Raw genomic sequence first — 124,113 nt, forward strand, 5'->3', positions numbered from 1 at the left:
AGGAAGTGGACGGGGGGACCCGACACCCGACCCACGGTAACGGTGTCAACGGGCTAAGGCTAAGGAATTCTACACAGAATCGATTGATAATCGCATAATATTCAACGAAACTCCATCTTCTCATGCCTTTGTCCCGGTTTTCGTTGCAAATCACGGGTCGGATACCGTGTGTCAGAAGCTCCGAAGGCCAACTCTCAGCAGCCGTTGAGTGAGTGTCTGTCGAATCAATCCTACGATTTTGGATAGAAAAGCTCCAGACGGAATTATTCTTTCATTTGAATTTCAATATGGTCTATCCACATCCCCTGTCTACACGATATACTTGATTATTGAAACAATGATTCTAAAATTGTGAGCGGTATTTTCTATCCCATAATTCATCGAATTCTCTGAAATGTGCCTCGTCAGGCAGGATCTCGCTGCAGCGGCCATTCGGGTCGTTAGACGCGAATTCTTTAGGGGGCCAAATCACTGCATTCGTTTCAGATCCATTTTTCGTGGAGCTCGATATTTTCCCCTGGATTCACCTTCCTCCGAGAGTACCTTTGTAGTTCTCATCTATCGGTTGGTGGAAATCTTCGCTGGCGTGAGAGATCCTCGATTTCTAGGCCCTGGGAAGCACAGAGAGCTCCGACGTTGAGAGTGAAAGTCTGATTGAACCGTGGACTGAGTGATTCATTCACGGACCGTCTGGATTAAATAGAATCATGAGCTGGGACCGAGCGGAATAGATGAAAGTTTGTTTTACGGGAAACAACAAAAACAATGAATCGGACATCGCAGTGATAGAGCCGCAACTTCTGACAATGTCTGTCGGTGTGTGATGTGTGTTTGTTCCGGTGATGGACGACGTAAGGATGTGAATTTCAAAACGCCACTCAACCGACCGGTGAGCTTACTTATTCGCTTCTCGTCGGACTGCTTCCGAAAGCAGCGGCAGCAACAACGACTTGTTCGGGCTCCTACTTACTCCTTCCTCTGGGTGGTTTCTGAGGGCCGACACTCGGTGGCGAGGTGGACGACACTCGAGCGTGGGTCAACTTCTGGCCGTTGCTGGTGACGCCGCCGCCACGACAAAATGACACGCAGCGTGTTGACGAAAACGAAGCAGAAAAGGCAGAAGACGAAGAAGACGAAACTGCTGTAACTCGAGGAGCGAGCCGCAAGCGCGCGGAGAGATATGCAGATGCGGATGATGTAAATGATGATCGTCCAGATGATGATGAAGCTACTGGTGCCTTGTGGTATTCGGTACTCCACAGTCCTACCTACCCGGCCGCTAAGGGTCGCGTTCGGTACGCCGCTGGAGGCTCGTCCCTTCTATGCGAAAGACGTGATCGGGGGCAGGCACGACATCGCCAGAAAAGCGAAAGAGCTCCTAGCCTTCGATCTGTTGGGGATAATGAATACTCGACGTCCCGATTCCTCGAGCAGCACCAGGTCCTGTGGATTCCACAACGTGGATCTCGACAGCAACTCTCGAGCTCCCTGCGCTGACCTCATCTTCCGAACGCTCGACCTCCTTCGAGAATTGAGCATGTGTCGTCGCGCCAAAACGGGTTGCGAAAGACGGTCTGAGTCCAGGTTCCGGAAGCAGTTTTCCACCTCCGTCCCAGCTCTTGTCCAGCTGGGATTTCGTTCAAGTGTCCATAGTCCATGAGAACAAAAGCCGGAGAATCGTATGGAGTGTCTCTTATTACGCTCTCTGACGAAGGGATGAAGACGGTGCTCTCCCCGTATTTCCTGAATGATCGTGTTAAGTCAGACAGAACGCTGAGACTAGGTAGACTACCTCGACCCTGATCGATGAGCGCGAATTAGTCGTCGAGAGGAACGATGTACGTGCGAGCGTGCGCACGTCCCGGTGAGGTAACGCTGATCACTCGTCTGCGACACAGGGAACGGCGGGATGATTTAAAAATTGTCAAAATATGATGAATAAAGTTCAGACGTGCAGGCTGATTCCGTTCTTCCCAAGCAGATTCGACCTCGATCCCGAGCGACCTCCGATCCGTGTTCTAATTTCGAATCGAATCGTTCCTCCACGTTCAACCACTGTGGCTGAGCTGAACCAATTCGTGTTCAGATATCGCTGCGTACGTCGACTTTGTCTCTCTCTGACGGAATGATTTTTGTCGAGGTTCCATGACTTCTCACCCGTACGGAACAGCATCATTGAAAGGTCTCAGAACGGATCGATGAGCGGTAGAAAAATGTAATCATGCATATGACTCGGACCCCACAGGGTCGTTGGAGGTGTGGCGTGTTCCCAGTTCTTCCCGTAGCTCTCCGCCAGAATACACAGGGCCGTGCCGTTTCTGTTCAGCCGCTGACGATTGTGCCGCTGATGATCGGCGCTCAGCGCTCTGACTGAAGACGAAGCGAACAGCCGCATCGGTCATCTTGTTAGTCGCTGAACATTCGTCACTCACAGACATAGAAGTGTCATTCGAGACAAACGTATGCAGCAATTGAAACAACGAGCAAATCAACACAAATTCATCTCCGCCTCTTTGACACCTGGTTCTCACAGCGACCATTGTTATCAGGCTCGGGCGGGCAGGATCCATTCATGAAGCCATCATTAATTATGAGCGACGATCCGTCTGTCAGAATAACAGCTTGGAAACTCCTCTGGCGGTTTCTCTGCTGCTTTCGCACCTCTCGTCCGAAATTCGTGGCACCATATAAACACCGAATCCGATTCAAATCGCAGTCCTTCGTCGAAATGCGGCTCCAATTCCTGCGACTACCATTAAAGAAAAAATTGATTCCCAGATCTTCGTATCCGAGCATACTCTTATGATCGGAATGGCCATATTCGAAATCGATCCGAAACAGGTTGACGTGGAATAGGGTCAGCAGGGGGAATAGACGTTGAGCTGAGAAATCAGATTTTCCCCGATCTCTGCCTGAAATCCGTCCGGCTCGAAACAAAGATCCGGCACGAATCTCTCTCGGCGCCGCTCTAGATTGCTCTAATTGTCCTGCCACGGGTAGTCGACGCTCTCGAGGTTTCGAAAGCAGACGCCCATAGTTGCTGCAACGGACTTGCGAATCCATCGTCGCTGGTTTGCATTTTTAGCACCGAACCGCAGGTCACGTTCGCGACCTTTAGAAGCCCAATGGAGGGAGGGAACGTGGTCTAAAAAGTTTACTACTATCACTGGATTCAGGACTTCAGATTCTCCCGCAATGTTTGTGGCTGCGGAAGCCGTCTCCCCGTCCGCGCAGCTCAACCGACACTCGGTTGGTCTTGTTCGCCCACAGGCTGCGGTTCCCGGACTCTGTTCAAGCCCCATTTAGATCCTGTTAGACCTCTCCAAGACCCCATTCGGACATCCGAAAAGGTCTCTGCCGACACCTAGTGGGCGTTCTCCATTCGCCGCGCGGACTTTTCGAGCCATGCCCCATGCCCATTCCAATGTGGAGTTCCCCAGGCCTTCGCCGGAACCGAAGGGTTCGGATCCTTCGCGACTCGGGGCCGGGAACCCAAAAAGCGATTGACAGAGCGAACGTAAGCCTCTCGTTCCTGGAGCAAGTGTCGACGACGTTGCTTCTCCTTCGATAGATGCGTCGCTCGAGTTGGGAGCTAGATGTCCGAAAGCTGTTCTCCCCTCTGGCTGAGCATCTGCAATGCTCCCAGCGCCGCCCAAGTGCTCTTTTCAATGTTCGGATCGCTCTTCAAAAGTTTCACTATGTTTTCCTCTCGTGCTATCTGACAGACGTTGTGCACTTCTGGAGACAATTCGAGAGACTGCTCCGACGTTTCCTGTCTGCACCGTTCCACACGGCCAGGTGGCCGTTGAGGGGCATGCTCACGTGAAAGACATCCTGATCCGCACCGAGTCGATACACCTCCGCCTCGGTGCCCGGATCGAATCATGAAAGCACCGGGAATCCGGCACCGTGAGGGTTCGTTCCAGGATAACTTCTCGCTGGGTCTCTACGTGCCGTACATCATCGATATGAACAGCGTGAAGCACCTAATCGATCGAATACTTTTTTTCCCACGTGATTCCATGATGAGCCCGTTTCTGGAATGAGAAACGTCGCGACGGACGTTCTGCATATGTTCTGCTCGATATATTGTTTGGAAGCCGGTCGCACTTGCGCTAATCGATTAATCTGTTGTCATTGTTGCCGGAATGGCTATCAAGGCTACGTTGACGTTCACGGCGACGTCGATACTCGCCACGTCCACAGCACTGTAACAACGAGCGATCCGAGTGGAGTATTCGTGAGCGAACGAGGCAGCTGACTTGCATCGAAACGCTGGGACGGAGCCCCGTGTCAATAGCTATCTATGCATTCACAAAGCGTGCTTTATTCTCCCGAACAGCTGCTGCACGGCTCACCGGTTTCGAGAGCAGCCGGACAGCTCTCATAGTAACCTGATCTGAATACTCGAACACAGTACAAGAATGCCTCACTGCTCTTCATAATAATGATTAGTGGGCATTACGAGTATTTGCCTGCCTGCCCGTCCACTCGCAGTCCTGCCGGCCACTCGCAGGACCCGTCCGCTGGCCCAGCACAAGCGTGTCCCGCCGACCATCCGCTGGCTCGCTCGCCCGCCGACTCGCCCGCCTTGTGGTCAGCTGAGCCATCCTGACTCCGTGGGCCATCTCATTCCAGGCTGCACTAGGATGCGCTCCGCGGTCACTACCGTACTTGACCTTTACGTTGCGTCGGAGTTTCCCCGTTTTCGGTCGAATCGTGACTTGCGACAGGTCGGTCGCTACCATTCGAAAGATTTCCCGCGGGAACTTCTCGTTTCGGGAATGAGTTGTTTTTCGGGAGAAGAACAGGATTCCGAATTTCCCCTTCCGCTCGATTTTCGTGGTCGACACGTCCGAATCGCGGTCGGCACAGAGAAGCCGCGGCCTCATCGCCGTCGTCCCTGTCTCCGCGACGATTCAGCTGACAGCGTTCGAGTCTCTCAGTTAGGAACGAGCGACCACTCAACCGCGGACTCATCGACAATATTGTCATTCAGCCTGGTCATTAACCTCGGTCCTTGTCTGATGGAAACCAATAGACGACGGAAAAATGCACAAACCACGAACATTCGGCCGGAACCACCAACTGCGTAATTCGTATACGCTACCATTAACGTTCAGACACGGTCAGAGTGTTCCGTTTGCCATTGCAGCCTTCCACTTATACAGACGTGGTTGTGGTCGGAGGGGAATTCGCCCAGGTGTTTAGGTATTCTGATGACTCGCTAAAGGGGAACTGGGCTGTCGGTTTCAATCGCTGAGGATGCTCCTGATATCCTCTTCGAGTTACGTATACGCTGCGTTCGTGGCCACGGCCGAAATTCTGCATGGAGTTTCTGATTCCGGTCCGTCAATGGCAGAATTCAATTCGAGACAGCGGATCAGGTGACGTGCCGCCCAGTGGGACTGATGGAGTTTTATTCGGGGAATAAAACAGAATCCTGTTTTTTTTCTTCCCTGACAGCGTATACACAAACGGGAGGAAGGAAGGCGGGACAGAAGAAAGCGGAGAATGGAGAAAACAGTCCCGGTGAGAACCTTGAGCCAGTGAATCTCCTCCTATTGTTTCATGCCGGAAAGGCAAGAGTTCTTAAGTCAAGATTGATGAAACTCAGTTTGATCCTTCTTCGACTACGATGGTGTGGAACGACGTAAGTGTTCCCTTCGTCCCGTCCTTCTCAAAGTCTCTGCTACTTTTTTCGCTCCTCCACTGTTTTTTTTCCGGTGACTTCCTTTTTTTCTCCTCCGTGTCCCATGCCCACACCCGCTCACGCCCAGGCGGCCTGTTGCTCCATCCTGAAGGAGATCCCTCTCCCGAGTTTCTGAATTTCTAACCGGAAAATAAACTAAATAAAGTTACAATAAAAAATCGTCTCCCCTCCCCCTCGCTTCGATAGAACGGGTGACACGCTAGCGGAGCGATGGGAACTGACGGCCTGTGCCCACCCCAGTGAATAGTCATGACTTCTGACAACGATCAAGCGCCGCGCCGTGTCTCTTGACCACAGGCGGTAATTTCGAATAGGGGCTCCGATTCCGATATTATTCATCTAGTTGAGGCGCAAGACTCATACCGGAATCGGGAACACGATGTCGGATCCTCGCCCACAGCTTCATCCAGGTGCGGGGACAAAGCTGAGACTGCTGATCGGGGAGCAGAGAGTCCGCCTTTAATACTCTATTGGGAATTGCGTCAAGCATCGAGAGTCTCTACGAGGCGGTGACGGCGGCTCGGGAGCCCGGAGGAGGACCACCGACGAAGGAAATGAAAACAATCTTCGAGTGTGTGCTGCGGGTATGTATGTGCGTGGATATAGCATCGCACGTAATAAATCATTCGACATTCTTTCTTGCAAGTAGGTGGCTCGAAACACTCCTATCGCGCACCGCTCAACAGTCCTCCCACACCCGTATACCTTGACTGAGTGACTGAGAGAGTGCTTGCCCGTTCACCGAGAAAGTCAACTCCTGAACAGGAGCAGCAGAATCAGTACTGGTCGGGACGAGTGATGGACGAACCGTCCCCCGGATGGCTATTCGTCGTCGATGAATGACTCACCGCAGAGTGAAACTCCATTATACAAAAAGCAGTAGCGGCGGCCGCCTCGGCAGCGGCGACGTTCATTACTCGTCGATGATTACTTTGACGGGAGCGCTTTTTAGCGGGAATCAGAGATACAAGGAACATCCCTTCTTGTCCTGCCTCCATCCATCCAACCTCTCAAACCGGCCACAAACTCTCCATGAAGCCTCTGGGACCAGAAGGCTATCTCCGCGATTATGCTAATTGACGCTGGCGGCGGCGGCAAGAACTGCGGCGAGACCATCGAGTCTCCACCGCTCGCTTGAGAAAAAAAAGGGATCATGATCGTCCCCAACGGTCGACTGCAGGGACGCAGCCAAGCCTGCGGGGGCGGCAGCTGCTGTGGCGGCGACTCGCCGCGGACTCAAAAGCGCCTGCTCGTCGTCGACCCAGCTCTTACGGAACGCACACGAGCTTGGATGTTTGCGGTCGCGACATTTTCCATGGGGCTGGCTTATGATCGGTGACTGGCCGGGACCGACGAAATGCGGCACGTTCAGCGCGCTTCGTTCTCCGTGAGCGTACGAGCATTCGACGCGAGAATCTGCGACTACCGTGAAGCGTCGAAGTGAAATACTTCCGCGAGCTAATCCTGAATAAAAAAAGGAATGAGTCTACCCCGGAAACATGAAACATCAGGGCCTCGATTCCTCTCCTGCGCCTGGATATCGGGAGCTGCGAGGGCGACTCGATGAGGGGTGATGGGCCCAGGGAAATGTATTCTCAGTCGTTCCCCCAACCGAACTTCGCGTCGCCTACTCAATTTATGAATTCGCCTCTGCTGGTTCTGGAAAATGTCGTTCCCCGAATCACTTGTGCTTGTTCAGTTTTCTTTTGCTTTTTGGATCGATTCCTCCTGGATCTATATAACAGACTTTCTTAGTCTTCCGTTGATCTCTTAGACGGTGTTGTTCGATCTCTCGCCCCAATCCCTCCATTACGAGCTTCAAGCTGGGATGAGCCACGAACCCGAATCGGAAGCCGAGTCTCGAAAACGAGAGACCTGCCAAATATGTCACAAAACCTCGGTCCCCGGCGTTTTATTCTGTCAAAGACGTCGATTCGGTCATCAATTTGCGAAAACTCTCTACTCTATCACTAGTCATTACCCGAGCTCGATCTTCTTCGCGGGAAAAGTTGCGGCTTTTGCAGACCATCCGCGGTGAATGGGAACGGAAATCGCGGAAACCGCGAAATACGATCGAAACTCGTGAAATGGCTGAACTCTATCCGATTTCGCGGGAAAGTGTTCCTGCCTCCAATGAGCCTCAAGCCTTTCTTCCAGATTCCATCCGAGGGGTGTTTTAGATACATTCCTGGCTTCGGAAGCGACTGAAATCGCGAGAATCGCCAGTAAGTGGCGAGAATCGTGGTTTCCGCGAATTCCGCGAAAATATCTAGCCCTACCCATTATATATCAGGCTCGGATCGGTCGGATCAGCTCAGAGCCGATCGCAAGAGTCGAAATGAGCCACATGGGTGAATATTCTCCGCAGCTAAGATACAGTTGTCGTTGTCTTGTCCGAGCAGGGCTGAACCCGACCGAACATGGCGTACCTGCTCTTCGAGGCGTGCACGAACGATAAGAAGAGCCGGTCAGCACTGAGCAGCCTCGGGCGGCGGAAAAATCGTAACCCCTCCGAACGAGGAAGCCAAATATTCCTCCCTGGAGGGCACGGAGTTCCTCTGCCTCCTTGCCGTCCGAGAAGAGGAGCGATTCCGATAGAATTCAAGCGTAAAAAAGAAACCTTCGCACTGGTTTCGGTTTACAACAAAGGATAGTACCCCACAATTCTCCCGCATTCCCTGTCGCTTCTGGGTTTGCCTGTCTGCCGCTATCCTCTTCCCTCCGCGATGTCATCCACGTGCCCGACTGAAACTCGAGCTCCGACTGACCCAAAGTGAGGCCCGGGAGCTCCGAAATAATGAGAGGCTCCGAGACTTCGACAATATCGAGAGTCCGAAAACTTCGATAGAGTTGGAGACAGCGGACGCACGTCGAAATGCGATTTGGGGGTTTGTGTGAACTCATGTCCCGAATAGATTCATTCGATTCGGGGGGGGAGGAGGAAACGCACGGAGCTTTCAGCAGTTTTTCTTCCGTAAGTACGCGGAGGTCGGCATTCCTTAAAATGGATCCGAGACCTGAAACTTTCGGCTGGCGCTTGGTCCGTAATCCGAATGAATACCCTCCAGAACGCATCTCTAGCCGCTCCTTCTTCTATGGCAAAGAGCCGGCCTGTGTGTTTGTGGCTGCGCGTTGTCAGGACGAAAGTGAAGCACACGCTATGACAGCTTGTCAGATTTCTTTTTTGGTGTCTCACACTTGATTTAACGTGCTGATATTAAATGCTAATTTTTCAAACACACAAAGAACAAAAACAAAACAGCTAGACAGCTAGCCAGCGAATTATGCGGCCGGGCTCCCGAGGAGCTCGGGCAGACATTTGAATTCGTACATCTGGATCGGATTCATCATGTGAGCCCCGATTCGTTGAAAGACACCCACAGTCAGTGAAAGAAGGCCAGGAAATGATGGAACTCATTCACAGGGGTTCCTCTTCCGTCTAATGCAGAGACAAATCTGGACGGATCAGGTGCTGATTGAATTTCGACTCAGCGCCCTAACCAGAGATCGCCTGTTCGGAACAAGCGTCTGACGGGGAGAGAATGAACTTCTTGACTCGTTACACAGAGGCAACGCGGTTGACTCCCTTCTGGAATATCCTGAAAGCATGCCCCTGCGGGGCTGGATTCCGTGCGGCTGCGGTCACGGAGGATCGACGGCTGCTCGTTCCATATGGAACTAGGGTATACGCAGGGGCATCTGGCGAGGTATCCGACGGGACATTCGTTAGGGTGCGTCCGCGAGGGCCTCTCCTCCCCATGGACATCGGGAGAACTCGAGGATGGGACTCTGCATTCGGCAAAGAATTTCGAGCCGTGAGGAAGCCGCGCTCGGTTAAGAGTTCATTCGAGGCTGGTGACCGAATGAAGACTCGACAGTATATATCCAGAGCTGTGCGCCATGGGATTTTCGTCGGCGGCGGCGGCGGGCTGGAAAACGGGCGGCGGCGGCGGGCGCCGCGGCGATTTTCGGCGGACCGATGAGCCCACGGCGCGCCGCGGGATAGGTGGAACGCAAGTTCGAAAGTCTTCTGATTGCGTCTCCTTATTTGTCGGGGATGAAATACTATTTGACACGTGCGATCTTCCGATGAATTCAAGTTCAATTGATCAGTCAGAACTCTCAACGACCACGGAGCTTCGGTCCGAAACATCCCGTCTCATTCGAATGCTATGTCTCCGCATTCTCGTGCGAGCTCAGTACCTCGAACCGAGTTTCCAATTTTTTTTCCCGTGGTTTTCTGTTACTTTTCATGAGGATTGGGCACGGCGCGCCGGCGTTCCGTCACGCCGTCGGACGCCGTGCTCGGGTTCCGGCGGCGGCGGCGGACTCCAGAGGTCGGCGGCGGCGATCGCCGGCGAATTCGTGACGCGGCGCACAGCTCTGTATATATCGCATCGGGAGGAGTCGATCCCTGGGCACTCCTTCCGAACATCGCTGGAATGAGCTCGAGTTTATACAAAGCGAGAAACTCGAGAGCGAGTAAAATGTTAGCCTTGGGATTCAAGTTCCGGGATATCGATCGATCCGGAACAGAGTTCCAAGACTGTGAGGTCTCGCCTAGCGCGGGAACACGTGAGAGATGAAAGAGATCAGAGTCTTGGAAACTAGGTAATCTGTGAATGGTTGAGTGATGCACATCCATGATCGCAGCCTTGACTGAACCGCTTGAGCAAGAATCCTACGCGCACGCGAGCGCTGCAGTGGTCTAATGTGAGCTCTGTTGTTATTCGTTGCGTTGTCGTCGCCGATGAATCCACTTGGAATGCTCACTCTCAGTGGCATTGAGAACGCATCGAGACAGCAGCCCCAGAAAATGAAAGACGTCGTCGGAGCTACGGACCGACGGACGGGCGTGTTCGTCGCGTCGTCCGAACAACAGTTCCATGACGTCGTGTCGAATATGTCGAACTAATAGAAGCCATCGGTGGCAGCTATGGTCGTTGGCCACTAACGATTGTTATCCGAGAAGCGCCACGCCGGGGCTTTTCCGCTAGAAAGCGTTTCTGTTCGACAGAAGCCTCTTTGGAGCGCGAAGACGCTTCCGTTCGGAGTGACAACGCACCGCGCTACCGAAAGGACCCGCGGCGAACGGCGGCAATAGCACGGCTGAGTTGCCGTTCGGATATTGTTCAGGACCGGTGCTGGTCGTCCGAACAGGCGGGCTGCCGGTCGGTCGGTCGGCCGCACGGACAGACGGACGGACGGTCGGATGAGACCGTGACCATAGGCGGAAACCGCGCTGGCAGCAGGAGCCGGCAGCAGCCCTCCGGAGTGGCTGACACCGAAGCGAGCACAGCCGAGCGGATGGGTTAGGGCACGAATCAGCGGCTCCCTCCTCCTTCGGGGAGAGGGATCCCTTTCCCGACTCCTGAGAGAGAATTCGGACTTGTCAATAGTGAACACGCCGCGCGCAGATCCGCTGTGTTCCTCTGAGAGAAGCCGTCGGGCTGCCGTTTGGATTCGGCATATATCGAAGAGGAATCTGTCAAAACACGAAATCTGTTCTGTGCGATCAGTTGGTGGTAGAAGTGAGTGTGTCACCGCGGGTTTGACTGAAGAGACTCGGAGGCGGCGATCACGACCCGGGAACCAGAGAGAAAACGCCCGAGGATTTATATTTGTGCAGGAAAATTTCCACGCGATCAACGTCATGTTATCATAGGAGACGAAAGCATGTCTCCGCTCCGGATGAGGCATTGCAGCAGCTGCAGAGGCTCTGTAGACTCGACTCTGGCGTCTAGGTGTGCAAAGTCGAAGGTTCAACAGTTAGCCAGATGTTCGGGTTGAACCCGTGATCGCGGATTTGTGTGGTGTTTGCGAATCCCAGCAAACCAACTCACCAATCGGATACAAAGTCTTTGTTCTAACTTTATTACCATAAGCTTGTCAAGCGAGGCGGGGCAGCAGCAGCAGCGGCAGCAACAACAACGACGACAAAACCATGAAATCGCTGACGAGACTGCTGTTTGTGGTGACCGTATGTTGTGCGGCAGTTGTCATCGGTTCGTCGAGAGTGCACTTGGATCCAACAGACAACGCGTATCGGGGGATCGTTGTCGCGGTCTCGCCGAAGATAAAACCCGTTCTCGGGAGGCAAATCATCCCCAATCTAGAGGTAAGTCTCACTTTTACTATCGGACGCCTTATCGAGGATTATCGCCGGATTTTCCGCGTGCGATTGCCTTGAGCCTTCATTGACGGGGAAGTTCGACCAGGAAGTCGATCAATCAATCAATCGGAACACCGAAAGAGAGCGTTCCGCTTCCCTCCCTCGGGTCCGTTGATTCGAAATTTCTTTGGAGTCGGAATCTCATTCAAACTCTCGGAACTTCGACCCTGAGTATCCGGTCGGTTCCCGCCAGTCTCTCGGACTGAAGTTCGTGTCCCTCCTCTCCCGTTTGTCCGTCGGCCAGTCCCCCGGCTATACGTCTCCGGCGATTGGCGCCGACGACGGGAAAAAGTTTCTCCCGATGCTAATCGCTCTCCGATGCCAAGCGGAATGGAAGAAAGAGACCGCGCTAGACTGGCCGACCTGAGATCAGGAGGAAAGCGAATCAAATCATGTGACTCGATAGGGATGATGATGATGACGGTGGCGGCGGCGGAGCCGAGCGAGATGATGATGAAGACACGCTTTCTTCGCGGTAATCACGTCAAAGACTGATCAACGCGTGCTAGACCGTTGGAAGACCTCGCCGCCACGGCTCTCAGCGTCGTCGACGACGATGAACGGTACATTATACACAGCGGAGCCGTTCTTTGTTTATGTTAAACAATAACTCGAAACAAAACAAGAGTTCGCGCACAGTTCCACAGGCTCGCGAGTTAGCTCGCTCGCTGGCTAGCTAGCGAGAGAACGAACGGACGAATGAGGAGCTAGCTGGGTCAATAGATGTGTGAAGCTTTGCCACAAACAGGGCTCGCACAATGTGCGTCTTTTCAGAAGCGCAAACCTCAAACGCGGGCAGTCTCATAACAAAAAAAATTGATATCATCCCCCAGCCGGTGCAAGGCGTTCTGTCCGCCCCTTGTCCTGCAGCACGACATGCCGCTCCGACGGCGCGGCGGACGTTCTCCACGCTGGGAAAACTGAACCTTTTCCCTCGCTCTCCGGTCCTGCCGACAACTGCCGATCTCGGTCGCTATGAATCTTTTCCGGATCGAGGCCTGCATGCGATTCTTCGTCGATTTTCGGCCATCACCGGAGAGGCATCGCTTCCGTGGACGGATTAATCGAAGCGACCGTTGGGATCGAACATGTGCGTTGAGCCCACGAAGAACTGGACGCGCTAATCATTCGTGCATCTCGTCGGCTCCTTCGCTTCATATTCCGTTGGTCTCGTCGGATCCATCTATATTCTACATGTATCATTCGTTCCCCGTATCACGGCTTTCCTTCTCGTCTGTCGTATCATGTCGTATTCTTTTGGCGATCCGCTTTGAATCGGAGTCCGAATTCGCTTGCCGGGAATTCGTCCGAAGACAGACCTGTTGCTCACAGACATTGCCCATCGTTTCTGACGTTAGTGATCCCGTTGCTCGCTCGCGCCAGGATGAGTGCGCTTGTGACTCTCGTTGAGCCGAAAACGTGCTCGCCTTCTCCAGCGCGTCTGCCGATCGATTCAGCGTGAAATTCGGTAGCTGAACGAATACATCGATTCCAGGATTTTGAATCAAGTGTCGATCGATAGCACCTGTTGGTCGGCAGACACCGGCAGTTAACCCGAAGACGCTGTTGGTAAACATATGATTCCGTAGCCGATTCGCGGATTCGGCTCTTCGGGAGCTGCTCCCCCGACAGAAAATTGTTTTTATTCCGTCGTCGCTGACAAACATAGCCCGAAACAGTTCTACGTGTACGGGAAACACTCGCGTGTCGATATTGGTGCGAGGGCGCGCGCCACCTCATCCGTACAACTTCCGCTGTGAGGCACCTGGCTGAAAAATTCTGCCTTTGAATAACAGCTAGACTCACTGACTGAGCTCCGCAGTCAAGCAGAGAGTCAGTCGGTGGCTCGCCCGCTCGCTTGCTCGATGACAGGAAGGCATACGGAAAAAACCCAACCTACGGAAAATCCACCGTAGAGCAGTCACTGCCTCGTAGAACACGTCACACAAAATGTCCGCGACGATGGAGTTTGTGAGGTGTGAACTGATCTAATTTCTGACCCATTTGAAAGGTCCGAGTTCGACCATTAGCTCCTCCGACGTGACGGTGGCTCGAGTCGTCCATAGTAAGTCCATCGACGGAGACGGCCGACGACATCGAAATCCGCACGTCGGGCCCGCCGATCCATCGCGGGACGGACGTCAGGATCCGTCATGAGCTGCTTAAACAGCACCGTGTAGAACGTTGATCGGTCGTCATGCATGGTTGGAAGTCCATAGACCACCACCACCACCATCATCAGTGACGGTGGCCGGCCGAACCACCTGAATAACGCTACGACGAGCGAGCGACGAGTAAGCAACGGCCAACTTTCAAATAGGACATTCAGAACAGCAGTATCGAGTCGGTAGCGGTGGTAACGGCGAATTTCAGAGAGCTGACTGACTGACTGACTGACTGAGCCAGTGGCTCCTCCACATAGCCATAGCCACAACCACTTGTTAGCACGCTCAACCGGCGATGGAGCGCCCGATTACTCGACTGACTGATTGTCGGACCGGAAAAACCGTGACAAGCAGCTGGAGATTGAAATTCGAGTCTCAATCGATGATTCTCGTTCTGGAATGCATCACGTCCGGAGTCTGGACCTCTGGCTCAGTCCCACCCTGTTCAGATCCCGGATGAACTCCGTTCGGATCGACACCGCATTTCGCGATCACTCGTCCACCACCGTCTGCGAGAATTCTGTGAATTCTCGATCATTTGGAAATATTCCCACTTGTGTTGACGGGTCTAAATTTGAGTGCGTTTTCCAGATGTTGCTTCTTTCAATTGTTACAATCACGATCGCATCTATCGTTTTCTGGAACCCTCAGGGAGAGCCCTCGTCTGTGGATATCGTGAGACATCCAGTATCGCAAATGAAACTCTGTCTGGCTCGCCCAAGGTCTCCATTAGAGCGGAGTATTCACGCAAACTATTTTGAGTTCGTCCATTCCCCATTAGCATCCGTCGATGCATCGTATCGACCCGAGAACATTTTCACAATGACTGAAGAACTTCAGACGATTATTTTGGACGACTGGCTGAGTGAACCAACTCTGAGAGTGCTCGGAGCAAGTTCTCGAAGGTCACGAATGGTCACCGAAGTTGGCCTGGCTGCACATCGCGGAACTCGAGCCCGCCTCTAACCTGTTCCCGTCGTCGTCGTCGTCGACGCCGCAGTCGTTTGGCGGAGATCTGAAAGTTGTAGATAGTGGACCACCAGATGTATTTGACATCTCTTCAACATAGTTCCAATGTTCAGAGTAGAGATTTCGAGCGCTCCACTAGAAAACGGTTCCGAGTCGAGCATGACGAAACTCTTCGGCGACCGTCCGCTCGCAGAAGTCGGACTGACTCGCTCGGCGAAAGTCGGAGCTAGATCGAGCGAAGAGACTCGAGGAACCTACTCTGAAACTGCGAGCAGCGAATCCGAAACTGAGGCTTGTTTCTGCATCTTCCTTCCTTTGTCCGCATTCCCGGGCCAGATAATTCGATATCCCGTCGAAAGCGCTCCCGCGGTCGACTCGGTTCGGTCCCGAGGCGGAATCCAGTGGCTGGTTTGCTTGTTTGCTCGAGTTCTCTAGACCGCAGCAGCCCCTAATCGAATGCATATGCTCTCGACTAGCCTTGGGTGGAAATATTTCGGATCAACAACGATTCCTCTCTTTATTTTCTCGTCCGTTGCAGTCGAGGTGTTGAACAGATCCATGTGGATGTCCCACTCTTCCTTTTTCGCGCGCTTCGCCACCATCGCCGCTCAGATGCTGGAAACAGATTCGTTTCTTGGAGAGGCCACCGATCGTCATGTGGAAGAAGAACACAATGAGGGTTGGGCATGATCTGTTTTCAGCGGCTGGTCCATCGGTCTGTTCGCAAAAGCCTCCCAGAGATCGTCCGAACGAACATAGTCCACGGTTTTTCGCTCGGAAAATAGCACGCCGCCGGTGGCTGCGGGGAAGGAGGGTCGGGGGCTTGTAGTCGTCGCCGCCGCCGTCGTTGTTTTCACCGATGCTCGGAGCTTGTATGGAAACAAGGACGGCTTCGAGGAACGCATCTGATCGCTTGTCGTCGGAGGAGAAAACGCGCCGTTCGATTCCACATGTGCCACCAAATGTGGGGGCGATCACTGGGGCGCCAGATGTCAGTCAGGCAGTCAGTGCGTGCCGCCTGCAGACCTTCGGGTGTTTTCGTCAATAGTTGTAAACTGCTCAAATATCGACCGCGCCCGACCGTTTGCTTGCTCGCCTGCCTGCGAGCCCGCCCGCCTTCGCGATCGCTTCGTACGCGCCTTGTACTTTGAACGTTCTGAGCTGCCTGCTCTCGATCCGAGACGTTTGGGCAAATACTGAGCATCTTGACTCTGCCGTCGCCGCCGCCGCAGCCGCCGACGACACCGGGTTAGCGAAGGACCGAGAAAAAAAGAGATCCTGATAGCGGAGATTGCCTGGGGAAGAAAAAGACATCATACACACACTCTCTCACCGAGACGACGGCTTCTTTGCTCCGAGATAGCGGGCAAATGTCTAATCTCCAGCCAGCCTGGAGCTCTCGGAGTCTGTGCATACAGCCAGATATGATTTCTCCGCTTCATTTTTCCTGTGAGGACCGCTGGTTCTCTGGATGCCCTTTCCCGCACTCGATGAGATCCGAACTCGGTTCTCCTCGTCTGCGACATCTTGTTTGGCATCTTCGTTCAATAAAGCGCGACAGCGGCGGCTGCGACAGCAGAGACGGCGGCACCGGCGTCCTCGGTGTCGGCAGCAAGGACAAGGCTTTTAGGGCCGAGGGTACGTGACGTGAACGTTCTTATCGCGGCATGCATGCGTGCCGCATCAAGGCGGTCATGGAGTCGCGTTCTCAGCCGAAGCATCGGACACAGACGTAAAATCACAGGGAATGTAATTCGAATCGGATTGTCTCATGTCAGTTCTACTGTTCGTTTGAGCGATTACTTGGAGAACTCGATCGTCGATGAGTCAAATCGGATGTTTGCGCTCAAATCAGTACGGCAGCGTAGAATGCAACGATTGCGCACCCTTTCCGGGACACATAACTCCGGTGGGATTGTTTTCGTCGTCAGAGAAGCGGTTGCTTTTCTCGGAGGAATTCGAGTTTGAGAAAAATGCGTCACGACGCTCGCCGAGAAGATCGCGAGAAACTATCTCCGAACTCCGCCGGAACGGAATTCAGCGGCCCAATCAAAGTCAAGATGAGCTGGGAGGAGGAAAATGGCGAATAAAAAGCGTCGCATCGACAAAAAGCGGGCTCGAACGATGAGGATCCAGAGGGTAGAACGTGGGAGAGTCGATGGGAGCCGAGAGAAACTCGGAACGAACAGCGACGAGGCGGTAGAGCCACTCAATTGGGGAGCGGAATACTTTTTGTTTGTAGAAGTCGTCGCCATCGAGATTTTAATTTGGGATTTTTCGTGCTCTTTTTTTTGTTATGTACATATTTGACATGAGAGATGCGTACGCTATGCAAGAGAAATTGTGTGTTCGCGCGGTGGGCGGCCCGCTGGGTCCACGAGAAGGAAATTCATGCACAACGGCGGCGGGATTGTCTGCACTTTGTGACGAGCTCGAGCGACAGGTTGACCGATGCAACAAGAATCCGAACAATTAACTCGGCTATGGGTGGAGATTCGCCGGAGCACGGATTCGTTCTTATCTCCGACGGTTCTTCGAGGAACTGTGAAGCGTGATTGGCCATTTTCGGATCGGATTCTTTATCCAGGGCTCAGCATAAATTAGGCTCACCCTTCGGAATCCAATCGCCGTGGAAGGCTGACCTTCGCGGAGCTTCTTCCGACGGGCTCTCAGCAAGTACTCCCCTGTGATTTACTCCGGTGAACGGACTCCTGCATATTGGTAGAGCCCCGAACGGAATCTTCTGTTCAACCCGCCGTCTCCCGAAAGTCTCACGGCCCTTGTAGGAAAATGCACAGCCGGAGTCTCTCGCAAGATATCATCTCGATGTCTCGTCCGAGGGTTGTCTTGTCGTTTTTGATCTCTAATCCTCCCATGTTCCCCCCGCCCTGGCGACGACATCGAAATATGGGAATTGGGATTCAGAATTCGTCGATCATTCAGCCGGCACTCAGAGCGGATCATTCTATTCGCCGATTGCAGCTGGCAAATTCGAGAACATATATAAATTCAGACTCGAGCATGCGGGGGCTGAACGATCGGGACGGAGCATCCTCGCGAGCGATCGCTTGACTCGATCCTTTAGAGTAGAGCACGTCTGCGGAAGACGGCTGCGATCCGATTCATTAGTCGAAAGTTTCCATTTAGAGCTGGTAATCGAACATCCCGAGCATTCGTGTAGATTGGCAATCAAAACAGAGGAGACTCTCACCGAGCGTTTTCCCCGACCACAAAACTTCATCGCCGTGGCGTAACTCGCGTCCTTCAGAGTGGGTAGCCCAGGCGGAATATCCGAGCCGTCATATCCCGTGCTCGTTCCATGGCAGACGATTCCTTATGGTTAGCAGACACGAATCTCTTACCTCGCGCAACCTGCGCCGGCAGCTTTGGTGTACCTGAGCGACGAAGAGGTAAATCTCAGATGAAATTATTTGCACCGACTGGAAATGTCAGAGGAGAATAATGGTTCCTCTGCGGCGAGAACTGGCGCGCGCGTGGAATCAATTTCAAATTTAATGGATGAACGGGGAGGATACTTCGAAGGAATAGGGATCTGATTCGATTGGGCAGGGAAACGGGGCCGGAGCGCGGACGGATTCCTTGGGCGCGGATGCTCGCCGCTCTGGAAGACGCTTCCGAGGGAACGGCGGAGAATGCGACGGGAAAGCCAGAGAAATCGTTCAAGCAGCGGAAATGACGGTGACCGCGCATTCCTTCGTCGCACTTTCCGTGCATCTGAATGTTTCGTGCTCTCATCTATTCCACTTTCGGAAATTTTATTCGATTCGATGAACGTCGCAACTGCTGTTACGCGTTCTTGGTAAGCCAGCGAGCGTTTCGTGGCGGGTTGTCAATTTCGAGCAAGTGATCAATACTCGACAGTATCCCTCCGGGTATCGTTGTTCCTGTGCTCGCGCCACACCGATGCTTCCAAGCGACCTCAATGAGCGGGTGACATATGGAGGCAATGTGACTCATTGTGTTGCACGCAGTCTCCAGCTTGCCGCCTAACCGATTCCTCTCTCGGAAGGACGGACGTCATTCGAACGTATACGTACGACCCGACGGTTTGGACGGCCGGACGCTCATTCGGTCAAAACACAAGAATAATGAGTGCCTTCTTCTGCGTTTGTCTGAGCGGACGCGCTCCGTCCTTATCTAGGAACAATGGCTTATCACGCACAACCGGCACACATAGTTATTTACGTGCATTCACTCATATCCCGAAATAAATATACATAGGGATACCGCGAGGATACTTCCACCAAGATATACATGCATACGTGCAAGCGTACACACACGTTCATCCATACCCAAAAACGATACGCTGTTACGGATGCGCTGTGTGACAGCTCGTGCGAGAGTACGTCGTCCGATTGCACGCGAGCGATGCTCCGTCTATAACTTGACCAGATGTTCCCCGCGGCGCTGCATGGGAACTAATTGTACTATGTGTATCCTGGCTGAGGGATCGAGGAGTCCTTGAGTTTTTAATTTAGAAACTTCTGCCGCGAGTCGGGCCTATATGGAATAGCTCGAAACATCATAATACGGAACAGATGAAGCCGTCCGTCTGGATGTAGAGCGTTTGGCAGTTGAAACGACGAGCTGCGCCGTTCAATATTACTGCGCTTTATTGGACTCGGCTTCTGGCTCCTTTCGCCTTGATGTGCGTTTCGGAACGATGGCTCGGGAACTGGCCAGGAATGTCCGAGATCGTTTTGGAGAGTTATTGGTAGAGAACGTTTGGTCCGTCGGACAGCCCGGAAACGATACGAGAGCTCGTAAGCTAATCGTTTTAGGTTATATTCGGTTTCGGCTTATGAGAGACGGCAGAGTGAGCTCGATGGATTCGATGTCGAGCTTCTCGACGTATCGCTGCGAGACGAGCAGAGCTTTCCGCTGATCAAACTACGGATGGAACCGTGCGGCTCGTATGAGCCGGTTATCTGGAAATCCGAGAGCGCTCATTCATCGGAACAGATCACTGTCATCGGCCCGGGCCACCGCCGAGCGTTTCGTTTCATTGCATTATTTTGTGCTTCCTGAACGCACATCATTCTTGCTCTTCCGTTCCGCAGGCCGGTTCGATCGTTTGGAAATGCTCGAGCTCTCCCGACAATTAGCAAGCTCCTAATCTCTGCGGTCGGGTGTCGCGATGACGCGTCTGAGGCTTTGGGTTCCGCGAGAAACAACCCTCGAGTGAGAACAGAAAACGAAACCTGTTGTTGGGAAGCGACCGGGTGAGAAGAGTCAAAGCCACAAATCTCCGGCGTTGATGACAGATTTCGAAGCGGGGCGAATTCAGCCGAAGCGGATCAATCGAATCGTCGTCGATGGGATTTTGAGGTCGTGCTGTTCGCTGAAAGACACAGCTGAACAAAGACAGGGCGACAAGTTACATTTGGCCGAGTTTCGCGCTTCATTTTCACCCGCGTATGTGCATCTGTCGTTGTTGCGGGCGCTGTTCATAATGCGATTAGCGATCTTAAGTCAGTCCATCCATCCTGAACCGCACTCTCCCCTCCATTTTTTCTGGCTCTTCGCGAGATGACTGTTCATACATGGAGCCGCTGATTCACCATCGCGCACGAACGACCGACCGACAGCCCGCCCGAACGACCGATCGAAGGACAGCAAACGAGTCACTCATCTCACGAGAAGTCAGTCAGTAAGCCGGAGCGAGAGAGAACGGCGGTGGAATGCGAGAAATCCGACACCCTCTTTAATGCGAGCGTGCGAAGGACCTTGTACGAGTTTCTGGCCTATATCAGAGAAGATGGGGTGCGTAATTGGAAGAAGGGGAGGAGAAGCTCGAGAAGAAGGATGCCCAGAACACTGACGGGACAAGCCCGCCTATGATGTTTTCTCTCATTTTCCTCATCGGTCGGTCCGTGATTTTTCGCTTCATCGCAGTCCTGACATCAGAGCGCTCTCCGGCGAAAATCAGCGGGCGCGAGGTGGTGCGTGGTCCGAAGTTCGGTTGAACCGTCAATTTGAAGTCTTATCAGAGCTCGCGGCTAATTGGAGTGGGGAAGGAGGAAGTTTACCGCTCGGCCTATTAACAATCAACACTGCGCGACTGAGGATCGGTATGCAAATTCGCTTTTGTGACTGTTTGCTGCCACATTCGCTTCGCTCTTTGTTATTTCGGATACGTAACGCTGGGGTGGTGCTCGGATACTCCAGTGCCAAGATCCGAATCAGCTCAGCTCCGCGGGACCGTACGTTTGGTTGCGGAGAATAAAGCACACGAAATCGCTCATACACTGCTTTTCGGAGTATCTTCCGAAGCCAAGCGCAGCGCGACGCCAAAGACGCGAATTCGTGCTTTTGTAATCAAATCGCACAAAAATCGCAGCGGTCGATGACCTGCACACGATTTAAGGTCGGAGCGCTGAAGTGCTTTCAGGTTTACTAGACGGTGTCCTAAAAATCGTGTTTTTGTTCAGGTGGTCGGAAGCGGTTTGAGTTCGCTCGATCCGTCCGACGCTCTGATATGAAAAGCAATCCTGTTGACGGGAAATGTCGCGGGAATCGAACGGATACTTCCGCAAAGGCTCGCCGGGTACCTTGGCCATCTCCAGGCCAGACTAGAGAAAACTGCAGACAGGAATCAGGATAGAGAGAAGTCATCTGTGACGAGTTGGGCAGGGTTTCTGGCAGAATCTCACCAGAGCTTGTTCCGGAGTTCTCCTCCGGGAAAATTCTCGGAAGCCTCACGTAGGCTGGTGAGAATTATTCCGAGAGCTCATATATCCTCCTCGATATTTCCTATCTGAGCGGAGGATCTCTCGGAAAAGCACCGTTTCCTGTTCGAGCGGAGCCCGATCCAGATCGCTGTCCAATAGCTCCGCATTCTTGCGGAGGATTTCTGCGGTCGGGCATAACGAGCGGGATCTCCGTCGGGACTCTCAAGTGATGGAGCCCAGACATGAACGAATTGTTCGGATTCTGGGATCTTCTCTCCATGTTATTCATTATCATCATCATCATTACCAGCTCCATTCTGAACAACCACAACAATTGATAACAAATAACAGAAGTGGCTTCCCTGAGTCTCGTGACATCGATTCGCTCCGGACGTCTTCATAAGTAGAAAGACTCGCGCGCAACGCCGCGCCATACGGAAGGCAGCATAAATCCGCAGAAAAAGTTTCATTCCGCTCAGGAATAGCAGGTCGTTGTGTGCTGGAGGCTGAAAAAAAACGAGGGATAACTTGACATCGGGCCTCTTTGGTGCACTATGATCCGATTGTATGGGTGATCACGTAGACGTCGACGCAAGCCGACGTCGACACCAGCACACAAGCCGCCTCTCAGGATAAACAACGACGTTGCTGCTGCCTCCGAGCCGACAGAAGGTGGGGACCGGAGTTGACAATTTGGGATTTACACCGCTGCCGCCCTATGCTCTTGGTCTCTTTCAATATTTCTCTACCCGTCGCTGCCTGCCTGTCTCGGCTTCCCCGGGATTCCTCTCAAAACACCCGTGGGTCGAAATCCCCGAAACCCTCATACAAAATATCTCGGCTTTTAGACGTCTGCGCCCGAGAATCAGCCCCATGAATTTCTGAGGGGTCCTACCCGCAGCAACCCTCGGGGGAAGCGTCTGGAAACTCGGCTTACGCGGACCAACAGATTTCCGCGTTCGGCTGATAGGTTGACGTAAATGAATCGCGTCAACGGCGGCGTCGGTCGACATTTGGGCTGATATCGTCTAACAATGTCATCGGAGCCGACTGCACGGGCTGGAGCAACAAGCGGCTCTGACTCCCTGTCGGAGGGAAAATGGGAAGGAGCTAATTAATTTCGGGCTAGACGTTTTTGTTGTTTCGACTTCTCCTCGTGATGTCTCAATCTTTGCTCTCGCCCGCCAGAGCCATGCCAGAGCAATCGCCATTTGGTACTCTGAGAGACGGCGGAGAAATCGCGCAACGGTACTCATCATACATTTGATGCATATATAGATATATGAGGTCGCCTCATTAATTCTATCCTCCGTGCATATGAGTCTCCCCCATTTTCGCGAAACCGCTGGGAAAGCTCGTGAACCGGGACTCCAAAATTAATTTCCTGGACGCGTTCCATTCAAGAAGTTCTTCCGACTTATCAAGCGGAACAATAAAGTTTCGGATCACGGTGTGAGAATGGAAACGCTGGGTCCGAAGTCGGGACCACTGTCGGGTCGAGCTAGACTGCCAGACAAGGAGACCGAGCGATGCATAGTGTCCGCGGAAGTCGTCTGAGGGAGTGAGAAAAGTCACTGCTCCGCGAACTCAGTCTCCCCTACCCCCGTCAACGGCCTTCTCGCGTGTCTCTTCAATCTACCCGGGCCGTATTGCATCGGATTCAGATGCGGACCCCTGTTGTGGATAAGCATCAATGTTTGCATCGAAATAAACTTTGGGTGTCGACCGTCCGCAATCCGCAGCGTCCTCGAGCCTCGCCATGAACGATATCATCTCAGTGTAGTAAAGGACTACTACAGTCAAATCATCATCGACGAAAAGGAATACAGGAAAGAGTTGAAGTGAGAGGGAAGGAGCACTGGATTCTACTGAGTCAGGTCAACCCAGGCCGGAGTTCAGCGTCCAAGTGTCATTTCGGGAAGCTATTGAATTCAAAAATATAAAAGCATCGGATTTCCCTCGCTGATTCGCTTTTGGGGATCAGAGGGAAGCTCCGATACGAGTTGAAGACAGCCGGGGAATCGTAATGTCTGAGACGCGGCGAGAGAATAAATCCCGGAGAAATGTTGTGCCTGCGGTTCGCCTGCGAGGTGTTGTCATGCATTTTTTTTCTTTCTTGACACCCGTCGCGGAGTCGGCTGGCTGCCTGCCCGGCCGTCGGCGGAGTGTGATGAAGCTTAAGCTTGAGGCGAGCAGAAAGCTCTCGACTTACTTCATTGTTCGAAGATGTCAAGCTGACAGCGAAGATTATCCTGTCCGTTAGGGCGCCCAGAATGTCAAGAGCCTTCTGAGGTTTGCCGACGACACTAAAAACAGCGATTCTTCGATTTTGGCTCGCTGCGGCTCCCCCCGCCTCCCCTGCGCCATCCTTTCGCGGCATTTTATACGTATCCGATCCTTGCTTCCCTCGATATTTCCCAGGGATATGAGTCTGGAGGAACTCTTGGATGTCGGAGCTGAGAAAATTGGGAGGCATACTTTTTTCGAACAACAGTTCCGAATGGGATCACCCGGGAAAATTCAAAATCTACCGCCAGCGCTTGTTCTCAAGCACAAACTCCGATTTTCGGCCGCGCGGATCCCAATTCAATGACGGGACGGACCCTTTAAAAGATGGAATTCCGTTAGGAGACTATCGATCCCCGCGATCATCAGCACGAATCATCGGTCGGCTCGATGACCTACGGAGAAGCGGAGCGAATCTTCTTCTCCGCGCAGGTCAGCGGTTCAAGACCTCTATCGATGTTCTGTTACGCTCAAGTTTTATGGCACAATAAACATGAGCGGACGTATAATTAGACGTCATTGTTTTTGCTGTTGCTGCCGCCGCTGATAGCCTCCTCGTATCGATTCATTGGGCTCGTTTCACGGCTTCGCCCGTCAAAACCGTGTCTCCCGTAGCTTTCGAAGCGCGAAAACGTCAAACACGAAAGTGGCAAAATTAGAGGAGGGAAAAGTGTGGCGGCCAACGCGCGGAGGCTTGCGGAAACAGAAGAGGGGAAATTCTTCGCCCACCGGCTGACATGAAGACGGATCGTAACGGTGGTGCCTCTTTTGGTTCCAACTTTTTGCCTCGCTCCGAATCAGTTTAGTCGCATCGATGCGGAAGACCTATCGCTAGCGACATTGACGACGTAGACAACGACTCGAACAGCGATCGGCATGCGATACGATCTAACGGAAGCAGACTGAGAGAACTTCCAATAGAATCGAGACGACGAAAAATCGAAGTACATCTTCATTAAGGGATCTCATCCGTTCGGAAAAAATATCAGAGAATCGAACCCCAGATCGAATGGAGATAGTTTCCTATAAATCATGCGAGAGAACAAATCGAACGCGGACTCGAATGTCTACAACTTATTTATCAAAAACCGTGGCTGATTTATGCACTTGTCTGACTGGTCATTGAATCAATTGTCACGCATTCGGAGATCGCATCGGGAATGAATCGGCAATGAAGTCCGAAATGAGAGGAATGAGGAATATATTTCGTCGGTCGAGTCTGGCCGAATGGGGATATCAGAGAAAAGTGTCCTGAATACAGGAACGAAGACCGTGTGGACGGGGTTGGATGGGGAAATCCTCTCCTGACGGCTTAATTCATAATTTGCTCGCTCATTAGAATAAGCTTCCCTTCGATGAATGCTCGAATCCTTGGGAGCGAATCGCCTAGCTAGATGGCTCGGGAAAATGATGGCTCCCTGGCGGCGGATGAGCATGCGAGCCCTCGCGGCCATCCACCGCAAGCCTCCGCAGCGACAGTGTCACGCACTGTTTCAGCGTGGAGAGAAAACTCTAAGGCAAGCTACTTAGGAGCGCTGCTCTCACCATGGTCCTCCCGAGAAATCGACAGTTCTCGGCTGAGGCTCTTGTTTAGACATAATCGCCACAGTCTCTCAATTCTGGATAGCCTGGAATAAACTGCTCGACTGTATCATCGACCGAGCAGGAATAAACCGTGACAGTCTTTTGAGCCGAGTGCGTTTTTTTTCCGCTGTCACACTCGTTGTGGGTTCTGTTGTCGCAATCTTCGGGAAGCTTTTCAACGGGAGCGGGACATGGGAAAAGTTGTTCTCCCGTTTATATCGCTCGTTTGCTCCAGCGCTTTCCTTGATCTCCTTCACCATCCACTCCTCCTCCTCGCTGCTGCTGTTGCAAGATCCCCGACGAGCCTCTACGAGGAAGAAGAAAACTTGTTTCGTATACTAGTTGTCGAGGAAAGCGGAGCGACCTCCGTCTATTTCGCTCAATTGTCTGTTGAGTTCGGAGTCCTTTTTCCCGTTCCGTCTCGTTTCCGACTTCTCATCCTCCTCTCTCAAGACCAAGTGAACACACCCGAGCTATGTAGTAACTGAAATCCCCAAATAATTGGAATGTTCATGCGCGGATACAACACCGTGTCTTCCCCATCTCATTTTCGGTTCTAACTCTGCCGTCGTTCCCCGTCTTTCGATCTGCATTAGGGTCATACGTCGCGTTTCTCATTGTTTCTCGGATGGTCCTCATTCCAATCGTTCTCATTCCTCTCTAGCGAGAAAGTTTTCCCTCGAGGCTCCCTGAGGAAATATCAAATATTCGACGAAATTCCGGCGAATTCCACTTTCCGACCAGCTGTTTCGCAGATCCGGAAAACGGGCGGATGGGATTTCTCCGTCGATCGATTTCCTCCAAGAGTGATAACCAGACCGCCCGAGCGGAAGAAGAAGAGAAAAAAAAGTGCGCGAAAAGTGGGAGGAGGAACGAATTTGAAAATCTCTAAGCGAAATGCATGCAGAGTTGTTCGAGTCGAGAGTGCAACCGAACTCGCCGGGGAGCAACTTGCACTTTCGGAACACGTTTTGCGAATTCGCCGTCGCCCAATCGGGCTGTCGGACCGCTTTGTCCGATATCGATTGCGCAGAGTTCACGCATGGGAACATACAGAACACGGTGCGCGGTACTATTTGGATTTGCTACTATTCGTCGTTCGCGCGCGACAATCCTCTGGCGGGCCCCGAGCGATCGTTCGAACAGACGGAAGAGACGGGAGAAATCCAATGGGGAGAAGGTCCGTCAGCGAGCCAGTTAAGCGGCCAGTTGAATATTGGGTCTGTGCAGCTCCGAGCTCCGATATGGGCGGTGGGGAGGGGGTCGATGGGAGCCGGCGCAAGGCCGACAGCCGAATCACTGAACACAATCAGCTCGCCGCAATCGAGAGGCATCATCGACAGCACGTGGCCTCCAATTTGTGATCTGGGATCACTCGCTCGAGCTTACGCGACCGGCCATCGAAAGCGTGTGCGGCACTCAACCTAATTCGACAAGGTCCTTCCTCCTTTTCGCAATAGAAGCATGTGCGATCCTCGTTCGTACGTTCGCCCTCGAATCCATCCATCCGATCTTTCGGAACTCTCGAGTGACACGAACGATTCGTCACTTTCGCACTCGAGCTCGCGCCCTATATATACATCGTGCCGGGCGGATCCGCTCGCGTTTGCGTCGCCGCCGCCCCCTCCGACGAGCGTTCGAAGTGCTGTTGGTGCGTGAAATTCAATCATGTCTATCGCGCTTATCAGCCGTCGTCAAGTAGATTATTCTCGTTGGAGAGTCGATTTCCACGAGTTGATCGGGATCTCGGAGAAGCGAGTCTATCACCTGACTCCGAATGCTCTTCTGACGTCTGATTTGAATCTCGGTGACGAGTTCGCATATAAATTCGAATCATTCGGAGCGAGTTCCTCTGGAAAGCTCGCCACGAGCATCGACGACATACGAGAAACTTCAATCCCCCGGCTCGCATCGATCGCGTGCGGGAGTCGGCGTTGCGAAATGGGAGAATTGTCCATTTCGTCTGGAACGGTGATGCAGTCGTCGATCGGTCGGACTGACTGAGTGAGTGAGCGAAACTGCGCCAAAGCTGTAGACTCGCGAGAGCAAATATTCCGAGACCATCGCACTCACATCTGTTCCAAGTGTGTTTGGAAGTGAGTGAGTGAGCGAGCGAGCGAGCGAGCGAGAGCGTGAGAACGGAAGAGACGGAGGAAGTAGGTCTGACGCGCGCGTTCTCCAACTCGGAACACGTAGTATCTGTTCTCGGTTTAATTAGTTGCAGAATAAAATGAGTTGCGGTCCGTATCGGGAAACTTTTACACGAGCAGCAGCAGCACGCGGGCCATGAGCACTCGGAAGCGGGAACGAGAGTGGAAAGCAATAGATTAGTCGGAGGTTCCTACTCCATCATCTAAAATTACGTTCCTCATCTTCCAGGTAAGCATCTCCCTTCGCATTCCGAATTCCGCCGACCGACCGATATCAGAAAAGCTCCCTCCATGGGATCGGGAGGGAACGGCTCCAAGTGACCGAATCGAGCCGAAGACACATAAGTACAGGGGTTGAAGCAGAAGATAGAATGAGGAACAGAAAAATGCGCCCTCACGCAGAACATTGCTTTCAAACACGGTCAGCGAGAGAACCAGCCTCTCGAGCCTGATAGACATGAAGGAATGGTGAACATCTCTTGGGATCGAAGAGCCGGTAGGTAGGTAGCTGGGTCGGTTGCGTGGCCGACCGGGTGGGTGTTCGGAGCTGTTCCGTTGGCTGGTTGCTTCGTCGGACTTCACGGCAAATAAATTCAATTCCAAGACAACAAATTGGCTCGGCCAACAAGGAGAAACTGCCAACTTAGGTAGTCTGTCAGTCGGAGGTAAGAAGCCAGCCAGCCGGCCAGCCAGCCAGCCAACGAACCTACAGACCGAGCGGGCGGACGAGCGAGCGGGCGGGCGGAAATCGACGAGGTGGATAGCGCGTTGCAGAGGCTTCAAAGGGAGAAAAACGGCATGGGTAACGCTGGGCAAAACAAGGCACATCGGCCGGTCGGTTGGTTCTTCGGTCGGTCGGTAAAGAAGAAAGAAGAACTGGTGCTGGAAGTAGTTGCAGCAAGAGCGGCGGGCACGGTGCTCATATATCGTACACGTCCTGGAACATCTGGCCGACTCAGTCGAACAGATAGGGAGCGAGGGAGACTTTTGCAAATGCCTGCCGCCGCCGCCGCCCGGTTCCCCCCCTCCCGTCTTTCGGACGCACTCCTTCCACTCCAGACAACTGTTGTGGTGATGCCGGACTCGGTTTGCCGGTGTCGGTGGCCGCCGTGGCGGGCCGAGGTGTGGAGCAAAACATATGGCTGCTATCTTGCTGTTTACAACTCTCTGGAGATGGAAACTCCATCTTCACCCTTTGCTGTCCGTCCGTCTTTCCGTTCATTCGTCTGCCTGACGGTCGGTCTGTCTGTCTGTTTGTCCGATCGGCTCTCCTTCCGTCGCTTGGTCGGTGTTTTCCGGTGTAGCTGTGCATGATCACTGCCCGTCGCTCGATTGGACGGAAGAAGCGGCGGGGATATCTTCTCGTTCTGTCGCTCCACTTTCGTTTTTTTCCGAAGTCGAGTCGCTTCTGTCGGTAATTCGACCTGCTATGGTTGATGGGGGAGAGAGTATCCCTGGATATACATATTTCTCACTCTTCCTGTCGAGGACCTGCAACCTCGCGCAGGACGATCGGGACGCAGCCGAAAATCGACTGATATCCATTCAGGGTTCCTTCGGGTCATGATTCGGCATTCCTGAATTCCGGGCTCGGTTGGTGCGCACGAGTGCCCGTTCGCGGCTCACGCTCCCGAATCGGCTCGTCCTTTCCCCTGTCGACGCTCTATCGAGTCTCCCACCTGCTCGCTCGCTCGCTGCAACTTGTCCCGGAGTCCGTTCGGTCCGATGCCTTTGATTCGATTGGGCAAGGCTTTCGGAAACGGTGCCGATGTGTTGCGAAAACTCCACCCTGTCACTCTAGCTCACTCGTGGGCGCTGGCAAGAGAGCACAAATTGGCAGTTTTTTTTCCACCAGCCCAGGGTGCGATCCGACGAGAGGCCGGCAACGTCTCAACAATGCCTCCGAGTCGTATGCGGTTACATCACGTGCGGGGAGAATCAATCGGTCAGATTAGAACTTGTGTACGCTCAACTCAAAACCACACCCTGTCGAAATGAATCCTTTTTGCCCGCGAGCGTCAAATCCCGCATCTCTAAGCCTCCCCTACCCCATTCTTCTCCGAGCTTGAATCAGAGAAGTGCTTGCTCACTCGCTCGCATGCGGCGGTGAGTCTAAAACCGAGATACCGGGGCACTTTGATTAATGAAGCCCTGTTGCTTTCATGTGCGGTCGTGGGCGTTTGTATGCGCGTGTTCAGGCGTGTATCCCAATACCGACCACGTTGCGATGGCACTAACGGAGGCAAACAATATCATTCATTTTTCTATTACTGAAACTTTCGGAACGGTGAGACGCGATCAGGCCCACCATCCAACTCCTCTACGCTGCTGGTCGAATGGGACTCGCGTCCTCCGGAACGCCGGGCCTGTCATTAATTTCTCCGGAGTCGAGGCTTCATTTTTCTGTCTTAAGATACGAAGGAGAGAGAGTAGAATCTCCGAGAGCAGCCAGAAATGCTTTCACCATCCTCCCGGAGAGGTCTCCGATAATAATGATGGGAACTCCCGGCGATTGAGACCCGGAATCGTATACCGTCGAAGGGTTGAGTCGTCGTATCATCCATGCGATATACCTGTGTTGATCGAATCCCATCCAAACCCGATGACTCCCCGTAAGCATGCTGTATCGAGTATTTATTGAGTTTTCTTTCCGATAGGAATGTTGGCCTACTGCCGGGATGCATTCAATCAATCGATCAATTCAGAATCTAATTACGAGCCATCTAATACGGCATCGACTCCGCTGATTGGAAGCAATATGGACTTGTGGACTCTCTGATTCTCCAGGTCCCAAATGGCTAAGCCTAGTAGATTATGTGTTTTTCCTCCGTCGTCCTCTCGTTGCCGCCGAGTGAATGCTGTAGCCGACCTGGGGGACGAACGAGAGCGCAAGCTGAACACACAGACACACTACATCTGAGCTTTATATTCGCGGAACGCTGATGTGAACGCGTATTATATAGTAGCCAAACAAGTGCGGCTGATCGAAAGGCTTCGGCCAACTCGTTCAGAATTTGAGGAGAGCGCCGAAATTGTTCCAACTTCGGAAGCCCTGTGTATAATAGTTGCCCGACTTCGCCTCCGATCCTCGTCGGCGATCTCGAGTCTGTAAATTACCAACGTACGTGTATGTTCGAGCTGCGGCCTAGCACATGCCATGGCGAGCCCGTGGAGCGTCGTTCGTGCTCCGCAATCGATGGGAAATTAATTGTCCCGCGTCCGCGTTCCTACTCTGCGCGGGATTTTTCATTTGGGTCGAAAACGCGGGGAACAACGTTGCGGGGTTCGCGTGCAACTTTTTCTCCTCTACACGAGCGCATTTGTAGACTCCCCGGGCGTACGGTGCACGCGGTTCTCGCATCCGCGTGAGTTCCAGCGGAACTTGCGCCAGGATGCTCCGGATACGCAGCTGTTCTACGTCCTTGCGTCTCAGAACGTCACCCGCGATTGCGAAACAGTCGGCGGGAGCGTCGGAGCGGGATAAAATTAGGCAGACGAGATTAGGGTCAGCAGGTACTCTATTTCGCTTTGATGAGTCTGGGCATTGGATTCCCAACCTGATCGAGGCAACCCCGGCTACAAGACTCTGCACTTTATCTGAGCTCCGCTTCTTGTTCGTGGCGTGACGTCAAGACTCTCTTCCGGTCGTCATACATACTTCAGCTGACAAATTAGTGGAAGTGGGTTCATCGTTCTTCCCGGGATGAGTAGGTTCTCTTTTGCAAAACTTCCCGAGTCGACGGCATGGATAAAAGTAGGAGGATCTTCGGTTCTCATCGGAAACTGTCATCGGATGTATCGTCTCATCAAACCTCCTTCTGGAAAAAAATACGAATTCGTCAGAGTCCCCCGATTCCGTGGATCGGAGACTTGGGCACCGAGTGGAAGTGGTTTTACGACGGAATGTTTCGAGGTATCGTCTCCACGACAAGAACGTGAGCGACGTTTTCTGCCTCTGCGACGTTTTCGCCTGTGCCGACGAACTCGTCAGTCGTGCCCCCAAAATAAAGGAAGGCGTCTCGGAAGTTTCTCCCGTGAACGGCCACTCCAAGTGAGGTAGGCGTGGTGAATAGGCCAGGCTGTGGGGGCTTCCGGAGCGTCAAGTGTCGCCGTTTTTATTGTACGCAATAGACGGATACGGAGCTGTGTCTCTCTTCTCCTTTCTGCATCACTTTCTGCCAATGCTCGGCGCCGGCTCGTCGTGGCAAAAACTCGCCGAGATATGGGATTAGTTCCAATGGCATACGCGGGCGACAAGTGGCAAGCAACTCGTTTCTTGGAGGAGCAGCTTCAGCCTGGACGGCCGAAGAAACAAGTTTCCTGCGAGTAGGCAAGGCTCCGGTGGCTGAGAGTGCGGAGAGAGGGGGCGGCAGGGGAAAAAACGACGGCGGACCGACTTCGTCCCCGAAACGCGAGAGACCTTGCGGATCTGCGGAGGACGATCCTACTCCACGGCAGAGAAGGAGCGAGACGCGTACCGCGAAGAGTCCGAGTGGAGCCGCGCGAGACGGACTCAGCGGAACTACCGCGCATTCCCCGTTCTCGTCGGAGGATTCAACAAAATCCTCAACCGACACCGGAATCTGTTGAAATATATTGCGGCAGTCGTCGTTGATGATGACGACATCGACAACAACGTGGATCTGGTCCACCGACAACTCGTTTCGGTGTGGTGGCGGTTGTTGTCGTTGTTTTCGCCGCTTCTGCTATTCCCGATGCTGAGGATGTAGCGGGAAAAAGTTGTGATCCAATTTTCCGCCCGTTGTCTTCCTCTCTTCTACCGAGTGGACTTCTCGACCGGTTGGTGGCCGAAACGATTGAACGGTGGCCGCCTGCTGTCGAGCTACATCAACTCCATGCAATGAGGTAGAACTTATTACAAACAGCCGTTCGGCCCAACAGATCCTCACATCCGAGCATGGACACAGGCTCCCTTCAGAGCGTTGCAGGAATGCGGAGGCTACTGACGATGGTCCGGGTCTGTCTTTCGGGGCTGACCGACGAGCACGTCATCCGGGTAAGGCATAACCCAATTTGCTCATCGGGAGGCAAGCCATCTATTTGTTGTTGTCGACGACCTCCTCGTCTTCGCCGCCGCGGCTGGTGAGATCCTGACGACAACGACGATCTTTCTACGCTGATCTGCTGTTGCGAGGTCGCGGATGTCGGAGCTACGTTCCTGACAATGGCTGTGCTCGTGAGGGGTCTGAGCCGCGGCTAATGTAGGAGTAACGGAAACTCTTGAACAGGACCCGGTATCCGCCTTCCTGCCTATCGCCCCGGGATCGCACTTGCCTCGTCCGGTCTCCAAGTCCGCTGGCCCGCCAGTCGGTCGGTCGGTCACTCACTCTCAGTCACACTGAGAATGGGACGGGCGACTTTCAGGGAAAAGGTGGACGAGCGAATGGACGAATGGTTGTGGTCGTAGACGACCAGCAGCAGCAGCGCTGGACCGCAGCCCACCCACGACCACGCGAGGGGAATCATTAGGATCCTTCGTTCCTTCGCTCGTTGCTCGGCGGGCAGGCCCTTCAGGAAAAGAAATGTCGTTGTGCACGAAGCACTTCTTGGTCAACAGCGATGAGAAAATCCTCCTTCTTTCCTCCTCCTCCGAGCTCCCCTACGTTCGCTCCCACCTCCCCGTGTTTCATTACCCACCTTCCCCCAATCTCTTTATTCATCAATCCAGCTTTGTTCGTCTCGCGTTTCATTTTGCATTTTGCATTTACCCTGCTTTTCCATCGTTTCTGCCATCCTCGTTCCCAACGCAGCATCTTGTCCCCGATCTCCCTCTCATCTCTGGAGTCGCCACCCGTGACAGGTCCCTTCTGATCCGCCCGCTGATCTTACCCCTCTGCAGCTTCTCTGACTCGATGATTCTCCGTCCGGGAGATTTCCGCGCTCCTCCTTTTTTAGGCCCCCCGTGAAACTCGTTCTTCCGGAGGTCAGGCTATCGACTCGTCCCTTATTTTCCTTTCGGGTCGGTAAACCGTGTCAGGATCCCGTTCAGTTTCTCGACGTGGACAGATGAGCCGCCCTCGGAGAACATCCAGAAACCGAATCGCATGATTTCAATCGGAGATTCGATCTATCACGGAGCTCCGCCGCTTGAATGTCAGCATCGACGGTGGAAGACGCGTCCCTGTGTATTGAAATGTGGGCGTCGGCGTCGGTGGAATCGTACCCGGCATCTGTGAGAACATCAAGACAACAACAATCTGTGAAAACAGAGAAGGACTGCAAAGATGTTCCGCATTAGGGATCTGAGACCCTGATGTCGAAGCCTCATCCGTTCCCTACCATACCCGTAAACGGAGTCCGTCTTTCGTGTCGACTTTGAAGGAGTCCTCCACGTGCATCAGGAATCTGCGATCGATTCAACTTATTCAGTCAAAACCGTTCGAAGCGGAATGAATCACGGCGAATACATTGGCGTACCCGACGACCCCTTTGAGATCGGAAGGTCATCTGCCTCAGAATCGGGTCACTTCCTCGATTTCGGGAGCTGATTCTCTCGAGGGATGAAGTCGACGGCTGGGAGAGGGGGAGGGGGCGGAAGACATTCCCTTGTTCCTGGCAGGGGAGCATATTGAATCTTTCACGCAAGTTTTGACCGAATGCTGTTTCTTGAATTGCCGTGGGCGCGACTTCTGCGTCTGTCAGAAATCGCCAACGTCACAACGGAATTCCCTCTGTCGTGAGAGTCCCCTTTCGAGGACTACTCCCCCGGCTGTACCTTGCTCGACCCTCAGAAAAAGAAATCGGGGAAGCGGAGGGGTCGCGATCAAGGGCTCCCTGTTCCTTTTCTCCCTCTCAGTCAGTGATATCCCGCGAGCTCGTCTGCTCTCGCTCCCGTCAGAACATTTCAGTCATCGTACAAAGCTACCTCAGCCGTATGGCTGCGTAGGCCGCAAAATCATAGCTTGATGAGTTCGCAGCGCAGACGGAAGCGACAGGAAGCATGATTGCGGGAAGCGAAACTTGAAAGAGTGCGTGAAGAAGAGGGCGAGTGAAAGGAGGTTTCGTTCCGTACGTGGAACAAGAAGAGCCCTCGAAACTCGATTTCGCCGTGCGTTTGCGCTTTTGGAAGTGCAAATTGTGCGTTGCTCCGAGCAAAGAGAAAAACAGAGGGAAAAAGCAAATTTGTCTCCTTGGCCCCGATTCGGCAGGGGCAGATCTTTCCGAATTTCGAGACACGGAACAAAGAGAGACCAGAAGGAGGAACAGAGACAGCATCGACGGAGCAGACAGAGTAGATGAGGAAGGAATAAAACCCGGACGGATTCACGAGTTGGCTTCACCGAAGAAGTCAGGGAAGAAAACCGGGCATACCGAGACAAGGATGAGAAGTAGACTGGCGAAGCTTAGAATTGAGTGGCGGCCGGTGGAACGGGTCCCTTGAGCCTTGAGGGAGAATTCGGGTTTTTCCTCACGAAACTATTGTCTCAAGGGCAAATAAATCCACACCCAGGAAAATTCACGATGCGAAGGGCATCGAGTCCTGGTGTCTGATAACGACAGAGGCGGGGGATTTAGCGGCAGAAGCTCGAAGATGGGCGGGAATCATAGAAGGAAATTGTCCTTGCCGACCATCACGTCTCGATCGTATGGGCACGGAAAGAGGAAACAGCAACGAATTGATAGTCGGACTCCGCTCGTACATTTTTGTGCGATCCCTAATCGTGGGGGACGGAGGAGAAGGACGGACCATCGACTACGGCGAGACATCGAACCCTCCAGGAGAGATTCCGGGAGTAGAAAAAAACTTGAATTTTTCCGGGGGGGGAATCTCTCTGAATATCAGATGATGAGAGGAAAGAGGTAGGCGGATTCGTGTAAGGCGACAAAAAAAGAACAAATTACGCCCGCAAAGACTCGTGACGGCGCGTGCAGATGGCAGAGGATAGCGGAAACCTGATACGGACGAGCGAGAAGGAATGAACTCCGCGTTCCCGATTTCTTTACCCCTGGTCTCTTCCTCTCGCCGCTTCGTCTCCGTCTTCCGCCTTCCGATGTCTCGGAGCATCACAGCAAACGAGCGAGCATTTTATCCCCTGCTTCCCCATTCTTCATATGGTGATCCGACTAAAGCCTCGATTTCCTCCCTCGCTTCCTGCCGATACTCCTCGGATTCGGTCTCTTCATACATACATATTTACCTGAAGATATACGGAGAAACTTCGTATTCTGATGGCGGAATCGTCAGTCCCTACTCTATCCGAAATCATACGTCACTGCCATACGGAGGAGAAAAATCTCTCGCGGCTCTCCGAGAGACTAAGGGGTTATTTTATTCCGAATGTCGCAAACTCCAAATGGTTCGGTCTCACGGAAACTTGGGTATTCCGCGGGCTGAACTCTTCCTTCTCAAGTCTCTCCAGATAGTTTGCGCAACAGTCAGTCTCGGCGGCTCGTGCCTCATCTTGATCGGCAGTGAAAGCTCCGGAAGGTTTCTCCAGCCGCAAATGCTTTGCGCGCAATGGAGGAAATGAGTTCCGTGAAGAGCTGAGAAGCGGTCGACATAGCTCTCAGCCGGGCCAGTTTCGGCGGCGATGGGAGGGATACGAGGAGGAAGTAGAGTCCGTGGGCAAATGGTTGGTTTTCTCCTCAAATCGCGAGGACACGAGAGCAGCGACCATACTCTTTTCTCTCCCCACCCACCTCCACCGCGAATAGTCACTGTTCACCCACGCCGACCGGAGGAGCGACGAACGAAAAAAAAGAATAGAAAGTCGTTGAGAGATGGTCCACGGCACGCTCTTCCGACTCCGTTAAATAACACGCATACTGACCATTCACAACATTGACGACATAGAGCAGAGAAGAGGCGAAAGGAAGAGTCAGGCAGAGAGAACAAAACCAGGAAAACCGACAAGAACACCACAGAACAAAGCAGGACTGTCTACGCTGGGAACGACAGCCCATGTCTATCGACATCATACGTGACATCGCTGTGTGTAAGTGTGTGGTGTCTCTCGAGGCGTGGTCACACGTTTCACGCGTGTCATACTCCTCATGTCGTGATGCAAGACTCTTAGAGACTGACTACAGGAGAGTCGGACGCCGGGGGGAGGGGGGTATCGAGGAGGAACGGACTGGGGGGAAGGGGGAGCAAGAAATGGCAGCACGGCAGAGGAGACATGGCGGATACAACCAGTAAATTGCCAACCAGGCATGCAGTTAGTCAGGCGATAAGTGCGTCAAATCAGGAGAGACGATGCCGCGAGAGCACACCACGGAGGGAACCTCCTCATGAGTCGCCAACTAGAGAATGGTTCTGTCGAATATCTGTCCCCGAATTTTCCTGATGACACATCGAAAAGCAGCTCGATCCACGATTACGATCGAGTCGAAGCGCCGGTATTGGGGAGCGGACAATTTCCTAAATCCGGGCCACCGGGTGAATCGCACCGTCTCTCATTTTCTACCCTCTCTAAATTCATCCAAGCGATCTCTTCGCTCCCCTCGACAAATTGGATTTTTCGAAATTTTCACTCGGAGTCAAGTTCGAGGAATATAGGTATGAGAGTATCTCATCTACTCCAGCAGACCAGCCTCAGCAGACGAGCGGGCCGGAAAGATCGTCACTCCCGTAAAGAAGAAGAACGAGATTGATGGGCCTAATAGAATCGCTCCGAGCTGAGTCACGTTGCGTAAGTGGGCAACGTCAGATGCATACGGGAACTGCACGTGCGCCGCCGACCTTGCGGGTCCTTCAACAGAGAGCCCCGGGAGAAATCGGATCTTCAAAATGGCTTCTTGTTACTTACAACTCCTCTCGCTCAATGTGTCTTCTCTCTGCCCTTCCTCCCCTCCGCGGAGAGAGAGAGAGGTCGAGAGTTCGGGGGAGAAAATACCGAAGCAAGGAGAAGCCCGAGGAGAACAATTTGGGCGTAGCCTGTTCTCAATCCCGTAGCTTTCTGTCTAAGTGAGTGAAAGGGACAGACCCGCTCGGGATGGGGGAGGGGGGAGGCTGTTCTGACTGACTGAGTGCTCGGATCACGTCTACGAAAGCGTCGTAACAACTAGGCCTGACCTTGGGAAAAACATCGTGCTCGATTGGTTGTCCTGACTCCATCGACACCGTGTTCCCTGACGTCGTAGACGTTTGAGGTCACGAAACCCAAGTCACGCGCTTCCACGACGGATGTCGGAAACATCGGGAATCTCCACGGAAAACGAGTGATCCCGATACGTGTGAATGTTTACTGTAGTACACTCTGCGGAGATTCACTCCCGTATCCGATACTCCTGTATTGTCTAGACGTGGATTCGGATGCCGATAAATAACCGCAAGCTCGACCGTAGCTTGCAGATATCGACACTTTCTGACACTCTCCGTGGGAGTATCCGGAGGACGACTATCCCGAGGAGTTTCGGTCGTCTGTTGCCGTGCGACCTTATTATGTTCGCCTCGACCGTACACAGTTACCGGGTGATTGGCTTGGCGGATACTTCGTCCTCTGTGGAGTGTGTGGTCGAGTGTTCAAATGTTGGATTGCGTTGGTCAGCCCTGTCGCTTCATTGGTATGTTGGCTGCTTGGTCACTCACAAGCTCACCCGCGAACTCCAATATGAAGTTGCCCCGCAACGTCCGGTGTATGGACACTCATACCATCTACCCACTCATACCACCCACTTGACCTACCGTGCTATCGGCTTCTCCTCAATTTCTCTCGCGTAATCTCTCACCACGGGTCCCTCAACAAGAGCAATATACCAGGAGGGTCCCTCGACTGGCTCGTTGGTCGGTCGGTCGCTTGCTTGGGGGCTGGATGCTTGGTTGTTTCCGCCGCCGCGCCGCAGCTCGGTTTCTCATGTGGTTCGGGCTCTCGGCGGGTAGGTGGATGACCGGTAGAGCTTGACTTCCGTTGCGTGAGACCTGCCACTATCTTCTCTCTCTCTCTCCTCGATCCTCTCCTGAAACCTTCGCTTTTCTCCTCCGCTCCTCCTTCTCCATATGCTTCTCTCCCGCCTGCCCTTGACTTGAAGTCCCCTTGGTTCTTCCTTTTCCCTTGCCGCTCCTCGAGTTTTCCCAGTCCCGAAGCCCCCCTTCCCTCCGCGTTCCTTTTCCACTCGTCTGCCGTTCCCCTACCTGCGCTCGACTTTTCATGCTCGAGAGTGGTCCTCCTCTTGACTCCTCTGGTTTCCGTCGCATCTCCGGGCATCTCGATCCCTTTTACCCGCTATGGGTTCTTCACCGCAAGGATCCCGTACCTCCCCGGTCTACTGTGCTCCTCGAGAGTTTCGCTCTCATTGTCTCCCTGAGTCTGCCTTGAGAAGCCGTGATTTCTCTTTGTAACCGCTCCCTTCCCGTCCACGTACCCACGACCGCGGCGTGACGGCCGCGACGTGGACAAGGTCTCACCTATGCAGCGGCTTCCGCTATCGTTCATGACGTGGGAGGGCAACGAATTACACGTTTTTCAGTGGTGCTCCAACCGCGCACATATGCGGGGTCGCCCTAGAGTCCCCTGGTCGTTCGGCAGAGTTCTGAAGGTGAGCCCGTCGAATCCTGCAAGCGATTCACTATCGTCAGACCCGGAACGAACGTTGAATCATTTACCATCGCGGGGAGCTTGGCCCCAGTTTACACAAGCACAGCCGCAGAAAAACAGTCCCGCTCACTTATGCGGGCTTATTTGCAAGCGGCCCCCCTCAAATTAACCCAAAAGCGGCACGGCGTTCGGATTCGAATTGGGGATCAAACGTCATTGGAAACGCATCCGCGCGAGTGAAAGTCAAAAAGTTCTCGGCACTTCCCAATGGCTTCGGTTCGTCTCCGGTAAAGACAAGGGCTGTTCTTGGCCGCCGCCAAGCTCGTGTTCTGCATCCCCCCACCAGCCATGCCTCCCCCCTCCCTGATCTTGCCGTTGCTCTCCGAATGTCAGCTGGAGCAGGGAGCCTATTGCGGGAGCACAGGAGGAATTATGAACACTGGTCATTACGGAGAAGGTTTCTCGTACGACACGGGTACATTGATCGTCGTTTCGTTGACTCCTCTGGCGCTCGTTTGGAAAGTCGAGATGGAAAACGAGGAGGAGCCCGTCGGAAGACGATGTAATGTTGCTCTCGTAATCCACGTTCTCGCTGACGAGACGGAGGAGTGCGGCCGGAGGATCGAGAGGACGATTGAGGGAGCGAGAATGAGTGCCACTCGTGGGTCTTCCCGATAGAAAAGACTCTGTCGGGAATCACGTCCTCCTTGCCTGGCCGTACCGACACTGGGAATCGACCGCTCTGTCTGTCCGTCGGACGATCGGCTGCACCTCGTCTTCTCTTTTTACTCTGCCGCTCCGATGTCGTCCCCATTCGGTAACATGACTTGCATACGAGAGGTTTCTCAGCGAGTCCGTCAGCTACAGTTCGACTGGAGCAAAAGAAGAGGATGGCTGAGGTCGATCACGAGGGAAACGTACCACAAGAGCGCTCGAAAATCCTCTCTGAGACACTGAACCGAAGAAATCTCGAAGTGCTCGGAGTCTGAGCCCCCGGTTGCTCGGTGGCCTCGCCAATAATTGTCGGCCAAGGAAGTGAGAACTCGAGTTCGGGATCCAATTTACCCTCAAGCTAACGGGGAATCGCTGCAGGATTCCACGTTCGCCTGTGTTGTTTACGGCAGGATTCGGATGTTCCCAGAGCAATTAGCGGGTCTCGCTCCTTTGTGCGTTGGCGTCGGATAAATCCTAATCCATAATCCTGGAGCTCAACGCGAAACGAGGAATATACTCCCTGCAGACTTTCTCTTGTCCTCTACCGGACCTGTGGGGAGATGTTTGCATTGGAAAGCTGTGTCTGCCCGCGTGCCTGCTCGCCTGTCGGATTCACGACCCTGACAACGGAATCCTGTCCGTCAACGAGCGAATAAAGAGGCACGAAACAAACCGGGCTGCTCCCCGGGAGAGCGGGCGAACGGATCCAGACGGCCGGCCAGCCTTAACAAACTCTCGCACGAAAAGTGTTTAGAACATCATAAAACTTCCTCACAACAATCAGCCGTATTTGTTTTATTCCTCTGTTTGATTCTCCTACCTAGCTGCTTGTCTCAACTTGATCTCGGGGAGTCCCAGGCTCCTTCGTTCGATGAAAGAGTTGTTGACGAGCTCACGATGATCCAAAGATTCGAGCTCCGGAAGACGCTCACATATGACTCACGAGTCACGAGGTGCTAAGAGGCACCGATTTCGACTGAGAACCTCCATCGGAGACCTCTCGCGCCTTTTGAGACCTCGTCAGTCGGGGTTCCCATGGAAGGTCGAGAGGAAACATCCGTCCTCAAGCACATTGTTGTTCTCTCCGTACGGTTACGTCCGCCGATCCTTTATTCGGAGTTTGGAGCTAATTATTGTCTCAACGGGAAGAGCTATCACCCTATGTGGATGAGAGAGGCGCTCTTCTGATGTTTGTCACGCACCCCAGTGCGTCGAGATCGGCTTCGAGACTTGAGGGGCCGATCTCGTCCGAAAACTTGCAGCGAGTACCCATTGGTCGAGGGCTGGCATCGGTGGATTCAGCAAGTTCGAGCCTCAAAGCCGCTCACGCGGTTCTAGTCCGTACGTCCCTTTATTCTGGGACCCCCGCCGCAGACTAACGGAATTCCTCAGCGCATTTCGGAATGGCAAAGCTGCCCTACCTTGCGTCGAGCGGCGAGAGGGAGGCCCCCAAAAATAATGATGATAAGTTTCTTTTTTGTTTCGAGAAACAACGTGAGCTTTAATAGCTCAATTCCGCCGACGACAATCCCACCGACTGCTCGCCGGTGAAAAGCGGGAGAAAGCGCTCGACGCTTCCTGACGCAGAAGACACGAAGCCAGCGGCGAGCTCATTCGAGAGAAACGAGCGGAAGCGATAAACAAAGAGAGAATAGTTGAGATGCAAGCAATCTTCCTTTTTTGGTTGAGCTCAAGACGGAGCGGGGTTGGGGAGGTTCAAAACCCCCTCGTCCTCGCCACGTGCTTACCTCCTTCTTATTTAGTTGCTCCATTCCCCAGAAGCGCTCCTGCGTTTTTTTGCTGCGGCCGCGTGCGCGTCTTGCCGCCGCGCTGATTCTCTCTCGGTTTTCCCCTGGGGGATAAGCATCGGCGGTAGGAACAGCGGTTTTTGCGAGGTTCCCTCCAGGCCTCCATTTATGGATGAGAAAACGGGAACAGCACGGCTAGCTCGCTCGCTCATTTCTTCCACTTGTCTCTCCCCCGTGCGCATAAGTCTGATCCCTGGGCCGGGACGATGAAGCGGAAATTCGACACTAATCTCGGAAATCTTTGAATCCGCGGGGAAAAATCCTCTCCGCGATCCCTTCATACGTAAAATACTCCGTACCGATCATCCGACATATAACTCCATTCAGAATTCGTCTCTAGCTCCAGGACTTCCTCGATGATAAATTGGACGATGTGAATATCACGAGAGCCGCTCAACCCGCTTGTGATGTCTCCGAGCGAATTCTCTTCCGTACTCTCGTCGAAAGATCAGACCTCCTACGCTCTCCTGTCGCTAAGTGTCGCTTGTCGGGAGCTCGAGAATCGATGATGTCAGAATAATCATCGCCGTTTCCGCGACAATCGTTAGCGTAATTGACATGATCGAACGTGAATTGTTCTCTAAGATAACTATTGTTCTCGGAACGGCGGCTTGAACTTCCTACCTAATCACCTATTCCGAATTACACAAATTGATTGCTCTCCCGACAAATTACAAGGTCTCCGTGGACCTCGGCAGACGACGACAGTTTCTCAAGGTCGCCGTCCTCAGAGCATCCATCAGCGCGAAGATTCGCAACCGGAGGCCCTTAATTCGCGTAGGCCTCAATCGCAAACGGATATGCAGCGTGCAGTGAGAACTGTCCGTCATCTGAGTCTGACGAGCAGGATACGTCGATCGAGTTGATTCCTCACCCAAATGATTCCTCCCTCGACGCCATCTTGCTCGCATTCTGTGAGGGAAGAAGGCCGTGGCTGTCGATCACGAAAAATATCCTCCCTTCTATCACTGCTCCGCTCTTTTGAAGGGGAGCGTTCCTCGGAACCGTATAAGGATCATTCGTTTCCGATTGACTTTTCCGGAGCTTTATAATTTGTCTAGGTGGACGTCGCTGCTCTATTCCACCGGAAGACCAGCGACGAGGCTTATCGGGAGAATGATGCCAACGAGGAGGACAATAATTGTCCATTCTAGAGCTCTGCATCGGAGGGCTCCTACTAGATTTAGAGCCATCCAGCTGGCCCCTTCTTGGGTCTTCTTTTATGTATTTAGCTTCTTGCTCCGTCCTCGTTGTCTCCAAGTAATGTCCACCAAGTTTCGGTCGTCAGCTGCCTGTGTATTAGTTTTACAAAGTTTCTGAACGTTCACGCACAACATGCGGGAGCGCCTGAGTCGAGCTGAAAGGAGTTCGTCCGGTGTTAGAGCCTCGAGCTCTGTCCGCTTCCGGACACATTCTGATGAAATGAACTTTTCGCTTAATTTATTCAGACCCAATTCATTACATCGACTAGAACGGAATCGAGACCGGGACAAATTGATCTTCGGGCTTATTGAAGTCCAGCGTATTCCAAGGGAATGAACGAAGGGTGTGGCGCACAGCCCGCTCGGGAACAGGCGGGAATTCAGAGAATGAGGCTCCCCGTGGAAGAATATCGAAGTAATAATTATTTTTATCGGAGATGGTTTTTAGGAGAATTCGACAGTCCGGGGGGCTTTTCGTCGCAGGAAACCTCAAAGTAGATGGTGATTCGTATAGAATCAACCGAGTCCAAGCTCAACGGTTCTTTCCGAGGTTCATTTTAGATGAATCGCCGGAGACTCGTTCCTTCGGCTCTGAGGGAAACAAGCAAAGACAAGCGACTTGGAACACCTGTAGCCAGAGAACGAATTCGATTCTCTTCCATGGCGGTCCGATACGGGAAACTCTCTCTGATGACTCTATGATTCGAATGCATAAACAACGCGGCTGTTTCGGTCTGAGGGAGAATCCCGTTTTGCATTCCGGAATGCTTTTCATGTGACCCCGCTGATAGGTACATGGAGGAGACGAGTTTCAAGGGAAAAAAGGAGAAGCTCCTTAGGGTTCTCTGTCGAAGTCTGCAGACTGTACGACCCTGACGGAGTTCCAGCTTCGGCCTCGGCGCGGGGAAATTCCCGATCGGCAACATTATTTCTCCAGCCGGGTGCCCTCGGACATTAACGGGGACATGAGTTAAATATTGAATCAGATGGCGAATTAATAAAAACATGGTCGCACCGGGGGCAATCTTTCCGAGCAAGCAATCGCTGCGATGCGAACATCGAAGCTCACATTCTACAATACACGATGCGCGATAGAGAAAACAAGTGATTTCGTGTTGCGAAACATTAACACAAGAAGACGCGCCGAACATATTATCAGCGTTATTTGAGGAATTCGACGTATTTGGAAGCTACATCAAAAACTCACAAGCGTCATATCGACGGAAAAGTTTCCATCGTCGTCAGTCGTTTTTGGAAATGAGGCAACAGCAATGCTTTGTGATGCGACGATTCGGCTCGAAGTGTTGGGGGCAGAGCCATCCGCGGCGAACACATGAAGTTTTTTAGGGTTCATTCGAGGCAGACTTCTATGGTCGGACACTCTTTTCACGAAGTTGCTGGCGGCGACAAAAATCTTGAACGAACTTTCCCTTAATGATGCGAACTTGTCAATATCTCGACGCCGCCGCCAATAGCAGCGGCCGGCGGACTCTTGTCGGATCGGTGCCGGCAGTAAACCTCAATTTAACATTTTTGTTCTCCTCTCATTTTCAGGCGGTGCTTCGCAACGCGTCGCTGGAATTGTTCAAAAATCGCGGTATCTACATCGGTGAAGTTCACGTGATCATCCCAAGGTCATGGGGCAACAAAGGCCAATGGGCACGCCAGCCCCTGCCGAAAATCGAGGCACCGACGTGGCAAACCCACCGTGACGCCGATATTCTGATCGAACGCGGCGAAGAATCCGTTTTCGGTGAGAACCCTTTCGTGGTCCAACATGGAGGTTGTGGAGTCCAGGGTCGACACATGGTCATACCGGACACTTTTCTACGTAATTACGTCAGCGAGCAGCATTACGAAAAATACGGGAAGCCGCGTAAGTACATTCCAAGATTTCGCACGATAAAACGAAGAATCCAAAGCGCTGTCGAGTTCCCCAATCCAAAAATGAGCATTGCTTGACGGGAGCCGAAAGTTTCCACGATGAAATCCGAATTCCGGAAAAATCGACTCCAAACTTCAAGGAGATTATTTACCCATCTATCAGGAATTTGAATAAATAATTGAGCTGGCGGAACGGATTCGACTAGCTCAGACTCAATTTGAGCGGATGGGCGACGCTGAGAACGGCACCTTCTGTTCACAGATCACGTGTTCATGCGCGAGTGGGCAGTCTATCGTTACGGGGTATTCAAAGAGCACGGTTTCCCGCGGGACCCTGTGTACCCGCTGTATCGAGCAAAGCCCGGAAGCCTCGATGGAAGTGATATCGAGCTGAACGTCTGCACGGAGCGACCAGTCTGGCCCCAGTTCAGGTAAGAACTTGACGATAGTTAGCGAGCATCTGGTAGGCTGAGAGGAATGTTTTTCCCTTGGACGAGCAGTGATTTCTCCACGGAAAAAAATCTGGAAACAGCTGCATTCCCCGAGTTCTCCGGAACGCGTGGAATAATTCAAGAACTTGTCGTCGTCGATGGTTGACACATCACAACGACTCTGGCTTCGACGCTGGCGCTGGAATTGTCGCCGCTCGTAGCCGCGGTGTTGAAAGCGAATCTGTCAATTGGGATTATGAGTGATGGTGATCGAAGTTCTGGTTGACGTTCTAATAATAGTTGGCGGCTCGTATTTTTTTCTGGCATGTCAATCTGTACGTGAGCTTGTAAACGAGTGCGTGAGTTTGTGCGCGTCTTTGTGCTTGAATGTGCTCTCATTCGTGAGTGATTCGGTGTGAAAAGTCTCCTCCATCGTCGTGGTCGACGTCTTTCGACGAAAGATCGCTTTTCTACTTTCCTCCTCGACTGGTCCCTGTTATGTTGTGGTCGTTGTTATGATAAATCGTGGAACAGCATATCCTGGAGCTAGCACTGCGAAGGTGTGAGGCGCTCCCTGGCTTGCAGGACCAAGCGATTGACCGAAAGACAGCCAAGCAATCAGAGACGATTCGCACGTGTGAACAAGAGGCTTGTCCATCAAATTCGATCGTCTCCTCTACGCATAGACAATGAATGCCACGTATTGCCGATGGGTCTGTCAGGCAACGAGTCCCGTCAGACAGTCAGCAGACTTCTTAAGCGGTTCGAGCCAGCACTCAGCCATCCGATCATGCACGCAGCGTCCCAGCAAGCTCGACAACGAATCTCTTTGGATCTGGAGTTCGGACTCGGGCTCCAGGGGGCGACGAGACCTATGAAAATGAGCTGGAACTTTCTTAAAAACGAGTAATCATGATCCCTTGCACGAAATTCGGTGATCAAACAGCCTTTCGTTTGTTTGCTTTAGCATAGATGTTGATTTTCCCCCTCGCGCTCCGACAGTTTTTCGCGACCATTTCTGGTGGACGCTGTTGAGTTCATTTGATGAATGACGGAGAGCTCTCGGTCGTCCGATGTGGAGGGAGAGGAAGGAGCGTGAATGGGAACCGGTTCATCGCGACTGCCGTCTTCGCATGGATTGAATGAATAACACTGTCAATCCCACCGCGATCCTTAATTTAGATACGCTTCTTTTCTGATCAAAATCGTATGCAGTCCGAGCGAGGAAGGATTGGAGATGCAGCCAGCGACGTCGAAGCAGTCGGGGGAAGGCGGGACGAGGCGTGCTGGCGACGCGATAATTGCAGTGTCGTTGGATCTCTTCCACAATTATTAGTCAATAGAATTACCTCGTCGCGCCGCCGCCGGGTGCTTTCATCGTCTTTCTGTCGGTCGGCGGATTCGCTGATCGGTCGCTCGATCGTCGAGAAGCGTCAGTCAAGCCACCACCTTCAGCTCGTTGGGATTCTCTGATGATGTCGCGATGACTCGACGATGTCACCGTATCGTGTCGCAGCGCCGCAACGCTCCGATTCAGCCCGCGGTGAAGACGATGCTGATGTTGATTGCGGGCTCGTTGATTGGTCGCCAGACTGCTTGAGTTGCCCTATTGATCACTGAGAACGAATGGGATAATTTGCTTCGCCTCGCGCCCGCTCCGGTCCGACCCATCGCTAAAGTGACACTCACGCCCATTTAGCTCAATTCCATTGAAATATATCTTCCCAAGAAAATAGAACGGAGAAGAGAGACGACGGAGCGATTAATTCACATTAATCCGCGAGACTGATCTCGGTGTCGGCGACTTCCGGCCACGGTCTCCGATTCGGTGACCTCAGCATTGCCACGATGGGGAGAACTGGTATGGACTTCCCAAACGCCTTTAGATTCACCAATTTATAATTCCCGCTCGCGGTTCCTCTTGATTCCATTTGGGAAGTTTTCACCCAAAAAATTGCTCTCAACGCTTCGGGTGAGACAAGTCCCTCTGTTGACTCCCGTCGATTATGAGAGTTTTGTTCAAATACAGCCGGAGCAGAAGGTTTAATATAAGGAATAAAGAATAGAGAGCACACAGTGTAGTATTGTTTGTGCTCGATCCGCTAGCATAGCCAGATGTGGTCTAGCCAGAATTCACCATAAATCTTCCCTCCTGCTGAGGAAAACTGTTTTCTACAAACAAGCCCATCAACGCGAGTTTACCCTCCGCTCTCCATGCACGCCTGCACCCCGTGACTGGACTGTTGGGTCTTCTTGATCCTTCACAAAGTATTAAGGCAGAACAACATCCAGAGCCCGGAGCAGCGGATCTCCTCGAGCAACAACAGCGCCGTCTAATTGTAGTGCGCTTTCATTTTTCCCTCACGCATTTTCTTTCCAATGCGTTCCCACACAAGCGAGCAGAGAGGACCAGCTGTCTTGTCGGCGACTTTCCCTCATTTAATTCCTTGTGTCTTCATTCATTTTCGTTCTCTGTGACGCATGGAAGTCAAAGTCGGCACGGATCCCCTCCGACGTCTACTCGGCAGCTTGGACATCGCCCCCCCCCGCCCCCCTCCCTTCGGGCGGTGTACATAATATGAATTGATCCATCGCAATTCTCAATTGGCAATTCTTGCAAGTCAAGGTTGAAGATAGGTCAGTTGTCGCGCGATTGATTCTAGGACTTATTCTGCCTCGGAGTAGAATCGATAGGGTGCCTAATGGACCTGAGTTCCGCTAAGTCAAGCGCACGGCGATGAGGGCGGTTTCGAGCACTTGGCAATCTCGTCGATCTCGCGGAGTGGACGTATGTAGGTTTTCCGCTGTAGTGAATATTTGTTTCCATGGTGCCCTGGCGTGGGGAATCGGGAAGAGTACTCCAGGAATGGCCTGTTTCCAAGCGCATTCGGGGGCGAATTGAATCATTTGAGATGATATGTTGGAAGGCGGCAGATTCGCGCCTCCCTCGGCCGGTCCGGGATCACGGCTGGGCGATGAATCCCAAACGACGAGTCCGAAACCGGACACATGCTCATTGTTTCGGGGCCGTCTCGTCCCTCTAACCACCCCTGACGTTTCCCGTCGATCATTTGTTCATATTTTTGGTCTAGATCTTGGGGGCATGAATTACCGCCGTGAGCCTTAAGTGATCAAACAACGTTGAGCTCGAAGATGTACTCCGTTCCTTGGTGGGCTTCAAACGTTGGCTCCGTGCTAGGCCTTCTTCCGCCCGTCGGCAGACGCATCATCATGAACTCGAAATCGGTCTGTTGGCTTCGAGGAACCATTCTGAGCGATGTCTCCCCATTCGCTCAAGCAAATAGTTCGCCGTACGAAGAGGAGATACAGACTCCCCGGATCGTGCGACTAACTAATCGATCAACGAATCAACTGACCGCGAAACAAATAAACTCGACACGGATGCCGGCGGCGACTTTGATTGGCAGAATCAGATACAAAACCCCACAATGCGGAGTGAATCCAGACAGATCTGCGTCTGCCTGAATGAATTGATCGCTGAATTATTCAATGACTGTCTGGAAACGGGATGAATAGAGATAGGCAGATGGGAAGATGGTCCTCCTTCTCGGCGGACCGGCCGAGCAGACGAGTGACCGACCATTCAAGTAGAAGGAGCGCCATCGAGATCCACGCGTGAGAACCGTCTCAAGGATGTTTATCTCTTGAATGCTCCGATTATTCATTGGGAACCATTACGCGAAATTAATATGAGAGATCAAGAAGAGAAGGCGACTGAAGGAAACAGAGCCACCCACTCGCGCCTCCTCGAGTCGTATCACCGGGCGAAGAATCTCTCGGCACATGGCGTCCACGGAGAGTCCTCGATATCTTTAACCTTACCAGCACAGCTCCGTTGCGCCCACTCGGTTCTGATGACGACAGTGCGAGTTTCTCGATGCGCGGGATTTCTCCGAAATCATGAGGACTGCCAAACTCCGAGTCCTGTTCGAATAACAGCTCCCCGAAGAATCGTGTCTCCTCCTTTTAACACGTTCATATGTGAATTCGGAACGAAAATCAGAAATTTCGGAAATCGCCGTTGGGGCAGAGAAATGGGGCGAGAATGATCGATCAGACGCTTCGCAGAGTGAATGCCTCAATCAACGAAAAAACTCACTGATTTGCCCTCCGACGAGAGAGTTCTCTCGCATTTTTCTCCCCAGTTCTCTGTTCGCTCTGCGCTGCTATTCCCGAGCGATTTCCCCGTGTCTTCTTCATCCGTGGTCAGCTCACATAAATTTGTTTTGTTGGTGATGAGCTAGCGTTTATTAAGATGTCATCCATCTCCAACGATTGACGTACGGCAAAATGCGACATCGACTGAAGATTGTTGCCGTGGGCTCCAGCGACGACCGCGACGATGAAAATGAACCAAGAGATCGATGACGAACGAGGCACCACCAAAAATTATTAACTACTGCCTACGTATATCTCTCCTGTCACTATGTACTACTATTGCCGCTTTCGGCTCTTTTCAGAAACGGAAACGGTGTCGCCTGCAATGCGACCATCAACCTTATGAACGGTCTGCCGATGGATCAGGACTGCATCCCCGTCTACTCGATCCACGACAAGGTAGAATCGTCGATCATGAGCGGAATACCGTCAGCAACTCATTTCTGCGGAGGACACCATCACCACGACCGGACTTTGCCCACCAAACAAAATGTCATGTGCAACGAACGCTCATCCACCGAAATTATTGAGCAACACGAGGATTTCTACCGGCGAGCTCGCAAGTGAGTCTATGATCTGATCATTATTTTTCTTCAGACTTCGGGATCATAAATTCGATTCAGATATTCTTTCTGAAAATCGTCATTCCGATGAGAAATACCTGGATGATGGTCGCGCAGAAAAAAAGAGGATCGGATTTCGATCTGGCGCAGCGTCCTAATCGGAGCTTCTATTTTCCCCAGTGGTTTGCAAGGAAGGACGCGGTTCATCTTTGTGCAGGAGAAAGCCCAAGTCATGACCGTACTCATCCAAATTTCAGAAGCAACACTGCAACACGTAAGTAGTCGGTCGAACAGAGCCGCGGCCTCCACGTGGCTCCGGTCAGGATCCGAAATCAAATGTCGTCGATCAATGAATGGCCACTGCAACCGATTATCGTATTGCTCATTTTTTTCGATGTCGTATCCGTTCCGCCGCTCTCGAAAGCAGCGTCAATCACGCTCTGCATCAGATCGAAAAAATATCGGCAAAATACTCAGTTCCTCGATTTCTGATCTCCTGATGCTATTTTCGGATTAGGAGAGTTTGTGTACAAACCTATTATTAGAATTTTATTCCTCGAAAACGGGCGCAGTTGACAAAAAAAACAGAGTAACTCGTGTAGAATCGTATCCATTCGCTCGCAGGGCGGCCGGTTATTTTATTTCTGCTCAATCCATTAGCGATCGAATCGAACTCGTGGGCCGAGTGAGCGAGTGAGTGCGTGAGCGAGTAGCCGCGAGCACTAACCAAGGTTCCGTGCGCTTACAGCAACGTCGATATTACATCCTGCGAGCACTCGAACAGTTCATGACGTACGATGCTCCGAAGGACATGCAAATATCAATCGTCACTTACGGCGAAGCCGAGGCCGAAATAGGGCTCCGAAGAGCCCCAGCCTCCGAGGACAACGTGAAAAAAGCAGTCGCGACACTGTTATTGAACGCCGACATCGAGCCGGGACAAAACTCTTCTCTTGCCGAGGGTCTCAAGCTCGCTCTTGAGGTTTGTATGGAGCAGATATCCCGGCCCTTCCAGCAACATTGAAGATCACGGAAGTTCCGTTCAGTCGATATCCGATACGGATGTCGACGTGATGTGTTACATTCAAGAAAATCGACCGATAACAATTCTCCCGAGAAACAACCACTCGGAGAGATAGTCTCGAATCAGTCGTCGGTTCTCCGCGATTATCGTCGGTCGATCGCGAGAAAGTTCTCAAATTCTCTTCCTGAGTTCACTATCGGACGATCTTAATTGAGCAGAGCATGGTCGACACACTATTTCCCAGCATGAAAACAGCTACGCAGAGATTTGAGCATTAGCGCACGGAGAAAGTCCAGGTGGGCCGTCCCCGGACTCGAGCTAGGGTCTGCTGACCCGGTGGCCACGGGGCCCGCCGCCCGGTCCGCCCCGGACGGATAGTCATGCAGTCGGCCGACTCCGTCGTTGTCTCTCATGCCTTCCCTCTGGTCCGCTCGTTTTTTTCCTTGAATCCCTTGATGATACGATATTACTCTCTTCTTCAGGCTCTCAACGACACTTCGGAGCTTATGGAACGAATCCCCCCGAGCAGTTTTACCCAGAGGGTGGTAGTTATCGGAGATGGTCATCTCGACAAAAACCTCGAGGACATCGTCCGGCATAACTACGAGTATCAGGACATTCGAGTCGATTCGATTATTTTCCCGTCGCCTTCGAACGATCTCAAAAAACTCAACACTCTCGACAAGTTTGTTGCACGCACCGGCGGCCGCACGGTCGCTATCAACGACGTGTCCATCGACGACTCGGTGACGGTGACCGCGCTCCAGGTGTTGTACGATGCACTCTACTCGTTCGCCTACGGCAGTCTATCCGGACAGGAGGAAATGAATTACGCCGATATCGAGCTGAGAGAGTTCCACGGAAAAGAGCAGCACGACATCAACTTCGATTTCTACGTCGACCCCTCACTTAACCGGGACCTTCGAGTGAGACTTATCGGACATGATTACGGCCTTGATAAAGCGTGGACCGTTTCTTCGAGGGACTTGAAGCTCTCGGCGCCGGACGAGAACGACCGGAAGGTCTACACGACCAAGGACTACAAATTCCTTTTCACTGACGGCCGCTTCTGGTATTACGAGTTCAGGATACCGGACCCGGCGCCCGGTCATTGGAAACTCGAGGCCAAGGCACGCAAGGACACGAAGCAGCCAATTATCGTGACAGCGGCTGCTAAGCCTTCGAAAGAAGAGGAACCGATCCTGCTCGACGCATGGATCTCTCAACCGAGTTTCAACGTGAGTTCCGAGAATTAATATCTGATTCTCTCTCGGAAACACTGATGGTTTTACCTCGAGAAGGGAAAACCATCAGATCGAAATCACTGCCTTCTTTAGATGTTCCATTAGGAGCTTTTGAAATCTACGTGGTTGAGGGTCTGACAGAAAAGCGGGAAACGCGACGGCAACAATCGGGAAAAAATTGCGAGTGAGGGACACGGCCAGCTTCAGAGTGAACGACAGCGACGTAGAACGAATGGAGCCTCTCGGGAGAAAAGAATAATAAAGAAATTAGAAGGCAGAGAAGCGGCGAAACGAGGAGAGGCAGGCGCGCAAGAAAATTACGACGACGAGAGAAAAATGAGTAAAAAGGAGCGAAAAGAGTTCAGACGAAGGGCGAACAAGAAAGGGACGAAAAAAGGGATATGGCGTCAAGGGAAGCAAAATTAGAGGGTCTACGGAGCGGAGAAAGAACGCGGGTAAAAAAACGCAAGGGGAAGGGCCACTGTTCACTTTTTTCCGCCGTCTGCTCCTTTCAGACTCTTGATATTCAACAGACTACTTCATGGAAACTTTTTTCCGGAACTTTCGAAGTATCGCATCTCACTCAGCTTGAGATGCTCGCGGTTACGTCGACGCTTTTCCTAGAGCCTTCAACGTCGAATCCGGTGCGGAGAATGGCCTCTTTCCTTCCGGAGGGGTTTTCCGGGAAATGTTAGAAGACTCCGGAGTCTTCGCCGGAATCACGGATCTGAAGGGGAGAGCACAGCTCGGGAAGACTTGGGAATCGATGGAGACATGGGGTGGGAAGAATTCGGGGGTGTCAGGGAGATTGCGTGAATTTAGGGGAGCGAACGCAAAATGCCCAGGGGGCCGATTGTTGGGTGGGTGGTAGGGAAGTTGGGGAGTTGGTATGCTTGGGTGGGTGGTTGCGTATTTTGAAGCAATCCTTCCAGCGCGAGGTTCAGGCTATCTTTTTTGCACTGCAGCAGCTCTCCTAATAGAATGAAAGCCTCCTTGAGTAACGGGCGCATTGCGTCAGTGATTTATCGTCGGTTAGTTAGATGGTCGGTGGGTTGCTCGCTCGTTCAGTGGGTCGTGTGAAGCGATGCAAGCGGGATCTAAGCCAGCTTATTAATGATTTCCTTCTCGAATAATTGAAGGTGAGTCTACGCAATGAAGGTCTGATCGTGTACGCCAAGCTCAGTAAGGGCAGCAGACCTGTGGTCGACGCGAAGGTCGTCGCCAAAATAACTCCGGTCTCCGATCAGAGCGAAACTCAACTGTGCGTTGAACTCAAGGATAACGGCGCAGGAGACCCGGACATCACGAAGGACGACGGTATCTACTCGAGATATATCGAGGGCATTAAGAATATCGGTAGACACACACTCGTTGTCGAGGCCAAGAGCGACGGGAACGCTGCTCTTCTGCGCAGTGCCACCGTGCCAGGTGAGAATTCCTTCCGAACTCCGAGGACGACCCGATCGCTTGCGGACTTTTCGAGTTTTCCCAGGCGACCGTCCGGAGAGACATCGTCGCTCCTCATGCCGTTGGCTGATTTTGATTCCTTTCCCATCAGCTCCCATCATTATCAGATTTCCTGCGATTTATTCGTTCTATGACTCCATTTCCGGCGTCGAATCATGGAGGTCATTCAAGTTTCCCCCGGGAATAATCCATGGGACCCACTCACCGGAGGTATTTCATTTCAGACGATACCGTTCCCCACACTCCGTGTTGTGGTAGTGCCGTCGTGCGGACAGCCTCCAACGCTACGAAGCCGTTCGCGCGTCGGATGCACTACGGCTCGTTTTTCGTGACGAAAATTTCCCGTGAGCAAAGAGACGGAGAGATTCGCGCGCCTTGGGCAGCCCCGGGTCGCGTGGCCGACCTCCGCGTAGTCTATCTGCAGTCCAATCCGTCCGGCGTGAGCCTAGCTTGGACCGCAACGGGAAATGTGAAAGATCACGGAAAAGCCAGCTCGTACGTCATAAAGAAATTCGAAAACCGCGACGACGCCGTCGCGCAATTCGACGTGCGAGGACAAGAGATCAGCCATTGGGAAATGGAAGGAAGTCCTCCGATACCAAAGGAGGCCGGCGCCATGGAGCAAGTCTTCATCAAAACCATGAATCAGGTGCCGGTGTATTTTGCTATTAAGGTGAACAACAGCTACGGGACGCTGTCTGCCGTCTCGAACATCGTTGTGGTCAGCGTCATGCCACCGGCCACAACGACGAGCAGCAGTAGCAGCAGCTCCACGCTGTGGAATCAAGGCCAAAGAACCACTCAGGGAGGAGGTGGAGGAGGAGGTGGCGGCAATGGGGGAGGAGGAGACTACTCGAACGAGGAGGGCTCGACCGACGAGAGAGAAGCGCGAATTCAGCCGGGTCAGTTCGCTCTTATCATCACTATTCCACTTGTTGTGTTGGTTTTGGGAGTCTGCGTTCTGATTGTAATTGTCGCTCGTCGAAGAAGGGATCCCTTGGAGAAGAAACCTTCATCCGATAACAACAAGAACGGTGAACTCGATACCCCGAAAAGCGGCACGCTCTCCAAGGACGGGAGCACAAGGCAAGAAAGTCCTGTACTCCAAAGTCCCAAGGAAGGCATGACCCCGATGGGGGTCGAAATCGTTCACCAAACCCAACAATCAGGCCTTTCGCCGATAAACAGCTGGCCGGCCGAGGTTCTTCTGGACCACTACGGCAAAGTGCAAGAAGCGAAGCAGAGGAACGAGCTGCCACCCGTTCTGAGTTTGAATCCGCACTCTCACGACGAGTCGTTACACTCCTCGAACCCGAGTCTGTACAGCACAATGGACCCCTTCAGAAGAAACACCGGACAACCCGTAGTTTATTCCCCGTATTACGGGAATCCACCCATTGTCACACCGATGGGTGTTCATGTTTCGCGCAACATCACGCAAGTCTAGTTGGTTGAATAGTTGGTTAAGTGACGATCACCTCACCCGTACAGAATTCATACTTGATCCTGTATAGCAGCTCCTCCGGTAGGTTGGCTCGTCGGTCGGAGAGGAGTTCGCAGCAATACGACTGGTTAATTTGTCGACGGCCTCCGTTTTTTGCCGGAGAAAATATTCGAGCGGAACTGTGAAAATTCTCAGAGATTGAACCTCAGAAGGTCTTCCATGAACGTATTTATTTCTAACTCTCAGAAGCGGATCAGCCCAATGATTTGAGTTTGATTGATCCTCTGGGAAGTCAACCTCACAAGGACGCCTGTAGCGGTCCGAATGAATGAATGAATGGATCGTTTGAAAAAACACGGAGATCTCTGGGAGATTTATCGATTTGATCTTGATTGATTTTTTGAATATCTGCGTTATTTATAGCTGAGAATGCGGGACGGCTCTCTGATTCCTCGTTGAAATTCATGACAAGGATTCCGATGATCCTTCGAGGAGTAGATTGCACGTCGCGATTGCGCGTGTTTGACCAAAAAGAGACAAATCTGACTGAGTGGCTTCATGACCTTCTCGTGCGTAGACAATCCTGGGTTCGGGGTTTCGCACGAAGGTTTGCGTCAAAACCATTGAGAATGAACTCCCAGAATGATGCTCTCCGAACCGACGACCAACCGATCGAAAGCTTTCCTAAGGAGAAACTAAAACGAAAGCACCCTATTAGGTCGAGTCACATGGCAGATGAACCGAGGCATCGTCGGAGGACGCTTTCGGAGTGAAAAGCACCGAAAAGATGCCATCGTTCTGAAACCATTCAAAGATCTCTGTGATACTCTTCGCGAACTTGCTGATGTTGCTGCTCGGTTCGGATCGCTCGGCCGTACCGCGTTCCTGCACCGGATGTTGCAAGAAATTGCTTGCAAGAGTTCCGATGATCAAAAACATTATACTCGCGATGACGAGACTGCCCATGGAGTCGAGGCGAGCGATTTGAGAAGCAGAACTCGAGTGTAAAACATTCTTACCGAATGGGTCACGATTGGCGTCCTGATCGCATCCGTTTCGTAGAAGAGACGGGACTATCCGATTCAAATCCCCTGCCGAGAACACGTTGTGGAGATTCCATAGGAAAATCATGATGATCCAAAATCGCCCGATCATTACTCTGTCGCTGGGGCTCCCGCGGGACCGGTCGATGCAGGAAGTACCGAGTTTAGAGTCTAGTCTCGTCGGCGACTGGAGTTTATCAGCGGATCCGGATTTACGGCCGAACTTCTCCGAAGACGGTCGTGGCTCGTGGTGTTCTGCCTGTCGACTCAGTCGTGGTAAACGTACGAGAAGAGAGGGAGAAATAGTTCCCAGGAATCACCCTTCCCGGGGGTATCTGGAGGGCTAGTAATTAGTTGCGATAGGCAATGAGCGGCTAACGCCATGAGTAGATGACGTTACGGGGGTCGCGACGCGAAGCCAAAAACTGAGTTGATGAAACAATACTTTTTCTCACAAGCGGTCACATTTATTCACCAAAGCAGATCTCTCCTCTATCCGAATCCCTCTGTAAAGTGTTTGATAGAGTTAAGAAGTAAATCTATTCCATATCATATCCACGAGTTGACATAGACAAGAGACCACGCTGCGATGGGGCGACGACAAACTAGACCACGCATGTGGATTATCTGTAATCTAACACGTAGAAACGGTGAGAAATGATGAAGCAGAAGTAATGATCGACATGGAAGCCTACGGACTCTATCGGATGAACAAAGAGCCGCCTTAGCAAGGCTCTTATATCTCAAGGCCTGTAAACTCATTTTACATAACCGAGATGACTGGAAGAATGATTGATTATTTGATCGGAACAACGACTGATTTTAATCGGAAATCGACTTTGATAACCCAACCGATCGACACAGGAATGGAGGCCCTTCGCAATGGGAGAATTTCAGCGTTATACCAATGATGAGTCCAGAAATAAGAAAATGAAGAACGAAACTCTGTATTTGCAATCGGAACTCTCCGCGATTGTGCCGCGAGGTCCGAGATCCTACATCGGCGACGGGGAGACACACGCAAAAATTGGTATGACACGATAACGAGGGCCTAGATCGGAACGACATCGATCATTGTCTGTGTATTGATGGATGCCGATTACAATAACTATGATTTGTCAAAGTTCCTGTGAAAGCGTTCTGAACGGAATGAATATCCTGTATCATCCTGTGTAAGATACTTGTGCATATGGAAGCGGTTCGAAGACAACTGTTCAATATTGATACGAAAAGAGAAATGTGAAACAATAAAGAGAACAAACGGAGTTTATTCAACACCGAGTCCTTTTTTCTGCCGTTTCCGGGACAGACATTCCAGATACGATTCGAGCGCTGCCTCGCGGTGACCCTATACGGGATGTACTCTCGAACAGACCAGATATAACAGAAGAGCTGTCTCAGTGCATCGAACGTCACATGCAGATCCGCCCTGCCCGTGGTTAGGTATCGGTATTGAGCATCCGAAGCTGTCCGCCGGCAACCCCGGGGGTCAGCGGGAGCGGGTTACTTGGACCATGCTCTAACGGGCTCTGGCGCACGAGTTCCAAGCATCGGATAGGTAAGGCTCTCGAACCCAGCTTCTCCCTGATGGTCGTGTACTCAGCGTGAGAATCCCGGTCTCAACGTGCATAAACAGCAGATACTGCTCCGGCTACTTGTTCGATGTCTCTCTGAAGAGTGAATTGGAAACAATTATTTTTTCTCGCCGATTTCGGCCAGGCCGTCGCAGAGGAGTATTTCCAGTCTGTATCATAATCATTCATCTCCAACGTGAGAAGAAGGGAGGAGCCTCTTTTCATTTTCTGGTCAGTTTTCTCTCTTTTACTCTTTGGGGTAGGCTGGGGACCCCGACTCGGCCCCAAACAGAGATCCTCCAGCTCCGATCAAGGCTCGGACGTCATGAGCGGAGCTTTTGTGCCGTTGATAATTATTTCACTGCGACATGGAAAGCGAGGAAAAGCTCAAACTGAAGGTCTCCCGAATCTCGCGGTTTCCGGACCGAGCCTCGCACCCGATCTGCCCGAGAATCTCGTAATAGAATTCAAAACCAAGGAGCGTTAGAGGTTAAACACTCGAGGAGGAATTTCATCTGTTCTGAGGACAGCGGCGGCCACCACGGCGGTGGTCCCCCGGAGTAATTTTCTCTCCACTTCAAATCGACAAAGCGCTGCCCCAACGCAGTCGCCGCTTTTCCGTTTCTCCACTCCGGTCCTCCTGTTTTCCCTATCAACTGCGGTCGTATACCATGGCCCCCTCCCCGGAATCTGACAGAGATACCGCTCGTCCGTGATACTCTCGGGTTTTGCTCCTTTCGAGAAGAATCCAGCTGCCCTCCCACGGAACTGGACCGGACAATTATCACGGTCGTAACTTCCGGAAGGATCAGCCCTGTAATTAATCGTCAGTCAAATCTCAGCACTGACGATGAAGGGTATAATCGGACGCTATCCAATCAGTCCACGGAGCCGTGGTATCCTCGGATGCAAGAAGGAGGTTTTCTTCGCGTATTGGGATCAGCGCGCCTCCAGCAAGGGCGTCTGACTAGCACACAGAGGGAGTTGTATCAGAGAAGGGAGAATCCACGGTCAGCAATCATTTAATCAAATAATACGAGAGAGAAATCCGCAGGATTCTCTGTACGTTGCGAAATCCATGTTTACTTCTCGCCGTCACGATTTCCTTTTCCGTTGTCGTGACTGTCCTGGACCGTAGAAACTTGGTGAATCGAAGCCTGCGGTGCCGAAGCCGGTTGCTGTCAGGATCATAGCCGGAGTGAACTCTGATAGAACGCGAGGCTACGCACTCTGACGCAATGACCGATGACGTTTTCGCGAAGCTTCTCATTACGATCCGGAGCCGGATGCCATCGGCGATCGTTTCATCACCTTAGCCAACCGCAATTATTTTCACGGGCGTCCCATCGCTTGAGGATGCGCTCCGCTCCGATCAGGTCGCAAGTCGGGGTCGAAAAGCTTCTTCACTCAGATTTTTCTCCCGTTCAAGACCTCGGGAGATGAGAACTCCAAGCAGCGTGCACCCATCGATATTCTCTTATTCCTTCGAAATATGTACCGTATACTCTTCTGTGCAGAATTTGTCGAATCCGCCGATGTTCCTGGGACGTAGGCGGCTGAACTAGTTCTGACAGGCTCATGAGCTTAGCATCCCGCATACAGCGACATAATCGCGAGCGGAAGGCTGACGCGGAATCTAATCGACTGATTCGGAATTCACACGCACTACCGAAATTCTCGGAGATATGGCGCGAAATTTCGGGGTAAGAATTCGTGAAAAGACCAGCCATCCCGAGATCGGAAGCAGCCCTCGTGCGAGGCTCGCGGAGGTGAGTCCTCGACCGGGCGTCAGAATCTGAGAAAGAGACGCAGTCCTACAGTGGTCCCCGATTCCGCTCTCCAGCGAGAAGGACTTCATATAGGAATGAAACATTAGAGTCTCGAAAACATTCCTTGAACCTCGGAATCGCGCTTCGATACAGCGGGAATCGTTCTGTATCATCCAACGACGCGATCGAGCCCGAGACTTCGGATGAGCGAGCGATATAGCAAGAATTGTGAATCATTATAACTTTTTGTGTCTGTTCTCTCTCCCCGTTTGGGATGCATGTAGTTACGGTCCGCTTGCTCGTCTCCTGCCCCCCCCCTCAACCTCCTCCCACATTCCACGTAGGATACATTGCGGATCGACGGACCTATCTACGAGCCCAGACTTCATCCCTAATTGAGTCGTCGATCATCATGCCGAATGCCGTGGCCAGCCGATTCAGCAGCGATGACAATCTGGTTACGGATGCAGACGTGAGTTTGGCCAGTGATGTAAGCCTGTCTATACGCCCGTCTGCTCCCGTAGATCCACTCATTGGCTCCCCGGCGTCAGGCTTGAACTCCTCTATCCGAGCTCAAGCCGCTCGACTTCGCAAGCCGCCCTAACAATCACTTGTAAATAACCGCTCCAACTAGCAGCTTGAAGTTATTCCCGGAGCTGCGCGAAGTCAAGGACCCTATCGGTTGGCAGGCGACCGGAATGAACTTCGGAAGGAACGAACTGGGCGTAAGAGCTTGCCGCTGAGCAACTTAACGACAACTTGGTCTCCCGGTTGGCGAGAACGTATTTAATTGCGTACCGATTGCGTCGATGTCACGCTGCCTCTAGAAAGGTCTCGCCGGCCTCGTCCGATTCGGCGAGGGTACTCGAGTATTCTCGTTCCTCCGCGTCCGATTCCCTTGGTTGGACGCGGCAGCTCCCGAGTCATTCGGGGTACAAGTTCCCATCGTTGTCATGGTATCACCAATTCCAATGCGCGCCAAAAAATTCTCGAGAGAAGACGCCTAATTCATTCCGGGAGGATGGAGAAAGTGGTGAACGATCCCCGGGGGACCGCTGAATATTGATCAAGACCCAGATGCAATCCTCATTTGATGACGTTTACCTCGAATTTCCATATTCAGCTTCGCTGATCACTTTCTTGGCAAAGTTGAGGACGTGTAAAAGAATTCATAGCAAGACGGCAACTCGCTCTGACAGGATGAATTATTCACTTTGATCATGGAATATCGATGCAACGCCTTCATTTTACCGCCGTCCGGTAATCTGTCCCGCAGCCGTCAGACGTGTACTCCTTCGACATGGAGCACGGAAGCCTCGAGCGACGACAGGAATCCCCCCCCCTGTTGTGCTCTCATATTAGAGCAGTGAAAGGATGAAATAATGATGGGCTTAACGAACGAGGGAGTAAATGAATTTATTACGATTTAACAGCGAGACCATAGTGCTTCCGTGGCGTACCAGGGACCTGCTTGGAATAGGAGTCACGTACGGGCCAGGGGAGCATTGGGTCTGTCGCCCTGCGTACGCGCGGAAACTTTTACCAAGCGGAATCCTCTTTCGACGCTACGCGGCCATGATCGCTCCCAGCCTGGAAATCTCGAGCGTAGGATCTCCGAGTTCATCGGATATTTTTCCCTGTCCGATCCCCACCGTTGAACTTTGATGATGCGTCGTGCGGATACAGAAACGTTCTGTCGTCCGCATCGAATATGTTCTAATCAATGAAAGTTCTCATCTCAATGTGGATAGCGGGTCATCTGGACCCGGGCGCCGACTGGGTCGACGAATTCCTCGCAATGGAATTGGATCGAGAGAACACGTTCGACTAAACGAGCCGTAGGTGGAATGAGATCGCAGCGATTCTCGTCATTTCTCTATCGTTTCGATTTGCGTCAGTATTCACGGAACGACACGGCTCCTTCATTTCCTCCACGGAGAACGTCCGCGAGCACGTCGACCAGGAACTGCCATAAAAATTATGTAACCTTCCCATTCCATGGTTTATTCGCGGTGCTCGTACCCTCGAAACTACGCGCGACCTAAGACGCTTCGAATGCGCCGATACGCAGAATCTCCGAGCTCGGGAGGTTCTCGTAGACGACTACGACTTCAATCCTGCAGGCGGGAATCATCGCCCTCGAATACAAGAATCATTGTCGTTCAAGCGGTGGCTAAATTTGATTGATATCAGCGAGGCAATACGAGTTCCGTACGAGCCGGATAGCCACCGGTGTTCACGTGATCTGAAACGTCACCGAGATGCTCCTGAGCAAGGTTGCAGAACGATGGAAGTAATTCATTTTGGAGCGAGGAGATTACGTGTTTTGTTCTGCGCCGTTCTGATGGTCGGAAGCCTCGGAACGAGATTCCGACGACGCAGTCCTAATCGCAGCTCGAAATGAAACTGATTCGCCGAAGCAGAAAAAAAGAAACTCGGCGCCTCGTTTCGGCAACCGCGATGGCCGAGCTATTTCCACGTCTTCAAACAGCGGTCTCAGCAGACCTACCGAGCGCGGGGGATGAGTGAGCGAGAGAGTAAGCGGGCAAAATACCGGGCAACAGACGGAGGGACAAGTCGAAAAAGAGCTTCTTAACAAGAAATTTCAGCGAATACAATAAAAATCCAATTACTGGTTGTCCTGCTGTCAGTGTACGCCTCTGTGGGTCTTAGTTAGTTTCCATGGCAGGCTGGTCGGCTCTCCTTCCTCTCCATCCCTCCAATGGATGTGCGTTACGTCAATCGTTCGGAACCTGTGTTGCCGATTTTCTCCCAGTCGGCACGAAAATGAGCCACCAACACGCAATTTACAATCTCGCCAAGCCGGACAAATAGCGTCGTGCCGCCTAACCAGAGACTATACATCTCAGCGGAACGATTGTTTCGCTTCTGGGAGGGCTATTCTTCCAGTTCCGTGATACTCAGCGGTTTCCAGCACAGATCTTCAGATGGTCGCGTGACTGGTAAATAAAGGTTTCGGCCGCTCGTAGAGAGCAGCATCCATCAATTCCTAGCGCCACAACCACACCGTACACAGAACCCAGATGTTGCTTTGATTTTGTTTTGTCCAGGGGACGAGACGTAATTATTTAGAAGAAAAAATACCCCGACTCATCGATGCGGACGGTCTTTGTCCAGCTCTCGACTTCAAACCTGGATTGAAGCCCCTGGACCTCGGAGGCGCGTCGAACGACAACAAAGGGACTTGTGGAGGGAATCAGAGATTGGCCGAGCATCACAAGCATCGGCTTCGATCGATTCTGTTCTCCGTTCGGAGTTCGCAGTGACATACGGTCTTTTTTTGTCAGCAGCGGGGAGGGCTAGCCCCGCAACGAGACCCGCTCGGCACATTTTTATTAGCCGAGTTTCACAGCACAGGACTCCCTGGCTTTTAGTCTTTCTCGCAGCGTTCCTCATCCTTCTCTCCCTTATATATATGTATATATCCTTCGATCGGTGCACTCAAAGTGAACTACGGAGGCGGTGCAGGGTGGAAGTGAGCTGAAATAATCGCCTACTGTTCGCGAGGAATCAATGAGCCGAACACGGACGGTCACAGGAGCACACAGTCGTGTCGCTGCTTCCGTAGGTTTCACATTCGTCCCCTGAAAAGAGAGCAAAGAGCCTTTCAGGGGGCAAAAGACACGCGACCGGTGAGACATCTGAGAGCGATGAGGGCGGGGGTCCGGGGCCGCAGAAAGTCGAGCGGGCTGGCTCGCGAACCAAAGGACAGACGGGCGGGAGTCGGTTCGCTACCGGGACGCGGCCAGGGAAGCGGCGTTAGGTGGAGATGGAACATCTCTCTTGTGAAATTTAGTTACGGCAGGAAGAGGGGTGTCGACTCGGATACGGCGCGGCGTCAGGACTGTCCGAGATGGGGGAGCGGGAAGGGTTATTGCGAGGGGAAACACGGCGGGAAAGGCGCGGCGACGCGGGGATTCGTCGGGAGGTCGAGCCGTTGTTACCGGCAGCGCTCTCCGTCTCTGTCACAGGCGTCCGTGACAGAGGCTTTCCGTTTGCGTTCGAGAAAATGACTCGGGGATGAATTTAGGATCTATTCCAGGAGGAACACTGTTACTAGGTGAGCGATTATTATTATTCGTCCTCGATAGGAACCGAGACGAAAACGGCGTGTTTATCTCACATGACGGGACGGCAAGCTCGATATGCCGTATCAAGCAGCTCATGATTCGAAGTGCGGAGGCATTTTTGAGGATACTGATTTCAATGAATTCGAAGAGCCCGGTCGAGTCTGAATGAGGATTCGGATCCCAGGATCTTGAGTTGCAGAGGGTCAGGGGGTTGCAGAGCCTTGACGGAGGAAAAGCGTCACGAGCTCGAGGGGATCGGATCATTTTCTGTGAAACTCCTTCTCGCTCGAAAGTGCTGCAGCATGCAGAAATTCACTAATTCATTTCTCTGCTTATTCAGCTAAGCAACGCCGCCTGCTAGTCATCTCGGCCTCGTACCTCTAGGTGCCACAGAAGTCGGAGAATAAGGATCTCCAAAACATCAGAACTAGCTGCGCCGTTCCAATCCTCTGTTCCGTGCGCTGCTTGTTTCTACCCTCATCCCCGATGCGCTGGCACCGATCATCGGACATGCGTGCGGCTCGACGGAGTCTTCCCGCTCCACGGATTCAGAGCTCATCGATTCCAGCCTAAATTATTCCGCTTTGCAAGAGTTTCTCGAGAAACCAGGCAAAGTTCACGATTTTCCTCAACGAATCCTTTGGAGACCTGAACTGAATCCGACCTCTGAACTTATTCCATTGGTCGGCTTCTTCTTCTCTGCTCGCTCCCCTGACTCCTTTATCCTCTTTCCTCGGTTCGTGAGACGATCGATATCTGAAGAAAATTCTGCATCGGAGTTGGATGGGCGGAAATCATGCACCAATTACGCGAGAGCTCGTCACGATTCGGCGGAGAGTGTAAATCTCGTATGTACGAGCGTATTTCTCGGATTGGTCGATTAAGCTACAGCCACAGGGATCCGCGACCCGATTTCCAGGCAATCGAGCGACATTATCTCGTTGGCCGGGCAAGTTTCGAAGAGGGACAGAGAGAGAGAGATTTCTAGAGAGAGATAAATAGGCCAACGATCTGAGTGGAACAGACTTGAGATTTCTCAGCGTTAAACGGACGACGAAGTGACGGAAAACTCGCCGACGGACACGCCGACGGAGTTCCGTCTCGCGGGGTCTGTTCCGAGAGAGTTTGAGGAACGCCAGCTGACGTCGGTCGGGAGACGTCAACTGAAGTCTGCTTCCTTTCACTTCCGGCTCTAAAAATCACAATGACGACTCGACCTTTAGTCGGGGGAGGGGAAGGGGCGTCTCGAACTTGTGCAAACTTGTTAAGGAGTTTCAGATGAGCTCCAGTCACTCAAACGACTCCGATCCTCGCAGCCGAAAGCAATTCCGTCGGATAGCGGAAGGGGGCCAAAATAGAGGCTCGACGCAGAGAATTTCGAGCGAGCGATGAGAGATATGATTATGATCGGAAATTTCTCAGATTTTCGGTTCCTCGATTCCAGCGAGCGTTCCCTGCCCACCGAAATCGGAGACTAGCGCTCTAACTCGAGGGCGAAGTTGTTAGTGAATCTAGGAAGCGGACGGATGAACGGATGGACTCAGTAAACAGAGTGACGAACGGAGCAATTATTATAAGCTTCAACCGCGTCTCTCCTTCACTCCGCTTGGCTGTGGTCCGCGCTCTCGCAAACCGACCGTCTAAAGGGCCAGCCGGCCGGCCGGCCGCTTGGCCACCTACCTACGTACCGACAAATAGATGGACGGACTGACGAACAAACCGACAAACTTCCGAACAAACGAAGGGGCTCGCAGACGGAGGAGGGCAGCCAGCTCTCGTTCTCCGGGACCTCGGTGTTGAACGTAAGCCATAATCGCGTTAAAAGTTTCAGCCAGTAGGCTTTGCTTAACGCGCTCGCTGGAAGGACGAGGAATGGTCGTCTACATACGTTCTCCTCGTAGCCATTCCACACACACACAGAATCATTGTCAGCGGCCAGACCACTCGTGTCCTCCGTCACTCTCGCATTGTCACGGTGCTTAGGCTTCCGAGTCTCGGGCCTCCGTCTTTCCTCGGGGCTGTTCTTCGCGGACCGGGAGAAAATTCAGGAGTGACTCGGACTCCGATGTTCATCCTGGAGCCGAATAGCGGAAGCGGGAAAGCGTGAAGAATATTTCCTAATTCAATCTTGGAGTGTTTTCCGAATCATTTGTCTCAGGAAACGTCCTCGGCTCCGTCTTTCCCTAGGATGACGAGCATGCGCGCCGCGCAGCCGATCGCGACGGGGAAGAAACGGGAATAGCAAGAGTCTGGAGTCTGGATAATCCCAGGTGCATGGGAATATTCGCTAGGGATTCCGGACCCTGGATCTGCGTTCCTCCCCGCGCCGTTCCCACTATTAGTGGCAAACCCTTGGCTCCGCAACTCTTCATTGATCTCGAGGACCACCCTACCCCTGCATAAGCTGTTCGAGAGGGGCGCTCCTAATCACTCGGGATACACGATTTTAATTAGTCAAGCTTGTCCCTCAAAACTGTTGCTCAGTTATTCCGGGCGTCGGAGATGTCCACTTCTAACGAGGACTGCGTTCACTTAAGGACGGAACGGACATTACAACAGAGAATATGATGCGGAATTCAGGATGTAAAAACGACGCCGACGGGCAGAAGTTCGAGCGACTTCCAGCCCTCACAGATGCGGGCAAGTTACTTTGCTGCATTCCGCTCCCCGCGACTCGAACCACGAACATTTAATTGTGTGCTTACTTTTCTAATTCATTATTCAAACAAGCTTCTATTCATTATTCAAACGCTGGGAATCCGCTTGGTCTCACAGTTGAGCTCGGCGCTGCCAGCGTTCCTGCCGTTTTCGACGAAATGTCAAGTCATCCGCATTTCATCGATCAACAGTTTTTTCTTCGCGGGATTCCATAGAACATCGTCATCGGGATTCTCTTTCGTCGATCGTTATCGATATGCCCCGAGATTCGCGCTTGGGATGTACTTCACGGAGCAGGCTCGGGAGGGATATGATATGAGCATACAGCACGAGTGCGAGGATTTTTTCCCTGATTGCATCATATTATTCGCTCTGGCAACAGCTCGTTGTGTGTCGGAAGGAGTCAAATACATTGACGTTACGTTCGCTAGGATCTCGAATATTGAAACGACGGGAAAGCAAGAGTGAGCGATCCGGGAGGTCCTCCGAGAATCGGCACCGTAGTTGAACGGGCATTCGAACGAGTAGTCTGAGCTTGAGGAGTCCCACTCGAAGCAGTACACACGCAGACGATGCAATAAAGAATCGACTGCGTATGGAATGTCCTGAGACAGGGACAAGCTCCGCTCCCGATGTCCACTTCGGGCGGAGACTCTGTTCCGAGGAATCCTCCAGATACTCGTTCGTAACATTTGTCGTATTGGGATCAGCAGAGCCAGTGTGAGTGGCTCTCACGATTGCTTCCTCGTCTTAACTCAATCACCAAGGTTTAATATTTTCTCCACAATCACCAATTCCCTCATCGAGGTCTAGTTTCTCCAGACTCGGAGCCTGCGTCGAGTCGTGCGTGGGATCCCGGAGCTCTTCTTACCCTCCTTCTGGAATAAGATCGCTTCGCGTTGGACTCGCGCTAAGCCCAAGAGTTGTACGAAGACGATCTGGCGCACGAGGGAAACGTCGGCCGAGTGTAAACTTGTTGAGAATTCCCAAAGTGAATTTAGGAAGAAGATGGATGATGGCGCATCAAAGATCGTCATATTTTTTCGCCCGGGAACACACCGACTAGAAACTTCATGGAATAAGAACGTTGATACGCAGGAAATGAGGGATAACGCCTCGCCCAGGGAAGGGCAATCGAAGACGATAGGAACGACCGGGGCATATCTGAGCGTTCGGGAGGATATCTGAGCAGAGGAAGCAGGGAAGCGGGGATGAAGGACGTAGAGCCGAGAACAAGATGAAATCTATGGCGCTCTCGGTATCCAGTCGGAAGCTGTTTCAACCTTCGAGCCGGTGTCCTCATGAGCGTGGAGCTCGTTGGGTGTGTATATCTCGAGAGAGCTTGGGCTCAATGCTCGAACTTCCTGCTTGAGTGTTTAATCAAGCACTGGACTTATTTATAAACTTCGCTGAGGATAGATAGAACGAATCCCGATCGAGGACTAATGCCAAGGTCAGACTAACTTTTCCCCAGTGTCCTTGGTTGGATGAGCTAGGGATACTCGGCTTTTAGCGGATGATCCTCGTTGGCCCGTCCGTGTGTATGCAGCCAGTGGTGTCGGCCTATGGAAGGTTTATTCCGGGAAAGATTGAATTTGCGCGGCGGTATGGGCGGTGGATTCCACTGTGATCTCGGCTGCTGCTGACGAGACATCGACTTGGCGGAATCGACTTATTAGCGGTAATTCGAGCGAGGGTATCGTGGAGCTTCAGTGTCCGGGATTATCGACTGGAGCGAGTAAATCTTCTGAGCCGTCAGCCTCCCCCAGGATTCATTCCTCCTCTCAAACCCCTCGGTGGGATCCTGCGCACCCGAAAGGATGCTGTCAGCCATTGCTGCTGCTACCTGTGACCATTACGATGCACGAACTCTGATCTCCAGCTTTCGGTCTTCGTCGTGAATCAGAATTCCCTTGGAGCCGCGAGCTCTCTGGCACCGCGGCACCGTTCAGCGTTACTGAGAGTACGTGGGTGTCGTGGCTTCGTTTCCGCACTGAAGTTCAGCTTCCGAGCGAACTCGTTCTCGCGAATCAGGTTCGGGGTGATCCGTTCTGGAAACGCGATTCGCTCTGTCGGCGGCCAATGATATTCTTTCGTAAAATTTCTTCCCATTCGAGTCTCGCCCGAGTTCATCCATCCTGCTTCGACAACACTTCACTCCCGTATTGCCATAAATTCACAAAGCCGGTCCACGACCCGCGAGGCGTTTTCCCGAGCAATGTCGTAGCATCGCATGATGGAATTGCTGCTTGATAATTGCTGGTTCGAACTTTTAATGTTACGTTCGTCGAGAAGAACGGAGCGACGTTCCAGCAGCAGCCACGACGGCATTGTCCTGTTGTCGAAAACGACGCTAGCCGAGCGAAAGCTAACCGAAGGTCTGTTTTTCCTTCATGTGTATTGAGGCGTGGGCTTCTCGGCAAGGAAATAGTTGCTCACGATCAAATTAACTGTGGGCTTTTCTTCGGCAATTTTTCAAGGGTTCTCCACATGTTTTGCTTGCTCTCGGTGAACAGGAAGAATGGCTGAATGAAGGAGCATCTAGTACCGAGCCACTCACTGAAAAGCGGGTTGCGTCTGCTGGGGGACGCTGGAGGAACGCAGGGGAGAGTCGGGGACGGAGAGCTGGAGTCTATCCGTCGCGAGAGCATCGGAGACGAACCACAAGCAGCGGCACATCGCTCCTCCCGGGGATCTCTTTGACCCTTAAGGGCTCTCGAAGTGCTGAGTGCTCTGAACGGAGATATAGGACAATAAACACCAATCAGCAACGACGAAGAAGATGGAAGAGCTCATGAAATGGGAGTTGAGAGGAGAATGGCGGAAAACTCTTGTCCCATGAATCAGCGGAGCTAACAAGTTAGGTGATCTACCATATCACAACGTCTCCGAAGGGAAATGGAAGACGTTTCGGGAAATACGTCGAAAGCGACGCTGACAACTGCCATCTCGCGTCTGTTACGTATTCGACCTTATCGGCAGACGAGCGAGGATCCCGGAGTCGCTTGGCTGCGTTCCCGGAAATAAGTAATATGGCGCAAGGGAAAGTCCGTACGGTATCGCAGCCAGAAATATAACCAGAGAATATATCGGTCGGGACGGCAATATCGGTTCGAGATGCGGGCTCTCGAAGAGGGAAGCTGATTGGCATAGCCCCGCGATGCTGCGGCAAACGACCGGCGTTCTTGCAAACAGTCGAGAAAATTCAGAAAACCCGAATTTCAGCCATGGAGCTGCGTACCCACTTGAATGTGTTTCGCTCGCCCATCGAAAGCTAGATTTTCATTTCTGTCATCCAATTCCCACAGGGAATTTGTATATTCTGTGGGTTCCGGTCGAGGCGTTCACCAGCGATCCGCCTCGTCGCCAAACTGCGTCGTTGAGGAAATTCAAAAGATGTGTTTGCCATGACTGTTTCCAAGTCGAGCCCCACGCCGAGTACATACATATATCTCGTCTACCGTGGACGCGGGCCACAAGAACCACATTCCGGAAGATATCGCGAGGCCGAAGGACATTCATTGAACTCCCACATGGCTGAGCCACGGACGGGACACTCCCTCCGTGGACGGATTCGAAACGCGAGTCCGGACGTGAATCAATCCCAGGACCTGGTGGGTCGGGTCAAACATCGTCACGGCGACCCTTCCGCTATCAAACTTCGTCGTGATTCCCGACGAAGAGTTGCGCATGTTCCGCTCAAGAAGAAGAGCTCAATGCCCTTCCCTGTCGGCCCGCCTGGTGACATCACTCGGGAAGATTCTCTCACGGATTTCTATCAGGTAATGCTGGGGATCCCGTTCGGAAGCCGCTGCTGCCGCAAGAGCTGAATTTCAACAGGACAATCGAGGGCTCGAGGTCTCCAAGAAGACGATCTGGACTGCTTGCGCACGAGAAGGGACACGGACGGAGGAAACGTCCCAGGCCGCGAGAGCTGTAGCATCGGAACAGTTTCCGAAGTTCTGTTGTGTCTCAGCAACCAGGACGTCCCGGGACGAAATCTCTCATTCCAAGTCGAGTTCAACGACTACAAAACGAGAGAAATTGCTTCTGCGGAACAAGGTCACGATTCGTAGACCTCTTGACTCGTCCATGCAGAAATACGCTTCCGACACCGTTGCTGAGATTTGTGCTTCCGCTCCGCTTGCTCGTCTCTCACGAACTTCGCAATCCCGCCGGAGACGATCATTTCCATGAATACGAATGAATTTGATAGAATGGAGGATTTTCGCGTCGCGAAGCGCGTCCGGTAGTTTGCTTAGGCGGAAACCGAGAATGAGAAATTGGAAGTCATGTCATCCGCCGAACGAAGAGCGCATTCAAAGCGTTCGTCTTCGCGTTTAGCGTGCCGCGATACCTCCCGGAGCTGCTCCAATTTCTCAGATGCGGTTTAGATCCCCGAAAAAGCCCTACGCTAACGTTCCCCGCTAGTTTACCCCTCGGCCGTGCGCCCGCTGTGAACTTAAGAGGACAATAATCAAGGAATGCTGACGTGAGTTCGGACTCTGACGACGGATTTGGCCCAAGACGGACTTGGTCACGCAGCGGTGAAGCAAAAAGAGAGTAAACCCGCCGACCAACCAGGCACCGCTCCGCTCGCTCACCCGACGTACCGGGCTTGAGCACAGCGACAACATCAACAATGAGGGCATGGCCCCGCTGTTCATGATCAGACTCGGTCACGTATGGGTCACCAATCAGTCTCTGAATATTTTCTCATGATTCCCCCATCTTGGAGACAAGCGCGCGGAACTCAGTAGAAGACCGCTACGGCGTAGCCGATTGCACTTGAGATATCCGGGGCTCCACCCACTACGTATCGGGTTCTCTATTTCACGCGGTCATGAGATGAATTTATATCCGTGATGCGTTGATTACTCTCGATCGAGCTCCGAGACCGCTGGGCAGAGTGTGAGACAGGAAAACGTCGTTCCAAGAAGCATCATCAGCCCGATTCCTCGGGAATTTAATATCATTTGCGTAGAGCGCTACTCCATCTGGACCTGGAGTTCCAGCCGTCGTCAGTTTGATCGGCGGAGGAGAAATGCAACATGAAAACATGAGAGACCAAGAGATGAGACTTGACGGGGACCCAATGGTAAGAGACTTTATTATTGAGACACATTTTTCTGTAGTATCCCGTTCCTAGACCCCCATTACGAACTCCTGTGGGGACTTGAGATGAACAGTCACGATACGTCAGTCACGAGCTCCGGTTCAAGCCGTGTTCTCACGCAATGACGTTCGTCTCCTGCTCTGATGATTGACTTGACGTCATCATTCTGAGGTCAGTTCGCGGTCGATGCTCAACTTGCGCCGCAGAGGGCTAGCCGAGCCGGTCAACCGTCCGGTCGAATCAGAGAGAATCAAAGGGGCTCGTGATATTGGCGGGGTCACGGAGAACTCCTATCCGCAGGTACACACGGTGTATGCGGTCCCATCCGCGCGCAAAAGTGCCTGCCAGAGCGGCATTGGGATTGGACTCGTCCGACCGATCGAAGAGGTCGGCAGAGCTGGCCTGTGATTCTCGGAACCTCAAGTCGCATGAGTTCTTCTGCTGGATCTGTACATTTCGGCAACGGGCGAAAATCGAGGTGCTCGACCTCGTCTCACAGGAGCCGTGGCCCTTTGACAGTATCGCGAGAGTCCGTTCGGTTGGCTCCAATCCGCAAATGAGGCTTTCCTCGAGTCGAATTGTCTGTTCCACACGAAGTGCCATTCGCGTCGACCACTCGACCAAGCCCCCGCGTTTCTGAGGCTCCGGGACCGATACACACTCCAGACATTATTAGCAAACAGTACGGATACGGGTACAGATTGATGATCAATCTGGGTCAGAGGTTCCCTCGGTAGAGGAGTCTCGGAAAAATTGAGCCTTCCTTGTTCGTGAGCCGAAGGAGCGAGAGGAATTTCCAGGGAATCGACGGTTACGTGATTGCTCAGAAATGAGAGGAGGCGTCAATGGAGCGGAGTCGTCAAATACCTTCTACAGGGCGGTATATCGAGCGCTTCGCGTTGGTATTTCCCGATCGTTCGATCTCCTCAGAGGACGTCGAGGAGGGACGCGGCGAGGAAGAAGGAAAGCCGTGGGAATCGTACTCTTTCGTTTGTTACTTATTCGCACCTTCATTCGCCTTTGCGGGGGGGAAGCCTTTCGAGATGAGTTCATCGCGCCAGATCTTTCAGGCCCCTATCCTCAGCGAGGACCTCATTTCCTTGAGACCCATCCAGCTCTTATGTCCCCTCCTCGCATGCGGGACCCAGTACCGGGAGCGGCCCGGGCTCGGACAGGCCGCCGAAGAACGAGGGGAAAAGCAAACGAAGGAGAGGTCGCTCTTGTTTCGCCACCCTTGCAAGTACGAGCACCACTCGCGGCGATAGCACCAAGAGCACAGTCGCAGGGAAAACTATGCGTTAATATTTTATCCCACAAATGACTCCGGTGTGGAGTCGACGGCTCGTCCGATCTGGACGATTTTGACTCCACTCAGTCTGAGCACCCGCGGTCCTCCGGTCGAGCATGAATACGGAATGGACCAAACCGTGTCGGACTCGAGAGTTGCTACGAATGCCTCTCCGTCGTCTATTCCCATAAGTACCTGTCGTTCGGGTGCATGACAATGCCGAAACAAAAGTTCAGCATCCAGTGATTTTTCTGAGTCCGTCTACCGGCAGTCTCGCAGGGGGTCAGACGGAACGGCGAATAGACCGGTAAAACTCTCGAAGAGCCGATGTCTGGCTGGGTGTTTTTGCCGCTTTAATATATTTTTCTTGCTCAACGTCTCCCTGAGCCGGATCCTGACCCTCGGCCTTCCACTGCTGTTGGCACCATCGACACCAGGAGGAATATAAATGAATTCTTAGTAGAGCAGGCGATGAGCAACAAGCGCGGCGACGTCGCCGCAGCGGCGGCTCCCCGATGGGGAATCGCCGTGGGGTCGACAAGATATTGTTCCCGCATGGGTCTACGCCGTTGCGATTGGTCCCGCTGAATATCCACCGGGAGATCTCTTCAAGGCTTTTATACGTTTCGGCTGGATAAGTTTTTCTGATCCGCGATCTATTTTCTTCCGTCCGAGTAGAAACTCCCGTGGCATTAGAGAATCCCGGACATTTTCTGTGTCCACAAGGGTCAAGCAACAGTCTCCCCCCGGCTTTAATCTCTAAGCTCGAAGCCGTAGCGATAGCGGGGTAGCAAACTGAAGACCTGAAGCAGTAGGGGAAGGAGGATAGAGGAAAGCTACTCTGCGGCCCCGTTCATTAATTTCGCCACGAAGTTTACCCAAAGGGGGAGCGGAGATAAGCTTCCACGGCTGCTGCCGGTGCTGCTGTATTTGATGATGGCCGTGATGATGATGATGATGGTAGCACTAAAGCCAACGTGCGATTGAATACGAAAGAAGATCCCGGGTACATTTTAATTAGACGACGATGCGGAGATTATTTCGGCTGAGAGCGACCCAGGGAACGGACGCCGCTCGCGCTCGATCGTGTGAGTTCATCTCATATTTTCCATCGAATCTCGGAGCTCGATCACGTCAACGGCGACGAGCTTCTTGAAGTTCCGGGAAGTCTGCCGAAACCTTTGAGAGGGCGTTTCGGGAGTGGTTGGTGCCGTCGCCGGCGTGAGACCTACCCGGCATACATACGTTTAGCATACATTGCACCACCTGCATTGGATGCAACAGCCGAGGGTGAACCCGTGGTTATTGCTCCGAGAAGAGTGAGTTTCTGACGCTGTTTGTCGAGATAGCCGCGGCTGAATCTCCGGAGCCAGGACCGAAAACCGCTCCGGTCTTGATGAGAAATTAGACCGAGCGAGCCTTCGCCAGGAAGTAATTTTGCTCGTGATTAACCGACGACTGACGGACTGGCAGAATATGCGTAGTCTTCGCGATGCAAGTTCGCATTAATTGAACAACGAGAAGAACCTCGACGATCGGAAGGCGCGAGCCGCCACGGCGGAATTCTCGCTTGATCAGAGACCGCTGAGGGCGAGAGAGAATCGAGGTGCAACCCTCCAGCGCGCTTTCTAGTAGAATCAATAGACGAAGGAAACCCACGAGGTAGCTCAGGAAGGACCCGGAGTTCCGAGTTCACGCATGTCCTGAACTCACCCCTCGGAATCTTGTGGAAGAGAGGGTCAGAGGTCGAGCGCAAAGGGATGTCCGTCGAGTCTCTCGTAGAATCAATTCCTCTGAGTAGTCACGATTACGGAAGCTTCCACGCGGGAGAGCTCGGTTTAACCGAGCAATCCAAAAGCTTTCCGTGTCCGACCGATATATTCGTCGATATGCTCACCGATTCGGTTTCCTTGGCAAGGACTGGGAGCGCCCCATCGAATCAGTTTTCTGAGCGTCGAAACTCACGGGACAGGCGAGATTTCTTTGACAACGTATCAGGATTTTCCATACAGCCGAGAAGCCTTGGAACGGTGGGACCACTTGTCGGTGGAACGCTCGGCCTGATGGAAATTCCCTCAGTCGGAACATTGTTTGCTGTGTAGGCCTGAGCTCAAGCTGAGTCTCCCGTTCAAACGACGGGAGGCACCCGCTCAAATCAGATAATCTCATTCACTCACCCGTTCGTGTATCAGGGTCCGAGGGTGACCCCAATTGAATACTCTCAAGGCAGACTGGAGCCGACCTGGCTAGCTGACATCCGATCTTCACTCAATGCGAGCAAGGACTTCGTTCAGGGAGTTGGCTCGTCCCTGTCGAATATTGTGAAATACGAAACTGTGATTTAAAGTCATAGCATCCCCGTACGGGAATTCATAAAGCCCCGCCGTTGGCCACGAGTTGGTCGACGGCGTCTGCTAAAACTAAGTGAACACAGTATGAAGTCAACCGGCAACACGAGTGCTTCCTTCCCGCCTTCGACAATTACAGTGAAACGAAGAACCTGAGTCTCGGAGAGATACGATACGCAATACAATCAGGATCCGAACTCCCACAGTCCCGACTCCGTCAGCTTTGCTCGCTGGAAAAATCATATCAATGCCGGACTGAGAGGGAAGTGACGAAGTCTCTCTGGATGCTCCATGGCCGCCGTTAGGTAGCGAAAAGTAGAGCGTCTCAGTCAACCCTTCAGCTCTACCACTCACTTTTACACAGTTTTACCGCCCATCTTCGCGGACGGTACGGTGTCACCGAAGCTCTTCGCGGTACTCGCCGAGACCTGCGGCAGGTTCTCCGCGAGCTCCGCAATGCATCGTCAAACCTTGTGCTTAAATGTCACACCTCGCACATCATGACGAAGAACTTGTTCAGGGAGTGGCTTCAGGAGTGTGTTTTCACCCCTGAAATGCCCGACACACTCTTACTGTTGCTCTATTACTGGACAAGCTTCAAAGACCATGCATGCATCCAGTCGCTTGTCCCGGAGAGTAAAACTGACTTCATCGAGAATGTCCCTCCGGGAGCTACCGGGATTAGCTCGGCATGATACAGCCATGTGATGTTTATTTTTTGAGGGTTTTTGAAGATTTCCTTTGGCCGATTCACCGCTACGTGATAGATCGCCAGTGACAGTTCCGTATTCACCTCCGAAAGATGACCCTTCTGGTTCTTGAGGTGGTGGGTAACCAGTTCTGTAATCTCGATTTCCGACCCTTCCTCCAGTATTCGTGGAGGAAAATCGGGTACATCGAGTCGGAGCCCGTGCGATTCAAAACTCCCATAGAGATCTGTCTCAAAGGGGGCGCCCGCGGTTGTGAGGGTGGAGACTCTTGTCCTGAACCCCAACCTATGATCCCCTGAAAAATTACTTGCGAAGTTCTCCCAGTGGCTTCGTCACTCCCTCGTGAGCCACCCAGCTCTTTCCCTCAATTGGAAGCGGTTTTCCGGAGTTCCTATGGATATATTCAACCAGCTAATAAGAAGGAGGTTTGGGTAATAGAGCGGAGTCGGCAGCGGGGAATCACGTTTTCCAAGCGGGCGGTCGGCGAGGTTTGTCCCAAACCGCCGAGCCGTCCATCCGGGTTTCGAAACGGTGTTGAAAGCCGAGAGAGCTGGGGAGTATATTAGGGGTGATTCTAGCGGCTACGTCCGCCATCACGTAGAACCTATAACGACCCACCCACTCAGCCGTCCGTCCGTTTGTCCGACCGACCGACCGCTAGGGCTCCTCGAAAGATGTGCTCCGTGCGTATATGTGGGTGGTAAAATGTTGTAGAGGGGATGAACGGGGCTGAGAGCCATGAAATCCGTGAAACGGGTGGCCTCACCGAGCAGGGGCAACGAGGTGTGGACCTCCCACTGTGGTCAACAAGAGGGAAATTATTACAGCAGAGCCCATTATCACTAGTCGCGAAACTCGTTGTAGTCATCCGCTCGGTATAGGAGGAAGACTGTTATTAATCATTCATAATGGGATACGTAAACGAACTAGAGCTTGTCCATCGCTCCGCCGATCTCTGGCATGGTCACGCCTCGACCGAAACCACTTACCAAAGAGGATCGAAACGCGCTCGCTCGACAAAAGATTCATTGACGGACACTATACCGTTTCGATCGGTATCTCTCGACTCATTCTTTCCTCAGTCGGTCGACCGGCGGAAGAAGAATGGAACTGTCCAAATGTCTGAGATTCATTTGCCACACTCGATCCGCAGCGTTATCCGGAGGCGGAAAAAAGGTGAGGCTCGACCAACTAATAGACAGCCGGGTTTGCAAATTTAGTTGTACAGCCCCAGATACTCTGTCACACCGAGCCGCCTAATATTCAGGTGGTGAGTCAATTGGACAGCGGGCCGTCTGTGTCTATGAGCACCAGCCTGGTTGGCGATTTCCGCCGGCTGCCCGGTAGTCGGTCACTCATTCCGCTAGTGAGGGAACAGAGTACCACGTGCTTTTCTCGCATGTCATACTTGCTCGCTCGCACTTGTTCATGGAACAGGCGGGAGCACTTCGATGACGGTCGCCGCTAATTTCCCTCGTTCCACTCGTGTCTCGCCCCTCATCGAATCAGGCTTCTGCTGTCGTACGTCAAAGAGAATCCATCAAAAGTTCGCGAGGACGTCGGACGCCTGCCTACGGAGATATCTGGGTCCGATCGAGTGACGGACACAGGGAAACACAATGAAAGCGAGAGGGAACCACCCAAGGAAAATGAGCACAGAATGCAGAGCCCGGGACGAATGTAGACCCACTGCGGAGAGCAGGTGCCTGCACCAGATCGTAAGGAAGGGCTACGGGAAGCATAAAGGCTCAATAGTAATTCTATCGACCTTTAAAAGGGCAAATTCCTGAGCTCATATTCGGTCGCGGAATCTCTACGCATCGTTCGTCCAGTAGGTTCTGAGTGATCGAGGATCCTGAACCACTGGTGAACCATCCAACAGACAGGGGACAGGGTGCATGAGATACGGGTGTGAAATTCATTTGGGGAAAAGAATGGAGCAACGGGAGTCTCGTTGACCAAAAACTTGCATGCTCCACACAACAGACAGCCAACTGGCAACCACGGTTTCAGCGGGGACAAATGATTGAGGATCGAGAATTCCGATGCCACCAGATTTCGAAGTGACGGACAACGTATGCATGTACCTATCTAATTATCAAGGCTCTGCGTTTGATGCGCGGAAAAAGAAAATATGCAGGAAAAAATATGCATGAAAATTTATGACTCGTTTCATTGACAAGACTTCATTCTTATCCGCCTCATTGCTGCACGAAGGGGAGAAGCACGAAAAATTCTCAAAGTTTGGAACAAGCCGAGAATTTCAATACACCTCAATAAAAGTCTTGAAACCATCGAGATACGTATATACGTGCACGGAAATATGCATGTCATCGAACGCACAGCCCTACTGATTATGTTGTACCTACTCCGTCCGAAATCCTTGTTCCGAAGTCGATTAGCCCCAACTAGTGTGAACCCGCAGATTTCTTCGCAGTCAATTCTCACGGTGCCGCCGTCGTTTTCTCCAAGTTTCTTCCCTCTCCCTTCTCCTATACATACTCGTTCTTCCCTATGACCCCTCTCGGTCTGTCCTCGTCACCTTCCGTTCTTGGTTCCGCTGAGTTCGCGCCACAGCACGGGACCGGATGCGGAGGTGCGCGAAAGTTGCGGCCATTCAAACCTTCGGCTCCGACATCCGTTGACAGCCCTGGTATCCCTTTGATCCCCTCGGAGACGACGACGGACATCATTCTGATTGTACAGCGATAGCATCCGCCCTAGCGACCGACTTGAGAACAGAGATCTCACAACTAACTTGTCAAAGCCCAGCGGCGCGGCGGAGCTGCTGAGTCAAGCCGAGATCGGAACCCCGATCAGGAGCTCATGCCAGCTCGGGGCTCGAGCGCTCAGTGAGGAAACGTGCCGCCAATCTGTAACTAGTTAGCCTCGGGGGCGTTCGTCCGGATTCGTGTCGGAGAGATGTCTTTTGTCAAGAAGTTGAGTGAATCTTTTTGACTGGAATTTCTGTTCTTAAAATCGCGCTCGAATTAAAATTGGTGGATTCCGAATCATGCCCCCGTCCGACCCATCAGGAGACTCCAAAGAAGTGTCCGCTCGCTCCCACCCATCCCCGCTTCCCCCGACACGCTGAAACTCTCGCTTCGGGTCTTCATTCTGTTCCGCTGTCGTTCTACCTCTCGGTTCTCTTTATCTTTACATCATGCTCCCTGTTTTTTCCCACCGCCCCAGACCGCTTTCTTCCTCTCTCTCAGACTCGTCGCCTGCACAGGAGCCCTCCTAATTTCGTCACTCTCACCGTCGATGCATCCACGTCTTAAATCCGAGGTGGCAATGTCTCTTCGTTCTTCGTCGTGTTCTCGCTCTTTCTGCCCCAACTCCTCACTCCCCACCCCTTACCCATTCCCTCTTCCGGCTCTCCAGCTTCACGATTTCGCCCCCTTCTTTTCAGATGAATCCCTCCCGAGTCCTATTCCTGAGCGATCAGAGTGTGGAGTGATTTCTATTCATATCTCCCCATCTCTGATTCATCCGCTGAAAGAATTTCATGTTCATGTTTCTCTCCAATAGCCAGGGAGGTCGATTTTCCCAACGGAGAAGGGTCAGCCGATTGATAACATCATCTCATTTGAATGTGAAGCGGGGCTTGCCACCCTCCCCAGTTGGACAAACTCTCGCGGCTACCGCAAGAGCAGTCCATCATTGACCCCGAGCGAGAAAACTCCGGCTGCGGTCGGTCGTATCTCAGAGGGATTATTTATTCCTCCATGGACTCCGTTTATACATTTTTTATTGGAAGATCATAATCGAGAGATCGTCGACTCGATGAATGTTCTCTGCATCCTATGCACACTCACGATCACAAGAAAACTGATCACAGTAATGGTCAGCTGTACTAATTCGATTTGCCGAGTTTCCAAGACTTGCACGAGCGGCTCGTAGTCGCCTTGACCGCTGTTTATTCGCATGCTCCTTGAATACGGGGCACGTCGAAGGATCGAGGAGCGATTGGTTAATAATCCACACTGCTTGAACTCGTGAATTTCAACAAGATTCCACGGAAGACCGGAGCGAATCGCGTCGAGCTAGTGGACGAGCTCTTCGTCGGGGAATGGAACCGTTATCAGACACATGAACGTGCCCTAATCTGCACGGCCGACTTTCAACTTTGTTGTTCCCCCACGAGTTTCGCCCGCCGGCGGATTCGGCTCGGAATCGCACGAGTACCGCGAATTTTCGAATTCTGTGAATAATTCCATGGAGCCTTTAATGTTGAAAAAGCCAGAAGCAGGCAATGGGTTGTTGTCGGGTCCTCATTACGGTGTTTGTGGACTCGCACGGTGCGCGGAAGCTGCCACGCAAATCATGTGCGGGAGCATCGCTCGCGGAGGCGTCGACAAACGGGAAACAAGACGAACATCGTTGGTGCGAAAGTCGTATTGTCTTCAAGCCTCCGCTGGTTCCGTTCTTTCCTGTCGATTTCCCCCAGACACAAGGCGAACGACGATGGGTGTGACCTTCACGAGGAGATGGATAGCGGCTAGAGGCACGAAAGAAGGCTAGACTCGCTTCTACCAAGAGCAATACAAGAAAAACAAGCTGATCGAGTGGAAGCATTCGTATAGTGCCGCGATCCCCCAAACCTCCGATTGGGGTCGGTCGAAGGCGAGAACATAGAGGACGGTGTCATTCATGATACGGGTCATCTACGCAGTTTTAATCAGTGATAGATGGGATCGAACATCTCCCAAAGCCCCAAACTCAGATTTGAGGCAGGACTTCTCCGGACAATTCAGCTCAATGCTACCTTCGATATGATGCAGTTCCCGGAGGAACACGTCTCTGAGCGGCGCTGTGGATCATGTTATCCAAATGCATTGTCTGAGCACGCGAAGCCTCAGTCAAGAAACGGACGAGCATGTCCTATTAGAGAAAATGAGCCCGGTGTGGACAGAGCCGTGGTCCAACCCGCGACCCATAGAATCGATTCGGGCTTCGGCTCAGAGGGACGAAGAGCTATCGGCATCGGCACCAGGGCAGAGGAAAAAAATCATAATTAGGTGTTACAGGAACGTAACTGAATTTTTCTTCGAGGGTCCGGCAGGAGTCCAAGATTTCCTCCCGGAAGTATCTCGTTCTGTTCAACCCTCGGTAGTCCTCCGTCAGCTCAGATTGCTCGCCTGGCTCTGAAAATACATCGTCGGCGAGGTTCCTCAATTGTTCTGCATATCACGAACTGTCAATAGTCCAGTTCTTGGGCGGATTCAGAACGTCGATGGAAAACGCACAGATATAGGTTTTCAGCTGACCTTGAGGCCTCGGTTGTCATGGAAGCTATTTGGACGTGCCTCTTGTGAGGACTCTGAAGAAAGTATGTATCGGAATTTTTGATAGAACCAGAAACGGGAAGGGAACGGTTTCGATCGACAGAAAGGCCCAGAATTGAAAACCTCAGGATGATTCCTCTCGAAATTGTCCGAATGCGTCTCCCCAACCCCCTTCCCCAACCGGACTCATCGATATCAATACAGCTCCCGGGCGGCAGGATTCACTCGACATTCGCAATTGTTCGGCTAGATGATGCTCGGTGGTTGCAGATGTTGCTTTTCGGGAGACGCTGACTTCGACGAAAATATGAAATCGCAAAATAGTGAACGCAGGTGGCGAATGGGCTGAACCGAATAGATGCGGGGAGAGAGAGCCGCTCGTCGGAGACGTAAAGCTGATTCAAAGTGTGCAGAAGTCAGCCACTCTGACGACGCGATGACGACGACGCAAGCTGGTAAGTCAGACGGGTACGGACGCAACATGTTCGACCACAAAAGAATTTCTTCGCTCCGGGAACAGGAGGAGAGCGGCACTGAACAACAGCGGCGGGGTTTCAACCCTCTTTGTGACAACGTATGGTTTAGTGGGCGGCTGCGGATTCGTCGGGGCGGAACATGGCCGCACGGCTCAGAAAGGGACAGTGCGCTATTGCAGGCATGGCGAACCGGGGAACGGGGGAGAGGGGATTGGGGACCGACCGGCCAGGGGAAGGGACGCGACCGCCAGGTAGCACTCGGCCCGCTACCATTGTGTGAGTCTTTCAATGTCGCCGCTCTGTGCAAAATTCGACCTGTCCAACTCCAAGAGAGACCGCGTCGCAAGAACACTCTCCGATGGAACAGTTCATACGAGCTCTTGGCAACACGACTCTATTTAGCTCGAGAGAGGGTTGCAAAGGGAAGTCGTCGGCGAGAGTTCTGTGAGGGTTTTTAATTGGGACCGACGGCATCGAATTCGATCGAGCTAGACCGATTCCGTTCTGAGAACTTGCGTCGTTCTCTCCCGAGTCGGATTGTTGGATGAAATCGTAGGGAGGAGGATTTCTGCGTGTACCGCTCAATATGATACTTACGATGCTGTGATATTTCCGGCTCAAATCCTTGGCAGAAGTCTGTTTCGTATACGATCCGAAATGAGACTGGAACGGATCCCGGAACGAGACGCCACGCCGGCCGAGCTTAGAACAAGGTCGTTGGTCCTTGGGACTTTCACCTCTCGTCAGACTTGTGGTGCGATATGGCTCGACGACGAGGAAGCGCATTCCTATCGCTCACCGGAGGAGCCTGCTTTGAATGAGGACGCGTTGGAGGAAGCGCTCAATGTTCCGAAGATTTTTTATCTCGGGCAGGATCGCTGAGGTATCGGAGAACGTTTACGGCGGGATCTCGGAGCTCGTAGCTGATCATACGCTGCCGATATGTTGTGCAGGATATCCATCTTCGGTTGATGCGCGGAATTCGACCGAAACTTCATGTGTAGATGCGGCGCAGACTCAGTAATCTGCGCGACTACGGATTGAATACAAATTCCAGAAGGCTCGGGGTTCCCGTCGAGGATTTCCATCCTGATGATGAATATCATGAGTATTTTCAGAATTTTCTTCCTCCCCCCATTGCCCGCCCCCGAGGGAGAGCTCCTCCCCGCGGGATCGGATACGATTCTTTCCAAGATCGTCGCCCCCTTGTTCCAACAGGTGAGACCATCTAACTCTCTCGTACAGAGCCGCATGGTGAATGAACTGGCGGGGATCCGGGGAATAATGTGTGTGCACCGTCATCTAGGCGGACGCCGCGCCGTGGAGGCGTCGCATTGGTTATGCTCACTGGCTCCGAGAGATTTCTTACGCTCACTGCACGGGCAAAGGTGTGCGGCGCTCACACCCTGTGTCGCGGAGGACCAACGAAAGTCTCATTTCCCAGGATTGGGACCAACGGACACACGGACAGGTGGGCGGATGAAGAAATGCGCGAGAAAAGAGGTGTAGCTGTATGGACCGGGCGTTAGAGGAGTCACAATAAACGTACGGCTCGGCTCGCGAGTGATGTTGTTTCATGGAACCGCCCATAGCAGACATCGCTTAATATAAATAGCCGCTCTATCCAACAGAAATTGTAAGGGGAAGACGTCGGCGTCGCCAAGGGATGGAACCGCCCTCAAGGTAGAGTTAGGGAGACGCGGTGGGGGAGGATAAAGAACAAGGGACCAATAAGACAGGGAATGAAATATGCGACTTGGAGATACCAGGGAAGATCGCGAGAGACTTGAGGCATTGCGGGCGACTAGAGACGCAATGTATAAAAGTGACAGGTGGCGGAGCGAAGATGAGCATTGGCTCGGGAAGATGATATTCAATGGTTGGAGGATATGCCCCGCGACGAGTACATTCCATGCTTCAGAGTCCTCCGCATGCATTCCGGAGATCCCTACCGACGAGGGTCGACTAAGGGCATAACATCATTGTTGTCCTTCGGGCTGCTCTCAATAAGGTTGTTGTTATCGGCTCGCGGAGATACGATCCAATGATACGGGGCATACGGCCGAACAGGACAACAAGACCGAGTCCAGCAAACATTAGCTTAGGTCAACCTGGTGTTCCCGGCCAGATCTGAGGGTCCACAGGGAGGTCCGCGGCCGGTCTAGGACCACTGCTTAGAGCCTTTGAGTGAGTACCGATGCGGATGTTTTCATCGCAGGGTTCGACCCCTCGACCGGGACTCAGCGCGGCGATCGTCCACGCAGAGCAAGCTTCCGGATCACGCCGAGGAAGCCGAGCCCGGCTGGAGCTTGTACCTCACTCTTCGAACTTTGATTCCAATGTGCTCAATGCCTCGGAATCTCGTTCCATCACCGAAATGCCATATTCCGAGAGAAACCAACCGATGCAACTCTCAAATCGCTCTGAATTATGTTCAGAGCCTGATGGCTTTGACATGGCATAGACTACGAGACAGTGGGCAGTCGGATAAGGAGAGCAGTGAGCGGAGATCTAGAGGTGGAACTATGAGGAAATCTCAGGAATTCTCGTTTGTAAGTAATTCGCTGAGGTCATCGTTCCTCTCCGGAGAAATATGGGGGACGGACGTGAAGGAACGTGTTTTTATACTCCAGACATTAGCGATCTGTTCCAAGGGATATTCTCAAGGAGACCCGAGTTTCCTTTGATCGACCCTCCGGTCCCTCGGTCAGCTGGCTGGCTGGCTTTAAGGGGAACCGGATTTTTATGGCGATTAACAACGAACCCTGCGAAAAATGACCGATAAACCAAGGGCCAAGGTCAACGACGTACAGGTTGACGATACGCGCCTTATACGGTTTTTAGCACATTGCCCGCTGCGGCCGGGAACACCTTGGATCCGGGCAGGCTTCTCTCTCAGGAACATGCCGAGGCTCGCAGCGGGGGCATCTGGATCATTGCCGGGAGCCTCGAGCTTCAGCCCTGACTGTTCATGTGGCTCGGGGGGAGGGGGCGATTGCTCTGTATCGACGCTGGAATTCCGAGGGCCAAGATGGTTTCGGAAGAGGCATCCGGAAAACCCGTGGGGCGTTTCCAGGGCTATTTCGCTCTTCGAAGGGAAATCGCGTTTCCGCGAGTATTCTCGAACTCAGGCCCGACGTTGGAGTGAGAATCGAGCGGAACAGCCAGCAGAACCCGTCGGAAATTGGTGCGGGAGGGGTGCTTATGCAAGAATATAAATCTCCGAATGAAAACAGGCAAAGCGCGGTGCACCCCGTCGAAATCTTGAGGTCGATTGCTTCCAGGAACTGTCTTTCGCCGTTTGCAGAAGCTCCAGCGATTACGGAAGCTAGACTAACCTTTTTTCCGTCGGATATGCTTCGTTCCCGCAGTCGGAGGCTTCTCCGAATAACGGAGATCACAATCTACGTAGAGTTGTACGGAAAACGTCCCGCGTTCGCGGAAAGGCGACACGCAACCTAACCGAACCTGCTCCTTTCCGTATCACGCGTTGACACTCCGGAGGAACGAGAAGACGAGACGACGAGAGGGTATGGGAAGCATCAGGAAATAAAGAGGAGATGATCTCAGCGGTGGAAGTACAAAGGGATCCGAAGTCGGCGGACGCCCAACAGGTCGCGGTCGAGTCAGCACTTCGTGCGTTCAAATCAATGAGTCCGTTGAGGAGAGAGGAAATCCTGCGCGTTCTTCCTTTCTCCTCCTCCACCTCATTCTCCCTCGTCCGTCGACTCCTGCAAAGGGAAATAACTTTAGTGACGAGACGAACAACACCCACTAACTCACTCACGGGCTCATCGAGAAGCGGCCGAGAAGAAACCAGAGAAAAAAGATCGAAGACGCAGAAGTCACAAGAAATTGCTGAGAGAATGGTCAATCTCATTTCGAGGCTGGAATCAAATTTCTGCGCCGAACTCTTTGTGTGCAACAACTCGGCAGAAATCAGCCGACAGGCCACCTTCTCAACCGGGAACTCTGACAGCAGCCGCGACAGCAACTGGATTCCTCCTCCTCCTCCCCACCCCCGCGGACCGGAGCTGAAGTAGAACGTCCGGAGGAAGAGCAAATGAAGGTTTCGAAAGGAATCGATCGAGGAGGGAATTGGAGACCGAATCAGAACTTCAACTTTGTTGCTGCCTCGTTAGGAAAACCGCAACATCGCCACCGCCGGAAGACAATCATGCGGCAGAGAAGCAAGCACCAAGATTGTCCAGACTCTTTGGTGGATTGACTCAACGATTCCGATGTCTCTGCGTGCAGAGTTCTCTGAGACAATAATTTAATTCGAGCAATGGACCGATGCCATGAAAACGGAACGATAATCCTCGAATACAGTCATAGAGTTCGAATTCTGCATTGCGTTGACGTACGGGTTTTCTCTCCCCGGCGGGCTGGAACGATTCCCGATCGGGAGAAAGCTTTTCCATCATCAAATATTTATTTCTACCCGTTGAGATATTCAAGGACTTCGCCACAGCCCACCCTATTGTTCCAGTCGGGCGAAAGAAGGATAATAATCTCCGGAACGTCGACCTGGAGCTGTCATCTGCCCGAAACGGAAATAAGGAGCATCCTTCATTCCGTCTCGGCTCAACGGTCGATGTCAATGGACCGACTGAAGCTAAATGCACTCATTCGACTGAGCAGCAAAGCTGAGGTGCTCGATCTCAGTTCAGTCCGCTAGCCAGCTAGGGCGCTTGCTCAGATTGACAGCGACCGTCCGGCCGGTTTCCTTTCGAATAGTTCTGAGCCATCTCGGATATTCCGTCTTGGCAGCATGTATCTGCCTCGTCTCCACGTCAACGGCGACGGCAATGGAGCCGCAGCTGCGTTAACGCCACTTTCCGTGGACGACTTCTTCTCGTCCAGCTCAACCACAAGTTGCACTCAGGAAAGCGTCAGATAAGAAGACACAGCTTCCGGATGATGAGCAACGAGCCTGTTGGCCTCGTTTTTCGCCTCCTCCCACCCACCAATAGTATTCCTCCTCGGCGACCGCCTCCCAAACTCGCCGTTCGCATCACTGCTCCCATTTGGTTGGAGGACCTCCGTCTTTTCGCTACCTTCCTCCGCTACCTTACTCGTTTTTACTTCGTGCTTCTTCTACACTCCGACCCCCTCTTCTGCTGCATGCAGTCCTAATTTTTCCCTCCTCCAGATAAATCATATGAATTTTTGAATAGAAAAGGGGAAATTAGGATATACGGCGAAGTCTGTGCGAATCGCCTGGGAATACCCAGTATGGCGTGTCCTCGCAGCAGCGGGAACAACCTAAGGACGTCTAGACCATATTGTCTGGCCTGGATCCTAGCGTCCCTCTACCCTTTCACTGGCTGTCGGAGGCAATTCGGTATTCGGGGACGCTCTCTAACGTTCCCTCTCCGTGCGTTTGCCCCTCTCATACATTGTTTCGATGTTCGATCTCGGCTCTACTCTCGCTACCCTCCACCGAAAGCAAACGCTTTTTTCGACGCTCCAAACAAAGAGGGCCATCCAGCCGTATTGCGATGTGAAGGATCGTTGTCTGCGAGACGACTTCGGTTCGAACTCGGGAATTTCGAGTTTTCCGGAGAAAACTTGTATCCCCTTCGTTCTCGCTCTCGGTGCTCGTAGCAATGGGGGGGCATGGACGATTTCGTGAGGATCGCTATTCGCTCGGTCGCGAATCGAAGGATCGATTCTCCGTATACAAAGTCCGCTATGCGTCGCAATTAAGAAACGCTCGCCAGACGAAAGAGACTCTACGGATCTTTGGTTCGGACCTTATTTACCCAACTGAATAATACTCCCGTATTCATCCACAGAACGGAATAAGCAATCTCTTAGCGAATTTCTCCGCATGCGCATTAGAGCGACGGCAGCGACGAAAACCGTCGGTGGTATCACCAACGGCATCTCTGACCTCTTCAGTAGTCGAACGCTCTTGGCCGCGCCCGTAAAAAGTTTACGATCTCTATCTACAGAAAGCAGCAGGCATGTGCTCCAGACCACATTAGCTAACTTCATGTGGAGCGCCTTTTTCGTCCGGAAAACCAACTCTATCCCACCTTCCCCATCCATAGAGGTTCGAGCTTCCCTTCCCACTACTTCATCCGCTCCTGACACTTGAAATACCGAGTCCACTGCTCGGAGAACTAACCGTTCCCCCTCATCCCCCAATAAGGGAAGTCTTGACATTTCCTTGCATCACGGAAAGCAACGGCGCACGCGTATCACCGGATTGAAGTTTTCGATATCGAGTCCGGAGGGTTGACTCCATGCTTGAGTGGATGTCGTTTAGTGGGAGATCCGGATTTCAAAATGGGCTGCCGGTCGCCTGACTCCTGATTCCTGATTGAAGGGCCGACATCTTTTCTGGAGTGCGCGAAGGCGAATATGTACAGCGATCTCGATTGACTTCCGGAAGTGGTTCGAGCTCATGCTGATCAGGAGTATCTCCCGGAAGAATTCGACTTGCGAGTCGAAGCCACGAATTTTCTCCGTGGAAAATGAGTCTGCGTCTCGACACCGGCCGTGGATCTGGCAGTCGAAGGGAGCTCCGGGTTGCTAGAAACTGCGCTTTCCCGCGCAGTGGCAGTTGACCGTCTCACACAGAATGTGAGCAACGGGTCATTGTGGATGCGACGTGATGCCAAAGGCGAGAATCTTCGCGCTGAGGAGCATGCGCCACGAGAATCTCGAGAACAGAGAACTTTGGACGGCAGAGAATATTGAGCGAGAGATAGAGGCATTCATGCGCGGAGTACAAATTGAAGGTTTTTGGGCCGAGTCCACTTGTCATTCGTGAAGGGGTGCCGGGGCAGCTGGACCGTTGGCTAAGCGCAGCGGGACAAGATAGCTGCCCGGTGGGATAAGACAGCGCAGGAAGGTATGGGACACTGCAAGAAGGGGTCATTGTTTTAAATGAAGATGTTTTTGGAGGGTGAGCTTGTACGTGACACTAGAGAAGAGCTCGGACTCGACTTTGCATTCACGTCACTTGAGAGACACCTCGGACCGGGCCGAAAGCGGAAAATGGACAGGAACAACAAAGAAGGAACACTGGGGGGTTTTTGCGAAGCTCAAAACCCTGTTACTTCCCGAAAATTCAACGTCAGTACGTTCTCTCCCTTTCATTCGACACCGAAGTTCTCTTTGATGAGTGAGTTTTCCCCACCTATTCCGCCTCTCGTCCTCGCGCTTCCCTTCTGTCCTGCCCTCTCCTTGTTTCTCTATTCCTGATTTCCAAGTCTTCAGAGTTCTGCTAAAATCGTCACGCTGATCGCAGGATATCAGACGTAGGAAGCGAGCGAGCTCCAATGAGGCTCGAGATCTGATTACCCCAGTTCTGGACTTTTTTCTGATGAGCAACTATTTTGGGTTCTCTTCTACCGGCGAAAGACATCGCTGTCAACGCATTTAAAGCACGTAGACGTTCTATTATAGTCAGAGTAATTGCTGTCAACGCGGAAGGCTCCCCAGGGCTACGCTCACTCAGACACAACTTTTCCTCGCGTACAGAAATAGGCCCGCCGTAGTTTCCGCGTGGACGCCGGCGTTGAAATGAGAGCATCTGACGCGAATAGAATGCGTAAATCATGACTGTCTACATGTATACCCGCGAGCCCCCGTCGATCTACGGTATGTCGCCCATGTTCACTCCCCGTGTTTTTTCTTCCAACCGCGATGTTCTATATACGCCTGGATATTGCTCGAACGGCCTGTGCGTATCCAATTGGTGGAATTTCTCGGGTTCCCGCGAGACTCCAGGCCACTTAGCGAAAGTCAGCCAGTCGGTCGCAGCGTTTCTCTCTCTGTACTCCTTCTTTTCTCTCTTGGAAAGACACACTCAGATATTCCGATGAAAATTAATGGCCTCGTCGCTGGCAAATATGCATCCGCCAGCAGTTTGTCATTTTGCTCGTTCTAGATACTTGATTATTCTGGAAAGTTTCTCTAAGTTTCTCTCTCGCGAGCCTGTCCGATGGATCTTCCACTCCTTTAATTGTCTCGTGTTTTCTCCGATGGAGCTCCAATTTGCTGTATCGCTGTGTTCCTCGAGCGATCGGCGTTTGATGACTGATCGCGAGCGTGCAATGACGTTTCATCAGCGTGAATTCATTTGATCGCGGAGAAAATTATCCACGATTTTGTTTTCCCGCTCTAGTGGGTGCGAAAGAACAAAACTCTGGGAGGAATACAGAATATGAACTTCAGAACACGATTTAGATGTTCTAATTGAAGAATCACTGGAATGGCTGGAAGATGATGTTTCAAGTCGGTTCCATGTGACACATGGAATCAAATCGCTCCACTTGAACTTCTCTTCCCCCCAGTCTGTTTTCCCAAGACGCGACGTGCGCAGGCGGATCATACCCCCGCGGAAATGAAGCCTGCGCAAAAGCTGTCCAGAGCTTCCCGGGAATACGGCTTCTCGGGATCGCGGAGGTGATACTCTTTGCTACGAGGGAATGAGTTCTCCCCGGCTGACTCGCATATGCTGCCTTCTTCAGACAGGGTTGTTCCCCCTTGTCCGTGAAGGAGCAGTTCCCCCTTGGCCCACACCTCTTTTTGATCAATTGTTGATACAAGCTAGGGAATATTGAAGCGGATCGAGATGAGCTGCTTCTAAGAAGACGAAGGAAGCTGACTGGAATCTCCCAGTTTCCCCCGAGAACTCTCACTCTCTGTAATATTCTTATATAAAGAGATGGTCGGTGAGTGAGAATCGGTCCGCGAGTCCATAGGAGAATTTGGGAACATCTCGATGAATAATTAATACGTGAGACACACAAACACATCGTCGCAAATTGAATTCAAGAAGCGTCATCCGAAGTTTTTCAGCGACGGAAAAATCCTAATCTCCACTCAAACTAAGCGTTTATCTCTAATTCCATTACTCTCTTCAGCGTATGTAAGTCTTGGCTAGACATTTTATCCCACGGGTCTACCAAAGCACCGCCTTCGAAATGAAGGCCGGCATTGGAGCCCGGGAGAATGACCATGGATTGCCAGATTCTCGATTCTAAAGCTCGAAGATGTCTCTAGTCGCCGGGTCGGAATTTCTCGCTCACAGAGAGTTGAGAATGGCGAGGGAGGTCGGAGGTGCAATCCGAATAAAGTGATCAGCGAGCTCCTCTTCGCCCCCTAAAACCGTGGCTCTCGGGAATGAGCCAACGCGCGAGCCTCGCAACCGACCAAGATCAAACGCTGGGGACGCCGCTGAACGCAAACAAAGTTTGAACAATCTAAAAGGGGTACGGTATTATTAGAGACGCCACGACGTCGTCCGCAGTATATCGGCAGAACGTGCCTTATTCTGCAGTTCAGTGTCTTGTGAGAGAGCGAGAGGGGAAGTAAAATCGAGAGCTAGCGTGCCCGGAGAGGAGAAGCTCCAAGAGAGAATTAAGATGAAAGAGGGAGAGGACGAACACTGGAGGCAGCGCGGACCCGAGATCGGGAACCGGGTTGAGGGAAGCAGGATACCTGGGCGAGCGATGTTGCCGAAAATCTAAAACCGGGCATGAAAAAGCATGACTCAGTAGACAGGGAAAGACACGGTGACGGAAAGGAAAATTCGGGAACGACATTCGATTCCCACAGCACGGGAGGGAAACGTGAAAGGACGTGGAAATCAGGATTAGTAACGGGAGCCAATATTTCTAGCCATGTACCGCCTCGGGTACATTTTCCGGAGGGAACTCCGAGAATTACCTCAGCGAGAGCGTCCGTGACAGATTGTCGAGATCTTCGTCTCGCTCCACCTCGGCCGAGATCATGAGCCGGGTGTGTCGGGAGCCGATGGAACCCGGAACAAGTAGGCCTGAAAAGCACAAAGGACTCCCCTGTCGACTCGCCAGTCTGGCCAGTCGACTGGCCTGGGAGTGCCAGTTCCCGAGCCGTCGATTGCAAACCGGCTCGCAGGCCTGACGGGCTGCTTTCTCCTGTCTCCTGTCTACTCTTCCCCATCTCCCTCCTCTCGCTTTCCCGCTCACTCACTCATTCATTCACTCAGCCGGTCGTTCGTTGTTCTGTTCCGTCAATTTAGCTTATTGAATTCTTGCTCCCAAGACTTGCCGTACCTCTTTTCCTATACCCTGGACCATCCATCCGATCGGCCCACCTCCCTCCGTTCTGACTCCTTCAAGTGGCTCCGTTCGCTCTTTGCGATGCTTGACTCTAACCGATTCTCACCCAGTCAGGCTGGACGATTGTCTGCGTGAGCGAGCTTGCCGGTCGCTCGGTTCCTCCAGACGTCTGTCATTCAGTCTGTGTGTCGGTCGGTCGGTCCTTGTATCCAGCTTTCCGGAGCGTGAAACTCGCTCCCGACAGCTTGAACTTCAACAACAGCGACCTGAGAGGGCTCGCTTGTGAGCACGTAACCCTACGGGCTCTGGAGTGAACGCTCTGCTTAACTTCAGCATTGCTCACTGTTTCTGATAAGTTTCGGAAGGAAAGCAAGGGTACAGATGTACCGGACCGCATTCGTTAAGGAGTTCAGGGAATTTCTTTTCCCGGATGATTCTCTCATTAGTGTTTGTGTCTCTCGAGTAGAATCCCGATGATGATGAAATCGAACAAAGGACGCGTGTCTCAGCTGTGACCTCCCGGCATCCTCAGGCGATCCTCTTAATGTTCTGCCGCGCAAAGGACCGAGTTTCCTGCTCGCAGAAGCGGTCAGCTTCACCGGGGAGCACCGGCGGCGTCGGCGGGGAGCAAACGGGCGTGAAAGGCGGCGAGTGGAAGCCAGTAGGCAACGCAAGTGGCGATTCGGCGCAAGGAGAAATTGAATCGTCTTGTTCAATAGCTCCTAGATCGAAGCTACGGCAAGTGCCATTGGCACTCATCCGTGAGCTGCTTATGGAATGGGCTCAGGGGAAGCCGGGTCCGGACTCAATTACAAAGATCCCTCAGTCAGGCACACAAGCGGACCGGTCGGTTTGGCCAGGCGTTCAAGGATGAACTAGTTCCCAATGGTGATTTTAGGAAAAGAAGAAAACCTGAGGGTCTGTACATCGAACTTGAAGAACACCGCAGATATCTTCCGGAGGACAGACTCCCCGAATCCGGGATAAGGTTCCCGAACGGAATGGTGAGCGTGAAAAAAAAAGAAATAAAAAAAGGAAAGTCATCTCGAGAACAATGAAGAGCATTATGATGGGGACGATTTTCGGTCTGGAATGAAGGCCTCAATGAGCATAAACCAGCAGGCTTACCTAATCGAGAGGACGGTGGACATCGGAGAAAGAGGTGTGAGGCCGAGAGCCCGAGACAGCGGAGAAAAAAGGAAAGAACAACATGAAAACAGAAACAGCGGTGATCAGCTCGGGAGAACAGTCGAGCGCTCGGTCGGTTCCGGAAGGAACTCCACTGCGCGACCAACGTCACAGCTTGGAAGGAGTGGACTAGGAGCTATTTCGCAAATAAACTGTTGAACTCGCTCGACGGCCATCGCTTTGGACTATAGTTGGTTTCCGCTTCCCGGAAGCGCTCATTTTTATTTTGGGCCAACGGCCCGAGGCGTCGCAAGCTCCGAAGGAGCTCCCGAATAGTCGGAACATTTTCTGCTGCTGCCGCACGCAGAACTTCCATTACAACCACGAGGTTTATCTGGCGGCACTCGCGCAACAGCGCCTCTCTCCGTTAATTCCGCGAGTGGATCAAGTTTCAACAAAAAAGGAGTCTCTGACTCCAATCGATATCGATGCGCAGAGTCATCGACGGGAGAACGGCGCGAAAAAATCGCGTGTCCCAGAGCTGCATGCCACGAGCCGAGCTCGTTCCCCGTGGGAGGCGCTTTATCCGCGGAAAAATTCGGAAAATACAAATAGTAGCGATATTTCATGAGAGCTTCTGCTGAATCTCGGACTTCTGTTTCCACGGACCTCTATGCTTAAGGGAATCCCCGCATTCCATGATCGGTGAATGCGGTGGAAAGTGAGTGAAATCTCTGAGTGAGTTGGATCTTGTCCCGTGAGTCTCTTGTGGTACTTAAACAAACGGAGCAGATCCTCAAACAAGCTTCTGATGACTTTGTCGGTGAGGAGCAAAAAAAACGGAAAGAGATCCTCGGAGGGAGGAAAATACACTCGCAAGCCACTGAGCGCTACGAAGCCATCGTGTGGTGGCTCAGCAAAGAAAATTCTCGGGTTTTCAATTCGGACCCGCGAGCGAGAACCCTTACGCCGATCACGTACTCAATGAAAACCGTCGAAGTTCAGCTGCTGCTGCCGGTAGTGGTGTCGGCGGCGGTCTTTGCTGCTTCTGTGAGGAGTCGGACGTCGCAGCTGCCTTTGCCACCGATTCTATTGTTGCAACTATTCCCTCCACGAGCCCTTTTGGATCCCCCTCTCTGACCTTCCCTTTTTGCACTTCCCTCTATCTGCATTTGCAAGTTTCGCTCGGGATCTCCTCTCTCGAGCATAGTCCCGCATTGGACCGTGCCTCGGTTCTCACCGGATCTTTTTTTTCCCCATATAATCAGAAGCGGGGCGCGATTCCGATAGACACAAGCGATTACTCGGGTCCCTCCATAATATGAGGAGAAATTAAGCTTTCGACAAGTCGGGAGCTCAACGCTCGTAGAGAATCAGACGTAGCGAAAAACTGAAAAAGTTGCGCCTGTCGAATAGCTTCCGGCGACGTCCCAGAAGAAAACGGAGCGGAGAACGATATGTATGGTCAGGCCATGCGAGTGCGCTCGCCGGAGCGGAGGGTCGAGATCGTTCAGGAGTATGGATCGAACGGCAAAACCTTGGCGGCTAGCGCGCTACGACCGGCGTTTTGTCATAAATTAGGATTACAGCCAGCGACAAAAGTGTTATCGGCCCGGCCAGCTGAAAGAAATAGAGAAAGCAATCCAGGCCACAGTGTTTCGTTTTTCCTTATCCCCGCTCAGAAATCTCGTTCGGTCCCTTCGCGATCTGGGATTACACCCAGCCATATCGCTGCTTGGCTGGCTCGCCGCTCGTCCGGTCGAGCGGATAGCAGCTCCACAAACTTGAGCGAACCGTACACACAAGCTCTTCATACTGATACTCGCCGTGACCATTGCGCGGAGAATTTTTTCTTTTGAGTGAATTCCAGCGGCCCTAAACGGCTTCTCGAATGATATCGATTGACGGCTCAGTCCCGCCGACCCCAGAGAGGAACCTGTTCCACTGTCTGAATTTATCACGAGGTTGACCGCTGGAGCTTCCAAAGACCCGGCTCTGCTCGAACTGGCGTCTAAGTACTCCAGTGAGACGAGCCTTCTCCGGAGGCGTTCTTGCTGCTCTCTCGGAACAACACCGGGACAGGAGCGATGAGCAAGAAGCCATGACAGCGACGGAGTTCTTGGCAGAGCGCGGAAAAGGGTATACACGAAACCTGCGCTCCACCACATGCCAAATCAGTTGACAGTCTGGATGCATCTCGGAGTTTAATACGATTATGGCCCGATTCTCCACCTCGTCGGTCACAATGCGAGTCAAGTTCCGATCGTCATCCTGTGGGGTCCCGCGACCAATTGTGATCCTAACCGAATGCTCCGGAGTGCTCATGATCCCGTCATATGGCAGCAATCGGTTGTCCCGTGGCAGCAACGAATTCTCCGGAATGCAACTTACTCAGAACGATGTGTACGGTCAAGCTCCGATACCTAATGTACTTTTTCCCTTCAATTACAACATCGGGATTAGCAAGAACTTGCGAGTCGATGGAGAGCTCATCCGAAGTTCTGCCGAGAACTGGCGGTGAGAATCGAGCGACGGGAGAGTTCAAGAATTCAAAGTATAGGAAGGGAATAAAAATCCATCATGGCTATCGGTCTGACTCCGCCTGACATTCCCCTGAACATGAGTCGTTTTTGTGAGGTCAAGTGGCTCGAGGCTCCTTTCATATGCTTGACGTCCGAGTTCGTCCGAGCGTGAGCAAGTATGTCTTGTCGATTTCGACAAGGGACATACTTCCCCGTCTTCGGACGTCTAATTCTTATGTCCGAGCGACGATAGCGACGGCGACCGCTCTCCACCTCCAAGGCATAGGTCGTTCCGATACGGCGAATCTGTGCGGCCTCCGAGCGGGAAAACGAGCTATTGATTTGGAATTCAGATATCGTAGAGGTATATTAGAGGTGGAATGATCGCGGTTTAGGTAGAGATCATCGGGAGGTCCCGGAGGGCTGAGAAACGTCCACGCAGCTGAACCGGTTGCATTTGGATCTGGGTCTGAAGGCGGTCCGAAGCTGAGGGCTCCAAGGAACTCGGATCAGGACAGACTGGCCCGAACTTCGGGAGACAGAACATGCTTTCCGAGGGCCTCCGGAAAGCCCATGTGTCAGAGCGAAACGACGAAGCGTTCTATTGATGGCGAGGCTCATTATATTTTTTTACAGTCCTCTTGATCAAAATTCTGCGTCGAACAACATCATCCAAGGGGGCACGCCCACCAGTGATCCACAAGCTCAAGAATACTATAATGATGGCGAGGATGCGGCCGTCTATAATGATCCTCAGCTCGCCGAGGACAACTTCTTGATTGTCATCAATCCTGACACTCAGGAGGTGAGCGTGGCGGATGGGGGTGTCACAACCACATATGTGTATCCGGCGGAAGATGCTCAGAATGCGGATCAATTGGATTACAATGTTTTCGAAGAAGGCTACCCTCCTCAAGCCACCTATCCGAACCTCGACCCGGTGACAGGTGACCCTCGAATTTCAAGGAGCTCGTACGAACAGCATGCTCGACAGCGGAAAATGGCAAAAATTTCCCTCACTCCGCCGTTGGCAAAACGACCTTGCTCTTTTCCAGGAGTGGGGAATGAAGGATACGATCTTGTCATACAGTACCAAGATGGCGATCCTTACGTTCGAAACTATCCTGAAGCTCAGGCAGATACTGCTGCTGGGCCTACAGAGACGCCAATTGAAAATTATCGAGCGCCTCGGGCTCCTCCGGAAGCTCCAATCGCTCCGCCTCCACCTGCGGCACTCCCAGCCCCAGCTCCGGCGCCGCTCCCGGCCCCAGTTCCGGCGCCGCTCCCACCCCCAGAACCGAAACAGAAAACACCCCTCCTGCCACCTGCGAAACCGCAAGTTCCGCCTGCGGCCTCGCCACCTGCTCAAGGCACAGAACCGAAAGCACCTCCGCCCGTCGCACTGGCCCCGCCTTTAGCACCGGAAGCGAACCGGAAAGTCCCTGCCGTCCCCCCCGCGCAAGCTCCGGGTCCCACACTAGAACAGGGACAGAAAACACCTGTCCCGCCAACTGCAGCTCCGCCACTAGCACTCGCGGCTGCGAAGGGCTCCAGGCCAGCTGCTGCACTTACGGCCACTGCCGGAACGCCCGGATTGGGTGTATTGCCGACGCCGACCCAATTGGCTCCGCAAGCAATACTGCCGCCAGCTGCAAAGCCCATGCCGTCGCCAGCTGAAAAGCCCACGCCGTCGCCAGCTGTCAAATCGAGTCCGGCGCCTGCTGCCGGTGGACCTAACATGCCAAGAACACCTCAGATCCCAGCTGCGTATCCTGCTGCGGTCGCACAGAAAGGTCAGAATGCGCCGCTCCAAGCGAGCACGACAGCTGCTCTAGGTGCCCAGAAAGCACAACTTTCCGGCGCTCAACCTGGTCAGAAGGCCCCGACCACGACGCTGGGTCTAGTTGCGCAAAGAACGCAAGGCGCACCGCAAGCTCCAAGCACACCGACTGTTGCACCACATGCCGCGGTCGGGACGAGAGCGCAGACTCTGCCAGCTGTCCCGGTCGCGCCGAAGACACCGGTCGCTCCCCTTGCTCAATCGAATACTCTAGCTCCGCCGCAAGTTCCGGCCCCACCGAAGACACCAGTCGCGCCGCAAGGTCCTAGTGCACCGGCTACACCCGCGGTGCAGAGAATTCCAATGGCGCCAACAGCTCCAGGACTGCCCAAAATGCCTGGTGCACCTCCCTGTACTGTTCCCGCGAAAGTTTTACCTCCAGCGCTCCCCGCAGCTGCCCCTAGAGGCGCACCTTCAACGGCAGGTGTCCAGGTCGCCAATGGAGCCGTGAAGGCGGGTCAATCGATCCCGCAAGCGAAATATCCAGCTGCACCGCCAAAGTCAGCACCACCTTTCAAGGGCGTCACGCTGTCGGCTCCCGTAATTGTGAAACCCCATCCCATTGCCGCTAAGGAACTCGCCGGAGAAGCCCCAAAAAATTCTTCGAGGGCACCACTGCCTCACGGTAAAGGTCCAGATGGCTCCAGACAAGCGACACCATAGAAAGGTAGGCGTCCTTAGCACCCTTTCGTGAACCAGAATGCTACAAATGAAAGCGCCCCCCCCCCCCGCAGCAGCTTTAGAAGAAGATGCACGGAGTGCTGCGGGAAGAGTCCCGTTCGGAGCTCCTCCGCCAGCTGAGCTCGATTGCTCGGAGGCCCGGAGAGCGCGTCGGAGGCCACCGAGGCACTAGAGACGTCGAATGCATCGAGGGTCAGTGTCAGTCGAGCGGTGCCAACCGAGACTAACAATCAGAAACAGAGCTTTCAAGGAGAGCTCACCCTGGAACACGGGAAGCAGCAAACAAAAAACGCATCCACACGAAGTGTGCTCCTGCCCGAATACTCGGCGCCACGAAACCTGCTTTTGAGACTTGGAGAAAACTCGACTCCCTCGGGATGAGCCCCCCGGCGATTCGGGCGCAAAAACCGGAATCCCATTCACCGTCTCGTGGAACACGACAATGCGCGCTGAATTCTGTCTGGAACTTGCGCGATCCCCGCGATTCCCACGCAATCCCTTACCTGTAGCATCAGCTCCCTCTTTCGCGGGCTCAGAAACTCCACAGTCTATTCACTTTCCAGATCAACCGAGAGGCGCCCCCTGACTTTTGGCCTCGCTCGGCGGTCTCATGTCTGTTTGTCCAGAGTCTGCTCCCTCTGGCGCTCGGGGAGGATGGAAGACGGACGAAATCGTACGAAAATCGCCCAAACATTCGAATGCTGATGAATGAGCCGAATTGGTTCCCCATGATTTCATCCGACATTCGTACACTGACTGATAAATGAGCCCACGGCACCGATATGTCCTGAAGTCTTTCCAAGAAATTGAAGGAACGTGTACAAATTTTGAGGAATCAAAAATTCGAAAAAATCAATTGATTGGGATTCTGATCTGCCAGGCCTTGGATATAGCACCGATAAATAAGACCTATGTAATCCTGGAAAAGCTTTGAGGGCGTGAACGTAGGTTCATTGATTGCATCATACGAAGAACGTCGAATCGGACAGATTGAAGTGTCGTGTCAGCATGCGGAAATGGGGGTCCCGAGTAAACTTCGTCGCGACTCAGAGACAAGCAGACCACAATAAAAACGTCTCCAGGAAGTTCTAACGAGGCCGCGATCGAGCAGAAAAAGCAGAAGCAGCCACTAATGAATTCCTAAAGAAGCCTCGTCGCTGTTCTTTGTTCAAGAAAGCGCCGGTCGGGATTTTTACGCTCCTCTTCAGTCTCCTTCGCGGGCTCTGGTCATGACACCCCCAGCTATTCATCCACCCACCGAGATTCCTTGTGCCAACCTCTCGCCTTGCTTTTTCAACCACCGTACTCAGCATCCCTCTTCCACAACCACCACTGGCAGCTCCGACGCGCCCGCCTGCCGGCAAGCACGAACACACGCCTCAGAACACGTTCTTCCTTGGCGTGGAGTTCAGAGGCGCAGCGTCCCGCTGCTAGCAAAGTACTCCCAAGGCTTTGAGAGCGCCAAACTCAATAAGCTCGATGCATCCTCCCGACATTCGACTCGGGGCGCCCCGTCAGCTGTTAGTAAGGGACGAACTTAGAAAACACACCGGAGAAAAGAAGAGCTCGTGTTCCTCTACGTGATTCCCCTCCCTCTCCAATGCGAGGAAATGCTTCCGATTCCACATTCAGATCCTTCCAGTCTCAGGCCTCGAGCGTTCTGATTTCTGTGATCGTCCTTGCGAACAGATGAATTTACCGATATGCCGTAATTCCGTTAGTTCCTGCTCCCTTGCCGAATGGGCTCCCAGCTCCCAGCTCGCAGACCCGCTGAATCCTAGTCGGCTAATCAGAGTGCAAACTCCACGTTCACTGCGGACGGAAAAACCAATGCAAGCTGGCGTTCCGTGAGCGGAAGACCTAATCATCGCGGTCAACGTCAGTTCGAGTAGTCGAGACCCACGGAGTCGGTCTTCCGCTTTGCTCGCTGGAAGAATCAGGCTCGGGTAATTCAGCTCAATCGTCGAAAGTTCCCGAAGCAGGTCAAGGCTTACTCACTACTCCCCAGGAGAGTAGGCGGCCAGGTAACGGTCGAGATTCGCCAAAGTCACGCCGGCTGGCAAGCGGAGGGACAGCAGAGGTGAATGTGACTCGCCGTGACTCGCTTGCCAACAAATGGCGAAGTCAATTACAAAGGCCTCTCGAGCTGAAGCTGGCTAAGAAACCCGCTGGCGAGCAGGACCAGCGAGAGTAGATTCGTCAAGCAGACCTCCGTTTCCCTCTTTCTCTTCGCGCAGCTTTCGCTGTGTTTAGGAAAAGTCGGAAAAACGCTGACGGAGCATTCGGTTGGACGTAAAGAAGCGCGTCGCCCCGACCACCTCCACAGGCCGACGCTGTTCTCGCGCCTCTGGGGTCCTCCGTGTTTCTCTTCAAAGAAACTCGGTTCGATAAACTGAGTGAAAGCGTTCCCAAGCGAAACCTTCACGACCCGACGATCAACGAGTTCCTCCGCTATGATTCGTTCGATGGCGATGGCTTGAGAGGAAGCGGATAGAAAAACAGAAGCGAATGCGGAGTCAGCAGCTCAGAAATGCAACGAATTTGAGTGTTCGATTCGAGTGAAAGACTGACCCGCGTCCCAGAGGAACAAAGGTATTATGAAACACCGAGCACCACGTAAAAGGAGTAGTGAAGTCGGCGATACTGCCAAATTTTATGGACTTCTAAAATGACTCCGAGGTGAGTATATGTGGCCACAGTTCCCGCCAGCCCGCGGCTCCGATTCAGAAGGATTCCGATGGAAAATCCATCGCATCTTCCATCCTTTGTGGAGCTCTAATTCACGGGAGCTGGCGATTTCCGGGCTCGAACCACAATGAAATATATCCATACGGACATCTTCGTCGTCACGGGGAGCAGGCTCAGAGGGAATGATTTCGAAGCTCGGACGGGAAGGGGAATTTCGCGCCCCATTCGACCATCCGTCTCCAGCCAAGGAGCTATCTCTCCGATAAGCAATCATGGTGATCAAAAGCATGTTCAGAAGCAATTATTTCGCTAGCGCGGTATCGTATGAGAATGCAGGACTCAATCAACGCAACAAAGATCCGCGCGGAGGAAGAAGCTCTCGAAAGTCGTATTCCTCCCTCTCATCAAGATGGAGTCCTTCAGTATGAGTCCACTGCGGTGCGATTGAATCTCCCGATCGTCTCACCTACAAGAATCATGGCCTCCATTATCGAATGTTCTCGGGCGGCTGACTGAGTCGCACGGGGAACGTGGGTCGAAATTCCGTACCGCTGGAGCACCAATCCATGACTCGAGCTCCGATGACGTTACGGCTCACCTCAGTGGCAGATCCAGGATTCCTTACAGGGGTCAATCAAGCGATCAATGTTTTCCAGGGGGGGGGCATCCAGGTGGTATGGGGATATCGAAGCGTTACGGGAGGGGAGCGAACTTTCGGTAACCTACGCAAACCGCATCGCGTCATCAGCCGGATCCAAGCCGCGCGAGACATGAGCTCATTTCTCTCAACTTCATTAATTTCGTCTCTCTCTATGCCCAGGAGACATGGGTCAGCCAACCTTCCCAAAGTCATCGAGGCTCGGAGATGCTATAAAGTCAACTCAAGTTTACTGAAAGATCTCTCGCGATTTGCTATCGAGAGAGCAACGATCAAGAGAATCTGGATCAACTCCCGCAAACTCGGGACGACGCTCGCATCGCTATACTGCACACTGATATCCAAAACGTCTTCAGGTTCCTCTTCAGCCCTGCTCCCTTCCGAGTACAAAGCAGCGATCTGCAGTCCGTAATCTCTCTATACAGCTCGCAACCCTCGGCTTCGCTCCTACAAATTCGAGCGAAGGATCGGCATTGGGCAATAACGTCTCCACGCTGGTCGTGCAGAAGTCTCGGTGTGTCAAGAAAAAACGGATTTTATGCACGTCGGATAAGCGTGTAAATTCCCTTCCATTTACTGGTGGAGTCTCTCTATCAAGCCGAATATTTCCCGTCTCATATCATCTTTGGCCAATATCACTGACTCTCAAGAGGTCTCCGCTGTCTTTCATCTGTGCTTTTATCTTCCTTCCCCCCTCTAGGAATAAGGAAGTTCCCAAAGTTCAGTTTCGTATCGCTTCATTCAGACAAGGCATGTACGAAGAGGAAAGCGTCGAGCAGGGCGCCGAACAACGGAGCAAGCAACCCTGTCCGGACGAGCCAGGGCTCGGGGGCTAACGTAGCTCTATGATCAGGCGACGCACGGGGCGGACGTCCTCGATCCCCAAGCCGGAGCCGCGCTCTGACCGGATTCATTATAAAGTTTCTCGATGAAGCTCCACACAATATTTCGGAACTCTCCTTCACGTGAGGCGTTCTCAACGAGCAGCAGCGAAACGTGACCCGTGGGGTGAATTTTTCAAATCTCGGGCCGGAACCTCGGTTTCTTCCCAAATATACTTTTCCACGTTCCGAATACCGAATGTTGACGATATTCAAGATTCATCAGTCAGAAGAACTAGAGTTTTCATGAGTGTGGGACCTTCTCAAGCACTATCTCTCCCAGTTTTATCTGAAAATCAAATATGCATGTTGTGTGGGCAACTACAAGGCTGATGCACTTTCCTGGAATGTACCAGAAAGTTTTGGACAAGTCGATGATCTTCCGATAGTCATGTGGTGTCGCGCCCAACTATCAGTACATACTTGTCCCTCTCAGTACGGTAGAGTCTTCCACGAATGATTTCTTCCCGGCGCGATGGCTCGTCTAATCTGCGAGAATAAAAAAACTCCATCAACGAATGTTGTCGAGCGGTCGAATCGATCGGGAGCGAGGGTCGATATGCTCTATCCTGTAGCGTCGGAGCACCAATCCACGACTCGAGCATCGATGGGAATCAGCGAAGCCCAACGATTCAATGGCGAAATAGATCATGAGATCCAGTAGCGGTCCCAATCGACTCCAGAATACATGACGAAGAAGTCTTGAGGTGCCGACTAATATTCTCGAGCTCCTCTCGCCAGGGATTTCAGATAAGGGAAAGCTACCGAACTCGATGAAAATGATTCATGGAACGGCCTGCTGTCGGCTCCGAGGCGGGATCGTCTCAAATTCTAGTTCCGTTTGTTCTTCTGTGCTTCTTGCAATTGGAAATTATCCCGGGCCTGGGCCTGGAGTCGGCTGACCTTGGCTTGCTATTCAATTTCCGGTACGTCACTTTCGGAAACCGCATTGCTTCATCGGCCAGACCGAGTCCGCGAGAACCATTTGCTTCTTTTCGAATTCACGATGCAGCTCTCTGTAGTAGGCCGTTGGAGCTACTTGAAACAACTTATCGCGGAAACCAGCGGAGGTCTGGACCGGATTGTGCTTATCAGAGGTAGCCAGAAATTTCGTTTGAGTTTGTGGTGCTCTGTTTACGTTGCGCTGACGGCATTCATGATTAATCTGTGCCTTGACGCTGTAAAAGCGTACTGCGCGTTCCCCACCGTCATTTCGATCGACATCAGCGAGGACAATCTGAGCGTGCCGAGCATAGCTCTCTGCAGCTTCAACCCCTTCAAACGCCGAAAACTCTGCGAGGAGCCTTTTGCTAGTCTCTGCGATCCTGACTTGGACTTCGTTTCGGCGTTCTCGGAGCTCTTGGCGGGCTCAGATACCGGAAATGCCAGTGCCGAGTTTATCGAACGATACAAACAAGCTTTCATCAACCTTCGAGATCTCGTGGTCTCTTGCTCGCTCCGCGGTGTATCGTGTGGATCGGGCTTCTTTGCCCCAACCATCGTCGAACTCAGCCGCTTCGGTCAATGTTTCTGCATGTTCTGCGAGGGAAACCGAAAGTACGCGGAGGCTTTTCGATACCGTACTCAGACTCCCGAAGAAGGTCTTGTACTCGAACTCAACTCATCGACGAGGGAATACTTGCCGCACATCAAGGACTTGGGTTTCGTCTTCTTCTTCTACACTTACCGCAAATCGGCCATGGTGACCCGAGACTCAGTCCATGCTTCTCTCGGTGAATCTACTTATATGAGACTGGAAACCACCGAAATGAAACTCTTACCCGCTCCTTATCCATCACAATGCGGGAGCGATTGGCCGCCAGGATATGAAACCATAGCTGGAATCGACGAGGAACAGTACTCCTTCTCGAGGTGCATGGCTATCTGTCTGTCTCAACAGGCTATGCGCGAGTGTAACTGCGAGATCACAAACGAGTTCTCTCAACTGTCAGTCATCGAGAACGTGTGCACGAGATCTCGTGCCGAGCTCAAGTGTCGCAACAAGGCGCTCAGTAGCCCCAAGCGCTTCCGGGCGAACTGCGAGTGTTCGGATGAATGTCGAGTGAATATCTACAGGGTCCAAACATCCAGCGGAGGATTCCGAAAGACGCGCAGAAGGGCGAGCCCTGATCGCACCAGAGTAAGTCATCGGAATATATTCCATCCAATTTCGGAGCTAATCTGAAACCCACCCATTTTTGTCAATCCGTCTTTCCAAGTGTCGAAGAGTTCCTGACTGCATGATCGGTGATCTGAAAGATTTTTCCTGAGGCGCGTATATCGTTCAATGATTTCTTCGGTCCTCAGGTGACGATCTACCAAAGTGGCTCGGAAAATACCCTCATCCGCGAGAGGGCCAAATATCGCTTCTCGGAAATGATAGCGGCCCTGGGATCGAATATGAACACCTTCATTGGACTGTCTTTCCTCGCGATATACGAAGTTTTCGACGTATTGGCCGCTTGGTTCTCTTTCCTTGCGGAACGCACTCGGAGTCTCTGAGGGGACGGACCTTCAAGCAGAGAGGGAGGTCAGAGAGGAGATCAGAATGATTCCGACCGAGTATCTAATCGAGTCTTCCCGGTGGAGAGGTCTCGGACAGGAGAAGTCTTGCTAAGACTCTCTGTAGCGCCGTATGACGGAGCTCTCAAGTGGATCGAGATGTTTCGAGACATCGGAAATACCGCGCAATATCTACCGCACAAAAAAACGTTGCAGGAAGCATCCATCAGAAACGACTCCTGAGCCAGCCCGTCACGTCAAGGCGGTATCGATCATACGCTCATCGAAAACTGAGGACTTTCGTGGTTTTGCGACCGTGTGATTGCGGGGCCAAGTGTCGGGGCCACCGCGTCATCCCTCTGACATTGGGCAATCCTTGAGCCACAGAAGGTTGCTACCCCAGGATCTCTCTTGGCGGCGCGGCGAGCCTGATCGGATCTTTTTCGCGGCTTGGGAGAGGCTAAAGCCCCATGAGAGTCCGAGTTTCATGCTGCAATCACGACTGGATGGGGTATTCCCAGAGCCGCAGAGATGGATTCTGGGCCCGGGGGAAATTCGGACATAGGCCCCTCTCGATCATGGTCTGTGATCTGTCTTTAGGAAAGTGATGCAACGAATGGGTCAGCAATTTCCTGAGCCCGTGAATCTTTTGAGAAAGGGGGAAATTCAGGACGCAAACAAAATTTTTAGACTGAAGCCTGAGCTAGGGGCCCCTCCGGAAACTCTTGGCCCGGGGAAAAAAGTCCCGCTACCCCTCCCCCCTTTCGACGGGCCCGGGTATTCCAGAACAATTTTTGCATGCAAACATCCACTAGCATCTCATTCATTCCCGTCGCCCCTCCCGGAATCAACAGTGATATCATTCGGGCCTAGCAGCTTGGACTGAAGTAAGCTGCAGGTGCCCGATTGGGTGGGGGGGGGAGGTCATCCAGTCCTCGGTCATAAAAAAAAATGAAAAATCACGGGTTCGGTTACGAGCTCTCCCCACTCGGCTGGATGAGTAGCTTCTCTCGAACAGGTAGGAGCATCTCCGCGAGGATCCGGGGGAAAGCAACCGTAGTATCTGAATAAGTGCAGTATCGTGATCGTCGGGGTCATGATTGAGAACTATATTATGACTCATCAGCTCCCGATCTATCCGTGATCACGTGCCCAGTGAAGACGAGTGCCGACCCTCGGACTATCCGGCCATGATTTGGCGGAATCCGGAGCGAAGATCACCTTCAGAGCTTTCCATGGCGAATGAAAGAACATTGGATGCTCCTATTCTTCGCTCTCCCTTCCTACTCATAACTGATGATGATAATTTTCGAAACCACGAAGCACATGTCTCCAAGCTACGAATATCTCAAGCCAGTGTGGAGCCAGGCAGACTCTGACGGATGACTCGTTGTATCGGCTGCGATTCCCGGCGTGCATTCCGACTTACGACTTTGTTTCTCCCCGGTCGCGCTAATCAGACGAGACTCCGAGGCAATTTTGATTTGAGCCTCAGGAGCGGACCAGACACACGCTCGCGGCGAAATTCGCATAAGGCCCTCAACCAGTATACTTCCAGTGATTTCACTGACGGTGCCGAAGCGTGCTGGGAAGTTATACAGACATCAATGATCGATCCTCCTAAGAAACGCAACATTCTCCCAATTGGAATCCTCATATTCGACGAGATCAGCTCACGGTCTATGCTCTCTCTTGATCCCCTCTGGCTCCCGACCGGCGCGGCGCAGCGTCACTCCTTCGATACCCACGCCGCTTGGACAGAGGAACATGCAAGCCCCAAGGAAAACCTGCAGCTGTCACTTCCCTGCATTGATGAATCAAGTACCGATCCGATGATCAAACGCACTGATAGAATGAGCGTAGCCATTATGAAAATCAATGCATGCTTTCCGAGAGCATCTCATTCTGCATATACTGGATGTACTCAGTTGAGTGCTAGCCTGACACAGACAACCTGCATAGAATCGTTTCGAGGTGATATCAACTTGAGTGAGGGGGTTTCTGCGGAACATCCCGGAAACCTACGTTCGTAGCACCTCAGCAAAGCGTTTTTCAAGTATCTCCAAGCAAGTTCTGAAACCCGTGTTTGGACCCCAGCATTAAGGAGCAGAGTTTTTCCCCGGACCGCTCCGATAACTCAATGAAGAGGAACAACACAGGCCTAATTCAAGATCGACACGATTGAAAAACATCCTTGACTTCTTTATCGATTAATGAGCGCCGATGACGCCGTCCCATCGCTGCTTGAGTACGGCTCCCGGAGAAGCGATCGGATCCACTGATCAAAGCACCTCGAAGAATATAAGGGTTCTCCTGGAGCTTATTCAAGTCTTGCGTTTACTCTTCAAGTCGTCATGGAGCTTGCGAGCGCAACCCTTCGGAAAGATTTGAATCTTAACTGCACGTAAGGGATGTGTTTTGATGAGGAGCATCTCGGGCGGAATTGAAGTACTCACGAAAAGTTTTTTTGCAACGTTTGCCTCGAACTCCGTTAGTTTCAGCTTCTCCTGTGAAGGATTGTGAGATGTGAGATCTTGCAGCGGGGATCGCGCGACGGTTTATCCCGGATAGAGAATTTACAAGCGCTGTAATCGAAGCGTTTCGGAGGCAGAGGAATAATTTTACGTACGATTATCTTGTCCTCTTTGTCGAAAACACAATCTACAGTCTGGAAGAGAGATATGAGCTCTTGAGTTCCGGGCGGTGGAAAGAGCTGGCGTGGGAATCAGAATCAAACTTGTTTTCCACCAAGGATAGGCTTCTTGAAGAACACTTAGGAGTCACGAGTCACCTTGTCAAGATAATTAGCGTCCGCACAGGCATTCATCATAAATAACAGGAGTGTGGCTTGTGCACATTCCTCGAGCTGTGCCACCACAACTTTCAGCTCCCGGTCTCGCAAGTCCCGCCCCATGGGTTCCAAACATACGTCGACTTGAACGATCACCTCTGAAACTGAAGTGATAGTCAGAGATTAATTCTCGCTGGCGATCTTCGAGGACCGGACTCTTTGGGAAAACATAGATAGGGGATCCTGGCCATTCTGAACGGAAGCCTTTTCACTGCCTTACTCGGAACGGGTATCGCGGGACAGTCCAACTTTCCGTCGCCCGAAAAACTCGCGGCAAAATCAGGTGCATGCTGTTTGAGTTTATCTTGGACACTCTGCCGACGGCGTTGAGCGTGGCTTCCAAGAAAAGAGAACAGAATCAGAAGAGCTGCGGCCGAACAACGTGACATTTCACCTGGAGAATGACGCCCCGAAAATTTATCTTGTGAGGTCCCCGAGCATTCAGAAAGAGAGCAATTCTCCGAGATGAAGAAGTCACGGGGGACTCACAGAGAAACGGACAACTTCGGTCACAAATCCGGTTCGAAGCGTCATCCAAGTATAGTGACTTTCAGTGTGCCTGTTGTTGGGAAGGAGCCTTGCTACCAAGTCTAAAAATTCAGGCTGAGTTATTCAATTGCCAGAGTCAACATGCGTGGCCGTGGCCCTCTGGATAATTCCCGAGTTTTTTGTCGACGCCAATAATCAAATGTGGACGACAACATCTACTACTTGAGTTCGAGTTTCCTATACTGAAGATCGATGGCTGCGCAACGGCTCGTGCGCGTAGGTTTGGCATGATATCTGTCGGTTCAGAATTCTTGAGCGAAAAATATGCGATGACGATAGCCTCATCGATATTGACACAAACCAGCTCGATCACTCTTGAAATAGTGTTAATTCATAGTCGATCCATGGAACCTACATGAACGCATCACAAGAGCCACGGAGGAAATTTCTGAGCGTCACACGCGTCTAGTTTCCGCAAACGACCTAGCATGACATACGCCATGCATCGTCACAAGATTATTATCGATTCATTTGAACATCGCTCGGAGAGCTCGACGCGTAAGTGACCCCGGAAACCATGTCCGTAACAACCTGGGAAGCCCACCGCGGATTCTGAAGCCCGGCCCTGCTCTAATTCCCTAGTGGAACTCGGTTCCATAATGTTTTCTAAGATGGTACACTCGCGGGGGATGAGTGGGTCAAACTCGCTCGATCTGGTTTACGTTACGACACCCGAAACACTCGTTCCTGAGTGTCATGTGAACTGAGAGAAATCAGGATGCTGGGGACCGTCCACCACCTGAGAACCGCGCTGCTCTTCTCGTGTTTTATTGACAACACCACAACAAGACAGATGAAGAAGTATTTTGTGCTTTGAGATTGAGGGGTTGAATCACATTTCGTCCCCTCAGTGACGGCAATGGTCAAGGCAGTGAGCCGTAGGAAGCCCGGTATTATGAAAATAAAAGTATCCCGACATCACAATGATTTCTGGTGTTTTTTGTGCCGTCGTCGCCTCAGCTGGTGCTCCTGGTGGCTCCGCTCGATGGCCCCGTCTCTGTAAGTGGCTGCTAACTTCGTTCGTGGACAAGTGGTAAGTTTTGGCAGCTTGACAGCGGCTTTCGTCGAGGTTCTCGCATCGGCGGATGATTATTCCCTCTCGAAACAGCGATTGAGACGGAACTTTGGTTTGACCGAGCAAATATTTGAAATCGATTCTCGTCATCTGGCAAGTGCAAGTGAAGTCTTCGAAAAGTACGTTCAGAAGTCGCAGCTCGCTCGGGGAAGTTGTACCATCCGGACCCTGGCATTCAGCCTGGTCGGCGAGGAGTGTAGGACGGTGATCGCTGATGGAGGCGGGGGTCGACGCGCGACCGGGATCGATGTAGAAAATGTTTCGGGATCGCTACATGATGGTGTTGCTATCCCGGAATTCTGACTCCCACGATCTGGCTCGATGTATCGGATTGCGACAATATCGGGACATTTTGACTTTCATGTTCTCTCCCCATTCAATTCCAGCAGCGCTCCCTGTTCAGGGATGCAATTCGACCGCAGTCAGGTCTAAACCAATTATTTCTCCCTCGAACCATTACGCCAGTGGAACATTGGGAGATACCTTCATGTTAGCGGAGAATGAGCGCGTAATCTGAGAATGCTGTTATTTTTTTCTTAGAATTTCCCCTCCTAGGAATACCGATCGAGTACATTGAACCTGAGCTTTAACTGCGTTCCATCCCGCTTACAGCCGTCGAAGATTCCTCCGCAGTTCCACTGGAGCCACCTGATTCCGTCATCCCGTCCTTCGATTTTTGCTGGCCTCCAAGAATCAACGCATCCGATGACAGTTAGCTGCCTGGGACTCTTTCGCTTAGCAGGCATCCGGAACGTACGCACAAAAACGCCCGGACGTCCACTCACTAGAGCAGGGAGGCTGAATAAATAATTCGTGGAACGCGCATGCACAATGGATACAGCAATCATACAAAGCACGGTCCAGGCACGGGAACATCGGCCTGTATTTGATAATGATAATTATGAGTTGGAGTTCCGTTCCGCAAAGTCATTCTTCTGTACTCTCGACCGACGAAGATGACCAAACGTCGGCCGTGGCACCGCATGACAGCTCAATCCGCGTCCCTTACATTCGGCCATCTGAGCGTGTGCATAGAAGTGAAAATTCTGGATCGCTGAATGACTCCCATGGAAATTCGCGCTGTAGGGTGAACGCTGCTCAGGATTCCCAATGCAAGTTCTTCCGGCGAGGATGTCGATCCATAGGCTCATTTTCTATCATTCGCTGCTGGTTGTGGCAAATCACGAGAGTGAATGGGTTCTTCGGCTGCGTTGACCCTCCGCGAGATCCCAAGGAGTCCCTATCGATTGTCATTCCAGGCGAGAGAGGGCTCGGCAGTCGCGGATCCGCGCGGCGGCCAAAGACGGTGCGCCGTCTCCAACACAATCCGTCTCCCTGCTCAGAGAGAACAGCCATGTTTGCCTCGAATTGCCTTTCCGCTTCGAGACTGAGCCGTTGAAATACGACGCCCGAAAACCGAACATTCCGCTGTGTTTGTAATCGAAACCCCACATCGCGCGCGTCTTTCGGTGAATCTCGGAGCCGAGAACGAAAGGAGTCGAGAAAAAGTTTTGACTTCTTGATCGCGGGGAGAATTCACTCTCTTCAGGCGGAATCGAAAGCTATTCCATTCCCGGAGACACTCTGTCGCAACATCGGCAGAACATCATGTGGAATCCATTATCGTTACGTCGACTTGGCCGAAAAACAGAAAACTCAGGCAGGGGCTCCCCGAGGATCGCTTCCAACTCATTGATGTTTCGTTTCGCCTTTACCGGTGATTCATCCCCATCAGACTCGCCATTTCAGCGAGGAGCATAGATGCGGATGTGAAGACACTCGGAGAGTCATTTGTTGGAGAATCGAGGAACGGAGACCGCTCATAGGGTGCGCTCAGGGTATTGCTTTGAGATTGATGGTCGCTTTACTGACGAGCAGAAATTCCTCGCCGCCTCTTGCTCCTCAAGATCTAGTTGGAGGATCTCTCTCTAATTCTGGAACATTCCTTTGAAAGGTTCCCACGGCAATTCGCTGATAGAGGCGAGCGTCCAAAGAGCTCGGATGATGATCTCACGCAGTCGGATCCCTAGATTCCAGTCCCCTGGGAATCGGAAGTTCCGAGGCTTCGCCTCGAAATTCGGCATAATCCAGCCGCGCGGAATCTAGAGCATCGAGATCAGCACAAGGAGGGATTCACGGTGGTGAGATCAATGAGAAAACGACACATGCCGACGCCTCCAGTTGGGCCTCTAAGGCAGCGCGGATGTTAAATCGCCGCGACTCCGATGACGTGTCGAACGGCTCTCAACGTGTCCGGACTTCGACAGTTTATTACAAAACGATAATTTACGACGAAAGGTGTCATGAGTGAACTTATATTTTCTCCAAGTTGCGCGACAGCATGAGCATGTGGCGACTTTAATGGCAATCGATAGCTATATTTTTTTGACACTCCTCGATGGTCTGTGGCACGGCCCAGCGTTTCGGAGTGATTCTTGGAGCTTCGCGGCAACTGAAAACTCCCGGAGATCAGGTAGATAATCTCATTCATAATTTTCTTCTCGCTTCTGAAGACTCTCAGAGCAATCAGAGAGATACTCTCGAGTACACCCACGGCTCGACGGGGGTGTTACGGGCTACGACCTCCGGGCAGGCCGTCTCACGGAAGTTCTTTGCGATTTTCGGAGCAACGAAGGAAGTGAGGTCTTTCGGGCTCAAGAGCGATGCAAGCTCGGTCATTGTCACTTGAATCTCATCGGAAGAGACGGAACCATTTCTGCTGGATTCCCGGGAGAACCCTTCCCTCCATCGGAATGAGGGATCGAGATTTTCTTCGAAGTTTGATAAATATTCCCTCTTCCCTCGAACGTAATTCCTCGAGCCTGTGCAAGACTCCGGCTGTCATTCGTTCAGAGCGTATCTCCACTCTCGCCGCATGAACATCATTCCCGGGAGTGTTTCTGATGTGTTTCTCCTCCTCCCTGATGATCTCTGTACTTCCCTCAATGTATCAGGGAAATCTTGTTCCATCCCGAATCCTAGAAGCCTCTTATTGATTCGTCGCGTCGCGAATGAGAACGGGAGTTTCCCCGCTCACCGCGTGGTACATATATTCGAAATGCCCGGGTTCCCGAATGAGCGTGATCATGATGTGAACACATATGATGTTAGCTCTGATGATGCCTCAGCCCGGCGAAAGTGGTAATCTTATTGACAAACGGTGCTAGCATTCAATTGTCAACCCGTTGATAAAGATAGCGACAGCAGCCGCTCAGCGGGCGGAAACAGTGACAGTATCGAACGACGCCTGAAGTATTGCCGTTCCCCCTATAACATAATTCCCCGTCCACTAGCGAGTATTCTCCCGGTGCAGGAGCGAAAGCCGTTGCGGTCGTGGTGGCGGTGGTAAGTTTGGGTGAGAGACGGGCTTAAAAGCAACGTTCTGAGGTCGCGGCGGTACAGAATATCGTCGCTCGTCCCGCCGTGGAAGATGAGGTTCTGTTTCCTGCTGGCACTCCTGCTCCTCGTCAGAGAATCGCGCGGCGGGGCCACCGGCTTCGACTACAATACACCCGAGGATGAACTCCACTCCGTGAGTGCTCACATGGAATAACTGTAGCCCGCCCCCTTCCCCCCACCATGGATCCGAAGCGATCCGATATCGGGAGAACTTCAGAATTTCTGTCGTTTTTTCGACCCAGCCTCCCCAACTCCGTGAGCGACGTAACGACTCGATTCTGACTGAATGACATGCATGTGCAGGAATACGACTTTATCATCGTGGGAGGAGGTCCGGCGGGGAGCAGAATGTTTGAGAAGCTAACGAACGTCTCCCACTGCGGACGCGCCTATCGAGTGCTCTTGATCGAAGCCGGTGGGAATCCCCCACTGTGGACTGATGTACCGCTTTTCTACATGCACACCGGTTCACCGGGCTTCGACGATGTCATGTGGTGGTTCCCGCACAAAAGCAACGGACTCCACAATCTGGGATCGAAGAGTCCAACTGTTTTCGGAGGTGGGTGTGATAATGCTGAATGGAGATTCCTTCAGGAGTGGGTCTCCGAGTGCATCACAGGTGCAACGATTCGAATATCGGGAAAATGCTGTTGTCGCACGCAGACCAAAGCGATTTCCGGCGCCAGACAGTCGTTGTTTCCTCTCGTTTAATTGGAGATTTCTTGATTCGGTTAAAGAGAGTCTGACCGAGAGAAAGTCGCTCCCCGAATTCCTTGCTCTGAATCCCGAATATTCTTTTCGATGCGGTATTTCCCCCTCTCGAAGTCGCAAAAAAATCTGCTGTCGAATCCCGGAGTATCTGATTTCGCGAAGCATGAGTCACTCTGAGCTCCAGAGACAGCAATTCGTCGGGAATCGACCTCCGACGGGACTCACTTCACCCATTGGCATTCGATATCGGCGGATTGGATTATCAAGATCTGGAACAATGATCATTGGCTGCATAACCTTGATCATTGCAATTCCCGATCCCTAACGGGTAATTAATGCTCGGCCAATGCTCGGTTAAATGAGCCGTCAAAGTTTCGCAAATCACTCCTCTCGCGATAACATCGAGACAAGGCTGGCGCCATTCGATGGATATCGACACCGCAAGTGAATTTTCTATGCAAAACAATTCGATCGATATCGGACTCGATTTACGAACACGATTTTTTTCCAACACTTACGCCGAAAAAGTTCGAGAAAGCAGCGCCGTCGAATCCAGTGGCGAATTCTGAATTCTCGTGATATTTTGCTCAGTCGAACATTGTGGGGAATCACTCGTTGGGAACGCCCGACTGCCCGACCGGTCATTTGAAACAAGACTTGGGAAAGCCGGAAGTTGACGCGAACAAGTTAACGCTTTGAATTTCTGTGTTTGACTCTCAGAAATGTCTGATCCTGAATAGAAGAAAGACCGCCGATCCGATTTGATTCCGTTCGTAGCGTGGCTGTAGAATTGACTTTGTTGCGAAATCTATTTAGGGAAAGTTCTCGGAGGGGGGTCCACGTTCAACGGAGCGGCTGTCCAGAGGGGTTGCGCCGCGGACTACGACCGAATCGAGCCTGAAACCGGCTGCAAGGGATGGGATGCCGAAGAGGTCTGGCGACTCTTCATGCACGACGAAAACAACCAGGACCCGGTGAGACCACTCAGAATTCCGGAATCTCGTTCCTTCCTGCACTACTCTTTCGATTTCCATCAACTGTCCGTTTCTTCCCCACAATCGCAAGATTCGAATCACATCGTCAAGAGCTCGCTTGTCTCCCCAGGGCGTACGGAACAACGGCCATCACGGCAAAAAAGGAACGCTGTGCGTAAACTCTCTCCTCCTCGGTAACGGAGAGACCGCGGGCTATGAGGCTTGGAGAAAAGCTCTCGAGCTCCAGGGCATGCAGTATTCTGACGTTCATGACGGGACTTGTCACGGGAAAGGATATCACTTCCAAGCGGCCTACTGTCACGGCTCCCGCTATTCGGCCGTGACTGCGTTCATTACACCGTTCTTCCAAGCCCGTCGGAACCAAATGCACATCAAGCTCAACACGATAGTCACCAAGGTTCTCTTGGAACAGCCCCCCAATTCGCCGATACCGCGGGTCGTGGGTGTGGAGACGGCTGATGCCGCGACCGGTCGCCCTGGGAGAAGATTCTTCGTCAGCAAAGAAGTCATCCTCACAGCCGGAGCTCTGAAAACCCCCCAGCTCATGATGGTGTCCGGAATCGGTTCGTAGATGCCTCGTATCATCGCTCAATGGAGAAATATCATTTGGAAGAATTCGTGACTAACTCTGTGGCGGTCGTTTTCAGGTCCTGCGAATCACCTTAGAACCAGAGGCATCCGACCTATCGTGAATTTACCGGGGGTCGGACAAAACCTCCATAATCATCCCGGTGTTCAATCGTTTTATTTGAAAGGGGTTCCGATGTCTTGGCTCCCGAACAGGACTTGCTCTGAGATCGACAGATATTACAAAGGGGAGAAGAGCTCGCTCCTGTCGTCTTCCGTCAACATGGCCGGAGTGGCTTACCGTCAGCTGGACAGGATCGATATGCCTAGGCCGCTCGACGACGATATCCTGAGATACAACTTCGCCGACGTCGAATATACGCTTTCCGGAGCGAAAGGTTTCGGAGGTCCTTGGCTCGGAGTGGATCAGGATCTAAAAGACGAATACATGAACGGATTGAACGGCCAGTCCATTCTGACCGTGAACGTCTATCAAATGCACCAGAAATCCAGAGGGTACGTGCTCTTGAATTCGACGTCGATGCGCGATCCGCCCTACGTGTTCTTCAACTACTTCAGCGACAAATCCGATCTCGACACGATCGCGATGGGAGCTCTGAAATTCATCGAGATGCTCAAATCACCTCCTTTCGCGTCTCTTGGCATCGAGCTTTACGACGTCCCATTCCCGAAGTGCAAAAAATACGCTCTTCATTCGCTGGAATACCTTCGCTGCTTGGTGCAGTACACGACGCACGCGAATTTCCATTACGCCGGAACGGCGAAAATGGGCTGCAATCGCCAGAAAGACCCAGATGCGGTGGTCGACGGTAGATGCAGAGTTTATGATGTCACCGGACTCCGGGTCGCCGATACGAGCATCGCACACAAACTGCCACAGGGTCACTCGATGGCTTACGCTTACCTCACGGGATCTCGTTGCGGCGACTTCATCGTCGAAGACTACAACGAGCTCAACGAAGTCCAACGGCAGGAACAACTCCAACAGCTACAGCAGCAACATGTAGAGGAGGTTCATCGGCACGATGCGCCGCAGGACCAGCAGCAGCTGAACGAACAGCAGCAGTTGCAGCTACAGCTACAGCAACGGAAGCAACAGGAACAGCTTCGGAAGCAACAGGAGCAACAGCGGCAAACACCGCTTCGGAACTACCAAGTGTTGACAAAATCAACCAATTGATTCTAAATTTTTAGCGCAGGATTGAGAATATAGTGTGATATCATGACCCAGCAATCAACGCTAGCTCCGGGAAGAGGAGGCCCGTTCGAAAATGGAGGCGAGTCCCGATCTCTCCGGCACCGGGAACAGCGGACCCGCTTTACAGTTTTTAGGTTGTGCCCCCGGTACTCGGCATGAGCGACTTGCGCGAGACGAGAATCAGTGAGAGTCTGTTATTCTCTCGGTGGGAAATTGTACCCGGTTTCAATCAGCGTTGTTTATCCCTCGCTCGCAAGATCATCGAGGGAATGATATCCCCTAGTTCTTTTCTTCGAAAGCGGAATGCTCGCATGTCGCATTTCTGCAAACCTATGGCAACTATGAATCAGAGAGGCTTATTGGATGTGTTGGATAAGCACAAATAATCATACATATTTTCATCAAGTTTGTGCTGAATCAGGAGACATTATATTTTGTTGTTAAATAAAATTCTTAAGCCTGTGATTCAATCCCACGCCCAATGACGTCTTCATTATTTCGGATCGGAGTGGGGCTAAAGGAGTTGTCGCCCGCTCCCAGATGATCCCTTCGTAATGCAATGGTATAAGAGCGATCGCCATATTGGATTCCAGCACCTTTCGAAAACTCGATTCAGCCGTGTCTGCCCCCCCCCCCCAAAGAGAAGTCCTGCGTGAGCCGCAGCGCGGAACATATCGGCGTCGGATATCGGGCCGGCTTGTATCATGGAGAGAACTATTGAGCTGTCGCCTGTAGACGAGATTGTGACCGTACATTCTGCTCGTGCACGTCCCGAAAATTCAGAGGTCGGACCTCTCCAGCATCGTCAGTCGGGTTCTCTTCTGACTTCCCAATTACGTGACTCCTGCAATATTCTCGGAATTGACCAAAACTGCGAGAGACAACAAGAGAGTCTACGGTGCCTCGATAGGCTCACAGAGCTCTTTCGACGCGGGAACCTCAGCCGAAGGGGAATTGAGCGCTGAAATTGCCAGAATGGATGCGGCGCGCGACGATCGTGCTGTTTACATGACGATGATCAGCGCCTCTTCGCTCGATCGGAACCGGTGTGTTGTATTCCGTCGTCTCGTTCCGTTAGCGTTCGATTCGAGTGCGGCGGGAAGAAGAGAACGACTCGTGGAGAGAGGCCGCCAGAGAAGCGCGAACAGAAACTTCTATCGAATATCGTTCGTAGTTACTGGGTGTTGATGTCGACCTCATTCCAAGCCGAATCACACCCGAGAGAGTCTTCTAGCAATCAGCACATCGCGACAGCTTGATATTCAAAAGTTCACATTGTATGAACGTTTCTGAAACGGACGAAAGTTTTCGAATTTCGAAAGCGCGCATCCGGCGATCGGCACGACACTTCCGTTTCTAACCGTCGCGGTCGCGCCTCGAACTTCAGACAAAGACATTCGCGTGCGGCAAGCGTTCGCGTCGGTTGATACACACCGGCGAGCTGATCTTTAAGGTAACATACGCTTCCTCCAAATATCGAGTCGATTCATTGAAGATTATATTAGTATAATCCTTTTTCTCCTTTCGATTATGTCTAAGATATCCGCGAACTTCCAGAATCTTCACGGAGTTCGCTTCGGAAGAGTACATTAAGCAGAGATCGTGCGATCGCCCACAAGAGAGGAAGGAATACAAGCGCGGCTCGTTTTCATTTTCTTCGATTTTTCGCGGACCGGAATCAAAATGACGTGAGTAACTCATTCAGTAAACTGAGGATATCCTTCGAGCGTTTTTGCTCACCATTATTTAGCTTCTCTCTGAACGCGCGAATGCTCCACAGTCTCCACAGCCTCACGTGGCGCTATTGTGGAAACAGATTTTTTCTTCGAAGAGGTATCCGCTCGAGTCGATGGAAGGCATTCGACGTTCGATAATAATCGACGTTTAGCTCTCGACGTTGCTGATTGCTCGATCGGAATTTCCCCTTCATTGGCTCAGAATCCTTGAATTACTTCTTCCGTAGTATTTCGCTGATATGGTTAGGCCTAGTGTCGAGAGTCCCGTCGTCATATGGATTGATCTATCTATCGTCCTGATCAGCTTTCGCGCTTCACGTTTCGAATAATTGGTATCGGAAGGCCTCGCCTCGCATCTCCTCTCGTCAATCCGCTCGTAGGCGGGAGTCGAGGCCCCGAAACTCCGCTGTCCCGCGCACGCGTAATCGAGCGCGGGCATCGCCTGACGATTCTCGCGCGTGGCCGATTTTCATACTGAAAAACGTTGTCAGGAGAAGCCCCTGAACCTGAAGTCGGTGGAAGGGAGGGGGGAGGTGGGTGACTGACCGCCTTAGGATATCCTCCCATCTTTGGGCTCACGGTCTCTAAGCGGCTCACGGACCTCCCGGCGAGGAATTTTCAGCGAACGTCCTCGATCTGTGAGCTCGTTGACTTTCCCCCTGTCGCTTTTGAGAAGACTCGTTGATGATATCTTCAGTATTGAGTGTCTCCCATTCCAGGTTCAACGGTGAAGAAGGCGGCGATGAGTGGGGTAACGGAGACGACTGCGACGCCTACACTGTTGCGTCGCCAAGCGGTGGTGATACAGGCTGTCGTGTATGCAAGCAGGAGGGACACTTCGCCAGAGAATGCCCCAACAAATCAGATAATCAAGGATGTTTCCGATGCGGAGAGGTTGGGCATAGGAAAAGTGAATGTCCCAATGCTGGGTCGGGAGGTGATTCACGAGGCGAGTACGACGACTGAATTCGATACCTTCTCACGATCCCGGAGATTCTCCGAACCCGATCGAGTGCCATTCCTCCTAGAGTCGTGAGTCCGAATAATGATGATATCTTCATACGTAGCCTGCCGCAAATGTAACGAAGAGGGGCACATTGCTCGCGACTGCACCAACGCTCCGCCGCTCGGTGAGGAATTTTTTTTTGTCGTGGTTGTACTTCTTCAAGAGTCGAGCGTCGGAATTTATCAGAAAGCGGCCGTGAGGCACTCGAGTCGACGTTTTCGAACCAGCTGAACTTCTCCGTGTTCCAGTTTGCCGGACCTGCAACCAGGAGGGTCACATGTCTCGTGACTGTCCCGACGGCGAACCGAGGAGTGAGTATACGAGTTTCGACTTGCCCTCAATATCCATCAATCTACCTGTGGAGAATGTCTCCTCATTATATCGCAATTTTCCCAGCGTGTCGGAAATGCAATGAAGAAGGCCACATGGCGAGGGAATGTCCTAACGCGCCTCCGATGGGTAAGCTCAAATTGATCTCGTTGTCGGAAAGCCCACCATTAAATATTGAGTTCGATCATTATCTCTCCTCCTTCCTACCATCGATCAACACAACCTTACAGTTTGCCGGAAATGTAACGAGGAGGGCCACATGTCTAGAGATTGTCCCAATGCTCCCCCGGACAAGTGCTTCAACTGCGGTGAAGAAGGCCACCGGGCCGGCGATTGTAAGAATGAGCGCGTCGAACGACTGGGCGAAGATGGGAAACCCCTTCCCCCGCCCGTGACGTACATTCCGTCGACCGAGGCCGTCACGGACGCGACGTTCGAGATGTTGCATCATAGCGACGCGAACATCAGTCGCTACGACACCATGGCGGTGACTGTGAGCGATCCCCAGTTCGAAATCCCTATGAACACTTTCGCCGAATCTGGGTTCTCTGCGAATCTGATGGATAAGATCGTCACGAAGCTGAAGTTCGCCGCGCCGACCCCGATACAGAAATACTGTATCCCGATCATCGCAGCCGGACGAGACGTGATCGCGTGCTCGCAAACCGGTTCCGGGAAATCAGCGGCCTTCATTCTCCCGATCCTTCAAAAGATCATGAACGACCCGGCCTTACCGTCACGTGAATCGATTCGCGGCCAACGGACGCAGACGCCTCTGGTGGTGGTTCTTTCACCGACAAGAGAACTTTGTCTCCAACTCTACGAACATTTCCGTTTGTTTTCGGAGGAAAGCCCGAGACGTATCGGAGTTTCTCCCGCCTACGGAGGGACCCAGGTTCGCTACAATGCAGAACAGATTAGCAGCGGCACACATGTCCTGTGTGCGGTGCCTGGTCGTCTGAAGCAGTTTTTGGACGACGGAAGGATCTCGTTCGCGAAGGTTCAGTACCTCGTTCTGGACGAAGCCGACAGAATGCTGGATGACGGTTTCTACGCAGCGATCAAGGCCTTCGAGGAGCACCCAACGATGGTTCCGAAGGAGAACCGTCAAACGTTGATGTTTTCTGCGACGTTTTCGAAAGTCGAAGATTTGGCGCGGCAGATGATGAAGCCCGACGCGGTGAAGGTCGTGGTGGGTATCTTGGGCGGCGTCAACAGCGACGTCGAGCAAAGTTTCATTCTGACCGAGGATTACAAAGCGAAGCGGGAAGCACTGAGACTGATTCTGATGGAAACTTGTGGCACTCCGGGCGAGGGAGCGGAACAGACCGAGCTTGGAGAAGCTGGAAAAGTCATGGTGTTCGTCGAGAAGAAGAAGAGCGCCGATTTCATCGGCACGTTTTTGAGCCACAATAAATTCGGCACGACAACCATGCACGGAGATCGCACTCAGGAGCAACGTGAAGAAGCGTTGCGAACGTTCAGGGACGGCAAGCACGCGGTTCTCGTCGCGACGGAGGTCGCTGCCCGTGGTCTCGACATCAAGGGTCTAGGCATGGTCATAAATTTCGATATGCCACAGGACATCGACAAGTACGTTCATCGTGTCGGTCGAACGGGCCGAGTAGGGATCGCTGGTAAAGCGGTTTCCTTCTTCGACCCATCGGCGGATGCTCAGTTAGCCAGTCAGCTCGTGAAAGTGCTGAACGAGTGTGGGCAAGCGGTGCCCGACTTCATATCCAATGCCGCCTGCGGGGACTGCAGTTTGGACGACCTTGTGGTGAGTTGGACTTTTTTCCCCAAAAATATCATTTTGAGATCGTTCGAATGCGCAGTTGCTTTTCCGAGCTTGTGATGATCCGTGCAATCTAACTTGACGTTCCTCTCTTCTATGCTTTTGCAGGCTGACGAGGGCGGCTGGGACGACGGCGGCTGGGAGCAATAAATAACTCCGGTGCTCGTGAGGATCGAGTCGGCGTTCCGTAGTCCTGGAAGCTGCCCACGGATCGTTCACGCATGGAGAAGATGACAAGCCGGTCACGCTAAGCTTTCCTTTTGGAAACGCTGATGAAATTCTCATCGATGTGCAAAGTATCGATGACTGAATCTGCCCATGGAGAGGCACTCCTTTGTTTGTCTATTAGAAATTGGGCAGCTGCGTTAATTTGCAAGCTTGACGCATATTGGGGAAGACACCGGATTGTGGAACGTATCTTCTCGATAAAAAAATCTTTTTTTCGAACATGAGATGCTCTTTATTTTCCGTGCATGAGATCAAGCTCTCGACCACTGCCATTACCGAAGATCGTCGGTATTCATGGAATCTAGACGGTGATTCTCACAGTGAGTTCCACGGATTCTCCTCAGGGAGGACTCGGGAGATTTTCCATGAATAGGTGCCAAGAAAATAAGTCCTCTGGACACCGAATCCATCCGTCGAATTTTCGGGCTTATTGTTAGTCATTCGCTTTGATTGCCGGAATGGGTCGGGTGCCGACCAGATTTGACCAGAACAGGCGTGGAACGAGAAGTGGATTTCTGCCAAGAATAATTTCTCCCGAAAGATCTAATGAAGTGAGTCTGAGAGAGGAAGAATGTTGAGCAGAGACGAGTACCTTGCTTTATTAGCTTAATCCCGATGGCGTTATCTACAGTGAACCCTACATGCGATAGGATCCTCCGAAATGAATGCTTCGGAAATTGAATAGGATTTCGACCGGGAGCGCTTTTCCTTTGAATACTAAGGCGGTTTCGATCGAGGGGAACCCGGTCCCCTCTCGACCAGAGCTAGACTTCCCCGGAAATGCGTTAAAATACTAGAAGATGAGTTTTCCCTCCGGTGTGCCCAATAAGGGTAATTAGAAAACGACTCCGTCAGCCGTCACAAAATCGACTGCGGTAACCATTGGGCGATCTTCATGATCGCTGGCTGAATTCTCAGATTCCGCATCGCACCGCGGATCAGGAACTTCACAACTCATTCGCAACCATGCCTGTCTGCCGCAAACCACCCAGCCCCGGTCCGGAGCGCCGAACTTTCTAGGCCGCGGACCTCACCAAGTCCCCTCGCTGTGATCCCCTTGTCTGCCGGCGCTTTGGCGGAACATTGTTGATCCGGAACTTCCACTACCGCGCGTTCGGAACAAGGGACTAACCGATACCGTTTGCCCCCTCACGGAGTCAATCAAAGGCATCACGGGGTGCGGGAGACCTCGCCTGGTCGGCGGATCGAGCCGGCTGGGCTCGCGAGTGAAGTTCTGGTCTAGATCCATACGCTCTCCGAGCCCCTGGAGGTGTTCCTCCAGATCCCTCATTCGATCCCGGAGCTCATCGGTGATTTCGAACGACTCACTTCGGCCCTTACTCAAAATGAACAATTTCCTCCTCAACTGGGACGCCTTCCGTCGCAGCTTCAGCCGAATCTCGTTCTCATCTAAGGTTCTGGATGGCCTGCTGTCGAGCCAGATTTCCTGCGCGATCTCGGTGGCCCGCGCGCAAACTTCCTCTGAAAGCCCGTTGTTGAGGGCCACCGGCACTCCGCATGAACTTAGCGGACCGATACCAAACTCGAGAGTATGTTTGTACACCAAGTTCCCATTCTCGCCGAATTCGGCGTCCATGTGATAGTTGCTGACGTTCGGGAAGAATCGCTCGAGATGCATGACGAGCTCGAAGTGCGTGGAGAAAATCACGAAACTCGTGAAGCCGCAGAGATATTCCCCGACGGCAAAAGACAACGCCGATCCATCTTCCTCGCTGGTACCGCGGCCAAGCTCGTCTATTATGAGGAGCGAGTCCTCTTCGACGTGTCGAATCATTTGTCCTATTCGGAGAACTTCCATCATGAACGTCGACGCGTTACTTTGAAGATCGTCCCCGTGTCCGGTGCGCGAGATTATGGAACCGGCCGGTCTGAAGACGGCCCACTTCGCGGGAACGTAGCTCCCGATCTGTGCGAGGATTTGCATGAGAGCGACCTGCTTCATATAGACCGACTTTCCGGAATTATTCGGTCCTGACAACACGATCACGTTGTCGTTCCTCGAAAAATAGATCGGGTTGCATTGGAAGTCTTCGTGATCCTCAGACGTCCCGTAGCGAGTGTAGACGGGATGCCGACTTTCCTCGACAACTGTGGCGCTGTCGCTGAGTTTCGGCCTCACGAAGCCGTGCCCGCAGGTGGCCACCACTGCCAGACTACAAGCGACGTCGAGCTCGGAGAGGATTTCAGCCATTTTATAAAGACATTCGGTGTATGGTTCGATCGACTGCAGTAGGGGGGTCAGCACGACCATCGTTTTGTCGTAGATGACGTCCAGCAGGTACTCCATCCTCTCGTTCACTTGGAGTAATATTTCCGTGGTGAAGTGATAGGTGGCTTGTTCGGTCGTGATCTAATGGTTGGAAATGAAATTGACTCAGGACTCGGGAGACGATTCGAGACTTCCGATACTCTCACGAGCGGATTTCCGCCTCATTCTGGTGCCATTCTTCAGGGACCCATCGAGAACGCTGCGGCGTTTCGGGTGCATATCGAGCGTTTTTTTTCGGAAGTTTCGGGGTACTAACCTTGAGTAAGGTCGTTGGGAGCTGCGCCGCCGAAAAGCCCTTCCTACTGAGTGTCAGGTGGAAGCCTCGCGCTGCGTTATAGGTGAGCTTCACCGGCAGTTGGTGATTAGCCGCGACGTCCTTGCAGGCGGCTTCCGCGTCGCGGATCAGTTCTCCGTAGAGTTTTCGATACTCGTCGAGAGTGTGGCTGATTCCCGTTCGGACGCATTGCATCCGTATATTCAAAGAGTCCAAAACCCCGCGGCTGAGAGTCGCCTCAGGAATCAGGTATCTGTCTGTAAGGAAGATGAGCATCGATGTTTGTCATTTTCGCTAAATGAATCACGATTGCGCATCCATATCCATCTGTCTATATATATAAAAACGTATGTCTGTTTGTCTGTCTGTCTGTATGTCCGGGGTACCCTATAGACTCGAAAACGGCCGAACCGATCGTCGTGAAAATTTGTGAGCGTGTTCTGTGGGATCCAGCGGTGGTTATAGGGGGGTCAGTTCTCCGATGCGATGAGTCCTTCTACCTTAAAAAAATTCTTTGAGTGCTCCACCCACGAAAATACGAAAACTCGGAAAAAAATTGAAAAATCTGAAATTC

General features: G+C 52.4%; 6 protein-coding genes across 6 annotated transcripts in view; 5 read left to right on the top strand and 1 right to left on the bottom strand.

The window, feature by feature from the left end:
- Positions 1–11,657: 11,657 nt before the first annotated feature.
- On the top strand, positions 11,658–55,192 carry LOC100898252 (calcium-activated chloride channel regulator 3A-1-like). The gene is made up of 9 exons (XM_003740174.2): positions 11,658–11,831; positions 44,508–44,829; positions 45,100–45,268; positions 49,750–50,010; positions 50,191–50,284; positions 50,759–50,992; positions 51,517–52,272; positions 53,418–53,706; positions 53,970–55,192. The coding sequence occupies exons 1-9, from the start codon at positions 11,658–11,660 to the stop codon at positions 55,190–55,192; spliced, it is 3,522 nt and encodes a 1,173-aa protein (XP_003740222.2).
- A 40,130-nt stretch (positions 55,193–95,322) lies between these two features.
- Positions 95,323–97,767, top strand: LOC108863731 (vegetative cell wall protein gp1-like). Its single transcript, XM_018638259.1, has 3 exons — positions 95,323–95,432; positions 95,901–96,211; positions 96,320–97,767. Exons 1-3 carry the CDS (start codon positions 95,323–95,325, stop codon positions 97,765–97,767), a joined length of 1,869 nt encoding a protein of 622 aa, XP_018493775.1.
- A 5,251-nt stretch (positions 97,768–103,018) lies between these two features.
- Positions 103,019–104,514, top strand: LOC100898401 (acid-sensing ion channel 4-B-like). The gene is made up of 2 exons (XM_003740175.1): positions 103,019–104,152; positions 104,320–104,514. Exons 1-2 carry the CDS (start codon positions 103,019–103,021, stop codon positions 104,512–104,514), a joined length of 1,329 nt encoding a protein of 442 aa, XP_003740223.1.
- A 7,574-nt stretch (positions 104,515–112,088) lies between these two features.
- LOC100898543 (glucose dehydrogenase [FAD, quinone]) lies at positions 112,089–116,272 on the top strand. The gene is made up of 6 exons (XM_003740176.2): positions 112,089–112,130; positions 112,283–112,521; positions 112,692–112,947; positions 113,916–114,073; positions 114,204–114,657; positions 114,742–116,272. The coding sequence occupies exons 2-6, from the start codon at positions 112,420–112,422 to the stop codon at positions 115,860–115,862; spliced, it is 2,091 nt and encodes a 696-aa protein (XP_003740224.1). The 5' UTR covers positions 112,089–112,130; positions 112,283–112,419; the 3' UTR covers positions 115,863–116,272.
- A 1,003-nt stretch (positions 116,273–117,275) lies between these two features.
- On the top strand, positions 117,276–121,190 carry LOC100897965 (probable ATP-dependent RNA helicase vasa-like). Its single transcript, XM_029110575.1, has 8 exons — positions 117,276–117,333; positions 117,438–117,568; positions 118,336–118,553; positions 118,684–118,746; positions 118,871–118,933; positions 119,019–119,091; positions 119,181–120,732; positions 120,856–121,190. The coding sequence occupies exons 2-8, from the start codon at positions 117,564–117,566 to the stop codon at positions 120,895–120,897; spliced, it is 2,016 nt and encodes a 671-aa protein (XP_028966408.1). The 5' UTR covers positions 117,276–117,333; positions 117,438–117,563; the 3' UTR covers positions 120,898–121,190.
- The window catches only part of LOC100898828 (mutS protein homolog 4), a 6,199-nt gene continuing 3,080 nt past the window's right edge, over positions 120,995–124,113 (bottom strand). Inside the window, exons 6-8 of the mRNA XM_003740178.2 lie at positions 123,522–123,796; positions 122,305–123,346; positions 120,995–121,059 (exon numbers count right to left, since the gene is read on the bottom strand). Coding sequence (XP_003740226.2) covers positions 120,995–121,059; positions 122,305–123,346; positions 123,522–123,796 — 1,382 coding nt within the window. The remainder of the gene's footprint in view (positions 121,060–122,304; positions 123,347–123,521; positions 123,797–124,113) is intronic.

The sequence above is a fragment of the Galendromus occidentalis genome, unplaced genomic scaffold (assembly GCF_000255335.2).
Source record: "Galendromus occidentalis unplaced genomic scaffold, Mocc_1.1 scf7180000076803, whole genome shotgun sequence".
NCBI classification, from domain to species: Eukaryota; Metazoa; Arthropoda; class Arachnida; order Mesostigmata; family Phytoseiidae; genus Galendromus; species Galendromus occidentalis.

Excerpts from the sequence above, each read along its gene's own strand:
- LOC100898252 (XM_003740174.2), top strand. The coding sequence starts at position 11,658 with ATGAAATCGCTGACGAGACTGCTGTTTGTGGTGACCGTATGTTGTGCG. Across the intron at positions 50,011-50,190 it reads TTCTACCGGCGAGCTCGCAA|TGGTTTGCAAGGAAGGACGC; the intron begins GTGAGTCTATGA and ends TATTTTCCCCAG. Across the intron at positions 50,993-51,516 it reads GTCTCAAGCTCGCTCTTGAG|GCTCTCAACGACACTTCGGA; the intron begins GTTTGTATGGAG and ends TCTCTTCTTCAG.
- LOC108863731 (XM_018638259.1), top strand. The coding sequence starts at position 95,323 with ATGGCTATCGGTCTGACTCCGCCTGACATTCCCCTGAACATGAGTCGT. Across the intron at positions 95,433-95,900 it reads ACGTCCGAGTTCGTCCGAGC|TCCTCTTGATCAAAATTCTG; the intron begins GTGAGCAAGTAT and ends ATTTTTTTACAG. Across the intron at positions 96,212-96,319 it reads GAACCTCGACCCGGTGACAG|GAGTGGGGAATGAAGGATAC; the intron begins GTGACCCTCGAA and ends GCTCTTTTCCAG.
- LOC100898401 (XM_003740175.1), top strand. The coding sequence starts at position 103,019 with ATGCAGCTCTCTGTAGTAGGCCGTTGGAGCTACTTGAAACAACTTATC. Across the intron at positions 104,153-104,319 it reads CGAGCCCTGATCGCACCAGA|GTGACGATCTACCAAAGTGG; the intron begins GTAAGTCATCGG and ends TTCGGTCCTCAG.
- LOC100898543 (XM_003740176.2), top strand. The coding sequence starts at position 112,420 with ATGAGGTTCTGTTTCCTGCTGGCACTCCTGCTCCTCGTCAGAGAATCG. Across the intron at positions 114,074-114,203 it reads ACGAAAACAACCAGGACCCG|GGCGTACGGAACAACGGCCA; the intron begins GTGAGACCACTC and ends TTGTCTCCCCAG. Across the intron at positions 114,658-114,741 it reads CATGATGGTGTCCGGAATCG|GTCCTGCGAATCACCTTAGA; the intron begins GTTCGTAGATGC and ends GGTCGTTTTCAG.
- LOC100897965 (XM_029110575.1), top strand. Across the intron at positions 118,554-118,683 it reads TCCCAATGCTGGGTCGGGAG|CCTGCCGCAAATGTAACGAA; the intron begins GTGATTCACGAG and ends CTTCATACGTAG. Across the intron at positions 118,934-119,018 it reads TCCCGACGGCGAACCGAGGA|CGTGTCGGAAATGCAATGAA; the intron begins GTGAGTATACGA and ends CAATTTTCCCAG.